Raw genomic sequence first — 144,179 nt, 5'->3', positions numbered from 1 at the left:
TGTTGAAATTCTATAAAATATCTTGTATTTGTGGCTTATGAATCCGTCTAGAGTTTTTATCCTAGGCATCAAATTTTCATGAAAAGAACAAAGTTGCATAGCAATACTTTGAAGTAATGTAAGAGGAATGTTGACCAGCCGCTCATTGGTTAAACTGGTTATAGCGGGGTTGATTCCCTCAAAGGTAATTTTTTTCTTAAACTGTGATTGGCATAACAAGTCATATATATTTCAAACATGATGCCAATATTTTCGTTTCTAAAAGCCTCTTTTTTAACGTTTAAATTTAATTATAAATAGCGAAAATGCTTGATATTTCTCTCATTAAAATGGAAATGAAAATGGAAAAACATTTATTTTAAAAGGAAAGCATAAAAAATAAATATTGACAAAAGTATAAATACTCAAATAGGAATTTCTTGAGTGGAGGAATGTTTAAAATGTAAATAAATATAATTTTCTAAATAAGATTACAGCAAGAACCGGGCTTTGCTGATGTATAAACAAATATTTTTTATTTTATAATAATACGTAACTTTTATTTTTGGCCAGCTTGGTATATTTTGTAAAAAAATCTTTGAATAACAACAACAACCGAACTTTGTGATGCAAAAGGTACAAAGTAATTACAGAACAAATGAAAGAAAATATTTATAAAATTTAAAAAACTGGTTTAATTTATATAGCTTTTTTGAAAAAGAATAAGTTAAAAGTGGTCCATGAGTTAAATAGCAATGTGACGTCATCAAATTGTTGGTGGGGTGATTAGACAAATTTTGGTTAGCGCTTTACATTTACTTAAAATTCATATAAAATTTGACAACACAGGCGACAGACAGCAAGACAGACCGAAACGAGGGACCTATTTTTTTTATTCTATAGGTGATGAAACGTCCATTGCTTACACTTGGGAAGTAAAAAATACACTCGTATTTCTATAATAAATAAAATATGTTATTTAAATTTTTATTATTACAAATGGACAAATATAAAAAAATAAAGAAATGTGGTAAACTCCCCACACTCGAATATCTTCTCTGGTAGCAGCCTTGTCCGCAGCCACACATTTGAAATGAAACAGCCTGTATGTTTAGCTAAGTTCAAGTAATAAATCAAATATACCTTGAAAGTTATAATTGTTCAGAATATAAAAATTCATTGTGTAAAATAATAAGTTGAACAAGTGGAGAAATTGAACTACGAAAGCAAATACCACATGAATTTCGTAATTAAAGGAGCAATAGAGAGACCGAAGATGATTATTATGTAGTCTTCAATTTTAGATAAAGCTGACAATTTTATATTAATTGGTGTTTGCATACAGTGACAACACTCGTGTTGAAATTCGGCTCCGAAAACATAATTACGCATCTGGCGTGTAGGAGTAAAACCCACTTACTCCGTTACGCTAAAATATGATTTCTTCTCGGAATTTCGTATTTTCTAGCTAAACACTACCCTTCAATATTACTTCATTTTTTAACCGAACCAGATTAATTTTATTGCTTTCGCAAAATTAACTTTTGACTGGTAAGTTGCAGACGGTGAAACTTTTTCTGTTTATTTTCGATTTAATAAACCGGCTCGTTATGTACTAGTGGTTGAGTTTACATTACGTTAACTTTACAACAGGAGAAATAACATCGGAAAGCGAAGTATTTGAAATTCAGTTTAATAGAGACGTTTTTCAGGAGGAGAAGATTAAAACATAAGGTTTATATTTCCGCATTCGGCAATATATTTCTCGCGTTGGCATTTTTATTTTCGATTTAATCTTTCACGTCTTCGACATATGTAAAACGGGAAAGTTTTTTGCCATGTGTCTAAAAATCGAGTTTAATTGAGTACCACTTTAAAAAATTCACACCGAGTGAGCATCGTATAGGAAATCCATTTTCGATTGTCCTTGAAACACGTTTCTTGAATATCAAGTAAAAGCGATCAGTTTACTATACATACTTATACACAGCAGAAATTGTGTTTTATTTTCTGTAATCGATAGAGTGGGATGCCTCAAGACACAGTTTAAACTGGGATTTGTGCATTTCCTCTAATGAATTTAAATAAGATTTCGGATTCTATATTACCTATCTATCTTAAATCCCCGCGGCGTTTTGCCTCATTAGCATTTTATATCATCCTACTATACTTTCATGGAATATTTATGCAAGTGAAGTTACAGGGAATTTCATCGTACACACACTTTTTCGTTTCAAAACGAATCAAATCTTTTTGGTAATTGATTTTATTCGGTGGAAGGTTTCCGAAATGTCGCAATTGTTTTTCTTTATTAGTATTCCTTGAAGCGGTTTTAAGAGTGCAAGTTCTTGTAGTGAAATTAACGTGGTTTGAACGTTAAAATTTTACGGACATCAAAGCTCCTATTTTAGCGGCGAATGCATCGGTGTAAAATTTCCCGGAAATTGCAAGCTAGATTCACCTGTGAGTTCGCTTGTGAAATTAAATATTTGTATCTGCGTTAGTGCAATTAGGATGTGCAAGTTTTGTCGTTTTATATTTTTACCTTATCCAGAATATAAATGTTTCTTTGCATGTAGTCGAGCTTTTTAATGACAGCAGAAAAATGATAGGAACTAATAAGGGTATTTGTGTTTCCTTCTCACACTGAAAAATCGTTCAAATAAACTGTGAAGTAAGTAGTTGTATTTTCATGAATGAAACGTTATTCCTAGAGTATGAAAAAATAGGTCCCTCGTTTTCGTCTGTCTGTTGTCTCAATCGTTTTTATTACACTAATAATTTTCGAAACTAGCGTGTTTGCGCAAAACATTTTCTTATAATTTTTTTCTTATGCTTACACTTACCCTTATAACCTATGTCTTATAATTATAACACTCATAATCGTTACATCTTATGTTGACAACAATATAATTTTTTTACAATGTCAATCAGTGTCATTTAGAATTCTAATTATGTCGCAACTGAAAAAGAAACTCTTTTTGTATTAACTGATACACTGAGTAGTTCTGAACATCTTCTATATTGCCACAAGTCGCCAAAATTTCTAAATAATTCATGTGCAAAATTAATTAAGCCTTCAGCATAGCTGTTACAATTATGCTTATAACTATAATTATAAATTATAAGTGTAAGCATAAGGTAAACTGCATAAGAAACTGTTTTGCGCAAACATGCTACTACCGGACCGATTGTTGTCAAATTTTATAATTTTAATATACATATATATTTATATAATATGTATTAACATACAATCATGTTAATGTTAGGAATATTATGAAGATGGTAACCAAAATTTGGTTAATTATGTCCAGCAACAATTTGATGTCGTCTCAAAATTTAGCTTAGCAGACACTATTTGAATTTTATAAAATAACATACTCCTGTAGTTGTTGTTTATGAATTCGCCTTGGATTTTTATCCTAGAAATTCAAATTCAAGGTAGGAATTTTATTTCTGTCTGTCGTTTACTGGCGATTTTATTAGAAAGATAAACTTAGATAGGTACTATGAGACTGAGTGCTAGGAAATTTTATTTGTAGAAGGTAAAACAGTTTTACCAAAATTTTACAAAGTAAATTCACTTGAAATGTACAACCAATATTTTACTGTACATGTGTTTTAGGAAAAAATTCAAAATTTTACAATTTAACGTAGAAAACATACAATCATCTAACTTTTTCGAAAATTTAGAAAATTTGATTTTGCGAATTTTATTTTTTTATGACAATCCCTATAAGTAAAAATAAAGATGTGTGGTAAGTAAAGTAAGTACATAAAGGTAAAGAAGTATGCTATTATTATTTAAAACAATTTTGGGGGACTTTGGTGTTCTATTTTTGGAAAATTCTGACTTGACCTGTTTTTGAGTTAATTTTAGGACACTGTTTTTCTTTTTAACTTCCCGAGCCTAAGCGAAGGAAGTATTGTAATCGAATCCGTGAGCCGACTCTCTATTTTTATGTTTTCTCGACCTTTCATGACCCTTACTGTACGAAGAAATAGGTCTCCCGTTTCTGTCTGTCTGTCCATCAGTCTGTCTGTCCGTCTGCCTGTCTGCCGTCTCGGATTTTTATTAGACAATAATTAGATTAGATAATCTTCGAAAGTACTGGGCCGATTGTTGTCAAATTTTGTATTTATATTAGGAATATCATGTTGATGGTAAAATGCTAACCAAAATTTGTGTAATCATTCCGACCAATAATGTGATGACATCATTTCAAAATTATACATAGGTAGTAAATGTATTTTAAATTGTATAAAACAACATAGTCCTACACATGTAGTTTATGAATCCGTGTTGAATTTTTACCCGAAACGTACAGATTTTTGGAACAAAAATTAAAATTATACAGTTTCCAATTTAATTTTGAATCTGCCAAACTGAATGTTTTGAAATCTTGCAGATGTTTTCAAGTTATGAAGAGCATAATAAATTTTTAGTCAAAATTTTATTCCATTAATATTTTTTGGATTTGCTTATACAGGGTGAATGCGTGAACTTATTTTATTGATTTAATCAGGAACTGCAAAACCGAACGCTTCGAAGTCTTGGAGATGTTTTAATGTTATCATAAGCATGGTAAATTTTTTATCAAATGTTTTTGCTCATCCCCCTAATTGATGACGTCACCTCAAAATATTGCTGAATAAATCCTATCTTAAATGTGTAAAATATAATGAGTTTATTCTTGTGATTTATCACTGCATTAATATTTTCTAGATCTGGTTATACAGGGTGTCTTAAAAAAATTAATGACTGAGTCAGTGTATTTTATTGATTTAAATCAAGAATTTTGCAAAACTGAATACTTTGAAATGTTGCAGACCTTTTTGGGGTTGTTGTAAGCATGGTAACTTTTTAATCAAAATGTATCTGTTTATCAATCCCAAAAATTGATGACGTTAGCTTAAAATATGATCGGTCTGGACTTGTAATTTATCATTTCAGTCATATTTTAGATTTGCTGATACAGGGTGGTTCAAAAAAATGTATCAGTCGATTTATTTTATTGAATAAATCAAGATTCACAAAACTGAATAGGTACCTTGAAATTTTGCAGACGTTTTAAAGTTATTGTAAGTATGGTAAATTGTTAATCAAAATATATCTGTGTATTCCCCCAAAAACTTGACGACGTCATTTCAAAATTTAGTACTGTTATTTTTAGTATTACACTGCACCAATATAAGTAGATATACGTGTTCTTGCAAAAATGTTGATGACGTCATCACAACATTGTGTAAAGAAAAAACTCAATAAGAAAATGCTGGATGGATTTGATTGTATTTCAGGAGCGAGGGAAGTTGTGTCGAAACAACTTTCGACCAATTTTTTTTGAAAAATTTAAAACAATCTTGACTTTCTAGGTATTCTTGTTTGGAAAGAATTGGAAACTGCTTTGGAGTCTCTAGTGTCTTTTCTTATAATAATTTAATTAAATTTCTTAGAGGATACATCATTTGCTAAAATCAGTCTTATCTTATCAGATACTAGCCCCACCCACCCACCCTCTCGTTTTTTAAGGGTATCTCATTTGCCAAAATCACTCTTATCTTAGCAGGTACTAGCCCCGCCCACCCACCCTCTCTTTTCTTAGAGAATGTCATTCGCCAATGTCTGTCTTATTTTAGCAGGTACAAACCCCGCCCACCCGCCCTCTATTTTCTTAGTGGCACCAACGCTCACAATTTACTATAGTTTCTTTGGCTTAATTTTTTGAATGCAAAAAAATATTTCTTCGCCTTTTGTAGTTAAAGAAAAAACGAGATTTTCTTATTAAAGAAATGGTCCAAGGTTATTTACTTCCGTTGAAGTACAGTTCAACCAATTTAGGTTCTTCGAAAAATAATAAAGTTCAAATAACCCTTATAATTTAAAGTAGAGGACTCTTAAAGTGCAGGTAAATCGAGAGATCGGAGCCTGGACCCTTCAGATTGGTATTATGCATTTGAAAACCAGTTTTATTACGAAAAATATTGAACAATAAATACTACAAGTACAGGAGTATGTCATCCGATTGTAGTTGATCAATGTTTTATCATCTATATGATACTCGTAACATACATATAAGATTTGATAATAATTGGTCCAGTAGTTTCGAGGATAATCTGTATAATCAAAGTCGACACAGACGACAGACAGACGGAAACGTGAGACCCACTTTTTCGTACTGCAGGGTTGATGAAATGTCAGAAAACATGGAAGTAGCCACTCGTCGGACGGACTGTATTACAATAAAAGTAATTTTTATTGAAGCAAATTGTAACGGATTCTTCTTAAGATTTCTATACACTAATTTAGTTTAGTGATTTATTGATTACCCAACAACGATTCAAATTCATTCATTATCCTCCTCTAGAAAGTTAATAAATGTTTATCTAAATGTCGAAGTGGAAAAAAAGATTTATTGTTAAAAATATCAAAATTCAGAAATTTCAAAAATCTGTGTTCACAAATAGAGTGAGCGAAGCGAGCGACACAAAAGGCATATTAAAATTTCACTAAGTATAAAATACTATATTAATGTTTATTGACGTTGGGTTTTTTCAAACAACATTCAAATAGCTTCTTTTTATATCTTGAGCGACTGGCTACTTTAGTGTTTTCTCGACGTTTTATGCCTCTACAACATGAAAAAATAGGTCCCCCGTTTCCGTCCATCACTCGTCTGCTTGTCGTCTGTGTCGACATATATTAGACAGATAATCTCCGAAACTACCGGACCGATCGTTGTCAAATTTTATACATATTTTAGGAATATTATGTGGATAGTAAAACCGCGGGCAAAATTTGTCTAATCGTCTCCACCCACAACGTGATAACGTTACATTAAAACCTTGTACAGTAAAAGTTATTTAAATTTCATTAAGTAACATAATTTTATACACGTGATTTATGAATCCGCCTTTACTTTTTAACCCTAAACATGCCGATTTTTTTACGCGGTTTTTTATACATTTTGAATTCCGCACTTTATAAACAATACTGTTATTGTTACTATTATTGCTAAAATGTCAATGACAAAATTTTGTTATAGAATAGAGATTTACTTGAACCAGGTTGAAATTCTTTATCTTACTTTAACAGTCCACACACATTTTGTTTTAAGTTATACAAGTTATCATAAAAGCATTTAAAAAATCAAATTTTATAATTTTTTGAAAAAGCTAGATTTGTTGAGTTATACTCCAGGGGCGAGGGAAGTTTTGTCTAATATCTTAGACCATTTATTATTCAGTAATTTAAAACGTGGTAAAATTTCATAAAACTGTTCTAACGGCTTAATTAATTTTCTTATTTGTTTTATTTGATGGTACTCACTTATTTGTGATATCACTAACTTTTGAGCTATGCAGACGGCTACTTTCAGGTTTTCTCGACGTTTCACGGTCTCTAGAATAGGAAAAATAGGTTCTCCCTTTCCGTCCGTCCGTCTGTCTGTCGTCTTTGTCGATTTTTATTAGGTAGATAATCTTCCGAAACTACCACACCAGATTGTTGTCAAATTTTTGACGTGTATTAGAAATATCGTGCAAAGGCAAAACGCCAACCAAAATTTATTTGTCGAATCATCGACGTCACCTCGAAATTATACTTGGTAGGTAAATGCTTTTTAAATTTTAGAAAATAACATACTTCAGTACATGTGGTTTATGAATCTGCTTTGAGTTTTTACTAGAGATGTACCGACTGTAGGTCTGGCCGACTAACCGACTAGTCGGCCGACTAGTCGGCTTTGCTAAAACCGGTTTATAAATGCGACAGACAGTGTGTTTTTTTTTCTATTTCTCTGGCTACCTTAAAGGTTTGTTCTATTTTAATAAAAGGAATAACTAAAGTTCCTTTGTTTTCCAAAAAATGTGTTAAATTTGTTTGGATAATTTTAACATTTAATTTTTTTTAGTAACTCAGTACAAAAATAAAGAATAACACAATTTAGGGCCAGTTTATACAATATTTTAACTGAGTTTAAGTTGATCGCGCATTTAACAAGGCCATTAGCGACGTCTGATTGGCGTAGAGTCGGTCACATGATACTTTAACGCGGGGTTAAAAATTAAATCGCAATTAAATATTTAATTGAGGTTCTGTAAACCGGGTTTAATTGTTTTACATACTATTTTAATTTTAATTAAAAAAGCCGACCGATCGGCTGTTTAGCCGACTAGTCGCCGACTGCAGCCGACGATGAAAAACGGCCGAATAGTCGGCTTATCCGACCGGTCGGCCACTAGTCGGTACATCCCTAGTTTTTACCCTAGATCTAGATGTTCGCAAAAATTCAGAATTGTATAACATTACTTTACATTATGTTATCGTGGCCGCCACTGGACCGGCCCCCGTGATGCTGGCGCCGCTGGCGTGGACCGGCGCAGAGAGAAGAGGAACAGCTGAGCGGAACGACGTAGAAAATATATGGCGTACCAGTGGTGCCTTGTATAACTTTTGTAATTCGGACACTTTTCTTTGAAATATATTATAGGGCAGCGGTGGGATAGCCCTTGTGCTTTTCTGTGAGAGTTCGGGAGTGATGTGAATGCGATGGATCGTGATAGTTACTCCAGTAGCTCGAGCTCCAGATCGAGTTCAGCGGATGGGAACTACAAGCGCAGACAGAAGCGTACTCGATCACCTTCCAAAGCGTCCCGAAACTTAAGCGCACCTGGTACGAGCCGGGGCAGCGACCATAAGTCATGTACGCCATCAAATACACCTCCATTATCAAAATCCAACGATACTGTGAGCAGGTTAGAAGCGTTGGTGGAAAAGTTGATTAAGCACCAAACAAAGGCGAAAGACAAACACCATCGTGGAATTAGGGTTGCTATAAAACCGGAAAGTATACCCGAGTTCACGCCTGGAAATCCAAATTTGAGTTCAGCGAAATGGATCGCAAAAATCGAACAGTTGGCAAAAATTAATAACTGGGATGAGCCAACCATGATATTTTTAATGCAGAGTCGTCTAAGTGGATTAGCTCGACGCTGGTATGATAATTTATCAACATATCGACTGAGTTGGAAAGAGTGGAAGAAATTGCTCGTAAAATCCTTCCCTGAACACAGAGATTTCGCCACTACGTTACGTGCCCTCGTAAATCGGATGAAGTTGCCTACAGAATCATGGGAAAGATATTACTTTGACAAGGTAGAACTTACAAATGCTTGCGATATTAATGGACATAGAGCCGTGTCGTGTATTATTGATGGTATTGAAGATCCAAGCGTCCAAGCAGGGGCCAGAGCAGGTAGATATACGAGCCCAGACCGGCTCTACGCTGAATATATCTCTGTTCTAAAACCTGAAAAGTCCGTCTCGAGCACGACTGTAGCGAAAACTGCGTTTACAACTGCACATCGCCGTCCTTTGAGCGAAAGGGAGCGATCGAATGAGCCGCCTTCAAAAAAAGCGAAACCACCGGCCAGAAGACCCCCAAAATGCTATAACTGTAGGGATGAGGGTCACTTTGCCGATAAGTGTCCGAAACCCAAAGTGGAATGTGCCAGTTGTAAGCGGTTGGGCCACCTTACAAAAGATTGCCGCAGGCAGTCCATCAAGAATCAAGTTGTCCTTGAGAAAGACTTGGCACCCGTCAACAGTAGTTATTTTTTTGACTGCTGGGTTAATGAAACGCCCTCCCAGGCATATGTTGATTCGGGGTGCGGCGCTGTTCTGATCCGGGAAGATACCGCCAACATGCTGAACATGGAACGCAGTCCCTGCACGAAATATGTAATAGGTTACGGCGGAGTAGCCACGAAAACTCTCGGAAAACTGACCATCCGACTCAAGATAGATGGTGCAGAGGCTGAAGTTGAGAGCCTGATAGTACCCAATACTGCTCAAGAAATTCCTGTGCTGGTGGGCCAAACTTTCTTAAATCAAGATGAGATCATGATGATTGTTTCTGGACAGACCGTACGAGTTACCCGAAGAGGAAGTGACTTGTGCGAAACTCTCGATGTTCCTCCCAGGAAAATTCCTTTATGGGCAAAGGAATCAATCGTGTTAGAACCGAGAACAACGGCTCTCGTCGCCGTGACTTCTCGAGGTGCCTGTGCCGACGACGTATACGTAAGAGGTGGCTTACGACCGCTGCCTGATGGAGAACACGTCGTATAGTATTTCCACCGATAGATTAGCTGACAGAAAAGTCACCAAATAGACCGCTATAAAAAGTAGTGCCAAAGGCGCTTTATTTGAAATATAAGTAGATTTGAAAATAATGTTGAACTACGTAAAATTACTTTTAACAATAACACAATTTATTTACAACAGACAATATTATCTACGCTGGAACATACACTTCGAATAACATTACGTACTTTATACTGAAGTAACAACCTCTGTAGCGCATCTTAAAATAAAATTTTCCTTCTTGAAAAATGAATACGCATTGGCAATCATTTTCTGTGTCACGATGTTGTCAACAGTCATATTGCACCGGGTTGAAGAGGGCTACGAAATATAATGGTATATAATTATTACACAGAATAAATCAACAACACACTCTTGCGTAATTATGAATTTTATTCGTAATGTTTTCCATGGGGTCCATATGAAACGTTTTTTGACACAAACAACTTAACCTAAAATGTCCAAACTTCAGCCACTATACAAAAAACAGCACAAAGGTCTATAATATCATACCTAACAAATCAAAGCAAGTAAAAAAACACAAACACTAAACGCAAAAAACACACTTTTTAACTTTTTGAACCAAAATTTTAAACTAACGTCAATCAGCTGATCGTCCAAAACACACAACCGGCCGACTGGCGCAGGCACAGAGGCGTAGGAAATTCGTTGCGCGGGAAAAGAAACGTTGGTTGCCAACTTAAACTACAATTCTTTAACAGCTTTAACCGTATAATGTTAGTATATTTTGGATTCTCCGATTGGCGATTGTGAATTCAAAATTTTCCAATCTATCGCTGGAAATAGTATACACGAATGTATTACGAAGGGGGAGGATGGCTACGTCGCCATCACGAATCTTTCGTACCGGCATATCGAGGTAAGTCCCAAAACAATCTTAGTTAGGTCTGTAGTTTGTTTTGAGGAAAAGTCGTCTCCGGTGTCAAAAGTAACAACTGCATTGCCGTTAGCGACACAATCCGTTGATGTAGTCGATGTTTTCGATTTCCATAATCTGATATACAATCAACATCTCACGCCAACGCAGGTCCGTGATTTAGTTAGTTTAATAAACGAATTTAGCGATTGTTTTGCGTCAACCACTAAACATCTAGGCAAAACCGACGTGTTGAAGATGTCGATACATCTTCAGGATGACAATCCTGTGGTCTATCGGCCATATCGTCTCTCTCACTATGAACGCCAAGTTGTGAGAGACATCGTAAAAGATCTACTCGAAAATGAGATCATCCAAGAATCGGATTCGCCTTACTCGAGCCCTATAGTCCTCGTGAAGAAGAAAAACGGTGAGCAGCGTATGTGCGTCGACTACAGAGCCTTAAACGCCAAAACAGTAAAGGACAGGTTCCCTCTTCCACACGTTGACGAATTCGTAGAAAAATTGAAAGGATGTAGGTACTTTACAAGTCTGGACCTGGCCAGCGGATACCACCAATTGCAAATAGAAGCTTCTTCTGTTCCTAAAACGGCTTTTGTCACTCCAGACGGTCACTACGAATTCCTCAGAGTTCCATTTGGATTGTGTAACGCACCAGCTGTGTTCCAAAGAACTATAAACAAGGTTTTGGGGAATTTGCGTTACGGGAAGGCGCTAGCTTATATGGACGACATATTGCTGCCGACAGAAGACATCGAAAGTGGCATGGCTAATCTAAGACTGGTCTTACAGTCACTTCGCACTGCTGGACTTACTTTACGCCCGGCCAAGTGCCAGTTTTTTATGGAAAAAGTTGAATACTTAGGACATGAGATTAGTGGCCAAGGCATACGACCAGGGAAAGCAAAGACAGTCGCAGTCGAGAATTTCCCAACGCCGACTGATGTACGCGGTGTCAGACAGTTTCTTGGCTTGGCTAGTTATTTCAGAAAGTATGTTAGAGATTTCACTAAAATCGCTAAACCGCTAACAATCCTAACAAAAAAGGACACTGTTTTCACATGGGGTGACGAACAACGGATAGCTTTTGACGCCCTCAAAAAGTCATTAACATCACGACCTCTATTGGCGATTTACGACCCGCAATTGACGACGGAGGTTCACACTGACGCATCCAAATGGGGAATAGGTGGCATTCTATTACAAAGGCAAAGGGACGGTACTGTTCGACCAGTACTATATTATTCCAGACAGACTACGAAGGAAGAACAACGATACCACTCATACGAGTTAGAGACAATGGCAGTGGTGTATACATTGAAAGCATTTAGAATATATTTGATTGATCTGAAATTTAAGGTTGTGACGGATTGTAGCGCGATTCGCGCCACTCTATCGAAGCGTGATTTGGTCCCTAGAATTGGAAGATGGTGGCTAAGCATCCAAGATTATACGTTTGACGTCGAATATCGTCCGGGACACAAAATGTCACACGCTGATGCTTTGAGCAGAAACCCTGTCGGTTTAGAAGTAACGATTGCAGGTGCCGTAAACATCAACGAAGATGATTGGGTTCTAACCGCTCAGATGTTGGACGATAGGTGCAAGTACCTTATCGAGACTCTGCAACGGAAGCCAGAGGATAAGGAAGAACGAGATATACATGCAAACTATCGTCTTATCAACAATAGACTGTATAAGATTACAAACAACGGGAATAAGTGGGTTGTGCCTAAGACGGCAAGACGAAACGTCGTCTCGCATTTCCATGACGAGAATGGCCACTTGGCAGATATGAAGACGATATCGGCCATATCGGCATCATACTGGTTTCCTGGAATGCGTAGATACGTCAAGAAGTATATATCGAGTTGCCTACCGTGCTTGTACAACAAAGATATGGGTGGGAAAAAGCCAGGCTACATGCACCCTATCGAGAAAATTGCGGTGCCCTTTGACACACTTCACGTTGACCATCTGGGCCCTTTTGTCAAGTCGAAACGAAAGAATGCATATTTAATAGTGCTTGTAGATGCTTTTACAAAGTTCGTGTTCATGAAGGCAGTTCCATCAACTAAGGCACGACTCGTGGTTAACTTCTTGAATAGCATGATAGACAATTTTGGTGTTCCTAGAAGAATCATCTCAGATCGAGGTAGCTGTTTTACTAGTAAGCAGTTCACGGAATACTGCAAGACTCTAAACATAAAGCATGTTTTGAACGCAACGGCAACCCCGAGAGCAAATGGTCAGGTTGAACGTTACAACCGCTCGATATTAGCCTCACTGGCGTCATCTATGGAAGATGAACAAAGATGGGACGAAGCCGTCTCGGCAGTGCGATGGGGACTGAATTCTACGGCGAATTCGTCTACGGGAAAATCGCCGTACGAGTTGCTGTTCGGATGCGTGCCAAGAAGCACTGGTACTGCATTTCTGGCCAACGAAGTGGCAATTGAACCAGAGAATGCAGGAGACGTCCAAGCAATGAGAGCGAACGCAAAAGCTCGTATAGACGCCCATCAAAGCAAACGCAAAGCTTCCTTCGATGCACATCGACGTGCGGGGCGAACGTATAAGAAAGGTGAACAGGTTCTAGTGCGAACGATTGCTGCTAGTAACCAGGGCCAAAGCAAGAAGCTTCTGCCAAAGTATAGTGGGCCCTTTGTCATTACAGAAGTCCTGACACATGATCGCTATGTAGTCGAGGACATGACAGGTTCTTCTCGATCGCAGAGAAGCTACAGAGGAGTTCTTCGTCATAAGGTCAGCTAGTGGAATTCTAAGATCACTACGTTGCTGTCTTAGTATCCCCTAGCAACAGGTTATGTTATTATAAGTCTAGAATAAGTTATATAGGGTTACTAACTCGGGAATAGTTGAGGCGAGATTTAGCCTAATTTGTTTGTTAACTGGTCCCTCTTCTTTTAGGGCAACTCGCTCCACGGGGACGCGGAGGCTGGTAGCGTAGCCGACTGTTATCGCTGCCGCCACGTGGCCGCCACTGGACCGGCCCCCGTGATGCTGGCGCCGCTGGCGTGGACCGGCGCAGAGAGAAGAGGAACAGCTGAGCGGAACGACGTAGAAAATATATGGCGTACCAGTGGTGCCTTGTATAACTTTTGTAATTCGGACACTTTTCTTTGAAATATATTATAATTAATATAAGAGCAACTTTTTTTCTTACACTGTAACTGGTATCCATGTTTTTGTAACTTATAGGGCTACAAAATAATTGAAATTCAGCAAAATCAAATTTTACAATATTTTGAAGGAGTGAGATTTGCTGGCCAAGTTTTTTAGGTGGAATAATATTTATAAGATAAAATATTTATTAAAGAAACTATTTTATTAGTAAACATATCAGTCAGGAAAAAGAAATCGACAAAAATAATGACACTGCGCTGAACTTAAAAAATTCTCCACATTTTCAACGAGAATGAACTAGTTTATGATATTTTCATGTTCTCTATAATTAAAATTAATCATAACGGCATCGTTTTACCAGTTTCTCAAGAAAGTTAGACGAGCTTTTTTTGAGGTCATCCCGAAATATCTTTTCCAATAAGAAAAGTGCCTGAAAAATTTATATTATATCTTATATCTTACATAATTATGATTCAAATTAGTGCGTCATTAAAAAAACAGACGCATTTTATTAAATTTACGCATTAATGTTTGAAAGTTTTCTAAGATGACGTCATCAAATATCTGGAGGGAATAAATAAACTTACTTAACGTTCAGTTGCTCCTAAAATTCTATAATTTATCGTTTGACAAAAATTAGAGTTCAGCGGTTATATTGTCTATTAGAACTTATTTTGTTTCAATTCTAGCTGTGCATTATTTTTTGACTGTGTGGTTTGTTTGCAGAAGAGCGTTCCGAAAATAATCCCCGTGCAAAAATATCTTGTTCATGCCCTGATAATGTCACGCTGTAGATAAGTACTTTGTTGGCATTTTTTATGAAACCTATTAAATCTCGGTTCCCACTAAATCAAAGATAAATTAAATTTTTGTTGTTTAGTGTTTTGACGCAATCAGCGATTATATCCCTTGTACTACGACGCTTATCACCGTGCTCACTCTCTGTAAAGTTCAATTAAAAGCATATGCTTTATTTATTAATTTCCGACATTAGAACAATGTTTGTTGAAAACTTCGGTCTATATGTTACTGATATATATTTTCCTGTGAAATGCACATCATTCGGTGACGTACTTTGATCGAACAAATTGAATTCCAACTCAGCATTTTTGTGCAAATTAATAACCGTAATAAAGTTTAGAGTCGCTAAAAATGAAAATTTTCCAAATTTCGCTTACATACTTACACTTTTTAAAAATAGCCCCGTTTGACCTGCCGTGCAGAGTGCGGATTGACTTGGTTAAAAAAGAATAAAAGTACATCTGTTTATTAACCAACTTTTAATTAAAAGCAGCAGGTGGAAGAGAGAATTTTCTTTAAATTTTATTTACATTTCATTTCAAGTTGGTGCGAAAATCTTTTATAATTAAGTATATCTAAGCTTTGCCGCAGGAAACAGACGAAGCGCATTTCTGTTGTACTATGTCTATTTGGTAAAGAACCGTTATCTTTTTGGTGTTTTTACTTACTTGGCTACTTTACAAATGCGCACAGAAGCTGACTCAGAGAATTTATTGCGGAGAATTTGTAAACGATGAACTGTAAGCAACCAACAGACGTAAGTAATTTAAATAATTTTGCGTTGAAACACCTGCTTTTGTACGCATTTATCTTGTGAAACAATCACGGAGTGTTGCAAGTTTCCTCTACGTTCTTTGCCATAAAAGTTTATCTTTGTGCCCAATAATTCGTTAGGGCTGTGCTATAAATCAAACTAATCGTGTTAGAAAATCGAATCTTGTCTTTGATTGTGCTTAATTGCGGTTTTTTGGTCCTTCGACATCTTTATTTTATGCACGTATTGGTTGTTAGCTACCAGAAATGACGACTAGAGGGTGGATGGAATCTGATGGGATATGTTTTTGTTTTCAAGATTAAATTATTGACGACGTATTATGATTGAGAAGTTGCGGTTTATACTACCGAAGTTGGTTATTTTCAGATGTATTCTTGTTATTATTTGCACTAAAGTGCGTATCCCATTCATGAGTTTTTGTTTTAAGGTAAATCCATTATTCTCCCTTTACGACTTTGCTTCAGTTACCGGATGTAATGAGATTCGAGACACGGCCAACACTTTATCGATAACTACATTTTGCTTTTGTACACCTGTGGTTCTAGGCATAAACAAGTAGTTGTTTTGTTAAAATTATAACGCAAGTAAGGGAGATTTACGTTCGTACTAATTATAATAAGTAATTAACTACTGTCAGTTTAAAAGTAACTATTTTTGTTTTATTTTTTTTTTAAATTCACACTGAAGTAGTTTGACGTTTTATGCTAATATTTTCTAAGTTATATTTTAGAGTACTTTTTTTTTTAATTATGACTCTTGTTTAAGTTTACCTACAGCAGCATTAAAAATCATAATTACATGCACTGTGAACTTCTTACTTTTATGTTTCTTGTATTCACTAAAAAAAAAAAATGTGTGCAACTCATTTAGGGGTCTTGAAAGATTTTTGAACTCGACTACCGTCTCGTTAACAAAAAATTTACGTAAAAAAACTATTTATATACCGAATTTTTTATATCGCTATAATAATACAGTTTATTTTGATATTTGAGTATTATTAATTTGTTAACAGTTTTCGTATTAAAAAAGAATTAGTTACTTCTTTTAAATTCTATTTATTTGCTATATTTACCGTTTTTTTTTATTATGCTCCGCTTGGAGGAAGTCTATATGACAACATGAACTTTTAAATAATAGTGGAAGAGATATTTTCTAGTAAACTACGATAAATAAAATGCCAAGAAACCTCAAAGGATGCAGAAAATTTAAATTCGCGACCGTTCTAAGGGTCTCAACATAATTATATGGAAACTAGGAAATGTCACAAAGATTTATTTCTATTCATTGTTGGATTTTGACTCATTTGCAACGTTACTGTTGAATTTTAAAGCACGCTTATCGTTATTACTGTTAATATTGTTAAATAGATATCTTAGCTTTTGTCAGATGTAACGATTTTTTGAATATAGTCGGTTTTTTACGTTCTGAATGTGAAAGTACTAAAAAATCGGTAATATTTTAGGAGAAAATTTGTTTAAATATTCCCACCAATAATCTGATGATGTCACCTCAAAATGTTGCATTGTACAGGTTATTTAAATTTTATAAAATAGCATATTTCTGCACTTGTGGTTTATGAATGCGTTTGGATTTTCACCCTAAACTTTCGAGATTTAAAAAAAAAAAATGTGTAACAACTTTTTACATTTAACTTTGAAACCACAAAATCGAATGTTCTGAAGTCTTGTAAAAGTTTTAAAGTTATCGTACGGATGGTAAACTATTAATAAAAATTTATCTGTTAATGCTCTCAAAATTTTGCAACGGAAAAATTCCCTTGAAATATACGCATAGCATGCTTCTTTATATTTAACTGTTGCTACGTGTGGTTAAGTTTTAAAATTTTAAAATCGTTAAAGCCGCAACGGAAACTGAAAACCTACATTTTCGTATTCTATGAAGTATGGAACGTCAAAAAAACTAAATTGGGCATTCGTCAAAGTAACCGTACCAAAATACTTCTTTTAATTAGGTCAAAAGCATCAAAAAGTGTCAATTTTTTACTTTCATCTCAACCAATTTATATTTACTTTCAAAGATTTCAAATATTTTGACGAATTTTTTGAAAAATAATCTCCAGAGGGGAAGAGATAGCAAACAAGCAATTGTTTTTCATATTTTAAGTTATAGTGGAGTATTTATTTAGAAATATTTTGAAATGACGTCAGAAATTTTTGAAGAGGGTCAGTGTTCACGATAGTTTTTTGAAGTTTATTCGGGATTCGTTCCAAAGCAATAGGTTTAGTAGTTTCAGAGACTACACAAACAACATTCTGAAATTTTTTGAAATCATTTGTACTCTGTTAAAACTTCAAAAGATAAAATATTCAGTATTGTTATAAAATTCATTATACAAAGTGACCAAAAAACGAGTTCGAGTTTTAGAAAAATTATATAAAAAAACTTTTATTATAAGTCAGTTTGACGTTCATTTGCGAGAGCATAGTATCGATTTAGGTAAATAAATATGAGAAATTCGGTATTGTTGACAGATTCTTTCTGAACAATTTTTAAAAATAATGGGTAAAAGACTGAGTTTCTGAAGTATTTATAATTTCTAGGATTGTTAAGAGCTGCTATAGTCTATAGTATATCTAGGATTTTTGGAATATCTAGGATTTCTAGGACTATTTATAATCTGTAAAATCTCAACAGCTACAGAGATTTTGAAAATCTTTAAATCATTAAAGACTCTTCAAAATTTCAGGATTCTCAACCCCGTCAGAATCGTAAGAATCACTGGAATCCTTCGTATCTCTGGAATTTAGTGAACTTAAGATCACTAGTAATTATATCTAGGATTTCTAGAATAATTAGCATTTCTAGGATTCCTAAAATTTGTAAAAACCCAAAGAAAAATTAGAGGAATTTTGAAAATATTTGAATCATTGGAAGAATATTCAGAATTTCAAGATTTTCAAACTCTTCGAGGTCTTTAGATTGATGGCAATCTCTGGAACTTTTCGCATTCTTAGAATTTATTGAATTTCTGCAGTGTTTATGGCTTCTAGGATATTTAGGGGGTCTATAGTATTTCCAAGAGTTTGAGAATATCTAAAACTTCTAAAATCTATAAAATCTCAAAAGATACCGGGTTTTGAAATTTTTTGTGAATCGTTGAAAGAATCATCAAAATTTTAGAATTTTCAAGGCCTTCAGAGTGTGAGAATACCTACAATCTTTCGCGTCTCTGGAATTTATTGAACTTCTGCGGTATTTATGATTTCGGAAATCCTAAAAGTCTATATCTAAGAATCCTGAAATGTCTAAGATTTCTAGGATCTCTGAAATCTCAAAAGTTACAGGGATTTTGAAAATCTTTGATCGGAAGAATTTTCAGAATTACAGTATCTTCAAGATCTTCAGAATCCTGAGAATTCCCAGAGATTCCAGAATCGTTCGCGTTTCTGGAATTTATTGAACTTCTGTGTTAATAATGATTTTGAAGATCGTTAAAGTCTATAGTATGTCTAAGATTTCTGGCATATCTAAGACTTCTGGGATCTCAAAATCTCAAAAGTAGCAGGAATTTTGAAAATCTTTGATCGGAAGAATTTTCATAATTTCAGTAGTTTCAAGATCTTCAGAATCCTGAGAATTCCCAGGGATTGCAGAATCGTTCGCGTCTCCGGAATTTATTGAACTTCTGCGTGATTTATGATTTCGAAGATCCTTAAAGTCGATAGCAGATATATCTAAGATTTCTGGAATATCTAAGATTTCTAGGATCTCTAAAATCTCAACAATTACAGGGGTTTTGTATATCTTTGAATCCTTGGAAGAATTTTCGGAATTTCAAAATTTTCAAATTCTTCAGGGTCTTTAAAATGATGCGAATCTCTGGAATCTTTCGCAGTCCTAGAATTTATTGAATTTTTACAGTGTTTATAATTTCTGGGATTTTTAGGATCTATAGTATATCCAAAATTTTGAATATATCTAGGATTTCTAAAATCTATAAAATCTCAAAATTTACAAGGATTTTGAAATTCCTTGTACTGTTAAAAGAATCTTTCCAATTTCAGGATCTTCATCAAGGTCTCCAGAATCTTGAGAAACCTTAGAATCTTTCGCGTCTCTGAAATTAATTGAGAGTCTGCGTTATTTATGAATTCGAAGATCCTCAAAGTCTATAGTATATCTAAGATTTCTGGAATACCTAAGATTTCTAGCATTTCTAAAATCTGAAAAATCAGAGGTATCTTGAAAATCTATCAATCGTTGGAAAAATTTTCAGAATTTCAGGATCTTCAAGGTCTTCAGAATAGTGAGAATCCCCGGAATCGATCGCGTCTCTGAAATTTAGTGAACTTCTGCTTTATTTATGATTTCGAAGACCTTAAAGTCTATAGCATATCTAAGATTTCTAAAATCTTAAAAATGACAGGGATTTTGAAAATCTTTGAACTGTTGGAAGAATATTCAGAATTTCAAGATTTTCAAACACTTCAAGGTCTTTAGAATAATGGGAATCTATGGAATTTTTCGCATTCCTAGAATTTATTGAATTCTGCAGTGTCTATGATTTCTAGGACCATTAGGATCTAGTTTTTCCAAAATTTTGAGAATATTTAGGATTTCTAAAATCTCTAAAGTCTCAAAAGTTACAAGGATTTAGAAATTCTTTGAAACGTTAAAAGTATCTTTCCAATTTCAGGATCTTCAAAGTCTTCAGAATCGTGAGAATCCCTCGAATCTTTCGCATCTCTGGAATTTAATGAACTTCTGTGTTTTTTATGATTTCCTTAAAGTCTATAGTATATCTAAGATTTCTGGAATATCGAAGATTTCTAGGATCTCTAAAACCTCAAAAATTACACGTATTTTGAAAATCTTTGAATCGTTGGAAGATTATTCGGAATTTCAAGGTTTTCAAACACTTTGATATGTGTTTAGAATGATGGGAGTCTGTGGAATCTTGGGCGTTTATAGAATTGATTGAATTTCCAGAGTTTATGACTTCTAGGTTTCTTAGAATTTATAGGTTTCCAAGATTTTGAGAATATGTACGATTTCTAAAATCTATAAAATCTTAAGAGTTACAAGGATTTTGAAATTTTTTTAACTGTTAAAAGAATCTTCCTAATTTCAGGATTCTCGAGGTCTTCAGAGTCGTGAGAATCCCTGGAATCTTTCGCGTCTCTGGAATTTATTGAACTTCTGCGTTTTTTATGATTTCCTTAAAGTCTATAGTACATCTAAGATTTCTGGAATACCTATCTAAGATTTCTGGAATATCTAAGATTTCTAGGATCTCTAAAACCTCAAAAATTACAGGTATTAAGAAAATCTTTGAATCGTTGAAAGAGTATTCGGAATTTCAAGATTTTCAAACACTTTGATATGTCTTTAGAAAGATGGGAGACTGTGGAATCTTGTGCATTTGTAGAATTGATTGAATTTCCAGTGTTTATGACTTCTAGGTTTCTTAGAATTTATAGCTTTCCAAGATTTTGTGAATATCTAGGATTTCTAAAATCTATAAAATCTAACTCTTAAGAGAATTTTGAAATTTTTTGAACTGTTAAAAGAATCTTCCCAATTTCAGGATTCTCAAGGTCTTCAGAGTCGTGAGAATCCCTGGAATCTTTCGTGTCTCTGGAATTTATTGAACCTCTGCGTTATTTATGAATTCGAAGATCCTTAAATTCTATAGTATATCTTAAATTTCTGGAATAGCTAAGATTTCTAGAATCTCCAAAATCTCAAAAATAACAGGGATTTTGAAAATTTTTGAATGGTTGGAACAATTTTCAGAATTTCAGGATCTTCAAGATTTTCAGAATCGTGATAAACCCTAGAATCGATAGCGTCTCTGGAATTTACTGAACTTCTGCGTTATTTATGATTTCGAAGACCCTTAAAGTCTTTACAGTATATATAAGATTTCTGGAATATTTAAGATTTCTAGGATCTTTAAAATATCAAAAATTACAGGGATTTTAAATATCTTTCCCATTCCAAGAATTTGTTGCATTTCTATAATGTTTATGACTTCTAGAATCCTTAGAATCTATAGTATTTCCAAGATTTTGAGAATATCTAGCATTTGGCAGTCTAAATTTTTGAACTTCGGCAATGTTTATGATTTTTAGGATCCTTAAGATCTAGGATTTGTGGATATCTCTAAAATCTCCAAAATCCCAAAAATTATATGAAAAAAAATTTTTGAATTATTGGTAGAATATCCAGACTTTCAAGATCTTCAAATTCTTCAAATTTTTCAGAATGGAAATCCCTGAATGTTTCGTATCCCTGGAATTTACTGAATTTCTGTCATATTTGTGATCTCTAATAAGGATCTAGGATTTGGAGGATTTTTGAATCTCTAAAATCTGAAGGATTTTTCAGAATTTCAAATTGAAAATTATTTTGAATTTAGAAAATTGTCAAGTTGCTTATAAAATTTTAAGTAATCGGTTTTCCTTTTGAATTTTGAATTTGTAAATATAATACATATTTATTTAATTGTAGGTTTTTGATCAGCCAGGGAATTTCTTCTCTAACAAACTGCTTTCAGACTTAACAGACTTTGCAAGCTTTGCTATTTGGTACCTAACTACATACTACTAGATGATTTTGCAAAAAAAAGTAAAAGTTTTTCTTTCGTAAAATTTTTGAAAGATTTATATATTTATCTGTATATGCTTAATTGTTGAATTCTTTCGAACTCTAAACATAAACAGTCGTAGTTAAGCATGCAGTGAGAATACATTTTTCCGTTGATCATCTGCTTTAAATATATTTTATATGGTACTTGTGTGGACGGCGCCCTCTTGGAATTTGCGCCACTGGATAGCATACTTCTTTACCTGTGCTTGGCTTGAAGTGCAAAGATACTTTTATTTTAGTTTATAGGGGTTATCATAAAATTCGCAAAATAAAATTGCTTTCTAAATAACCTTAGATCAATAGTTGGAAATAAAAAAATGTATCATCTTGAGTTGTAGTCCTTAGAACTAGAATCACGTTTTAGCACTTTTATAAGATCTATTTAAAATATACCGATGGCGTCATTACTTTGTTAAAATTCCGAAAAATATTTATTCTCCTCCTCTGGGGAATTTTTAACCATTCAGCACGGGAAAATATATTTTGGTAAGCTAATGTTTGTATATTTTAAAAGCACAACATATTTGGCATTCGTGTTAATAAGTTAATTTTTATATTAATGAACAAGCAACCTTTATTATAAATTTCGGTTGTGTATACGCATATACAATTGTACATGTTCATTGTGATATATGACCTGGCAGAAATATAAACACATTATTAAAATTTGATGTCGAATTTACATATTAAAAAAAATTACGACATGTCCATTAATGAAATGGTGGGTGGTGCAAAAAATATTCGTTTCGAAACTCTCGAGTATCCATTGTTGCACCTCTGTCAAGCCTGGAACTTTATTCGCTTTTAAAAATCCAATTCCACAAACTTTTTACTATCCTAACGAATTTTTTAAACTTACGACTCTAATCAAGAATTCGTTAACTATTTCATGCCCCTCACCACAAAATCCCCGTCTTAATCCCGAATAACAAACGTGCTAAAACTTCCAATTTTCCCTTTTAACTTTCCGCAATACATATCTAACAGCCATTAAGCACTAAAACTCTTCACAATAACCGCTTCCCACGGCACCGGAAGTAACAAAACCAGAAATTCAAATTTACATAGAAATTCGGCGGGATAATTTCAGCCGGTTAATCTTAATCTTATTCGTATTCCACAAAAAGTGAATTTTCGCTTACCCGACACCTCCTAATCCATAATTAAGAAGAACGAACGTGATATCACCGTTTCGTCGTACACGCATTGTTCCGGAATTCCCGGAGGAAATAACGAGGATTTGTTGACGGGAGTCGTTTAGAAACAACGACGATTTAAATCTTGTCATAATTGGTTTGATGCTAATCGCCGAAACAATATTTTAGGTGTGTAAATGGCACTCGTTGCAGCCGCCCCCATTGCAGTGGGGCGCCGGCGTGCGTCCGCAAACTCCTATAAAAGCTCACACAGGAGACGTCAAACAGTCTCATCGCAACATATCCAAAGTTTCAACAGGTGATCTTCCGACTAGTGCCAGCACAGCGAGATCGTAAGTTTTTTCGTATTTTTGACGGATCGTAGCTTGTTCTTAAAATCAAAAAATATCCATAAATGTTGCTTGATTTAAAAGCTTGTTGCAAATAATGAAAATTAATGAAGTTTTATGCATGGCCGAAGAGATAATTTTGAAAAAGTGTAGGGAATGAAAATGAAATTAAAGTTTTTTGACGCATTTTGAATAAATTTGCTAATGAATAAAATTTCTATTGTTCAAAAAATCAAAAAATATTTTTGCAAACAATGTGTAAGAACTTTTGAATTTTGATTATGCTTTTTTTAAACGGTTGTCTTTGTCAAAATTTTTTCAGGAGCAATTAATTTTGTAAATGAATTCAATGCTCCAAAAGCGATTAATACTTTACACAATAATGGAATAAATTTATATAATATAAATAATTATTTAAACCCGATAATATTTCTAAAAGTGGAAATTAATTTTTGAATTATGACGTCATATGCAATTTATAATCAATTTTACTACGTGATATGTTTTTTTTCTATTTTTTTTGATGAGGATAATTTATTTATTTATAACTTAACACTGACTATAGTTAATGTTTTTTTTTATATAATTTTAGTAAAATTAATTTTTGAAACATTGTGCAACAAAAAATAAATGGGTATTATTGAAGTAATACCACATCTCAAGACATGTTTATCAATAAATACACATTTTAAATGTTTCTAAGATGACGTCATCAACTGTCTGAAGGGCATGATTAAATAAATTTAGTTAATGTTTCTAAGATAACTTGTCAAATTACACTGTCAATTCTTAGTATATAAAAAGTCAAAATGTTGATTGACGTTTTGTGATTTCTATATTAATTTTAAAGAAGAGCTAAAGTTTCATATAAAAAAATACAAATGAGAGACAGACGACGGATTAACCTCAAAGAGAAACTTGCAGTCTTGTATTCTACAAACAGTGCCAAATAATTATTAAATATTAGCCATTGCTAAAAGTATTGTTTAAAAAATTTTAAGAATAATATAATTTTTGGTAAGAAAAAAAATTTTGATTGGGTTATTTTTGATATTTTCGAAAAATTAATCGTTTAAAAGAAAACTTTTCATACAGGGATTTTAAATGTAGCCTTAGTAATTAAAATACATTACATGTATCTATTTAAACATTTTTTTTTCTATCGCATTTAAATTAATAATGTGTCAATGATAACCTGTTCTCTATTAAACAATCATTTAAACCCGTTAATATTTCCAAAAGTGGTAATTAATTTTTGAATTATGACGTCATATGGACTTTATAGTCAATTTTACATTTGTGATATCTTTTTTTTTGGTGAGGATCATTTATTTTGTCATCTATAACTCAACACTGATCATTAGTTACTGTTTTTTATAACTTTGGAAAATTAATTTTTGAAACACTGTGCAACAAAAAATAAATGCCTATTATTGAAGTAATACCACATCTCAAGACATGTTTATCAATAAATACACCTTAAATGTTTCTATGATGACGTCATCAACTGTCTGAAGGGCATTATTAAATAAATTTAGTTAATGTTCCTAAGATCACTTGTCAAATTATGCTGTCAATTCTTAGGATATAAAAAGTCAAAATTTTGGTTGCCGTTTTGTGATTTCTATATTAATTTTAAAGAGGAGCTAAAGTTTCATATAAAAAAATACAAATGAGAGACAGACGACGGATCGACCTCAAAGAGAAACCTGCATTTTTGTATTCGATAACCCGTGCCAAATAATCATTAAATATGAGCCATTGCTAAAAGTATTGTTTAAAAAATTTTAAGAATAATGTAATTTTTGGTAAGAAGAAAAATTTTGCTTGGGTTATTTTTGATATTTTCCAAAAATTAATCGTTTAAAAGAAAATTTTTTATACAGTGATTTTAAATGTAGTCTTAATAATTAAAATACATAACATGTATCTGTTTAAACATTTTTTTTAGCGCATTTAAATTAATAATGTGTCAATGATAATCTATTCTCTATTAAACAATGATTTAAACCCGTTAATATTTCCAAAAGTGGTGATTAATTTTTGAATTATGACGTCATATGCAATTTATAATCAATTTTATATTTATGTGATATCTTTTTTACTTTTTTAATTTTTTTTTGAGGATTATTTATTTTGCCATCTATAACTTAACACTGATCATTAGTTACTGTTTTTTATAACTTTGGAAAATTAATTTTTGAGACACCGTGCAACAAAAAATAAATGCGTATTATTGAAATAATACAGGCTACGCTGTCAATTCTTAGGATATAAAAAGTCAAAATTTTGGTTGCCCTTTTGGGATTTCTATATTAATTTTAAAGAAGAGCTAAAGTTTCATATGAAAAAATACAAATGAGAGACAGACGACGGATTAACCTCAAAGAGAAACCTGCAGTCTTGTATTCTACAAACAGTGCCAAATAATCATTAAATATTAGCTATTGCTAAAAGTATTGTTTAAAAAATTTTAAGAATAATATAATTTTTGGTAAGAAGAAAAATTTTGATTGGGCTATTTTTGATAATTTCCAAAAATTAATAGAAATTGAAAAGAAAACTTTTTATACAGTGGTTTTAAATGTAACCTTAATAATTAAAATATATAACATGTATCTGTTTAAACGTTTTTTTTTCTATCGCATTTAAATTAATAATCTGTTAATGATAACCTGTTCTCAATCATTTAAACCCGTTAATATTTCCAAAAGTGGAGATTAATTTTTGAATTATGACGTCATATGGAATTTATAATCAATTTTACATTTGTGATATCTTTTTTTTTTGGTGAGGATAATTTATTTTGCATCTATAACTTAACACTGATCATTAGTTACTGTTTTTTATAACTTTGGAAAATTAATTTTTGAAACACTGTCTACAAAAAATAAATGCGTATTATTGAAATAATACCACATCTCAAGACATGTTTATCAATAAATATACATTAAATGTTTCTAAGATAACGTCATCAACTCTCTGAAGGGCATGATTAAATAAATTTAGTTAACATTTCTAAGATCACTTGTCAAATTACGCTGTCAATTCTTAGGATACAAAATATATTGCTTGTCATTTTGTGATTTCTATATTAATTCTAAAGAGAAGCTAAAGTTTCATATAAAAAAAAAAAATGAGAGACAGACGACGGATCAACCTCAAAGAAAAACCTGCATTTTTGTATTCAACAACCACACACTAGTTTACAAATTTAAACTTTTTTTCGTATCCAAAAATAAAAAAAATATTTTTTACTTCTAAATTACTTACTGATACCAAATCCAAAAACGGATTATCCTTATCACGTCAGGTTTTTTCATAAATCAAAAATAATGAAATTTGCCCTTACCTTCGCGTTAGTGTCAAATTGATTCATGTTAATGCACCATTGTCGCATAAAAAATGTCTTCGAGATCGTGCAAAGTAAGTGCAAATCAGTTTTGTTACGTTTATGGTAAAATTATAGTACCTAAAGCAAGACCTGTTCAAATATGCTTAAAAAGAAGGTATCAAGGATTTTGGTACGAAAATGTGTTACTGTTGGTCTATTATAAAAGAAACTGTCAGTACTGTCAATAAAAGAAACGCTACTGTTTATCATTTTTAATTTTCGGTCATAATGTTTATAATATATACTGGGTGTTGCTTTTATTTGATACAACCCCTGTAACTTCTTTATTCTTAAAGATAAACATGTATTTCTTTGAGCAAATTTGTATCATTTTAAAAGATCTGTGTGAGGCCAACCTCACATTTTTTATAATCACTTCCCGTAGAAAAATCAAAAGCAACCAATTATTCTAAAATCAATACTTGAAAAATTTTAAATAAAACATTGATGACAATCTAGTAGCTTGAAAAATTGACATTCATGTTATTTATTTACGTAAATGATCTTTTAAAATGATACAAATTTGCTCAAAGAACTATATGTTCATATATATTTAAAAATAAAAACGTTACAAGAGTTGTATAAAAGAAAATAAATACGGGGTATGTTTATATAAATATCTCAAAAACCTGACGTGATAGATTTTTTCTGCTTTCAGATTTGAATTTCCCGAACCCAAATCCTTTAGATTCAGCTATTTTTGTCTTTGGATATAAAACCTTGTAAACTAGTGTAATCATTAAATATATTAGCGATTGCTAAAAGTGTTGTTTAAAACCATTTTAAGAATTTTTGATGAAGAAAAATTTTGATTGGGTTATTTTTGATATTGTCCAAAAATTAATCGTTTAAAAATGCTAAAAAAAAAATTATAATAAAATACATAGCATGTATCTGTTTAAACATTTTTCTATGGTTATTTAGTGTCTCGAATTTGTTATTTATAATTATTTAAAAGCTCAATAATTAAAATTGGATTATGTTCTTGATGCCAATTGATTTTGTGCATTTGGAAAAATATGACAAATTTACATTCAATGCAAATGCATTATTTTAAATGCATAAATCAACAATAAATTTGTATTAATAATTTAAATAAATTAAAATCTATGGTCAATGCAAATACACATTTTGCATGTTTTAGCAATATTAAATTTAATTACATTTCTCACGAATGTTAATAAGTTAAAGATAATTAACGCCAACTGAAATAAAAAAAGTGTTTTTCAACAAAAAATATTTGCTCAATTTTTGTGAATGGGGGTTTAATAAATGAAAACTAAGTAATGATATTTATTTATTACAGATTACGATTAAGCCAAAAATTCGTGAATGAAAAGCTAAAATCAACAAAAAAGACAAACATTTAAACTGATTGATAAAATAAATGTCGTAAGTGGTCGGACAAAATAAATTTACATAACAAAAGAATAAATACTTACTACAATTTCTAGCTAGAGAATTCCCTCAAATATTAATACACGTGACAACCCAAAGAATCTAAATTTATTTCAGAAAATAAGTCACCGTATGAAAATCGTGTGGGCGAAATATTTAAATAAGAATTTGAATATTGTAATTACTTGTTTGCCGAGCAAAAAAGTTGGAAAATAAATAAACTTACTAAATAAAGAAACAATATTTACATTATTTCTTGCACGAATCGAACTTGTCGTTATTTAAATGGCGTTAGAAAAACAAAGTGCGCAACACTCGAGAAAAACGGACGATTATTTCGTCCAACTACATACATAATTTTCCCAGTTCCAGAGTTCACTTCCAACAATATTTTTCTTATTTTGCTTGGAATTTGATCATTGTTTACACTGCATCAAACTTTGTATCAAACTCTTGACATGAATATCAAACTTGCCGTCTATTTATTTTTTAAGTCGAGCGTGATACGTCTGTAAATTGGATTTTGATTTAAATTCCGCAAAAGTGACTCCCGAAAAAATATTTCTCTTTGATATATTAGACACAAAAAAATCTAATAAAGCCCGGCGTTTTTGTCAAAGTAAACAATTAAGATAACCATCACTTATGAAAGCTCGTTCTAATAGAGTTAGCTAACGCGAGCTGGATTAATCAGAATCAGATTACATTATTTATAATAATTAGCGCTGATATATACTGGGCGCTAAGTTGCTAAATAAATTGAAAATTAACTGAAATTTATGCACCGAAAATGCGTGGAAAATCTTAATTAGCGCTTTGTTTTTTGGGGCGAAACTACGACGGGAGCTTCTTTTAAAACAAAGGGGATGAAAAGGTGTTCTTTAACCTTTTTTTAAGTCGTTAAAAAAATAAAGAGTGAAAGTACTCGCTTTAGAGGTTTGTTTACTGTTCTGAAAACATGTGCTGGTGTTTTACCTTTTTTATAATTAAATAGAAACGTGTACTTTTTTTTGAACTGGTGACTAGTTTTAGTATGCACGTCAATGTTGTAAACCACAGCATTAAATTATAATTCATATTTCAATATCGACGTAAGTGGAATTGAATGAATATTGTGTTAAAGGAACTTCGTTCGACATTTGGTTGTAATAGATTTGGCAATGATAATAATCAGTGACATTTTGTTTGAAAATAAATTTCATGTTTTTGTTCATAATAATGGATGTATAATTTGCGTTTTGCGTTATTATTTGATATTTTGTTGGCATCATGAATACGCAGATAACAATCGTACTGGAAAATAATTATATTATATTAGAGAATTGTGTAGTAGTAGAATACCCTTGATTTGTTTGGAATTATATTAGGAGCGACAATACACTCAGACCTGACCCTAATAATAAAAAATAAAACCTGAAAAATTTGTTAAATTTTTATTTTAAATAATGACAGTAAAACAGTCAACTGATTTTTACAATCACAAAAATATTAGTTTTGGAGTGAGAAAAATTTTTAGATTCTCAGTAGGCAACTCGCGATCCGCACTAGTGTTAATTGTGGTGCATAACATTTACATTATAATAGCACAATCGTAGTGAAAATTACTGCGGCATTACTAAATAATGATAATGAATATTTGAGTTTCACAAAGTGAATTTATAATGATAAAAATGTATTTGAAGTTCAAATGTCAACACAACATGCGTACTTATTAACAAATACAAAGTTAATAAAAAGCTGTTTCAGTCGATTTGTCACAATAAATTTCATTTACGAATAAAAAGCAAATTAAAGCATCAAACATAAATATTTAAGTAATAATAAGAAATCATACAAGATGTTTTCTTCTAAATGTACCCTGAAAATACGTTCCTTTGATCTCTGATGATGCGCTACAGTGAGAAATAACATAACTTGAGAGGGAGATATCTGATAAGAGAACCTGTTTACTTCAAACTTACGTCCAAATGACAGAAAAATATCACCACTCTAGTAGGTGGAAGTTTTATCTTTAGAGAAAGCTCTATTTTCATGTCTATGAAGTGAATAAATTTTCTATATCGTCTTTCATAATTACAACGAACGGAAAAATAAATTGAAGAAAATCACATAACGTACTGCTGACACTTGCTTTTCCCTGGCGAGTTTGTTAAATTTTAATGTATAAATGTGACTGGGAAAGTGCAGATAAAACCATTGGCGTTTCACTCATCTAATTATAGTTGTAATAATACTTCGGGTGGCTAACGTCACTAGATCTATGCGCATTTAACGAAACCGCAAAAAAATAAATGAAAGCTATTTGTGGATTGACATTCAATGCAACACAATCATGGCGTTTGATGTTGAGCTCAATATAAAAAACTGGGGATATAATTCATAACCTAACTTTTTAATCAGATGTGGGATAGTTAGGCAACCAATAATTTAGGTGGGATGATAGCTTCGTGCTGGACTTTTTAAGATCTTCATTTTCTCATAAATATTTTGCTAAAAGTACAAAAAACATAGAGTTTGAAAGATGTTTGGCTGGAAAATTTCTTTCAACAAGCTTTTATCTCTATCCTATTTCTTCGACTTTTTTGACGTAAGATATAATCCTGTCCAGTTTCTCTGATTAGCAAATTTTTGATTTTCCATTATTTTACATTATTATATGCCTAATTAATTAAAAAAAAAATCACAGGAAATCAAGAGATCTTTTTAGTTTTTGGAAATATTTAACGTCCACAACTGAAATGTTATCATTGAAAAAAGGAAATATGTGTATTGATTGATATAGATCCCAGTGGTAACATTGAAAATTCCAACAAACGCTTTAATTCCGTAGTACATCTAGTTTTTTTTTTGTGTCAATTGGCTATGTCAAGTTTATATTTTTTATTCATCTTGTCAAATAAACGCAAATAAATTGAATAAATCAATTTTTTTCGAAAAATTATAAAATTTGCTTTTGCGATTTTCATTTTGTGATAACCCCAATGAAATAAACACCCCTCAATAGATTTCAATATAACCAACGGGAAAAGATTGTAGATACACTCAATTTCTCAGTACATGCTTAAATTCAACTGTTTATGTTTATACTTCGAAAAAATTCGACTATTAACTCCTCAACTCAGAGGAGAGCACTGATTAATTAATTAACCACCCTCAGATTTTTTCCCTAAAACACTAAAAAATTTGAAGAATTCGGTGAAACTTTAAGATGACGGAGAAATTTTGATTAACGATTTACCATGCTTCCAATAACCTTAAAATATTTGCAAGATTTCACAGCATTCAGAAATAAAATTGAAAAATGTTGTTATACAATTTTGTGCAGGAGTATCTTATTTTATAAAATTTAAACAACATTTACTAGTGTAAATTTTGGAGATGTCGTTATCTTATTGTTGGTTAGCGTTTTACCATCTATACAATATTCTCATTCTAACGACTAATTTTATTTCTGTTCAGTATAAGAACATTCATTTCATTCAGATCGGATAAAATCAATCACTGAAAAAGAGACAGGGTGGGTGGGCGGGGCTAATTATGTCCCTTTGTCGAGTGGGAGCGGAAACTAATAAATAGAATAGGATGGGAAAAAAGTAAAAAAAAACGCTAATCGTATTTTTTTTGTTATACTATTTGCTATAAAATTTATTTCTTATCTCATGCACCTGACCTGACTTGACCTAACGTGAACTGACTTCTCCTGACTTCTCTATTGTCCCAAATAAACAAATTTTAAACATATCTGTAAATATATAAAAATCACAAAGTACATTCTTGAAACAATTGGTCGAAAATATCAAAAGTGCCAAAATCAATCTTATCTTATCAAATACTAGCCCCGCCCACCCGCCCTCTATATATTTAGAGGTTACGTCATTTGCCAAAATCAGTCTTATCTTAGCAAGTACTAGCCCCGCCCACCCACCCTCTGTTTTCTTGGAAGGTATGTCATTTGCCAAAATCAAACTTATTTTAGCAAGTACTAGCTCCACCCACCCCCCCTCTTCTCATTCTAACGACTAATGTTGTTTTTGTTATACTATTTGCTATAAAATTTATTTCTTATTTCATGTACCCGACCTGACTTGACCTAACGTGAACTGACTTTTCTATTGTCCCAAATGAACAAATTTTAAATTATAGAATTTTGTGCAGGAGTATCTTATTTTATAAAATTTAAACAACATTTACTACAGTATTAGCGTTTTACCATCTATACAATTTTCCTAATACATATCTACAATTTCACCACAATCCCTCTTCTCATTCTAACGATTAATTTTATTTCTATTCAGTATAAGAGTACATATTTATTTCATTCAGATGGGATAAAATCAATCACTGAAAATTTCAAAGGTGCCAAGATCAGTCTTATCTTATTATATCAAATACTAGCTAAATTAGACTTAACCTAAGGTGAGCTGACCTGTCCTGACTTGTCTAGATAAATAAATTTTAAACATTTCTGTAAATATATAAAAACCACAAAGTACATTCTTGAAACAATTGTATTTTTATAAAACAAAAATTAATAATAATTTCCTTTTTTATCTACAAAATTTTTATAGCGAGCTATTTTGACGTTGCTAAAAAAACTGCTAAATTTCAATTAGCGATTTTGGAAAAATGGTAGAAATTTCCGAAGAAACAAAGCCGAAAATGACTTCTGGATATCCAAATCTACAAGAAAATGTCAACTAATTTTCGGAAATAGTTGAAAAATGGCCGAAAATGTAAAAACTATATTGTCAAATATTAGTATTTTCGGAGATTATCTGTCTAGTCATCCAGACACATGACAGACGAAAGGACTGATTTTTTGTTCGAAGAACACTATGTATATCAAGAAAAAATTAAAACCAAAGATTAAGTCCCACCCACACCTGCCCTGATCTAAATAGTAATGGAGTTTTTATTCGTTGGCAGACTTCTACTGGGGGCGCAGCTTAATTGCAAAAACCATATTTCCTAACAAAAATTTACAATTTTAAACGTGTTTTAAGTTTCTAACATAAAAAAAAATCATCACAGTTGAGATGGGGTGGGTGGGCGGGGTTTATATTTTGCCTTTTTTTCTTAACATTCATAGTATTCTTTGAACAACACGATACTCTAAAACATGTTTTTAATTTCTTGTAAAGAAATAAGTATTTTGCAGTTAAACTCCGCCCCCTTGGTTGACGGCGAATAAAAAAAATCATCACAATTGAGATAGGGCGGGTGGGCGGGGTTTATATTTTGCCTCTTTTCTTGATATACGTAGTGGTCTTTTTAGAACGAGAAACTTAAAACATGTTTAAAATGGAAAATTTGTATAAGGAAATATCGATTTTATAATTATGGGGCGGCGCCTAATTGCAAAATCGATATTTCCTTATACAAATTGCAGTTAAGCTCCGCCCCATAATTGCAAAATCTATATTTCCTTGCAAAAATGTACCATTTGAACCAGGTTTTTTAAGAAAAAAAAAGGATAAAATTAACCAGTCCTCCAATGGACTCGATTACTATACTTCCTTAGCTTACGGACAATAAAAATTAAAGATAATGATGCAGAAGAGAGACTAGATGAATCACGTGGAGAATATTGCATAAATAATTTTCATAATGTAGTTGTGATAAAAATCAAGACGAATTCATAAACCACGACTACAGGAGTATATTATTTTAGAAAATTTTGATAATCTTAACCATGCAAAATGATGAGAGGACGTCATCAATTTGTCGGTGGGGATGATCTACAAATTCTCGTTAGCGTTTTATCAAATATACCACAATTTTAAAGTACGTTGAAAATCTGACTACATTAAAAAATTAATGACATTTTTTTTTAAGTTTTACAATTAAACCGTATAATTTGATCGCTGTTTTCCATTTACATTTTGTTGTGTGAACAATATATTTAAAAAAAATATATTTAGACGTATTAACTTTTTGAAATATTTTTTACACACTAAATTGTTGTTAAAAACAGCCTGAAGTAATTACGGTAAACATCTGAAAAGCGTTTGAACAATATTTTCTCATTTTATTTAATGTGCATTGTGAATTTTTCCGTGTTTGAACCCGAACTCTGAATATAATTGTTGTAGCGGTCCCTGCAGAGAAAAGCCACTAATGGTTTTTGGCTGTCCGTCCGTCTGTCCATTCCCTTCAGATCAGAAATATAGAAACAATCGGTTTTCAGAAACAGTTTTTTCTTACCTTTTCCATCAATTAATTATTAATCGTAATTACGACACAAAACTTGGTTAGGTAGGTGGCTTCTTCCACTGAGCTACTAAACAATAACGCAGTGCTTAAGACATCTTAGTTTAATTCACGTACACCTTAAGATCAACACTCACCCATCATTTCAGGCTTAGTTACACCTACGAGATAAATTACAGCGGATTTACCTAGTCTTCGCTTTGTTTCGGAATAAGCAGCCACACTAAGTAAGCGTGTTGTTCATTTTTGGTGGAGGCGATTTGCAGCATTTCTCCGCACAAGACTTTGATTCTCTTTTCTGACTCGAGTAAATTACCAAATAATGGCTTGTAACTGCTTTATCGGTTGGTAGCAAACTTCTCTGAAATTAATTACAGGATTACAAAGTGTATTTGTTGTGAGTTTAATAAATCTTTGAATTCTAACGAAACTGAATACGAGGTAATTATAGTTATCAAAGCTTTGCGGTATTTCCCTGTTCGGGCGCTAACCAAAGACAACGCAAAGTTTTCAGGTTTGTAGCTGTAAGAAATTCGACATCCGAAGTACAGGTTTGCAGAGTCAACAAGCCCTTGTTTGCCTCGCAAATTCGAGATCAGAAAGGGAAGAGTAAAGTTTTTGAAGCGGTATTTCTTAAAAATGATTGGCATGTTTTGTGATTAAATTATATTTAAAAGATTAATTCTAAATATACAAGAGGATACATAAATAAATTCTGTTGAAATTTTTAGACATTTCATATACATCCAAGTAGATAACAAACTTATAATGATGTTTGTTTGTAAAGTCGGCGGACGACTTTAATGAGAGCGTTTAATGATATTCATTTATTTCATTGTATTGAAAAAGCCCACATCCATTATTTTAATTGACTTGTTCACAATGAGATGTGTAATGCGTAGCAACATTTTCTCGAGTTGAACTTTACTCTATGTCTCACACGGCCGTATAAATATTCATTACACATCTTGTAATGATGAAAAAGTGGCAGAACAAAATTACGCAGATAATATTTTGCAATTACTTTCGTAATTATAACAGCGTTATAAATGCAAACTCTGGACGAAAGAACAAATTACAAATCAAGTGTCTACTAAACGGGGAAACTAATCACTGGAAAATTTGCATTTCAATCCAATGGTGTGGCTTCTCGTACAACTTCGTGTGTTTGTACACATATAAGATTACAAATTTACGCCAGACCTGGTTTTCTTTGATCAGGAGATAATTATGCACATTAGCTTTGCTTTAAGGAATTTAACTTAGTTTTGATAACAAATTAACTTGTACGTAATTATTGTCCTAAATTAAAGGCTGTGGGGGCGTTAAAATTGAGTTTAATACGTTGTCATACAAATTCACCTATCCTTTATAAGAGAATTAGCCGCACGGCTTCAATTTCCTTGAAATACACCATTCTAGTGCTAATTATTCCATAATTGGACTAGACGTGAAAGTCCAACAGTTGGCTTTTTTTAAAAGAATATTAAGTTACCACCGCACTTGGTGTTAACCAGTAATTGGATTATTATTTAGTGAGTTGATTTTTAATTCACGTGTGAGTCAGAGGAAGAGAAGTGGGTACTCAGAAATTGTCAGTTGAAAAAATACGAACTTATAAAACATTAATAACAAAGCTAATAATGGATTTATTAGAACGTTTGACTGAATGTAGCTCTTTATTTTAAGTTACGAAGAAATCTCTCATATAAAGGTTGGGGGTCTTTTAAAACGTGATATATAATATGATAAAAATTCGAGTTTCACGCCAGGGCTGCATTATCTCAGACAAAATCTTTTTCTGTTACAACAAGACGTTTGACATCTTACAATATATTTTAGTACCATTTTTCCATTATTTAGGATTTCTGATTCCACACATCAATTTATCACGAATTACTACATATTCAGCTCTTATGTCGTTGGAATCAATAAACATAAAATTCAGTACCTGTATTCGAAGCTGATATTCTAGTTGGAAATTTTTATTCAACGAAGCTTACGAATCGTAGATGATTATTTACCTTTAGATTTAAATTCATTCAGTTGTGTACACTTACAGGGTGTTCAAAAAAATAGCGCACCGGCTCACGGGTACATTGATAAGTTTATACGTCTAAATTCGAGAAAAATCATTAAAAAAAAATCATTACGTGAATTTGGCGTTCACTTACTAAAACAAAACAATGTGAAAATTTTTTAGTTTCTTGTTATGTGAAGAAAACAATGGATAAAGACACGATATCTCAAATTTCGAAAAAAAAAATTAAGCTAATTATATTCTTATTTCAGAAGAAAAAAAGAGAACGGGCGGGTGGGTGGTCGGGGCTAAGAGTAACCTTTTCTTACTGAGCCTTTTATAAGCAAGCAATAGCCCCGCCCACCCACCCCCTTTTCGTTTTAGTTACTAGTGTTATTAGTGTTAACTAATGACGACATTATTATTTTATTAGAATCTTAGGCAAATCCATTAAACCGTTGGTATAAAAATACATCAGTTGTTGCACATTAGGTATAACCCGTATTCAGCGCTGTCGATTATGTTTAGTAGATGTCTATTAAGCCTTTAATCAATGTCTATTAAATTTACCCATTCAGCGCCATTGCTTATCGGCTAACTAACGTCATTTGACCATTTTTTTTAATCAATATTTTAATCGACGACATGACCGTCTTTAAATAATTATTTATGTTGACACTTATATAAAATCGTTCAAAATGGATAAAATTTTGGAAGGAATTCAGTTTATATTGAATAATTTTCAACATAAATCCGTTCGCTGATGCTGGTGGTGTTTCTGTCAGTGAAATGGAAAAAGGAGGTGGGCGGGGCTAAGTTTAGCTTTTGTCTACAGTCTTATGAGTTTAACTTTTTCTTACAGAGTATTTTATAAGCAAGCAATAGCCCCGCCCACCTACTCCCTCTTCATTTTAGTGACTGCACTTAATATTGTTCAGTCATATCTTAGCAAGTTCTAGCCCCACCCACCCGCCCTCTACTTTCTTAGACGGTGTTATTTGTCCAAATCGGTTTTATCTTGGTAGGTACTAACCAAAAAATAAAAACCACTACTGAGACAACAGTATTAAGAGTAGTCACTACAAGGAAGAGGGGGTGGGTGGGCGGGGCTATTGCTTGATTATAAAAGCTTCTGTAGGACAAAGTTCAATTTAGCCCCGTAATAAGTAACTAAGAAGGACAAGTTAATTGTTATATATGGCCTTGTTTTAATACCTATTTCCGTTCAAAAGTCTGACTTCCCAAAAAATAAAGAACACTACTGAGATAACAGTATTAAGAGTAGTCACTACAATCAAGACAGGGTGGGTGGGCGGGGCTTCTGCTTGCTTATGAAAGATTCTGTAGGAAAAATTTCAACTTAGCCCCGTAATAAGTAACCAAGAATGACAAATTAATTGTTATCTATGGCCTTGTCATAATACCTACTTTCGTTTAAAAGTCTGACTAACCAAAAAATAAAAAACACTACTGAGACAATAGTATTAAGAGTAGTCACTACAATCAAGAGAGGGTGGGTGGGCGGGGCTTCTGCTTGCTTTTAAAAGATTCTGTAGGAAAAATTTCAACTTAGCCCCGTAATAAGTAACCAAGAATGACAAATTGATTGTTATCTATGGCTTTGTCATAATACCTACTTTCGTTTAAAAGTCTGACTAACCAAAAAATAAAAAACACTACTGAGACAACAGTATTAAGAGTAGTTACTACAATCAAGAGAGGGTGGGTGGGCGGGGATTCTGCTTGCTTTTAAAAAATTCTGTAGGAAAAAGTTCAACTTAGCCCCGTAATAAATAATCAAGAAGGACAAATTAATTGTTATCTATTATGGCCTTGTCATAATACCTACTTTCGTTTAAAAGTCTGACTAAACAAAAAGTAAAAAAACACTACTGAGACAACAGTATTAAGAGTAGTCACTACAATCAAGAGGGGAGAGGGGTGGGTGGGCGGAGCTATTGCTTGCTTATAAAAGGTTCTGTGAGAAAAAGTTTATCGTCTATTTTGGACAAAATAATGTTTTAATTTATTTTTTCTTTGCTCCGTAAACTATCCTTAACAAGATGTCATAGAGTTAGTGCGCATTATTTTGAACCCCCTGTATCCTGTATATTCTTGAATGGTAACCTCACTTTCTTTGATGCATTTAGAAAGCAGTAATTTCACCTTAGAATACTCCCCACTAAAAAAGAAAAAAAATAAAGCCTTTTACATTGTTTTCTACCATATTTAATTTCTAATAACTATGTCAATTCTTCTGGAAGCAAGCAGAAGAACAAAGCAATAAAATTTAATTCAAGCCATTCGAGAACATTATTTCTTCACTTGAATTTCAGCTACGATTTTAAAGTCAGGAAACTGCAACCAAACTTAACATTTGGAAGGAAGAATGTCATTTTAGAAACTCGGGTTATTATTTTCGTAAAAAATATAGCTTATTTTGTGGTCATCTTAATTTTTTTTGAATCCTAGTCCACCACAATACTCCCCGCGAAAGTAAAAATTGGGCTTTCAAATATTCTAATGTTAAATTTCCTCAATTGAAAAAACACTTAAAGAAAAACGTTGATTCTACAATAATTTTTAATTTAATTAGAAAAAATAATTAATTATTTGATATTTTTACTTCTCGAACGTAAGCTAAGAAGGTACAGTAATTGAGTCCATCGGCCGAATTGCCACTTTCATGTTTTCTTGACGTGTCATGACTTCTAGAGTACGAAAAAAGTGGTCTCCCGTTTCCGTCTGTCTTTCTGTATCCATTTTTATTAGACAAATAATCTCTGAAACAGTCTAGACTGATTGTTGCCATATTTTGTATGTATATTAGGAATATCATGTAGATGGTTAAATACTAACTGAAATTTGGGTCATCATACCCACCACCAATGGGATGACGGCATTTCCAAAATTTATAACAAAAAGTAGTTTAAAATTTTATAAAATAAGATACTTCTCAACTTGTGGTGTATGAATTCGTGTCGAATTTTCAACTTCGACATCCAGAATTTTTGGAAAAAATTCAAAACGGAATAACAATATTTTACATTTGAACTTTGAAACTTCGAAACTGATTACTATGAAGTCTTGTAAATATTTTAAGCTTATCGTAATCATGGTAAACGTTAAGCAAAATTTATTTGTTTATCCCCTCCCAAAAAATTAGTGACGCCATTCCAAAATTTTGTCGAATAAATCCTATCCAAAATCTGCAAAATATGATGGGTCTATGCTTGTGATTTATGACTGCATTAAAAGTTTTTAAATTTTTTATACAAGGTGACTCATAAAAAGCAATTAATGAGTCAATTTATTTTATTGATTAAATCTGGAACGGCTCACTATGTTTTTTCGAAAATTTCGGAATACAATACTGTTATCATTAGTACTACATTGTACCTATCCAAAGTGATATACGTGTTCTTGTAAAAATGTTGATGACGTCATCATAAAATTTTGTTAAGGGAAAACTCATTTGGAACGTACGCTCAGCACGTTTCTTTACATTTACTTTAACGTTACATACATATCTTTATTTTTCTCATAGAAAAAATAAAATTCACATAACCAAATTTTATAATTTTTCGAAAAAGCGGGATTTGTATTATTGTATTTTAGAAGCGAGGGAAGTTCTGGCGAAATGACTTTCCACCAATTTTTTTTTAATATGTTGACTTAAAATTTCTTCAACAGAAAAACTTGTTTTATAAGATCATTGCCATATTACAAATTACAATTTTCTCAACAAAAAAAATATTTTTAAAAAAGTTGCTACATAAAGTCATTATTACACTCGTTCTTTGTAAAAACTCGCCGCAAGCGGGTCGTTTTACATACTTGAACTTGTGTGATAGTAATGGGTCATATAAGGGTATATTGTATACCAACGCGGGAAAGTAAGGGTTTTTCGGGCCGAAAGAAAATATGGCAAGGCGAGCCGCAGGCGAGGTGTACACACTATTTTTATCCTTCACCAGAAAATGAAAAGTACTCACAACAAAAAGTCTTATTGACAAAAAATTGCAATACAAATTAGATTAATTATATTAATTAAATGAAATATTAATATTAAATACTGGATTTTTTATAACACAATTGAAATAATTTCTTTAGCTAAGTTTGATATTTCAGTTTTTTTTAAGAGTTTTGCAAGTTTATTTAAAATGTTTACCCGGAAGTTCTTTCACTGCCTGGCTAGAGAAACAAACAAAGTTTTCTTGGCTAGACACTCCATTCTGCCTTTTTCTAATCCTCTTGAAGCAAAAAAAAAATTAATTTGGTGTAGGATAAAAATGATTTTTAATTTAATTAGTAAAATTAATTAATTATTTCATATTTTTTTAAATATTCTGACGTGAAATTTCCTCAACAGAAAAAATAATATGAAAAAAATTCTTTTATAGTATCAGTGTGCAACTCGTTCTTGGTAAAAACTCGCCACAAGCGTACAATACATTCTTAAAAAAAATTGGTCGAACTTCCCTCGCCCCTGGAGCACAATAAACATATCCTGTTTTTTCGATAAAATTTGATTTTGAGATTTCAGTTTTCGGTTTTGCAGTTTCAAAGTTAAATTGATTGGTTTGATTTATTTACAAAAATTTGGATGTCTAAGGTGGAAGAGTATCTTACTTTATAAAATTAAAAAATGTATATTACTGTAAATTTTGGAGATGACGTCATCCTGCTAATGATGGGGATAATTAGCCAAATTTTGGCGGTCGTTTTACCTTATACATGGTATTCCTAATATACATACAAGATTTGACAACAATCGGTTCAGTAGTTTCGAAGATAACTGTCTAATAAAAATCCGGACAGACGACAGACAGACAGACAGAAACGGGAAACCTAATTCTTCTTTCTCTTCTTTTTAGCTTCCGCTCAGAAAGTAAAAATTGATTAATTGTTGTTGGTAGGCACCAAATCAATTAGAGATTATTTTACGATAACTTGTGGACGAATGTTTAAAAATTATGAAAATATTAAGAAAGTACTACATGATACAGTAATTCTGAAATAACGTCATCAAGTTTTCGGAAGGCATAAACTGAAAAATTTTGATTAGCGATTTCCCTCGTCATTTTAACATCTATACTAAATTCTCTAAAAAATATGGTCTATAATTTTAGTTATTAAATAAATGCAGAAAAAAGTTCAATGCTACGCCACTTTACATAAAAAATACATACGTAAACGAATTTAATTGTCTTCTTAAAATCCACACTGTTACATAATCTAAACAATTAAGAATACTTAAAAAAACAGAAGTGGATACATTTCTCATAGAAGCACCTGACAATAATTATGAATTATGATGAAGGTAAAAACAAGTTTTTCTAAAATTATATCTTTATAAACTTACAATTATTTCATTTCTTGCAGGTGCACTTATAACAGTCTGAACGTGAACGTCGTGAAAATTTATTTAAATTCACAATTGATACAATGTTATGATACAAATGTAAATACATTGTAGCTAAAAAATGAAAGAACCTTTTAGTTGCTGATAAAGAAATAAACGATATTCATAACCTAGATCTACAAAGAAAGGTCTTAAGTTCACCGGACATACCATGTTTACATTTTTTTGTGAATGACAATCCAAGTAAATGTTCAGCGTGTTGGAATAAATACGCTTGGGCAAGTTACCTGTTACTTCAATAGCGTAATCATTATACTGACCATTGCTTTCGAAGGACAACCACAACTCACCTAATTGATATTGATTAATTCAATTTTCGTGGTTGAATTAATAAAACAATAATAAATTGTATTCTTTATGTTAATATAAGTGTTAAATCGCATCCGATTGCAACAAATATCCCATGACATTACAACCCCTTTGGGTAAATAATTCAGATTTTTATCAAACTTCTGTCATTAAAACTTTCGCTTTAATCCGTTTTAAACGCAAATCGTGATTTTTTCACCACGAAATTATACAACTTCCTGTATGAAGCGATGTATGTAACTAAGTTATCCCTTGCTGCAGATAAGGACGTTAGAGGCAATTTCCATCAGGAATATGAGGTGGTCTGCTCTGTGGTGGTTCGCCGTAATCGCAGCCATGGTTATGCTGGAAGCAAACGCAGCCCCAAGCCCCAGGAACGACAACATGCTGCAAGAGCTCTTGAAACTAGACCAGTTGTATTCCTCCGTCGCCAGACCGAGGTAACCTCATCGATGATATCTTTATTTCCACACTCTCTGCATGGTAACGCTAATGTCACTTATAGCCTCAGTTTTCTGTGTCAACTGGTAACTTTTTCGCACATAAACGGTCGTCTGGGCGTTGAATTTCATTAAATTAAAAGCTGAGACCTCTTATGTAAAGTGCATCTACGCAAACACCGAACTTAATTCTTTTTTATAATAGTTAAATTAAATTTGCCGGCAAGACGAGGAATATGCCTGTCTTTGAAACTTTAAACCTGCGAGTTTTGCTATTACATCCTGTCGGTTCATTAAGAAGGGAGTTTTCTTTTGTGAAGTTTTGATTTATGTCGCGGTTCGGGGATTATTCGAAAATATATATCGAAAGTGTTGTGGGGTGGATTCAGAGGGCTATAATTTAGTTTTCTGTTTATTGTGGAGTCGTTTAATTACCCAAGGGTGGAGGATAAGATTTAGGGGATCCAATTATTTTTAAATTATCGCGGTTTTACTTTATAGCCGTAACGCAGTCGTCGTAAACTTGATATAAACATATTTCTTGGAAATGCGATACGTTCGATAAATTGACGAAAAAATATATTTTTAAGCTTTACATAAAATATCCATTTTCACACAAATATGATACTGTTTTTAGGCAAAATGAAAATTCGTGTTTTTATTACGTGAAAAGACAGCCAAATTTTGAGCTTCATTTATTATATTTTGTGCACTTTTCTGGAAGCAAGCAAAAGAACAAAGCAATCAAATATAATACAAAATTTCCAGAAAATTATTTTTTCACTTGAATTTTGGCACATTTTCGGAAAATTAGAAAATCGCCACCTAATTTAACATTTCAAAATAATAATTTCAAATTAGAGACTCGGGTTATCATTTTGGTGAAAAATATCACTCCTTATTTGCTCATTTTTATATTTTTCAAGCCTGATCCACCACAACACTCCCCACAAAAAAGTAAAAATGGTTTTCAAGTGCCTTTAATTTGAAGTTCCTTTGTACATTTTTTTTTTGGAAGCAAGCAAAAGAACAAACCAACAAAATATAATTCAGGCTGTTCCAGAAAACTATGTTTCACTTGAATTTCACCCCACGTTTTGTAAAATTAAAAAATAGTAACCAAATTTCAGATTTGGAAGAATTAACTTCAATTTAGAGACTGTGGTTAGTATTTTAGTACAGAATATTGTCCATTATATGGTCATTTTTATATATTTCAAGCCTGATCCACCACAACACTCCCATAAAAAAGTAAAAAGTTCGCTTTACTTAGTTTTCAAGTGTCTTTAATTTGCAATCACTTTGTACTACTTTTCTGGAAGCATGTAAAAGAACAAACCAACCAAATATAATTCGAGCTTTTACAGAAAATTATTTTGTCATTTGAATTTTGGCGCACGTTTTGTGAAACTAGAAAATCAATACCGAATTCAAGATTTCATAGTAGCAATTTCACTAGGGTTGTTATTTTGGCGAAAATTTCATCCATTATTTGCTCATTTTTATAATTTTTAAGCCCAAACCAGAACAAAATTTCCCACAAAAAAGAAAAAAATGTGGTTTACATCGTTTTCAAACGTCTTTAGTTTGCAATTACTTTGTAAATTCTTCTGGAAGCACTGAGAAGGACAAACAAACGAAACCTAGTTCAAGACTTTTAGGAAAATTATTTTTTTACTTGAATCATTGAACGATTTGCAAAATTACAAATGTGTAACATAATTTAATATTTTAAAGGAACAATGTCATTTTAGAAACTCGAGTTATTATTTTGGTAAAAAATATTGTTCATTATTTCGTCATTTCTATATTTTTCAAGCCTGATCCACCACAACACTCCCCTCAAAAAAAGAGAAAAACGTGCTTTAATTCGATTTCAAGTGTCTTTTATTTGAAATTATTTTGTACACGTTTTTGGAAGCAAACAAAAGAAAAAACCAATCAAATATAATTCAAGCTTTAAAAAAAAATGTTTTTTTCACTTGAATTTTAACGCACGTTTTGTAAAATTAGAAAATCACTACTGAATTCAACATTTGAAAGTAGTAATATCACTCGAGTTATTAGTTTGGCGAAAATATCATCCACTATTTGCTGATTTTTATCATTTTTAAGCCCGATCCACCACAACACTCCCAACAAAAAGAAAAAAAAAAGTGATTTACATCATTTTCAAACGTTTTTAGTTTGCATATACTTTGTAAATTCTTCTAGAAGCAATGAAAAGAACAAACAAACAAAATCTAGGAAAATTATTTTTTTACTTGAATCATTGAACGATTTGCAAAATTACAAATCTGTAACATAATTTAATATTTTAACGGAACAATGTCATTTTAGAAAGTCGGGTTATTATTTTGGTAAAAATATTGTTCATTATCTGGTCATTTTTATATTTTTCAAGCCTCATCCACCACAATACTCCCCTCACAAAAGTGGCAAATGTGCTTTAATCCGATTTCAAGTGTCTTTTATTTGAAATTATTTTGTACACTTTTCTGGAAGCAAACAAAAGAAAAAACCAACCAACTATAATTGAGGGTTTCAAAAAAAAATTTTTTTTTTAACGCACGTTTTGTAAAATTAGAAAATACTACTGAATTCAACATTTGAAAGTAGCAATATCACTCCTGTTATTATTTTGCCGAAAATATCATCTGCTATTTGCTCATTTTTATAATTTTTAAGCCTGATCCACCACAACACTCCCTAAAAAAAAAGGAAAAACTGTGGTTTACATCGTTTTCAAATGTCTAGTCTGCTATTACTTTGTAAATTCTTCTGGAAGCAATAAGAAGGACAAACCAAAAAAATCTAGTTCAAGCCTTTTAAAAAAATTGTTTTTTACTTGAACGTTTTACATTGTTTTCAAATGTTTTTAATTTGGAGTTACATTGTAAACTCTTCTGAAAGCAAGCAAAATATAATTGAAGCCTTTCCAGAAAATTATTTTCCACTTGAATTTCACCCCACGTTTTGTAAAATTAGAAAATTTGGACCGAATTTAAGATTTCGAAGAAATAATTTCATTTTAGAGACTCTGGTTATAATTTTGGTAAAAATGTTGGTCATTATTTGGTCATTATTTGGTCATTTTAAAATTTTTCAAGCTTGATCCACCACAACAGTCTACACAAAAAAGTAAAAAGTGCGTTTTACTTTGTTTTCAAGCGTTTTAATTTTCAACTATTTTGTACAACTTTTCTAAAACAAGCAAAAGAACATATCAATAAAATAAATTTGAAAGTTTTCCAGAAAATTATTTATTCACTTAAATTTCGTTGCACGTTTTTTAAAAACAACTACCGATTCAACTTTTGAAAATAGTCATTTTACTTGATTCGGGTTATTATTTTGGCGGCATTAGTCCTCAATATTTGCTCATTTTGATCATTTTTATGTCGATCCACCACAACATTCCCTATAAAAAAGAAAAAAATATGCTTCACGTCGTTTTAAATTTGCAATTACTTTGTTCTGGGAGCAACTAGAAGAACAAACCAATAAAATATAATTCAAACTTTTCGAGAACATTCATTTTCGCTTGAGTTCCAGCACACGATTTTTAAAAATATGAAATTGCAACCGAATTTAACATTTGGAAGAAAAAATGTAATTTTAGAGACGCCGGTTCTTATTTTGGTGAAAAATGTTGCTCATTATTTGGTCATTTTGATATTTTTCAAGCCTGATCCAACACAACACTCCCCACAAAAACTGAAAAATGCGTTTTGAATCGTTTTCAAGTACCCTTTAATTCGAAATTACTTTGTACATTTTTTGGCAACAAGCAAAAGATATAAACCAACAAAATATAATTCAGGCTACTCCAAGAAAATTATTTTTCACTTGAATTTCACCCAAGTTTTATAAAATTAGAAAATGGTAACCAAATTTAAGATTTGGAAGAAATAATTTCACTTTAGAGACCCTGGTTATTATTTTAGTATAGAATATTGCTCATTATTTGGTCATTTTTATATTTTTCAAGCCTGATCCACCACAACACTCCCCACAAAAAGAGAAAAATGTGCTTAATTCGATTTCAAGTGACTTTTATTTGAAATTGTTTTGTAGACTTTTCTGAAAGTAAGCAAGAAAACAAACCAACCAAATATAATGCAAGCTTTTAGGGAAAATAATTTTTTCGCTTGAATCTTAGCGCACGTTTTATAAAACTAGAAAATTACTACCGAATTCAACATTTAAAAGTAGCAATTTCACTCCGGTTATTATTTTGGCCACAATATCATCCATTATTTGCCCATTTTTGTATTTTTTAAGCCTGATCCACCACAACACTCCCTACAAGAAGGAAAAAAAGTGGTTTACATCGTTTTCAAATGTCATTTGTTTGCAATTACTTTGTAAATTTTTCTGGAAGCAATGAGAAGGACAAAGTAACAAAATCTACTTCAAGCCTTTTAGGAAAATAATTTTTTTATTTGAATCAGTGCACGATTTGCAAAATTAGAAATGTACAACCGAATTGAACACTTGGAAGAAATAATGTTATTTTAGAAACTTGGGCTATTATTTTGGTAAAAAATATTGGTCGTTAGTTGTTCATTTTATATTTTGCAAGCCTGATCCATCACAACACTCCCCACAAAAAAGAGAAAAATGTGCTTAATTCGATTGCAAGTGTCTTTTATTTGAAATTGTTTTGTACACTTTTCTGAAAGCAAGCAAAAAAATAAACTAACCAAATATAATTCAAGCTTTTAGAGAAAATTATTTTTTCGCTTGAATTTTAGGGCAGGTTTTGTAAGACTTGAAAATTACTACCGAATTCAACATTTGAAAGTAGCAATTTCACTCTGGTTATTATTTTGGCGAAAATATCATCCATTATTTGCCCATTTTTATAATTTTTAAGCCTGATCCACCACAACACTCCCTACAAAAGGAAAAAAAGAGTGGTTCACATCGTTTTCAAATGTCTTTAGTTAGCAATTATTTTGTAAATTCTTCTGGAAGTAATGAGAAGGACAAACTCCAACAAAATGAACTTCAAGCCTTTTAGGAAAATAATTTTTTTTTTTTTTAATCAGTGCACGATTTGCAAAATTAGAAATCTTCAACCGAATTGAACACTTGGAAGAAACAACGTTATTTTAGAAACTTGGGCTATTATTTTGGCAAAAAATGTTGGTCGTTAGTTGGTCATTTTATATTTTTCAAACCTGATCCATCACAATACTCCCCACAAAAAAGAGAAAAATGTGCTTAATTCGATTGCAAGTGTCTTTTATTTGAAATTGTTTGGTACACTTTTCTGAAAGCAAGCAAAAAAACAAACCAACCGAATATAATTCAAGCTTTTAGAGAAAATTATTTTTTCGCTTGAATCTTAGCGCACGTTTTGTAAAACTAGAAAATCACTACGGAATTCAACATTTGAAAGTACCAATTTCATTCGGGTTATTATTTTGGAGAAAATTTCATCCATTATTTGCCCATTTTTATAATAATATATAATTTTACACCACAACACTCCCTGCAAAAAAGAAAATAAAGTGGTTCACATCGTTTTCAAACGTCTTTAGGTTGCAATTACTTTGTAAATTCTTCGGGAAGCAAGGAGAAGAACAAACCAACAAAATATAATTAAAGCCTTTCGAGAAAATTATTTTTTTACTTGAATCAGTGCACGATTTGCAAAATTAGAAAACTGCAACCGAATTTAACATTTGGAAGAAAAAATGTAATTTTAGAGACTCGGGTTCTTCTTTTGGTAAAAGATATTAGTCATTATTTGTCATTTTTATATTTTTCAAACCTGATCCACCACAACACTCCCCACAAAAAAGTAAAAAGTGCGCTTTACACTTTTTGTGATTCAGACAGGTCTTTCAGTACACTACTTTTACATAAATTTCACATAAGACAATCACATTTTTTTTATACAAAAATTCAACTATATCAAAAAAGTGGTCTAAAATTATTTAAAGAGAACTTTCTTTGCCCAAGAAGTACAATCAAATGAACAATATATATGTTGGTAAATGATTTTAACACAAGAAGATTATTGTCGAGTTTGTGTTGTTTGCTTTTCATACCTGAAGCTGCGCTCTACATTTCCATGTCATCTGTCATAATTTCCTGACGGATACTCTTATAAACTTTTATTAACGTTTTAATTAACTTTTTGTTAAAAAAGTCTCCTACAATTTCACGTTTGCAATTAGAATCTACTCAATCAAAGAATCCTATTTGACGCCCGGAACCTGTCCATTTATTTCTATTTACCCGACAAAGTATAAAATTCATAAATCACGTTTTTGCTAAACGGCGTTAATTCATCGTTTCGCTTCGTGCTGCAGCAATACCCTTTTTCCACATAGTCAAAGTCATCGTGATTTAAAATAAAATTAATTGGGGGGAATATTGTATCCTCCATTGTTAACTTTTTGGTTGTTGTCGACGTTTGTTTGCAAAAAGTTGGTAAACATTGAAATGACAGACACTAATTAATGCAATAAACCTTTTATTAAAAATTTTTAATATGTGTTTTTGTGCAGTCTGGGAGATAGTAGAGACAAGGGACTGCTTTGCGTTGCTATCTCACACAATGGTAACAGTTTTTGCGCTTAATGAATTTTATTTTAGAACGATTTAGGGAAAATATGCAAGCCCAGTGGTCGCGGAGTTAATCATACATTCTCGACTGAAAAGCGTTATTATCTAACACAGAGCTAGAAACGTGACATTTATTATAAGTGTTAATTTAGTAATAGTTACAAATGTGTTTTATTTAATGCTGATTATCAGAGTAATTCTAGTTTTTGGTGTCTTAATGTGTGTATAATAGCTTTAATCTCCATCTGTAGAAGAGCAGTAAATAAAATGTGCTTTTTGCACCCCATAAACTAATATGACGTAAATGGCTGTTTGTTCTGCGTAGCGTCATTTATAGTCAGCCATATAATTTTATGAGGTGCAAAATTTTAGCCGTAATTAACGAATTTTTTCGTCGCTTTTGTAGCTGCCGTAGTTTTGTATATTTTTGTTATATGAACATTTAATTGTTGTACTTTTAATTATAACTTGCTATGTAACATTGTAATTTATCGACCTCTTACTGACTGTATTATTCCTGCCATTTAAATACAACACGCGGAATAGTTAAAATGTTTCAGCCACATGATGACCATGTAGACATTTGCTTAAATTTGCATTATTGTGTTCGAACAAGTTGAGTCAGGAGTCAGATAATTTGAATATTTATTTTCTGCCGAGCGGAATGAATATAAAGTTTTGTTCAAATGAACCCGGACAAGTAACACTAAAATTAATGACGTACTTTTAATTTATGTTGCGAATTTCCATAAGTCAATATTTTTGCTTTTCAAGCCGTTTAACGCGGCCATAAATTTCCAAAGACGCCTTTTTTCATTAAAATAAAAATTTTGCATTTAAAAGTTTTGAATTATTTTGTTGATGGTGTTTGCCAGGAACCAATTTTAAGTCCGTTCTTTTTTACACCATTCATCAATGACGTTCCTGAAGATTTCTTGTTGTTATTTATTACTCTATATTCTTAAATTAAAATCACGATCACGACCTTTCGGTATTAAATTTGTGACCTTTGTGGGAAATTTAGGATCTAAACTCTCACTTACCTAATTAAAAACAGCCCACGCAACAAACCTGGAGATGTTTACAGTTCAAAATTACATTATACGGAGAAAACAATGCTCTGACTGGTACTGGTTTCAAAATTTAATTTAAAATGACAGAAAATTATTTTCATTTTAGTTGAAAATAAAAGCCAAAGCGTTTCGTTGGTGTAATTCTCACATAGTGCATTTTTTTCGTAAATGGTTACACAGTTTCAGACATAATTATTTGCAATTTTATTTCAAACATCACGGAAATCCATTTTATTATGTCTGCTATGAAATTTATCTGCGTTTTGAAAACCAGATCGGGACTAGCATCTGCGTTAAACACACTATTCTTATTTTTAATTCTTTTTAAACTTTTTAAGCTATAGAATTACACACTTTTGTCTATCGTTATGGTATTAGAGTAGGCTGTTGTTATTTCGGTTTATAAGTGTAAAAGCTACGTTAATAATTAATTTCAGGTAAAGTTGTAAGCGCGCAGTCAACTCTAATTCTTTTTTTTTGTATAAAAACGCTAGACGTAATATCTTTCATTGCTGAAACATTTTAATGATCCGCTCCAAACTTTGATTTCCATTTTTATGAACCTTCCCACCCCATCTATAAATCATAAAAAGCTTAGAGCATTATTAAGTGGTAATCGCTGGTAACATCCCAGCGCAAATCTGCGCGTTAAGGCACCGCTCCTTCACTTTGAAAATTCTCTAATGGAAGCCGATTTAGTCAACTTGGCGAGATTAAACAGCACTATAGCAATCAACCGTAATTCTCTTTAGGAAAACTTGGGACCATCATTCACAAGACCGTATTCTCCTTAATGAGTCGAAATTAAAATTAAAATTTAAGCCGCGTGCTAAATAAGAATAATTATAGCAAAACACCGCGGTACGGGCAATTAGTCCGAGATCTAATTTCATTCAAGCCCCATCGTCGAATCTTTGATGTTTCGACTGAAATTAACGATCCCGAAATGAATCCTGCTATTAATTTTTAGTAGACGCTGTTGTGGTTTGTCTGCACGCTGTGTGTCTTTTTCCAAAAGTAAGTTAGTTCACATTGTGGGTGTGCATGCCATGTATAGTCCGTGCGAGCTAACGCGTGCTGGTGGTAGGTAGTGTGCGCAGCGGCCCGACCCAACCTGATAGTATGGGTCCCAAGGTACAGCGTGCCATCAACATGTTAAGACTTCAGCACCTCGATCGACTCTATGGCGACCCGTCTCGTCCCAGGTGAGCAAGTCGCTCCAACTTACTCCACATCCTGTCTATAGTCCGTTGCACTTCTTAATATGCACGAATTATGTGTCGGTAGATTACAAGAAAATACACACTTTCAGCTATATCACTTAGAAAGTAAAGAGTAGGGATTAGTGAACATTAACTTTCTGTTGCCTTGGAATTTTTCGTTGTCAAACAAAAGTCAGTAGGTATTCACTCATTCTTGGTTTCTACTATACTTACGATTTTTCTAGACGAGAAGATCTAATTGTGTAAAACTTGTAGTTTGTGTTAAATAACTTCATCTACATACGTCAAGCGTTCAGAAGCAGTTCTTGGATTCAAAATCCACCACCTGTTGAATTTTTTCGATAATTATTAACAACCAATGGAATTATTTAGAGTGACACCAATGAAGTGAATTCCATAAAAACAAAGAAAGTTGTTTTCACTAGAATGCAATATTAAGTTTATGTGACAGTATTTACAACTTTCACACTTAACGACATCTACAAAAAGTTTAACTTGCAATTTAAAATTTGTGGTGTCGCCATGTATAGAAAAAACACGTTAAGGAAAGTTTTCTTATACCTTTTGAGATTTGAGGGTCGTCCCAAGTCAGTTGGTCCAGCTGCGCAAATTTCAATTCATGTAGTTAATATCGTGTGATTTTTTTAATTTCTGCTCTAGTTGGTCATGCGTACGTCAGTAATGAAATTTAAATAGCTGATGTAAGCGTCATGGCCAACTAGAGCAGAAATTTAATAATCAAATGACGTCTTATTTTTTGTTGTTCGCTTTCACTTAAGAAGTACACTTTTAAGCATATTATTATTTTGTATTTTTTGCATCCTTAAAGTAGTTTTTTCCTAACTGGGCCAACTGACCCAGGACGGGGCTCGCAGTGGCCTACTGAGACTAAGTATCTTTAGGCTACTCATTACATTTACTGACAGATGCTAAAATAAGACAAAATGTTGTTCTAAATTTTATATGAATTCCGCTTTGCCTATGTAGATGAAGTTGGCCAAGTGTTGATTTTGTAAACAGAAATATAAAACGTTTGAACAATTATATCAAAATTGAATATATATTTTTTTTAATTTCCTGAAACTAAAATGTAAAAATAATGCAGCGAGTTTCAGTTGTTGGGGTGACGTTTCATTAGTGCAAAGCACAATTAGATAAATGTAAATGAATTTCGTGGTTTCACACAATTTTAATTTATTTCATTTTAACATTTATAATCAAGGTAAAATCTTAGTCCTTGTAGATCGTCAACTATATTTTCATATTACGCAGCTTAAAATTGGAAGAAAATTTGAGAATTTTATTGTTTATGTTCTTTAACAAAATTTTGTATTTATTTCTTTAGTCGATACAGCGTTTTCACAATTCTGATAAAACGAAAAATACAATTTTGATAAATCTAGATGCTAATAAATATCTTGCACATTTTGACGAGATTTATAAAGCAATATTTTAAAATAACGTCATTAAATTTTTAGAGTAGATCAACAGGTAAAATTTGACTAGAAATTTCTATTTCTACGATAACTTTAAAGTTATTCAAGAAAATTGTCACTAAAGAATTTAACAATATAGATGGCTCGGACAAAATTCCCCGGTCTAATATCTTGAGAACGTATAGAGAGAGAGACACTGAAATTCTATAAATGCAACTGTTTTCAGTTTGAAGGGGGAAACTTATTATTATACATGTGTTTATGAAAAATTATGAAAGTTATTTATTTTTTAATGGATTTTGGTAAATCGTTAAATTATTATTATTACAATGAAATAAAACATTTGTTGTTTATTTCATTTCCAGTCGATAAACAAAATAAAAGCCATAAATATAAAAAATAGAACTTGAATGATATAAGCATAGCTTCGAACTGTCGTTGTTCACAGTTAAACCAAAACTTCTTATTAATTCTTCCAATTAAAAAGGCTCAACATGTGGTTTAATTAATAAATTTAGTCCAATTTTGAGAAGACAAATTCATTCAAATCAAACTAACTTCTACGTGACATTCTTTCGATGTATAAACATATATAAACACTTAAGCTACTGCTGAGGGACAAAGGGTGTTATTTATGCCTCTGGTTTTTAGTTTACGACGGTTATCACAAAATGAAAACCGTAAAGTAAAATTTTATGATTTTTTTAAAGAGCTGGATTTGTCGGATTATACTTATAACCTTCGGCCAATTTTTTATTGATCAAATTAAGAACCTCATTTTTTAGATTTACTTATACAGGGCCACTCAAAAAAATTAATGAATCAGTCAATTTGTAAGTATGGTAAATTGTTAATCAAAATATATCTATTTATTCCTTCCACAAAATTGATGACGTCATCTCGAAATTTTGCCGAATAAATTCTACCCAAAATGTGCAAAATATGATGAGTTTTTATCATTGCATTGATATTTTTGAGATTTGCTTAAACAGGTGGCTCAAAAGAATTAATGAATAAGACAATGTATATTATTGATTAAATTAGAAACTCCATTTTCCCAGAAAATTTTGGGAAAATAATACTGTTACTTATTTTTTTTTTAAACTCAACTCGAATGTTTCATTGTACTTCAGGAGCGAGGGAAGACGTCAAATCTTTTAAGTGTCGCCACAGCAAAAGGGACCTTAAATCTGGGCTGAGAGCTGGCCATGGAATGGGGCCTCTATTTTTTATCCAATTTTCATGACAAATATTTTCTAAAATTAAAATTTTAGAACCATTTTCAACATGCAGCGATGAAATATTGCTGTAGTCCAAAATTTCTGACAGTAGAAGTTAACATTTAGATCATTTAAATTCTTTACAGTTAAAACTAAGAGAACACATATATTGTAGTTGTACATAATTTAAAGATTTATCAAAATCTGTTAAAAAAAAATATACGTTACAATTAAAAAAATTGGCAGCAGTTCCCTCGTCCCTGAAATATACATTTCGCGTTTTTGAAAAATTATAAGATTTTTGTAGAGCTTCTTCATTAGTATCATCCTTTAATCACCTATGCTCCGCCACTGCCTTTGATTCGAGCGCATATGTCACGAAAACACACTCTATTAACTGGGTTATACATATTTGGTCTGGCGCGGAGTGAGGGAAAATCGGGTGAACGCTCAAATAACGTTACAGAATTTTCGCATTCCAACTCCGAGGTCGGAATCGTTGTGTTCATTGCCGTAAATTAAAGCAAAAACAATGGCTTTTACAGAATTTCAAGATCTCTATCCCTCCTCAAGGTATAAAGCCGGTGAATTTTATCTGGGACACCCTGTATATATATTTGGCTAGGTTCAAAATTTCTCGTACATACGATGTTGTCAAAATTAATTTGTCTGAAGAAGGAACGATTTTACTTTCGAAAAAAAGCCAAATAATTATATATTCATTGATAACTGGTTTTAACGAGAACTTTCCACAATAATTGTGATAATAATACTGAGAACAAGAAACTGTTCGATGGCTTTTAAATCGCTTTGTACAAGGTAAAAAATAAGGGCGGATTAATAAACCACAACTATGGAAATATAAGTATTATCTCATAAAATTTAAATACTTCTAGTGTCTACCTAAGTGTGAACACATAATTAATACCTTGCATATCTTATTTTCGATTATTGATCTACAAAAATTTTGAGATAGCTTTAAAATATATACAAAATTTCGTAGCAATCGGTTTAGTAGTTCTGGAAGCTATATGACTAATAAAGTCGCCAAAACACAAACAATAGATGGACATCGATATTTCCATGTTGTATCGCTATGAAACACCTGGAAAACATGAAATTAGCCATTCACCAACTAGACCTTTTTACAATATTTCGCTAATTTACATTGAAGTGGAAAAGTAGGCTTCCGGGTTCCATCTGCTTGTCTCTCTGTCGGTCTGCCTGTCTATGTCGGTTTTTACTGAACAGATAATCTACAAAACTACCGGGTCGATTGTTGTAAAATTTTGTATGTATATTAGAGATATCGTGTAGGAGGTAAAACGTTAACCAAAATTTGGCTAACCATCCCCATCTACAATTTGATGACATCTCCTTATTTTTTTTTAGTAAATGCTATTTAAATTTTATAAAATAACACAAGCTTGTATTTGTCTGTTATGAACTCGCCTTGGCATCCAAATTTTCGGAAAAAATCCAATTTGTAGAATAACATTTTATACTAAGGAAAGGGAACCATCATATTTTTTTCTTATACTGTAACTGGTATTATCTAAATTTTTTTAATTTATAGACTTTATCGAAAAATATATAATTTTTAATACAAACTACTAAATACAGGATCAATTTTGTTTAAAGAATGTAGTTTATAACAAAATCCTCTATGTCTACCCCAAAGTAAATTAAATACGAATTCAAGAGGGTTAAATTTCTTAACCACCTTAATTATACATTTTTAAGCTTCAAATACTTCAGTATTCATGACGAATCCAAGACTTAGGAACTTAGGTGTTCATGAGAAAAGGGTTTTCAATGTTCTAGAAACATGTTTGGATTCTGGCGGTGCACTTCGATTCTGTCTTATCACAATATTTCACTTCCTGAAAGAATATAACGGATTTAGGCTCAAGGCGAATTTACTGAAAAAGATAACAATGTTACGTCTGAAAGAAAGAAAACGTCGCCAATTTTATAATTTTATCGCAAATAAATATCACTGATTTGGTGTACAAAATCTGTTTTGTTGCCTGATTAATTTTCATTATCATGCAGAAGCTTTCGGCTTATTGTCTTCCATTTAGAAAGAAAGATCGTAAATGTGTCTAGAATTTTGACAGTTCCCAACCTTTTTGTGAAAGTTTTTGTGTTTCGGGTTACTATATTTTATAAAACTAAAAATACATATATTAAACTGTGTTATGCTATTCGACGTTGGTTGCCTACATTTCTACATCATGTTGTTTGTAAACATTTAATTTAGGAAAGCTGCTTATTGTAATAAAATTTTAAATCGGATTTTTTGGGTAGACGTGGTTACGTTCTTAAGTTATATTTATCACTGCATCTCGTTCGTTTTTATAAATAGATGTTTCCTTAAAGCAAGGTAATTAGTGTCATATAAACTCTCCTTTTTATGTATATTGTACCATTAAGCCTTTATTAACTCGAATTCAGGTGCCATTAAAACTAATAGTTTAAATTATTTTTAAAAAATTATTGGTTAATAAACAAGCAGAATTATAAATAATAAATCCGTTTTGAGACTTTAAATTTTTAATTACCTGCTACTGATATAGTGTCATTTAACGTAACTTTCTGAGCAATACATCTAATGTGTAAGAATAACGTAAAATAAACAAAGTCATATAAATATTTCCAAAAAGAAAATCTAAGCAAGGGACTTCACACTTTACACACCCATAAAATCACCCACTTCTCAATATTAATCTGCATAACTTAGAAGACTGGTAGACTTAGGATTACAAGCTTCTACATCAATTTGGAACTTCTAGTTTGCTCTTAGTTAGGTTAGGTATTGCTTTCAAGAGAAAATTTGTTAATCACTTAAGTAAGTTAATGTGACCATAAATCCCGACCAAGGGTTGATCGTAAACACGGCGTTCATTTCAGTTATAGTTGTGTTATGGATTTGTTTTATAATGCAATAAACCCGATCCACTTATCTATAACTGGAGTAAAAGTGCTATTTTATTCGCTAATTGATGATTTTCTTCTCGCTGTTTGCGGTTTACTTTTCGACGCGCTCGTTAAAAACAGATGTACGAAACTTTTACTAGACAATTCATTTTTATAAAGTTGCACAATAAAGTGCGGCTAGGTAATCTAATTTATTTACGGTGTTTTATTTTAAATGAAATGGAAAAGTTAATGACGGCGAGAAGAAAGTTCATATTAGATTCTTTGGAATTTTACGATGTTATGAACGGCTTTGCTTTGCTGTATTAGCCAACTGTGTACACATAAATTGTCGCTTTGTGTCAAAATCTCTACTTGTTTTGAAATTATTTTACCTTGTTGTATTTGTCGAATCTGAAATCGATACTTTTGAAAATCTCGAAGGCGTAAAGATTATTTTCAGGGGTGGTGGTTCAAAATTGAAAGTGCCGCAGGTTAGCAAACAGAAACTTCGTTCATTATTTCTTGGATTACATTTGGGAAATCTGTTCTAACTGTTCTGTTTTTACAATAACTAATCTTTTCTTTGTGTGTGAGTTGTTAACTGATTTTGTTTGTTCTCTTCTGCAGTATATGAAGATAATTCCTAATCAAAATGCAGGCACGGGTTCGCATTATCCTGCAAAAAATTACATTGTTTTTCATCGCTCACCTGTCATGTTAATCTCTCTTTTGATTAACTCCTTCTAGTGAATTATTCATTTCGGAGTCTACAGAGATGGCTAGTAATAAATTCGGTTTTTATGATTTCATTTACTGATTTTATAATTACAGGTTGTGTTAAATATAGTGTGTAATTCACTCCTTCAGTATTATAATGGACATAATTACTCGAAACTGCTAACTAATAAACACACGGTCTCAATAAATTTATCGAGGTTGTTGCTGACAGGTTGAATTAAGTCTTAATGTATAAAGTTGATTGTTTGATGAGTTTATACACAGCTACTTTCGCCTGTATAACATTGGATTTTTTGTTTTTTGCTTGTTAGTCGTGTGGTGTATTATTTATATTTTGTTTACTCACAAAACAAACTCTAAAAGAAAAGGAAACAACTAAAGCCAGAAATATTTTTATTTAAGTTTTAACTTAATTTTGCTCGATTTATGCATTATTGTTTTCTGTATTAATCTGTTAAAAATTGCTGCAAAATTCATTCGGGAAAATTACGTACGTTAATGAATTTTCCAGGGAAGTTATTTAGTTTTCCAGCAGTGTGTGATGTTTTGTAATTAAAAATAGTTTTATAAAGTTTAGTTTCCGGAACGGTAGCTATCTGACGAAAATTTAATCTTGCGTTTATTTTAATTTTGCGGATATATGCTGTTCTAAAATTAACAGTTCTAACTAAGTAAAAGATTTTAAAATTTTGTGGTAGCCCTGTAATTGAATATTTTAATAAATTGGAAATTTTTTTTGTTCTTGTGGGATTAAATTTATTAGTTAGATAACTTTCTTGGAGTGTCTTTGCTGTTTTAGCAAAGTTTATTTTATGTCGCTTGTAGTAAATTTTACTTTCGTCCTCAACATCGCATAATTAATTGATTACCTACTAACTTGATTTACAACAGCTTTTAAGGACGCTTTGTAACACTGAATTATTTAAAAATTCTTGCGGTGCGTCACCACCTTTTATTTTTCTTTTATATACAGGATAAAGAAATACGGTTCCTTGAGAAGCATACACTCAATTTATTTTTTTTAATAGAACAGCCTATACATTTTACATATCAGGTGATTTTTTAAATTTCTGATTTAGTCATCCCGGAATTCGGTCTAAACGTATTAAAAACACTGAATTATCGATATTTGAAATTAATAATAATTAAAAAAATATATGTAAACACTGCATATTAAGACCCAATTGAAACGTTGCCACGTTATTCCAATTCTGTTGAAATTTTCTAGCAATGCAAGGGTTAAAAAAATCTCAGTAATATTATTTTAAGGTGGTATCAATTAAATCAAACGTTGTTATACTTACAGGTTGTTTATAAAAAAAATTTAAAAACATTACACTTTTCAAATACAGATATTTCAGTTTTTTCAAATAGAACATCCTATATATTCTCGTTCTTTCAATGTTAGTTTCTCCCTTAAATCAAAAATAGAATACGATGCAGTAAGAAAATACAGGGTGTTATATCTGAAAAACTGAATTATCGATATTTGACAATTATCATAATTAAAAATATAAACGCTCTGTACATTAAGACCTAATTTTATTTATTGGTGTCATAGATCCATAACAAAGCGTGTACCTTTAACTTGGCAACGTCGCGTCGGAAATTCAAAAATGACATAACATCTTAGAAAAGAATTATCTAAATAATTTCTGATAATTAATGGGATATGGAGGAGCACCGGCTTGGTGACTCATTCTGTATATTATTCCCTCGTATTTGTATGACAGCGGGATATACAACTGTATTTTTCTTAGAAATCGACGTTACTTCTTATTTACTTTGTTTTTGCATTTGTTGTTAAATATACAGGATGTGAACTGTGAACTAAACATGTAACAAAAATTGGGGGTCATTCTTTGGGTTATTTTAAGATTTCCTATGTTTGGTTGATTTTCGAAAAAACGATTTGTTTCGAAGATACACGGTGATACAAATAGTACCGAAAATGACTACCACCAGCTTGGATGCAAATTTTTCAAAAATACAATTGCATTACACCCCTCATTTATCCGATTTCTAAAATTTCCTTCATTTTCTACTGGAGTAGTGTTCACTAATATTTTCAAATGGGCTCAGGATAAATAATTTTATTTTACTTTAACCACCCTGTATCTTTCAACAAAGCATCTTTCCGAAAATCATTCAAAGACAAAAAAATCTTTAAAAGAATTTTTCGCCGCATGTTTAATAAACACCCTGTATAGTCATTTTTAATACAATATTAAAATTAGCTAGGGGCTCCAGATTTGTCCAATAAAATATATGGGTCGCTGAGGCACATTCAGAGCATAGTTTCCAGTAAATATTTATTTAATACCTACTATTTGTAAGTGACGTCATCAATTTTACCGAGGACATGTATGATTTTAATATTTTTCAATTCGTATTTGTATTTGATCAAAATTTTCAAAAGGTTTTTAATGGAGTCCTTGAGACAGAGTGTAAAATTTGAGGACTAAAATATTCTATGATAATTAATAAGTAAAACGAGTAAAATAAGTAAAACATCATCGGATTATATGTTTAAAGTGTTCTTTATTTAATAATATTTTGAGATGACGCAATCAGTTTTTTGGACCGTATGAACGAACAAACTTTGATTAGCGTTTTGCCATCTTTGTGATAAGCCTCTATTATACAGGGTGATAAAAAATTACTGACAACAAATGCTTAAAAAAATTCCTGCACCCAACTTTTGAAAAATTAAACTTTAAATTTGAAGAATTAATTTCGTAATTCTGATTTGTTTTAATGAACTGCACATCTAAGAAGCAGTGAAATAATTAGTTATTTATAATTTAATAATAATTTGCTAGAATACAATCCACAACGTCAGTTTTTACTGTTAACAGATGCCATTTTTGACTATTTTTATCGGAATTTTAGACTGTCAATTAAATTCACATTAAAAAGTATCAGAATTACGAAATTGATGAATGAAGTTTAATATATTTAAAAATTTGGTTCGTGGGATTTTTGGGCCACTTTGTTCGAGTTCTTCAGAGCCTTCTTAACAACGTACCATAAAATTTATCATTTTTTGATCACCTTGTATATTTTAAATTTTAAAGCAACAAGTCTGCAGATTATAAACGACCACAAGCAGAGATGTTAAAACCCGTTCTATATTAATGGGCTGCTTTTTTTGTCTTAAATCGTGTTTTTTTTTTGTTATTTTTCGTATTTTTTACTTCCCAAGCGTAAGCTAAGGAAGTATTGTAATCGAGTCTATCGGGCTACTCGCTACTTTCATGTTTTCTTAACGTTTCATGACTCTAGAATACGGAAACATAAGTTCCTCGTTTCCGTCTGTCTGTTTCCCGTCTGCCGTCTGTCCAAGTTTGTGTCGTTTTTTATTACACAGATAATAATTTAAGTTTTACCCCAGGTATCCAGATTTTTTAATAACATTTCCCAATTTAACTTTGAAATTACAAAACCGAATCCTTTGAAATCCTGTAACCGTTTGGAGTTTATTGAACATATGGTAAATCGTTAATCAAAATTAATTGACAACCCCCTTGAAAACTAATGACGTCATTTCAAAATTTTGCCAAAATGTGCAAAATATGATGAGTTTATACTTGCGATTTACAATTCCATTCATATTTTTTACAATTGATTATACATGGTGACTCAAAAAAAAGAGTTAGTTTCTTTTATTGATCAAATCAGAAACTGTGAAATCGAATGTTTTGAAATCATGCAGAGGTTTTAAAGTTATCGTACCTAAGTATTGTAAATTTCTAATCAAAATATATCTGTTTATCCCCTCCAAAAAACTGATGACGTCATCTCAAAATTTTGCCGAATAAATCCTATCGTAGATTAATATAAATCTTTGCATTTACTTTACCATTACATTACATACATATATCCTTATTTTAACTTACAGCGGTTCTCAAAAAAATACGCAAAACAAATTTTGTTATTTTTCGAATCGAAAAAGCTGGGTATGTTTTATTGTACTTCAGGGACGAGGGAAGTTCTGCTGAAATAACCTTCGACCATTTTTACTTCCCGACTGTAAGCGACCTTTCATGACCCCTAGAATACGAAGAGATAGGTCTCCCATTTCCGTCCCACGTTTCCGTCTGTCTGTCTGTCGGTCTGGCGGCCCGATTTTTATTAGACAGATAATCTCCAAAGTACTGGTCCGATTGTTGTCAAATTTTGTATTTATATTAATAATGTCACATAGATGGTAAAACACTAATCAAAATTTGTTGAGTTTTACCCGAAACGTTCAAAATTATAAAACAACATTTTGCAATTTAATTTGAATCTAGAAAACCGAATATTTTGAAAACTTGCAGATGTTTTAAAATCGTGATAAGCATGATAAATTTTTAATCAAAATATATAAATTTAGTTTTTTTCTAATTTTATGAGCGAGCAGTAGCCCCGCCCACCTCTTCTTCCGTCCAGTGACCAGGCGCGGATCCCCCCTGACACATGACCGAGGCAGTTTATTTTGACCAATTTAAAAATTTTGAAATCAAATTTCATTTCGTAAATACAGTTCAACCTCTATAATCCGAATTCACGATTATCCGAATATCCAGTAATCCGAACAGAGGCTATTTGAAGTCGATGCTTCTTTAATCCGAACAAAAACTCTGCAATCCGAACTGAACTTGAAAACACAACATGCAAAAAGACGCAAGTTCTTTCTGCATGTTGTATGGAATACTTTGAAATTTTTAAAAATTGCCATATTTCAATGCACTGAATTAATTAACTAATTCTGGAAAAAAGGTTGAAGTTATCGAAGAAATAAGGCCCGAAATCTTCAAGAAAAACTATTTAGTTAAATTTCGAAAATCGTCGAATTGGTTCGAAATTTGCATGAGGAAAATTTCATTTTTGAAAAAGTTTCCTAACAATTCTGAAAAAATTCAGTGATATATGTATATCCCGACGTGCTGATTCCAAAAATATGGCATGTTAATGGTAACCGAGCAATATTTTCGGAAAATTCGGTGTGAAATTCGAATTTTTCAAAATTTTTAAAAATTACGATATTTCAACTGGACGAATCTGGAAAAATGGTTTAAGTTATCAAAGAAATGAAGCCAGAAGTGTCTTCTGAGGCCCAAAATCTACAAGAAAATGTATTTAGTTAAATTTCGAAAATCGTCGAGAATAGGTCGAAATTTGCATAATGGAAAATTTCATTTTTGAAAAATTCATCTAAAAATTCTGAAAGGAGTATCGAGATTCTACTATACATTATACGTGTAACGCAAACAACCAAATATCACCCATGTTATTTGAAAAACAGTATGCTAGCTAAACTTTTATAATTTTTTTTGTTTAGAACGAATTTCTGGGAGATAGGTAAAATCGCATAAAAATTGCCCCCCCCCCCCCCTAAACGAAATCCTGTATCCGCGCCTGCCAGTGACTACTACTGTTAATATTGTTCAGTCAGTAACAAAATAATCTTATTTTAACAAGTATTAGCCCCGTTCACCCACCCTTTATTTTCTTAGGGGGTATGTAATTTGCCACAGTCAGTCTAATCTTAGCAAGTATAATTTTGGAAAATTCATTCTACCCTATAAAATTTTATTGGCAATAACGAGATGGACAGTAGTACAATAGCAAGAGATATTTACAATTTAAAGTTATCGCGTGCCGGTAATCCCCAGATGTTAGAAAGCAGAATAATGTAGGTCCGGACAGGGACCATTGTTACTCACGAAGGAAAATGATCATTATTTTATGACCTGCTAAACGTTCTCCTACAAATTCGGGTGAACTGGTGTGAGTCATAAATATTTCTCGTTATTGTCAACAGAATTTTATAGGGTAGAATAAAATTTCCAAAACTATACTACACTCCATGTTCATATACGTGTCCTTGCAAAATCACAAAATTGTTTAAAGTAAAAACTCAACTCGAAAATGCTGGATATGTTTCATTGTACATACTTTCGATGAGAGGGAAGTTCTGTGGAAACAAATTTCGACCAATTTTTTGTTATTGTTATAAACATTTAGCAGTCTTCATTAAATAAGTTTTTTCGTCAAGTAGCAAGTATTTGTTATTTTATATAATTTTTTTAAAAGTCTCTAAAATTTAAAATTTGAGTTAGCACCACCTTCGGGTTTAAATTTGAACTACATGGACGAAAACGAAGAATTCAACAATATGCGAAGTATCATAACGTTAAAATGTTGAATATAGAACAAATAAATTTATTGCCAATTTTGTTATCCTAAAATCAACATCAGCTGTAATTCTTTTTTTTATCGTGCGCTATTTGTAAGAAATTAGCGACTTTATAGATAAAGTGATTTTTTTTCTATTTTTAAGCTTCCAGAGCTTTTAGGCGAGATTAAAAAACACAACTTTGTTGGCACAATTCGCGCGTATATTTTTTTTTATTACAAGAATTCCGAGTTAGACAACCAACAATTTCGAATCAAGTGGAAACGGTCCCTCCACCCAGTGAAAGTAAATCGAGCTTATAATTTAAATTCTCCATTAACATTTCTGTTGTCTTTATTCCAGCGCAAATACCGAAAAACCACACGTGCTAAAAATCGGCAAATCTGTTTTTCCAATTACCACGGCCGGCAGTATTCAAAAGCTATAAAACAACAAAGCACAGCCTGAAAACAATAAAGACTATTCCGCTCGCCTTAATCAATGGCGTAGGTTTTCAATCCCTTGAGTAAAACCCACAGTGATTCAATCACAACCAAACCGCCAAAGTAATAATTAAAAAAAATATTTGCTCTTCCATAACTCGTCGCAAGTCTGTGAAAACATCAGTGCATTTTTTCGGTTCGATTTCCACGAACGTCACAACCAGCAGAATTCCTCGTTAGCTAAATGCACATTTTCTATTTCCCACCGCGAAAATTTCTACATCGCGTGTTCCGGCACAAAGGGAGCATTTCCCGAAACGTTTATTTTTAAACGTTAGTTCGAAGCTTGCTCGCGATTTCTCGTCAAAGAGTATGCACAGAATAAATATTTAACAGTTTAACACGGGTCGGGCAAAGAATCACATTAAAATCCTCTCATATCAGCGCTTTTCATCATTTTTCCACCGGAAATTAACATGCGCCTCTCTTTGTTCTTGAACACCCTCATCCGCACTCTTGCTGTAATTCATTCGACAAACAGAGAAAAACGGAACGACGACTTGGTCTTATTAGAGTGGACTAAAGCCAATAAATCTTTAAATAGGCGCAGATCAAACATGGGGGGTGGCTGATATTTCGAGTCGACTGAATTTAATATGTTCCTGAGAGCAAGAAGCAACAGGTAATGATCTGTTTGATTTCAGGTTCGGTAAGCGCGTGGAAACCAACTCCAATTTTGCACCGATTGAATACGAAGGTCAGGTAAGAAAATTGGGTTTTCCTCTTTTGTTGAACTTTGACACAGCCAAGTAAACTTAAATATGAGCAGTGTAGATAGCGAAAGAGACGCGAAGTGTTTGAGCTTTTTTAACTGGTAATTTTCTGCGGTATTTGAAGGCGGGGATTTTTTGCGATTTCCGTCTTCTTGTAAGCATTGTTTACTTGGCGTGTCAGGAAAAACTTTCTTTTATTTTGTGCTAATTTTAGAAGTGAATATATAAATGTTGCTAAATCTTACGGAACGATTATGAGCTTTTCATTATTGTACTAGTTAATATGTTTTTAGTGTATTATTATAACAACAAAAAAAATCTAAAGAGCTTCCACAGTTCTTTTTTCGCCCTACGAAGCGTGACGAGTAATCAGTGGGTTTCAGGGTTTTTTCTTAGAGATTATAATTATTGGCATTTATTTATTCCATAGTCCAAATTTTTGAGTTGAATTTGCGTCAACATAAATAACATCACATAGCATATCACCAGCTTATAACCTAGCAATAGTCGCCAAGTCGTACTACTTTAAGGTATTTTTAACAATTTCAGAAAAAAACTGCCTCTTCGAAAAATTTTGAATCTTACTAATATTTTTTGTAAAAATGAATTTTTGTTTGGAACTAAGACAATATATGAAACCACACCTTTACGGACAGTCTAAAATAGTGTTTTTCTATTTATACCGGGTGTTTACAAAATAGTGGATTAACTCTCCGTTACGCTCTTAACAATCAACTGGTGAGTATGGGAAAAATTGTAAAAAAATCCTTCTCACATTTTGATCTCGCACATGATTTTAAAATTGGTTCTGCTGCTACGTTTAACAACTAAACAACACATTCATTCATTATCACAATAACTAGTAATAAAACTTTTCGTTAATATTTCTTTCGCCCATGACCATGTTTAATTACCATTTCAGTTAGAATGTACAAAGATATTGTTTTTGTAATAATTTGATAAAATTCCATTCAACAACAATATTTGCCTGATATAAACCGGTACAAATCAACAAAAATCGAGTAAGCAGTTAAAAATGTTTGACGTATCAAAAATTCAAGTTTTCAAAACCCTACGTTTAAAATTTTCGCATTTAATTTTAGGTCCACTTTGTTTTATTTTCGGATAAATTTAAAGGAATCGGGTGTTTTGTCGCTGGATGAACTTGAAAAAATCTTTTGAGCTTTTACTGTTTTATTTTTTATGAATCTCAAAAAGTTTTGAGTGTCGCAGTGTTTTTTTTTTTTAATTCGGGAGACTCTTGGGTACTCTTTTTTAAAAGAATTGTGAAGAACTTTCGTGTTCTACTTTTGGAAAATTATGACCCGACCTGTTTTTGAGTTAATTTATGGACCCCATTTTTTTTTAAATTTAAAACAATTTTGAGGTTTTAGGGATTCCTGCCTGGAAAAAATTCGAATGTGCTTTGCAGCCTCTGGTGTCTTTTCTTATAAGAATTTAATTAAAAATCTTAAAGGATACGTCATTTACCAAAATCAGTCTTATCTTAGCAGTTACTAGCCCCGCCCACCCACCCTCTCTTTCATTAGCGGGTAGGGCATTTGCCAAAATCAGTTTTTCCTTAGCAGGTACTAGCCCCGCCCACCCACCCTCTCTTTTCTTAGAGGGTATATCATTCGCCAAAATTAGCCTTATATTAGCAGGTACTAACCCCGCCCACCCACCCTCTCTTTTCTTAAAAGGTATCTCATTAGCCAAAATCAGTCTTATCTTAGTAGATACTCGCCCCGCCCACCCACCCTCTCTTATCTTGGAGGGTATATCATTTGCCAAAATTAGCCTTATCAGGTACTAACCCCGCCCACCCACCCTCTCTTTTCTTAAAAGGTATCTCATTAGCCAAAATCAGTCTTATCTTCGTAGCTACTCGCCCCGCCCACCCACCCTCTCTTATCTTGGAGGGTATATCATTTGCCAAAATTAGCCTTATCAGGTACTAACCCCGCCCACCAACCCTCTCTTTTCTTAGAAGGTATCTCATTAGCCAAAATCAGTCTTATCTTAGCAGCTACTAACCCCGCCCCCCGCCCTCTCTTTTCTTAGATTATTCTTATTTCTTATGATTACCAAAATTAGTTTTATCTTAGCAAGTACTGATGACTAACTTTTTAAAAAAATTATCAAAATTTGGAAACATTACGAGCGTACTTATATGCACAAGGCAGGAATTTTGAACATCTCTAGTGTTTAGTTGGTTATGCTTTAATGGATTTTTCTTTTGTTGGTTTTGTTTTTGTTTATAATTTATAAATGTCTTATTAATTTTTTGTTGTTTATTTATTAATAAAAAATGATTTGTTTTATTAATAATAATGCACAACGATTAATGACTACCGGTTGTTATGATTATGATTGTTCTAAAAAAAATAAAAACTGGATTTCATCGTTACTATGAGAAATCAGAAAGTGAGCCGGAGGTAATCTACATCATAAAGAATGTTTTTATTACTTTTTTGGGACTCCCGAAACCTCTGTACGTAACGTACTGAAGAGTTAATCCGCCATTTTGCAGACATCCCGTATACAGGGTGTGCCATTAAGCGCGTTACTCGATATCCTAATAATTATTGAAACTAAAAAAGAAATCACAGACTAAAGTTATATAGTTTCTGCTTGAGTAGCATACGTTAAAATTATTTTCAGTTGTACAGAGTGTTGTGTTTTTAAATGAAACGTCTTGGATATTTTTACATGTATATTTTTATTGACTCAGCATTATAACCATATAGTTTATTGCCATCGTGATTTGATGTTGCCACATTATTCCAATTTGTTTGAATATTTTTAATAATGCAAATAAATATTCACAGAAAACAAGGTACATGCTTAATATACAGAGTGGTTAAAAAAAATCTAAAATATACAATTTTCAAATATCGACATTTTAATTTTTTCAAATAGAACACTCTTTGTTGTATCACTGCACCTTAATCTGTTTTTATTCTCTTTTTTTTTGTGAAGTATTTTATATTTCTAAAGTTGATAATTTCTGCGATATAAAAAGTAAAAGGCAGAAATCAACTATCGGGTGTTCTATTTTAAAAAACTGAAATATGGACGTTTGAAAGTTTAATTTTGTATTTTTTATACACTCTGTATAGTTGAAAATAATTTTACTGCGTGTAACTCAAAGAACTGCACAACTTTTATCTTTGACGTTTCCTTATACTTCTGATTATATAAATAATTAACGAGACATCAAACAACGAGGGCTTCATGACTCACCCTGTATATCACAGGGTATTAGAATTAGAACTTATTACTTTTGATATTTAATATGAGAGAACAAATGAAACAAAAATGTGTATTTAAAAAATTAATTTAGAGTTTAGAAAGCAAAGTTTTGAGTGACGTCATCAATATTTTGGTGAGAATGGAGAACAAATTTCGGTTACCAATTTATCAGACTGAAGGAATGGACTAAATTTCTGAACAAATGTTCTAGTAGTTGCTAGACTCGAAGTCATTTTGTTGTTGTTTAACACTTTAACACTTTTTTAGCGTTATTTAAATTATCGTATTAGTTTGCAATTTTATACCTAAACAAAATTACCAAGTTCTTAATCTAAAAACAAATTCAAAGGACATACTTTTATACCTGATTTAGATCGTTTCCACTGAAAGTCAGGTTAGCCGAGTGGACTAAGGCGCTAGATTTAAGTTCTGGTTCGAAAAACGAGCGCAGGTTCGAATTCTGCACCTGACACTATACTTAGTTGACTTTTTTCTTCAAAACGTATATTCCACCACCAACAACACCTATGGGGCTTCACTCACCACGAGTGGTGGTCACGTGGTCTCTGACGGCTGTCCTGTTTATATACTACTCGCACACGCAATTATATGTTGCAGATTTGTTACAGGATTGATCTAGCAAAATTTTAAGATGATGTAATTAAGTTTTTGGAGTCTAGAAACGGAGAAATTTTTGATTAACGTATGATTTACCAAATTTTACGATAACCTAAAACATATTTCCAAGATTTCAGACCGGTTGGTCTCTCAATTTTTTTTTGTACAATTTTGATACTTCCTGAGCGTAAGCGTCCATCTGACGAATCGCTGAGTTCAGGGTTTCTCGATATTTTATGACTCTTAAAGTACGAAAAAGTAGGTCCCCGTTTCCGTCTGCCTGTCGTTTATTTGTTTGTCTGGCAACTGTGTCAATTTTTATTAGACATAATCTCTCAAATTACTGTTAAATTTTATATGTATGTTAGAAAAGTTGTACAGATACTAAAACGCTAATCAAAAATTGTATAAACATCCCCATTAACAATGGGATGACGCTATTTTCAAAATTTACAATAGTAAATATTATTTAAATTCTACAGATAGGTACTCCTACACTTGAGGTTTATGAATCCGTGTCGAGTTTCACTGTAGACAGGCAAATTTAAAAAAAAAAATCAAAATTGAATAACAGTATTTTAGAATTTAATTTGAAATTGCTATGAAATTTTGCACACATCGTAAGCATGGTAAATCCGTAATCGAAATTTATCTGTTTATCCCCTCTCCAAAAATCGATGACGTCATCTCAACATTTGTACTAGTAAATATTATTTAAATTCTATTAAACAGGTACTCCTACAGTTGTGGTTTATGAATCCATGTTGAGTTTTTACTGTAGACATGCAAATTTTTGAAAAAAAAAAAAAACAAAATTGAATAACAATATTTTAGAATTTAATTTTGAAATTGCTCTGAAATCTTGCAAACACCGTAATAAGCATGGTGATTTTGTAATCCCAAAATTTTGCGAAATCTATCTTCAGTATTTGATATATTTATTACTGTATATTTAAAAATGACGACTTCTATACTTTCCTCAATTTTTAAATGATTTTCATTTTGCAAAGGTTCGACCTTGTGTACCTTGTGTACCTTGTGGAATATGGAAAAATATAAATTTCTGTGAAACTTTATTTCTGTGAAACTTTGGATATATTTTAAGAATGACCTGTAGATGGTCAAAAATGAACTCAAAATTATCTATAGATCTCCACAAAAACTGTATTTACTTTAAATTGTCTACAATATCATTCTTTAAGAATTTTGATTTATTAATCCAATGTTATTTTCAAACTTGAGCTTATACATTTTTGGGAAAACAAATCAAAACTGTATAACGAAATCTCACAATATATCTTAGAAACTACAAGACCGATTACATTACAGTTCTGTATACTCTTTAAGGTTATCGTAAACATGGTAAATCTCTAATGAGAATTTATCTGTTCATCCCTTCCAAAAACTTCCCGACGTAATCTCAAAATTTTGCGAAATCGATCTTATTTGATATATTTATTACTGTATATTTAAAAATGAATACTTCTCTCGATTTTTAAATGATTTTGATTTTGTAAAGGTTCGACCTTGTGTACCTTGTGGAATATGGAAAAATATAAATTTCTGTGAAATTTTGGAAATATTTTAAGAATAATAATAATAATAATAATAATAATAATAATATATTTCGTGATAATCATTACAAAAAATGTTTCACATGTCCGTAAACTTAAATTTAATAAACTCCGATGTAGAATAGAAAACGTTATTAATTAATAATTCTTTGACAACTTTACAAAATACATTCTCAGGTAATTCTTTTAATGACACTGGAAGTACATTAAATAGTGTAATACAATAATACCGTAGAGCTGTTCTTGTTCTCGTTAATCTTTGAAAATCTGTTTGTAGCCATTCTTTATATCTTGTTTGATGCTCATGGTCCAGGGATCTAAACTGATTTGGATTAGCTTTCACATATCTAAGACAAGCATAAATATAAGCTGATGGTAGTGTCATAATACATAAATTTTTAAATGATACCCTACAGTCATCTCTATAATTTAACCCGGCTATAATGCGAATACATTTTCTTTGGATAGCAAATAATTTTAACAAATGATGAGAATGACCCCATACTAAAATTGCATATGATAAACAGTTATGAATATATCCAAAATAAGCTGCTCTTAATGTTTTTTGAGACACAACTAGTCGTAGATGGTCAAAAATGAACTCAAAATTATCTATAGATCTCCACAAAAACTGTATTTACTAAATAAATTCCATCTAAATTGTATACAATAACATTCTTTAAGAATTATGATTTATTAATCGAATGTTATTTTAAACTTGAGCTTATACATTTTTGGGAAAAAAATCAAAACTGTATAACGAAATCGCACAATATATCTTAGAAACTACAAGACCGATTACATTGCAGTTCTGTATACTCTTTAAGGTTATCGTGAACATGGTAAATCTCTAATGAGAATTTATCTGTTCATCCCTTCCAAAAACTTCATGACGTAATCTCAAAATTTTGCGAAGTCGATCTTATTGGAAATATTTATTACTGTATATTTTAAAAATGAAGACTTCTATAATTTTCTGAATTTTTAAATGATTTTGATTTTGTAAAGGTTCGACCTTGTGTACCTTGTGGAATATGGAAAAATATAAATTTCTGTGAAATTTTGGAAATATTTTAAGAATAACCTGTAGATGGTCAAAAATGAACTCAAAATTATCTATAGATCTCCACAAAAACTGTATTTACTAAATAAATTCCATCTAAATTGTTTACAATAACATTCTTTAAGAATTATGATTTATTAATCCAATGTTATTGTTATAACGAAATCTCACGTAATCAAAATTCATCCGTTTGCCCCTTCTCCAAAAATTGATGACGTCATCTCAAAGTTTTGTTAAGTAAATTCTGTCTAAAATAAGAAAAACATTTTATTTAATTACGAAATTGTTTTTTGTTATCAAATCAAGAACAGCTCACCTTATTTTCCAGAGAAAATACAGTCCTTGATAAAATGTTGATCATTACAGAAAATGTTCAGACGAACTAACCTTCGACCAATTCTTTATGTTTCAAAAATCTTGATATGTATGTAAGGTATTTAATATTCTATAGAAATTAAAAATACAAAAGTGAGTGTTAATATACAAAGTGTTTATATACAATTTTGATTTTTTTCCAATATCTCTTTCTCTTTTTTTGTGAAGCGTTTTCTATATCTAAAGTTGATAATTTCTGAGACGTTTCACTTTTTTAAAAATACAACCAGAAGGTGTTCATTTGAAAATAACTAAAATGCCGATATTTGAAAATTTAAGACTCCTATTATAATTTTGTATACACTCTGTGCAGTTACCCCATAAACCATACAACTTTTGTCTTGAACTTTTTCTTCTATCTCTAATAATTAGTGATATATCAAAGAATGAGGGTTTCGTGACTCACCCTGTATATCACACTTTCTTAGAGCTAAGAAACTTAGGGACCATTTAAATACAACAAATTAAACAAACATTTCTATTTAAAAAAAAACAGTATAAAGAATTCAAATAGCAAACTTTTGAGTGACATCATTAATATTCTGGTGGGAATGGAAGAGAAATTTTGGTTACCGATTTACCAAACTGAAAAAATGGGCTAAATTTCTAAGCAATTCGCCTAGTAGTTGCTAAAATGTTGTATAATTGTGATTTTTTTTTAATCTGTACATACGGACTTAAAAAGATGACTGCATTAATAAACCACAAATGTGCAAGATTTTAGACAAGTCAGTTTTTGAATTTTTTTAAACAATTTTGACTTTACGATTTCAAACCAGTCCGTTTTTCAATTTTTTTTTTCTTTTTCAAAAATCTAGATACTTAAGATTTTACAAAACTTAAACACAATTTAACTTCTGATATGACGACAATAAATAAAAAAACATCTACAGGATAGTCTTAACGTACACGCAAAATTCCACAGAAATCATGGCAGTAGTTTTGGAGACTACGTTTGTAATGAAATTACCAACAAACAGACAACAGACAGACAGACGGAAATTGCATATTCTAGGCTCTAGGGGCTATGAAACGTTTAGAACGCTCGAAATTCGGCATTTATCAAATTTATCGATTTACTTTTTGGTTTATGTTTGGGAAAAAATGCAAGCAAACTTTTTGTAGAATTCGTAAAATAAATATATGACCCTTACGAAAAATAAAGTTATTACCATGTTTACAATGGAAAATTTGTATACGGAAATATCGATTTTACAATTAGGCTGCGCCCTATGTTTTAAGTTTCTTGTTGTGAAAAGATGGCTATGATATACTAAGAAAAAAAAGGCAAAATATAAGCCCCGCCCACCCACCCTGTTTCAATTCTGATGATTCTTTTTATTCGTCGTGAGCCAAGAGGGCGAAGCTTAACTGCAAAATCTTTATTTCTCTACAAGAAATTACCATTTTAAACGTCTTTTAGGTTTCTAGGAATAAAAAAATCATGACAATTGGGATGGGGTGGGTGGGCGGGGTTTATATTTTCCCTTTTTTCTTAATATGCATAGCATTCATTGAACAAAACGATACTCAAAAATATGTTTTTAATTCCTTGTAAAGAAACAAGAATTTTGCAGTTAAACTCCGCCTCCTTGGCTCTCGGCGAATAAAAAAAATCGTCACATTTCATTTTTCCTTTTTGTTTTAATATGCGTAGACTTCTTTTCACAACAAGAAACTTAAAACATGTTTACAATGGAAAATTGTATACGGAAATATCGATTTTACAATTAGGCTGCGCTCTATGTTTTAAGTTTCTTGTTGTGAAAAGATGGCTATGATATACTAAGAAAAAAAAGGCAAAATATAAACCCCGCCCACCCCCCTGTCTCAATTCTGATGATTCTTTTTATTCGCCGAGAACCAAGTGGGCGGACCTTAACTGCAAATACTTATTTCTTTACAAGACAAATAAAACATGTTTTTCAGTATCGTGTTGTTCAAAGAATACTATGTAAATTTAGAAAAAAAAAGGCAAAATATAATCCCCGCCCACCCGCCCCATCTCAATTGTGATCTTTTTTATTCTTAGAAATTTAAAACACGTTCAAAATGGTAATTTTTTGTAGGGAAGTATGGATTTTTCAATTAGGCTCCGCCCTAGTCTGCCAACGAATGAAAACTTCATTACTATTTAGATCAAGGCACGTATGGGTGGGTTTTAATTTTTTCTTAATATACATGGTATTTTTTTTAGCAACACGATACTCAAGCACATTTTTTAATTTCTCGTGGAGAAATAAGGATTTTGCAGTTAAGCTCCGCCCCTTTGGCAGATGACGAATAAAAAAAATCATCAGAATTGAGACAGGGCGGGTGGGCGGGGTTAATATTTTGCTTTTTTTTTCTAAATTTACGTAGCTATCTTTTCACAATAAACTTAAAATAATGTTAAAATGGTACATTTTTACAAGGAAATATGGATTTTGCAATTATGGATGGAACCTAATTGCAAAATTGATATTTCCTTATACAAGTTTTCCATTTTTAACCATGTTTTATGTGTCTTCTTATGAAAAGTCTACACATTAAAGAAAAAAAAAGCAAAATGTTTTATTTTTTGAAAAAATCTAAAGATATTTAAAATTTTTGAAAACGGAAAATTTTTCCGTTTATGAGAACTTTGAAATTACTGGAACCACAGTAAAAAATGTCGGTGATCATCCATAAGAAATCATAAAGCAACTTTTTGACATCTGATCCAATTCATATTTCACTAGTGAAAAAACACCTTGTACATTTATTTTTTATTCTTATTATTATATTTCTTCCTCATAGTGCCTACACATTTTGTTTACATATTTTTTTTATTTTTGAGAAAATGCAACAATAAAACCCTACTAACTGTATTTAATTTTTCTAAAACTTTAGATGTGTTTTTGACATAAATTTCATGCGATTGATCCCTCAGAAACAAATTATTCTACCCGTGCTAAGGACAACATTTTTACCAACTTCAAAGAACTTGTTAAATGTATCTCTGGGTCCACTCAGATCAAAGCTTGAAGAAATTTCATAACTCGATATTAGCCTCTATTAAGAAAAGTTAATTCGTTGTAAATACGAAAGTTCAACATTTTCAAGCCTATAAATGCATCTAAAAAAAAAAATTACTGATAACGCTGTTGTTTAGCATAATTTTCGCATGACTGACGCTTTATCACTCCCAGATGTTAATCCTATATTTAGAAATCGATATTTGCAAACTTTTAGATTAAAATAGTTACAACCATCACTATGAATGCGTAATCCCGTGCTAAATTTAGATATCTAGTGACATTGATATATAAATAATGAAGCTGTTAATAATTGGTGATTGGATAAAATGCTTGAACATAAATTTTAATAAATGTGTTACTTAAACAACACATTGTTCGTAACATATTACGCATAAATTTCATTAATAAATCGTGATTATCTTATAATTAAGAAGTATTTATTAAAGCCTGCCTTTGAAAAGCCACGACTGAGGTAAAATCACAAAGACTCTTGAAAGCATATTAATTATTCGCAATAAAATACCGCAGGAATCTAGGTTAAGTGTATAATAATTATTGCCCGACTGTTCATGAATGTTGCGCGGTGAGATCTCCTGGTGTTAAAAGTAACAATAATTAGTTCCTTCCGATTTTTTTGATTTGTTAATTAGAATAAATTAGCCATCAATCTCTTGTGGAAATCACAACCACCGACTGTCCCAATTTTGATAACTAAGAAAAAAAAACAAATCGAAGACGATTTTCCTTTTTGTTAATCTCATTCGTTGTTTGCTCGAGATTCTATTCACTTTTCAGTGCTTTGTGTGCTATTCCGTACCACGTATTCCAATAACCAAACCGTATTTCTCCCTGAAATCGCAAACGTAGTTTATATAAAAGTGGACAAATCTATTTTTACTGCAGTGGATGTGTTTACCGTGCGATATTTTACATGCAATAACTCGAAGTTGGAAAAGTTTGACGTTAGTACTGAATAATAAAATTGCCGAATCGATAATAATTTATTTGGTGTTATGTAAATGTCGCTCGACAGTAAAGTTGCAAATTTTGTTTACGTTTGATGGAAAAAATTTCAAGTTGAAAAGAAAATGATTGCGCACTGCATGCTTGATTAGGCACGCATTATTTCATAGAAATCTGCATAGATATTAAACCAAGTGTTACAATGATGCAGTTTTTGTCATAAAAAAAAATTGTAAAATTGTTTCGAGCTAATTCTAAAACTGTGACACAGTGTTAATGTAATGGACAGTGCAAATGAAATCAAAATAAGTAACAACATTTAATTTTTGCTGATAATTGTTATTCACGGAAAGACAGTTATGCAGTATTTATTTTTCGTAATGCAGAACTTTTTTTGCCTTGAAGTTGTGTTTACTCTGACGCAATCTTCTTACCGGTTGTGCATATGCGTCCACAAGGAACGAACCTTAACCTTACAAAGGTTTCATGAATAGCTAATGGCAGTCAAGAACTTCTCTGAAGCTCATGAGAGCACCTTTATTAATATCATGTGCTTTTATACCCCAACTTACGATACACTTGTAATTTTCTCAAAATTTGTTGTTCAAGTTCCTCGTGGTTTGCGTATAAATGCGATTGCTGTTCATTATTCTCGAAGTACCTTGTACAGGGATCTAGCTTGAGAGAAACAAGCCAAGTGGATGAGTAATTTCGTCACGATAATAAATCTGGATCATTACAGGAGACAGGCTTCTTTTACGATACTTTTTACTGTAGTTTGTATTATCCGAGCACACCGTAGCAAGAGCGAACTTGGTGCGTTTTATACCTCGATTATGACTTTCCCTTTTTCCATAAATATTTGTTACGCTTAGTCGAAAGTAGAGTAAGATAAAAACAGTGTGATCTACAAAAGATATTATAATGTTAACCTTGAAAGTAACAGCGGTAAATATCTCTGAAGAAAAGAGCTGTTTCGCATGAGGATCCTAAAGCAAACTCTCGCTAGTCAGCTGAGAATAGAAAGTATCGGCCTACCGCAACATTGTATCTTTCTTCGAGGTGTATTTGTTGCGTCTAAAAAATCACGCATGACTGAGATTAAATCGCAAGAAAAAATTCCCTCGTGTGATCGGTTTCCTCGACTCCGCCTCAAACAATACGAGATTCATTATTGTCGATAAAAATAAATGTAAATGTAAATAAAACAGTGTCTTAGACATAAATAACGCGTTCGAATTGACAATATATCTCCTACGTCACATTTTATAAACTTTTGTTTACGATAAATAAAAATTGGTCTAAAGAGTTTAGACAGTACTTCCCTCGCTGTCGGAAACGTGACGACTGCATGCCTATTATGTTTTTTTTTTCGCAGTAGATTTCAAAGCATTCGATTTTGTAGTTCCTGAGTAAACCAGTAAAATAAATTTACGCATTCATTATTTTTTTGAGTCACCCAGTATATGCAAATTCAAAAAATATGACTGGAATGATAAATTACAAGAAGAGACTCATCGCATTTTGTATATTCTAGATAGGATTTATTCGGCAAACTTTTGAGCCGACGTCATCAGTTTTTTGGAGAAGATAACCAAATATATTTTGACTAAAAATTTATTATGCTCTTTATAACCTTAAAACATCTGCAACATTTCAAAACATTCGGTTCTGTAGTTCCTGATTAAATTAATAAAATACATTTACGCATTCATTAATTTTTTTGGGTCACCCTGTATATGCAAATCCAAAAAATATGAATGGAATGATAAATCACAAGAAGAGATTCATCATATTTTGTACATTTTAGATAGGATTTATTCAGCAAAATTTTGTGGTGACGTCATAAATTTTTTAGGAAGGATGAGTAAATACATTTTGATCAAAAACTTACCATGCTTATGATAACTTTAAAACATCTTCAAGATTTCAAAGCATTCGGTTTTGTAGTTCCTGAGTAAATCAATAAAATAAATTTACGCATTCATTAATTTTTTTGAGTCGCCCTGTATATGCAAATCGAAAAAATTTGAATGGAATGATAAATCACAAGAAGAGACTGACCATATTTTGTACATTTTAGATATGATTTATTCGGCAAACTTTGGAGCTGACGTCATCAAGTTTTTGGAGGGGATAAGCAAATATATTTTGACTAAACATTTATTATGCTCTTTATGACCTTAAAACATCTGCAAGATTTCAGAGCATTCGGTTTTGTAGTTCCTGATTAAATCAATAAAATATATTTACGCATTCATTAATTTTTTTGAGTCACCCTGTATATGCAAATCCAAAAAATATGAATGGAGTGATAGATCACAAGTACAGACTCATCATATTTTGTACATTTTAGATATGATTTATTCCACAAACTTTTGAGCTGACGTCATCAAGTTTTTGGAGGGGATAAGCAAATATTTTTTGACTAAAGATTTATGATGCTCTTTATAGCCTTAAAACATCTGCAACATTTCAAAGCATTCTGGTTAGCAGATTAAAAATTAAATTTCAAAATGTTGTTTTATAATTTTGATTTTTTTTCCAAAAATCTGGACGTTTCTGGTGAAAAGTCGATTCAGAGTTGTAAACTATATGTGTAGGACTATGTTATTTTATACAATTGAAAACCCATTTACTATGTACAATTTTGAAGTGACGTCATCGCATTAGTGGTGGGGATGATTAGACAAATTTTGGTTAGCGTTTTACCATCTACATGATATTCTTAATATAAGTACAAAATTTCACAACAATCGGTCGAGTACTTTCGGAGATTATCTGTCTAATAAAAATCCGGGACAACAGACGGACAGACGGACGGACAGACGGACGGACAGACGGACGGACAGACGGACGGACAGACGGACGGACAGACGGACGGACAGACGGACGGACAGACAGACGGAAATGGGAGACCTATTTCTTCGTCTTCTAGGGGTCATGAAAGATCGAGAAAACGTAAAAGTAGAGAGTCGGCCGACGGACTCGATTACAATACTTCCTTTGCTTACGCTCGGGAAGTAAAAATTGTTGTTTATTAATTTCACCATCATGCAGGTTATCATCGGAACACGTGCTGTAGGAGTGTGGTTAAAGTGGCTTTTAAATGACACGTATCAAACCCAACACATGTTTGTATCTTCACTGAGTAATCAAGATGTCAGTTACATACTGTACACTTTTACAATTACTGGAAAATAATTTATATTCTGAATAAAATCTAATCAAATAATGTGTCATCTAATGACTTGAGTGTGTTTTTATCCGTTGTAATTCCATTAATACATAGTAATTTAAAAATTGTGTACGTATAAATAAAACAACATTATGAACCGGTTTCTTAATTTACGATTTTTATAGAACGAACATTGATTGAATTTTAACTTTACGCTTTTGCAGTTAGTGTAGTTGTTTTATGACAATATGTCGCGAATGCAGGTAATAAAAATTTACGACCACCTGTTCAAATGGCGGTGGAAATGATGAAGGCATTGTTCCAGAATTATTCGGTTATTAACTTTATTGGATGCATATGTGGTGCTTTATCACTAGGCGGATACTTTCTTTGTTGTTTAATTTTTATTACCCAAAATAGGTATTGGTGTTTAATAAATAACACTTGTGTAAGTCGTGTCTAAATTTCTAGTTTCTAGCCGTTTAGAACACTATAAATAAATTATTTTCAAGATTTATTGAATGTGACCACCTATAAAATTGCATAACAAGGTTAATGCATTGTAGTTACATAAATGTATGCATTAATATAGTATAGCAGCATTAACGGTATATTGTTTGGTATATTATTGCCTACACTTTTCCACAAACACATAAAACACACCTCGTTGTCTATATTAACGATGCTTTAAACCATAATAATGAGTTGTATTTTACGCATCTATTTATTTTAAGCTTTTGTCTACTTTCCATTTATTTAGCTGCAAGTCCAATCTGATCTTTTAAAATTGGTGGCTATACCTATTACTTTTAAAATATACAATCGAAGTATTCAGCTTACCCTTGCCGTTTATGTGCAAAGTGTCATCGACTGTAAACATGGTGTTATCATGCATATTGTACTTTGTATCAGAAAAATGCAATCATTCACAATTCATTTGATAATTAATTTTCATGCTCCAATTTAACGAGTTTTGCTTGAAAATGTGTGCTAGTACAGCATTTATTTTGTGCCAGATGTTTAATTTTTTCCAAATCATTTTATTCCATTCCTACAATTAGATGCAATAACGAAATCGAAAGAGTAATTTTTGCAATATTCCCCAAAGTATATTTATAAATACCGGGTGACTATTTTTGGTTCACTATTCTGAGAAATGTTACTGGTTTGGTGTTATAGATGTTTATTTGACAGTCAGGTATGCCATCATCAGATTTTAAACATATTGCCAACCTGACAAAAAAATTACAAATATTACTAGACATTCGGTATATATTTTTTGGTGCATCGTTAGTTGAAAGCTTGGAAAACGTCATTTTTTACCGAATATAAACATAATAATTTTAAGTTGTACAACGCTAATTAATACCGTATGGCTTCGATAGAATTTTAGAGAAATTTGTTGAACAATTCTTCAAAAAATGTAATGACATCAATCTTCTTTTTATGAGTTATTACGACAGAATTTCCAGTCCAACAAATAAAAATATAAAATTTGTTTTGTGGAGAAAAAGTACTGGATAATGTTATTTTATAAAATTTAAATCCTACTTACTGTGAAAATTTTGAGGGAATGGTATCACATTGGTGGTAGGGATGATTAGGCCAATTTTTGTTAGCGTTTTATCATTTACACGATATTCCTAACATACATTTAAAATTTGACAACAATCGGATCGGTAGTTTCAGAGAATATCTGTCTAATAAGAATTTGGACATAGCAGACAGTACTTGTTTAAATACCTTTACAAAAGCTAATGAAAACTTTAAAATATCCGTCAACATATCAAGACTAACAAAAATTTCCAACTTTTATGACTTCTTCTGCTATTGCTAGCGAGTCCCCTCTTCTTCGTTACAAACCCACTGCAATAAACGCGATTAAAATTAACTGAAACTTTCTTAATACTTATTGTTAAAAACGATGGAGGCCAACATTACAAAATTAGATTTAGAAACACAATATTTAAAAATATTAAACGGCAACGTTTTATTAAAGCATAAAAAAGTCAGCAGATTATTGATTTCTGAATTTAAAAATTTTTGCCGAATTTTTCTTTTTTTCCAAAGACTCTAAAATACTCACTCATAAAAGGAAACTACCATGCCAAAAATTTCAATACACGTTCAATACAGGTAACAATGAAAATATTTTTTTAACTTTAATGATTCTGAAACTCACAGATAAGCGAAATTTTAAAATATATGAAAATTCATGTAAGACCGCAATTTACAACTACTACTAATAAATAAAAATTTAACATTAATGACAAACACATTATAAAAATAGGTTCATGATATCTACTAATTATAAAGGAAAAATTTCCCCTAAAAATTAGTTTGTGAAAATGTTTACTCATTTGTTGAATTTATTTTCATTGTTCTTGCCAACTAAGAAATAACGCATTGTCAGATATTTATAGATTATATGTCTAATGAAAATCTGCACAGATGGCAGACAGGCAGACAGATAAACGGAAACGGACGACCTATTTTTTCGTACTCTAGTGGTCATGAAACGTCGAGAAAACATGAAATTGACAAGTCGCCCGATGGACCGCACTACTAATTTTCTTGATTTAAGTTGGAGAAATAAAAATATATTGATGGTAGCAGTAACAGCGTAAGGAAGAAAAAGGCCTATGAGAAAATCGAACACGCGATCGCTCCAGTAGTTTCGAAGATTAAATGTCTAATAAAAATGGTCACAGACCGACAGACGACAGACAGACGGAAACGGGTGACCTATCTTTTTGTACTCTACTCTGTGGTCTGTCGCCTGTGGAGATTTTATTAGACCAAGAATCTCCGCAGCTACTGGACTAATTCTTGTAAATTTTTATGTACTTTAAGAATATCTTGCAGATGCTAAAATACCGACCAAAATTTATCTGATGAATATTGCGAAGTAAATGCTACTTAAGTTTAATAAGGTAATACATTTCTAGTTGTGCTTTATGAATTTGCCTTTATTTCTTACATTGGATATTTAGTTGTTGGAAAAGGGAATTAAAATGGTGTACTAACATTTGATAATTTAAATTAGAAATTACAAAATCTAATGGTCTAAAATCTTATAAAAGTTTTAAGAATATTATCCCTTTATTTTTTCCAAAAACTTGATAAATTCGGTCTAAAATATCTATACATTTCGTTTATTAGAGCGTTAATATATTTTAAAATTTCTTACACAGGGTGACTAAAAAACAATGCATTTAGCAAATTATATAGTTTTGGAAATTTCATTCTACCCTATAAAATTTTATTGGGAATAACGAGACGGACAGTAGTGCAATAGCAAAATATATTTACAACTTAAAGTTGTCTCGTGCCGGTAATCCCCAAATGTTAGAAAGCAGAATAATCCAGGTCCGGACAGGGACCATCGTTACTCACGAACTGCTAAATGTTCTCCTACAAATTCAGGTGAACTGGTGTGAGCCATAAATATTTCTTACCATTGTACTACTGTCCGTCTCGTTCTTGTGAATAAAATTTTATAGGGTAGAATGAAATTTCCAAAACTATACCTATTTATCCAAACTGGTACATCCTAACTTCCTAAAAAGTTGCTACATTTTAATAGATATAGTTCTGTTATGACGATTTCACTGTTTTGGAAACAAAAATCTTCAAACATTAATTTTTGGGGCACTTTTTTTGCATCACATTATATCAAAAATCAAAAAAAATACATTTATATACATACATTCCTAATTAAATTGTCAAATATTATTCCACAAAGTTAATTTTTTACGATAATTTCTATAGCTAAAATAAAAATAGGAATGAATTTCTTGCAAAGAGATAATGATTTTGCAATTAAACTCCGCCCCCCCGGCTCAGAACGAATAAAAAAATAATTACAACTGAGATGGGGGCGGGTGCGCGGGCTTAAATTTTTGCCTTTTTTCTGAATATACCTACGTAATCTTCTTTTCACGACAAGATTAAGATGGTAAATTTTTGTGGGAAAACATGGATTTTACAATTAAGCTCCACCCCTCGGTGGGCAACGAATGAACAATTCAACACAAGTGGGGTTGGGGCGGGTGGGTGGGGCTTATTTTTCTCTCTTTTTTTCTTAACATATATAGTTTTCTTTCAACAACATGATACTTAAAAGTATGTTTCACACAGCAGTTTCTTGTAGAGAAATAACATTTTGCAATGAAGCTCCGCCCCTTGGCTCACGACGAATCAAAAAATTCATCACAATTGAAATCAGGGCGGGTGGGCGAGGTTTGTATTTTGCCTTTTTTTCTTAACATATGTACGTAGTTTTCTATTTACGACACGAAACTGGAAATTTGTTTAAAATGGTAAATTTGTAGAGAAGTGTGGGGATAAAATTTACCATTTTAAACATGTTTACATTCTCTTGTTCTGAAGAGTATGTATATTAAGAAAAAAAAGGTTAATTATAAGCCCCGCCCACCCGCCCCGTCTCAGTTGTGACGATTTTTCTTTGTTCGTCGTGTGCAAGAGGGGGCGGGGCTTAACAGCAAAATCATTATTTTTGTACGAGAAATTACCATGTGAAACATGTTGTTAAGTATTCGTGTTGCTAAAAGAAAGCCAAAAGATAAGCCCCACCCATGTCTCGATCTCAATCGTGAGGAATTTTTAATTGGTTGTTAGTCCGAAAGGCAAAACTGCAAAATTCATATTTCCCTACAAAAATGTACCATATATGTATATTAAAAGTAAAATAAAATCAAAATGTTATATTTTTAAAAAAACGAAAATTTAATTTGTTGTAATTTTGTCTACATCGTGACCTATTAATCGCATTGTTGTATAAACGAGTACAAATTTAATCATGTAAAACCAAACTGGTACATTTATTGACCATGAACAGTATGATTATTTACACCCGATTGTTTAATTATTTCCACAGATTGCAGTTTATGATGTACTTTGTATGTCAAATTCAACGAAATGTTAATGTCGTGCCATATTTTTTAACTATACAAAGAGTTTTTATATTTAAAAGTCAACATTACCCTACCAATGTAAAATTAATAACCAAAATATACACTCAAACTAAAGTTCCAAATTTAACTTATTTTTTCTTCAGTGATGAGTTTGAGATATTTGCGAACAAATACGTTAGGGATCAAATTTCAAGCCACCGTTGGATATTCTGCATTTATGAAAACCACAACGAATAATCGATAGATAAAACTTTTTGAAGCTGGAAATGCCTTATACAAAAAACTTTCGTGGGTGTTTTATGTAATCTAAAAATTCAAGAAAATTCTAACCTTTCAAAAGTAGGCCCAAAGTTTTAGATTATTTAAATTTTATTTTCCCTAAAAGCGATCTTAAATTCGCACTGTGTACTAGTTTTGCATATTATAATTATCAAAGCACAAAGAAATAAAAAAACCGCAAATCTCATTTTCACCTTCGACTGTTGTCCCTACAGCAGCCGAGATTAAGAAAATGGCTATAATTCATCCGATAATCACTCCTCATGCTTTCATTCAACAAATATGAAAGCCGCCGCGTGTTTACCACATTTGCATGCAAAGAAACGTAATTATTGGAACAAGAAGTTAAATTATAGCGTATCGACAAGTTTAATATGATTAAGTCGCTTTCGCATATTATTGCCACCGAACGTCTCCTTTGTAAATTGCAGCTCGTAACGACTCATTTATTTGACGTTTCTAAAAGTGTCTTTTTAATTACTTCGCCCTAAAGAAATGTCCCATCAACAGGTTAATAACAGTCCAATTTATTTCGTGCCTTTACAACATCGGCCTACTCTTTAATAAGCGAAGCAAACAAATGTGTTCCATTTAGAGGCGGCGTTTTGCATAAAAACCGCTTTTTGTGCGCTAATTAATGAAGGGAGCTTCAGACGTGACTGAAAAAATCTGCAAAGTTGTTTACACAGAAATTGTCTCGGTGCTGAACCACTACTAGTATGGCATGCATCGAAAAACGTAACGGATTTATTGATAAGTTTTAAGACGACGTCATTAGCTTCTTGGTGGGAGACAACATATTAATTTTGATATGTAGAAGAAATTAGACTAGAGGGTGCGATTTTTGATGGTGATTTTTCTCTTACAGTATCAGAGTGAGGACGTGGGAGACTGGCTGCCCCTTAGAAGATGAGAAATTCTCTTTCGTAGATATCGCCCCTTCTCCAGCCCCCAGCCCCGTAGACAATCACACTGATTTATTATCATCAAAGCTCATGCAGATAACCTGTTACTTATTGTTGCTAATAATTATCTAGTCCAAATAAAGCATGTTCGTGACCCATTCTATAACCTTTTTTACGTGTCGTAATCCTTGAAAAACTACCAGACAGAAGTACATTAATATTTATGTACTTGACTTACATGAATTAATAAGAATTTCTCTTTATTGTTGGCAAAAAAATTTCTGCCGGCTAACCTGAATGAATAATTCGTAGAGATCCTCGCGTTGTCCAAGGCGGTAAGTATTAACATTTTTTTTACTGTCGGAGTGACTAATAATAATAATTCATAAAAAAAAGATGAGTTAATCACGTAAAAGGAATAAATATGTCCAACTTATTTCATAATCGTTGGATCATTACATTATTGCAGTTTGTTTTTTTTTTCTTGTTTTAACAGATGATTGAACTACAATTAAAAGCGAGTTGTTCGACTTAAATAACAACAAGTGTGTTTTGTCATTGCGCTGTTGGCGTATAGATGGCTTTAATTCCCGCACTCAGGCTGATTATTTTCTCGTAATGAGAGTGTACAAAGGCGTGATAAAGTAATATGTCAAATGTAATAAAACCTTTAGGGTTTTATTATGGTTACGTTTTTATAGGATAAACGAAAGCTGTCTATAGCCACAACAAGGAAAAAAATTTCATATGCTTAATGGATCCATATCGTTTGCTGCAAAAAAATACAGAAATTTTAAAAATGAAAATGCTGCATCATTACTAAATTCTCTTAGGTCTAAAATATTTCTTTTGTCGAAACTCAAAAACCGTAACTGCGACAATTTAGTTTGTCCGATAATTTTTTTATTTAACAATAAAATTTTTTACATAAAAACTTGCTTAAAAATTTTGCCGTGCAAGCTTAAATGAAGTTCACATTATTGAGAGAAAATAATTCAAGCGAAAAGATGTTATTTTTGGGAAAACCACAAAATTTGGACAAAAAAACTGTTCCTTTTCTTGGTAACTGTGGTGTATACAGGATGATTAAACATTTTCGAAAATATTGAATTTCCGAGGTCAAGAATTAAATTCTAATTCTGATCTGTTGTAATGTCACTCTTAATACTCGGTTAAATACATATTTAGTTATTAATAATAATTTAATAATAATTTGCTTGATTACGAGCCACGATTTTTTTTACCGTTGTCAGATGAGATTTTAGAGAATTTTGATTGGAATTTTAGATTTTCAATTAAAATCACAATAAAACATATCGAAAGTAAAAAGTTAATTCTCCAAATTTGTTGAAGTTGAATAGTTAGTTCAGTAGTTTTTTAAACCATTTTTTTCGAGTTTTTCAGTGGTTTCTCAACAACGAACCATCCAGATTATCCGTGGTTTTTTGATCACCGTGTATGTGTATATGAATAAATTATACTTTATACTTTGCGTCTGTTGCCATCTATTCAAATAACACTCATACTATAAGTTCTTATAAGTTGAAATCAAAAAATGAAAAAGGGCTCTAAAATGTCTTTACTTTTTAAAAAATCTGCAAGTTGATCAAGTTTTTAACAATATTTTAGAAATATTTGCTGTACATTTGTTTGTTTTTACATGAGGACGTCAATTTCCAGTTGTTCAGTAAAATATTTAACAAAAAAAAATTTTTTAAATGTTAAGTTGCAGTCATAAATTCCAGGCTAATGTGTTGAAATAATTGTTATGAAATCAATATTTTAGAATCATACTCTAGATACTAATACCCAGTTTAATACTATTGCTCTTTTGTTTTTGTACACGTTTTGAAAGATTCCAAGAAAATTGGAATTACGTGGCAACGTTGCATACAAATTTCGATAATCAAATATACACAGGGTGATTTACTAAGCGCGCGGTTCTCGATATCTGATTAATTATTATTAGAGGTAGAAAAAAAGTTGTACGCCTCTTTGTGTAAAGTACACTCATATTTTTTACAATTTTACAGGGTGTTTTGTTTCCGAGGAGCATAGCAAAAATTTAGTTTCTTTTCTTAAATATACCGAGCACCCTATATATTTTTACATATTCTTTTTAGCGTCTTCCTAGGCTTTACAGCTTTATATAAAAATTTATTTTTGAAATTTCGTTGCGACGTTGCCACGTTAACCCTTTTTTGGATTTAATTTACAATACACAAAAAAAAATGCAATGACGTTATTTTTAAGATGTGTTGCAATGTTTTATGCAGAGATAAACAGATGTACGCGCTCTGTTATGGTATTGATTAAATAAAATATTAGATACAGAGTGTTAAAAAAAATAAAGTTTACAATAACTAAAATTCGATATTTTACTGTTTCAAATAAAACACACTGAAGTTTTAAAAATCCCAATAACTATCAGTTTTAAATATAAAAAACTGGTCGAAAACTGTTTCGACAAAATTTTCCTCGCACCTAAAGTATGGTGAAACATTTTTTAGTTGAGTTTTGTGATGACGTCATCAACATTTTTGCAAGGACACGTACATCAACTTGGATTGGTGCAGTGTAATACTAAAAATAACAGTATGGTATTCTCAAAATTTTCTGGGAAACTGATTTAATCAATAAAATAAATTGACACATTCATAAATTTTTTTGAGCCACCTGTATAAGCAAATCTAAAAAATATGAATGCAGTGATAAATCATAAGTAAAAACTTATCATATTTTGCATATTTCGGGTAGATTTAGAAATTTAACTCGTTACTATGGAAATTTGCAATTTAACACCTTTAATATTCAAGTTTTTACAAGATTAATAGGGGCAAAATCAGTTTTTATTTAACAAATACTAGGCCCGCCCACCCGTGCCCTATTTTTTCAGAGGATATGTCATTTACCGAAATAAGAATTATCTTAGCAAGTACTAGGCCCGCCCACCCGCCCTTTATTTTCTCAGAGTACCTACTTGCCAAGATAAGTCTTATTTTGGCAAATGGCTTATCCTCTGAGAAAATAAAGGGCTATTCTTTGCAAAAGTAAAACTTATTTTGGCTAATGATATAAACTCTGAGAAAATAGGTGGCGGGTGGGTGGGGCTAGCATTTGCTAAGATAAGACTGATTTTGCGCTTATTAAACTTTTGAAACTTGTTAAATTTAAAAGGTGTTAAATTGCAAATTTCCATAGTAACGCGTTAAATTCCTAAATTTGATTGGATATCCATTTTTTAACAACTCAGTCATTAATTTTTCTGAGGCACCCTGTATAAGCAAATTTAAAAAATATTAATGCAGTGATAAATCACAAGTATGGACTTATTATAGACTCATTATATTTTGCACATTTAAGTTAGGATGTATTCAGCAATATTTTGAGCTGACGTCATCAATTTTTTAGGGGGCATGAGCAAATACGTTTTGATCAAAAATTACCATGCTTATGATAACTTTAAAATATCTCCAAGACTTCAAAGGTTTATGTTTTGCAGTTTCTGATTAAATCAATAAAATAAATTCATGCATTCATTAATTTTTTTGAGTCACCCTGTTTAAGTTTAAGATTGATCATATTTTCCACATTTTAGACAGGATTTATCCGGCAAAATTTTGAGATGACGTCATCAATTTTTTGGAGGGGATAAGCAAATATATTTTGATTAAAAATTTATTATGCTTACCATGAATTTAAAACATCTGCAAGATTCCAAAGCAATCAGTTTGGCAGATTCAAAATTAAAATGCAAAATGTCGTTTTTATAATTTTGATTTTTTTCCAAAAATCTGGACGTTTTGGTTAAAAACTCAACACGGAGTCATAAATTACATGTGTAGGACTATGTTTTTAATACAATTTAAAACCCATTTACTATGTACAATTTTAAAGTGACGTCATCACATTATTTTACCATCTACATTATATTCCTAATATAAATACAAAATTCGACAACAATCGGCCTAGTACTTTTGGAAATTATCTGTCTAATAAAAATCAGGACGGGAGACAGACGGACAGACAGACGGAAACGGGAGACCTATTTCTTCGTACTCTAGGGGACATGAAAGATAGAAAAAACGTAAAAGTAGAGAGTCGACCGACGGACTTGAATACAATACTTCCTTCACTTAAGCTCTGGAAGTAAAAATACAACAAAAGAGAACAAAAAGACTAAGATGGAATAATCAAATACAGAGTATTTTGTTTCAAAAACTGAAATATCTACACTTTTTATTTATAGGTATCGCCACAAAATATTTAGGACCGATTTTAAAAACAGCACTAATGCGATTTTTTTGTTAACCCTTTCATGGCTAAAAAATTTCAAGAAAATGTAAATACCTCTAGTTATAAATCCATTTGATGAAAATCAAAATAAGTAGGTATATACGGTATTTTTGCTGTTTGAAAAACTAAGTAGGGCGTTACGCCTTAAAAACTGAACACTCTGGATAGTTAAAAATAATTTTACTATATGGTCCTCAAAGAACTGTAGAACTTTGAATTTGGAATTTTCTACTTCTAATAGTACCTAATTAATGAAACATCGAGGAGCTCCCGCTTAGTGACCCATCCTGAATAAAGTATAAGAAGAGGTTATTCCAAAGAAGCAAAAATTATACTGGAAGTTCCGTTTAAATAAACTATGTTACAATCAAAAACAGAACACTCTGTATAGTGTATACAAACTTTAATTTTTGAGTATATTTTTTGAATCTGTATTAATTTTTTAGTATTTTGATTGGCCTTTTCAAGCCTAGTCATTTTTGAAATTCTGATGCGACGTTGCCACGTTGTCTAAATTTTCATGATTTTTTTAGCAATGCAAGGGTTCACAAAAAATCACAATGGCATTTTCTAAGGTATTATTTTTTTTGAAAAGATAAAGAGACGTATTTACAAAAAATTCTAGAATACTTATTACAGTTTTCCAACATTTATTTTTAGTTTTTTCATATTAAAACAAACATACAGTACATATTTGATTCTTGTTTTTCGTTCTTTCCATATGTTGGTGTGTCTCTTAAAAAAGGGAAAAGAAGATGAAAGTATATACTTTTAATATAGGCAAGATTTTAACAAAAAAGTAAGAAAGTAAAAAACAGAGTTAGGATGCAGTAAATAAAATGCAGGATGTTCTTTTACAAAAAACCTGCAATATCGATATTTGAAAATTATAACATTTTAGATTTTTTTATAAACACTCTGTATATTAAGATTTAGTTTTATTTCTGTCACAGCCAAACACGCACCTTGATTTATTTCTATACAAAATATGGTAAGAGTTTAGAAGTTTACTGCAATTTTTTGTGAACAACGTGGCAACGTTGGATTGAATTTCAAAAATAAACTATATGAAGCCTAGCTAGAGATCATTGAAAACATGTAAAACTATCTAGGGTGTTCCATTTAAAAAATTAAGCTGTGTTTTGCTTAAAATGTAGAACACTGTATGCAGTTGAAAATAATTTTAGTGATATTCAAGGAGGCTTTTGGTCTTTTTTCTTTAATTCTAAAAATTATTGAGATATCGCTTGCGTGCTTAGTGACTCACCCTGTATATCTGTACAAAAAAAAATTGTAAAACTTAAACATTTATATGCTTTTAAAAGCAATCTCAATAAATCTTCTTCCTGGAAAGCAAAACTGTGTCCAGTTAATTTAAACGTTGAACTTTTTTCAATGACTATCATAGACAGGAATTGAAAAGAAAGAAAAAAATTTAACATTCCACACTAATTGCTAGGGACAAAGTTAAACTAATAATTACGTATAATAAAGCGGATATATTTTCGAATTTATGGGCTAAGTAGTAAACGCAGAGAAAGCACCGTAGCGTCTAAACGAGACATTTATCCACAATTTTATTTTTTACAGAGGAAAGTAGGTTCATAAAGCTTTGTTTCCAATAATCGGTCATACTACTAAAAAATTTTACTATATAATTTTAATACAGGATATTTTGATGACCTAAACAAAATAAAAGGATATGTAACTATCGACTGGTTTCTTGATTACATTATATTTCCACTAGTAAACGTTTTAGTTGAAACTTTGGACTTTGTTGTTTCAAATAAACTTTCGTAAGTTTTCAAATTCGTCACAGCTAAAACAAATTCTCCCACAACCCATTTTCCATCGTCAAACTCAAAGTTTGCAAATTTCCACCGCGTCAATTGTTAATTCCATAAGTGACTAAGTGACAATTATTCTTCTGTATCAGAACCACAACTCCAAATAAACAACAATTACACATACGATAATTTCCGACATTACCGTCCTCGCATTACTAATGTTCATCATTGGAATACCCGTTCCTGTACATGCAATTGCTTTAAAAACCTACAACCAACAAATACCTGTTGAAAACCCGACGAATTAATTACCAACGCACATTTTCCTGAAGGTGAAAATAACACGAAACTGAAATATAGCCGGGCATCCATCAAGGAACCCATACAAGATAAAACTTTGCAAGTTGGCAATTTTTCATGGATACGCTTCCTAGAATTCAATCTGTGCCTGCATATTTTAAATACGTACGTTCAGGAAGTGCGTAACGCAATTCCCAGATATTATGAGAAGGATATCGGTTTTCGGAGAATTATTAATACCTGACAAAGGTAACTCCGCTCAAGGACTTCGGCGGTTTGGAAACCTTGTCTTCGTTTTGGATTGTATTGGGAGTGTCTCTGGAGGGCATGTCAAAACTGGATTAAACGAAAAGCGATTCCTGTTGATACGTAAATTTATTCGAAGTGTGAAGAACAATGTTAAATGGACTTTTAATTCGATGTTGAGACCAGTTCGGTAGCAGGTGATATTACATGACAACATGATTACAAGTTGAATTGTGTTTTTTACTACGAAAATTAAATCACGTTTCGACGTAGCCACCAAGATCGGTAGATTTTATTTTGAAATCAAAAGCGAAAAATGCACGAAATAAATAACGCATTAGTCGACCAAAATGAGTGTAGGCGTCTATAGTTCAAGTTTAATGTCGCATAATTGTAACCTGTTGAAACAGAAACACGATCGTTATAGCTGGAGTTGCTTTATTCTCGAAACGGAGGAAATTATTTCTGGTATAAATAAAGTATAATGGTTAGTTTCGGAAATGATAATACGCTTACAAGATAATTTTTCTGGTCGCCCACATTCGAACCATTTCGATTTCACCAATCTACGAACATTCCCACAATTTCGATTCGATGAAAAAATGTATGAACAAAAAGGCCTAAAGCCATTTCTTGATAGTAATTGGTTCGAGGTCTACTTTTTTCGATAACAGATTAATAGAAATAGTCAAGGATAATTACAAATACGTTGTGTTACTTTGTCGGATTATCCATCACCGCAAAGCCTACGTAAATCTAGAAGAGTAAAAGTCTAGAAGGTAGACCCCTTTTTCTAGGTAATGCAAACCTATAATTAAGGATTAGCATAGATTCCAATATCTACTCTGTTATCAAGAGTAATTTTTTCTTTTATTTTAATAGGTAATACGAGAGATAAATGTCTACAGCTACTCACACAAACTAGTAAATCAAGCTGCATCATAAATAATCCTTAGCGTAATTTATAACACTTTTACTTTGTGTTCGAGCTTGAAATGGATGTATATGTTTTTAACGAGAATTAAACGAACAGTGCTGAACAAAACACATTTATCTTCTTTTGATTGCAGGAGTTGTTTAAATTTTAAATTACTTAATTGCTCTGACTGATCAACGTTTTTCGTAAAAGTCGCTTTGTCACAAAATTTCTTTTCCGGACGAAATCCTTAAAGTAGCTGCACTCTCGAACATGTTTCTATACCGTGTAAACACACCTAAAATTAGAAAATTTTATGCACTCGCTCGCTGAAATGGCTTTCGGTTAGGAACTCTTTTAAATCACTTCCTCTATAACAGCAATTTTCGCTGAAAATATATCAATAGACTGTAACCTCAGAGAGGCGATTTCCGGTGAATTAAAGAGGAAGCTCCACTCGCAAACTGCACTAAAACCCCTACTTTATTCGAAATTGTAATCTTTGTAGTAGGAATTAAATTACCGATGTTTTCGATTACACAAAGCGTAACCAGCAACGTAATAATAGCTTTTCTAACGTAATTAAAGCCAAAAAGTTCAAAGAAACCCGATGCCGAAATATTTTTCGAGCTTAATACATCGTTTCTTGTCGAGATAACTTCTATTGCTTATTCTGGAGAGGAAATCGAGTTAAATGAAAATATGACCGAAGTGTTGGAGTCATCTGTAATTTTTGCGGAAGACGTAGACAAGGAAACGAAGTGTGGACTTTTAAATAAGCGGGAAATACGGAAAAATCGATTCCGTGCATAGCGGTTAACAAAATAAACGCAAGTGTGCACAGTTATTAAATTTTGATGGCGGAGAATTCGCTCATTTCCGTTATAAAAAAGCGTGGAAAATGCGTCTTCTAGGAATAAGAATGTGCACAATTTATGTAAATAGAGCAGTAATACACAAAGTAACTTTTGTTTCACTCATTTCAATGCGATTTTTACGAAAAAGCTGCCACTTATCTACTTAAGGTATTTGTTTACTTTGCTGCCTGCAGACATTTTCTTAATAATAAGACGTCAGCTAGTTGTTTACAAGATATTCTTGTAGCACATCCCATTACTATTAGATAGAGTTAACCAATCTGCTTAGAAATTCTCAATCATTCTACATAAGTTAGTTATACGCATAAAAGGATATAGTAAACTTGTTGAAGGATTAGTTTGAGTCAAGTTTTGATGAAACTTTGCTTACAGGAGGTTGTTTATGCATATTATAAAACAATATTGTTGTTTTCGGTGATATTGGAATTTTTAAGGGTTTCTCGTTAGAATTTATGTTCTGAGCTTTATGAAAAGCTTACTACGTCATGAGTGTACGCAATTCAGTTCTGGAAAGACTTATAAATAAAGGAGGAGTAATTTTCTCAACTTTTGTGGAGAGTTTTTATTTAAAAGGGGTTGTCTGCTATAACTATAGAGTTTTGCTTTTAAGTTCTGTAGAGTTTTATTACTTTCTCAGCTGGTGGTAAATAATAATCGAACCCTCGTTACAGTGGACTTGTGTGTAACTTTAGTTATTATATTCATCAAAGGGTTGATTACACTGGTTCATAAAATGAGGGCTTTTTGTAATCAGCAGATAGAAAATATAATTTCTACTTTTTTTTCTGTTAATTGCCAATCAGCTTCTAGATTTTTTCTAATACTTACAGATAGTTTTTTCAAAATAAATATTTATAATCAGAAAATCATGGAAAAGTGAGCGTTAAATGTGTTTCGGTTTTAGAAATATTTAGCATAATCCAAAATAAAGGATCTCAAGAACTGATTGTGTTTCGTTTTCAAAAGTAGCAAACTCGGAGGTTAATTTTATCTCGTTTTAGAAGTAGTATGAAACAAAATAACGAATCTCGAAAATTTATTGTGTTTCGTTCTTAAAGTAGGTAATTCTATTGCGATATTGGAAATTGCATCAAGCAAAATAAAGAACTCGTTTCGTTTTTAGAAATAGCAAACTCGAGGGCTAATAATGGTATTCCTCTTTTAGAAATAGCATACAACAGAATAAAGAATCTTGTTTCAATTTTAGAAGTGGAAATCTAATTGTGTTTCACTTTTAGAAATAGCAATCTGAGAGGATAATGTGTCACGATTTTAGAAATAGCACCAAACAACTTTTATAAGTAGCAATTTATGAGGTTTTTTTTGTCTCAACTTTAGAAATAGTACACATCAGCTCAAGATCCTGCTTTTTTTCGTTTTTACCAGTAGCAATCTCAATGTTTACTTGTATTTCGAATTTAGAAAAAGCAATTTCGAGGACAAATTTCAGCTCATATTTAGAATTAGCAATCTCATGTGTTTCAATGTTAGAAATAGCATAATAAAAATAAAGGATGCCTCAAGGTCAATTATGTTTCGTTTTTAGAAGTAATAGCAACAAACAGTATAAAGAACCTCGAAATCCCAGTTTTGTTCTGTTTGTGGAAATAGCAAAGTCAGGGGCAAAATGTGGTTCACTTTTAGAATTAGCAATCTCGGGAGTTAAGTGTGTTTCAAACTTAGAAATAGCGTACTACAAAATAAAGAATGATTGGAGATCGACTGTTTTTCGTTTTTAGAACTAGCAGTCTCGAGGGTTACTTTTGATTTAAATTTTAGAAACATAATTCCCGGGGGATAATTATGTGTCGACTTTAGAAATAGCACACTAGAGAATAAAGAACCTCGAGATGAAGATTTTTTTCATTCTTAGAATTTGCAAGCACAAGGGTTAAATGTGTTATGATTTTAGAAATAAAGTCTAACAGAATAAAGGAACTCAAGATCCCGTTTTTGTTTTAAGAAATGGCAATCTGACAGGATAATCGTGTTTCTCTTTTAGAACTAGCAAAATTGAGGCTAATTTTGGCTCAATTTTAGAACCAGCACACAACAGAATAAAGGACCTCTAGATCCCGCTTTTTTTGTTTTTAGAAGTAGCAATTTTAGTGTTTACTTGTATTTCGACTTTAGAAAAAGCAATCTCGAAGGCAAATTGCAGTGAATGTTTAGAGTTAGCAATCCAATTGGTTAAATATGTTTCAACTTTAGAAACAGTATAATACAAAATAAAGGATGCCTCGAGGTCAATTGTGTTTCTCTTTTAGAACTAGCAAAATTGGGCCTAATTTTGGCTCAGTTTTAAAAATAGCATACAACAGAATAAAGGACCTCGAGATCCCGATTTTTTCTTTGTTAAAAGTAGCAATTTTGGGGTGTAATTGTGTTTCGCTTTTAGAAGTAGAAATCTCGACGGCTAATTTTGTCGCTATTTTAGAAATATCACACAATAGAATAAAGAATATCGTGATCCTGATTTTTTCGTATTTAGAAGTAGCACTATCAATGTTTACTTGTATTTCGATTTTAGAAATGGCAATCTCGAGGGCAAATTGCAATTCATGCTTAGAGTTAGCAATCTCATGGGTTAAATGTGTTTCAATTTTAGAAATAGCGTAATACAAAATAAACAATGCCTCGAGATCAATTGTATTTCGTTTTTAGAAGTAATAGCAATAAACAATATAAAGAGTCTCTAAATCCCAGTTTTGTTCCGTTTGTGGAAATAGCAGCTTCGGGGGTAAAATGTTCACTTTTAGAATTAGCAATCTCGAGAATTAAGTGTTTCAATCTTAGAAATAGCATAACGGGGGGCTAATTATAATTTGACATTAGAAATAGCACACTAGAGAATAAAGAACTTCGAGGGTTAAACATGTTATGATTTTAGAAATAACGTCAAACAGAATAAATGACTTCAGGATCCAGATTTTGTTGTTTAAGAAATGGGAGTCTGAAAGAATAATTGCGTTTCGCTTTTTTAGTTGTTAAAAGTAGCAACTCGGGATGTAATTGTGTTTCGCTTTTAGAAGTAGCAATCTCGGGGCGTTAATCGTGTTTCACTCAAGCAATCTCTATGCTTGTTTGTATTTCGATTTTAGAAATAGCAATCTCAGCAAATTGTGGTTCACGTTTAGAATTAGTAATATCAAGGGATAAATGTGCCTCAAACTTGGAAATAGCATCATATGAAATAAAAAATGCCTGGAGGTCGATTGTATTTCGCTTTCAGAAGTAGCAATCTCGGGGATAATTGTGTTCCGCTTTTAGAATTAGTAATCGCAGACGGTAATTATTGTGTTTAGATTTAAGGAAATACCATAAAACAAAACAAAGAATGTTGCGAGATCAATTGCGTTGCATGTTTCAAGGTAGCAATCTCAGGAGTTGCTGGTGTTTTAAAATTTAGAAATAGTAGTTTCGAGATCCAGATTTCCTTTGCTTTTTAGAAGTAGCAGTCTCAGTGGTAATTACGTTTAGTTTTTAGAAATACTGTAATACAAAACAAAAAATATTGAGAAATCAACTGTGTTTCGTTTTTAGAACTAGCAATCTCGAGTGTTTCTTCTGATTTAAATTTTAGCAATATCATTCTCGGGGCTAACTACGTTACGGTTTTAAAAACAGTACACAAGACAATAATAAATATGGAGATCAAGATATTCGTTTTTAGAATTGGCAACCTCAAGGGTTAAATCTGTCTCAAGATCCCGATTTTGTTTTGTTTTAAGAAATGGTAGTTTGAAAGAATAATTGCGTTTCTCTTTTAGAATCTGCAAAATTGGGGCTAATTTTGGTTCAATTTTAGAAATAGCACACAACAGAATGAAGAACCTCGAGATCCCGCTTTTTTTCGTTCTTAAAAGTAGCAACTCGGGGCGTAATTGTGTTTCGCTTTTAGAAGTAGCAATCTCGGGGGGTTAATTGTGTTTCGCTTCTACAATTATTATTAGTAATCGCAGGGTGTAATTGTCTCTCGATTTTAGAAATAACATAATAAAAAATAAGGAATGTTTGTAGTTCAATTGTTTGGAGGTTTTAGAACCAGCAATCTAAAGTGTTACTTTTTAGAAATAGCAATATCGTGGGCTAATTATGTTCCAATTTAATAATTTAGATACCACAGAATAACGAACCTCCAGCTTCCATTTTGTTTTTTTCGGTTTTAGAAGAAGCAGTCTCTATGCTTGTTTGTATGTCGATTTTAGAAATAGCAATCTCAGCAAATTGTGGTTTACGTTTAGAATTAGTAATATCAAGGGATAAATGTGTCTCAAACTTAGAAATAGCATCATACGAAATAAAAAATGCCTGGAGGTCGATTATATTTCGCTTTTAGAAGTAGCAATCTCGGGGATAATTGTGCTCCACTTTTAGAATTAGTAATTGTAGTAAATTAAAATTTAGAAATAGCAGTTTCGAGATCCCTATTTCCTTTGCTTTTTAAAAGTAGCAGTCTCAGGGGTAATTAGGTTTAGTTTTTAGAAATACTGTAATACAAAACAAAAAATATTGAGAAATCAACTGTGTTTCGTTTTTTGAAGTAGCAATCTCAAGGGTTAAATGTGTTATGAATTATAATTTTAGAAATAACGTCAAACGGAATAAATGACCTCAAAATCCCGACTTTTATTTGTTCTAAGAAATTGCCTTCTGAAAGAATAATTGCGTTTCTCTTTTAGAACTAGCAAAGTTGGGGCTAATTTTGGCACAATTTTAGAAATAGCACACAACAGAATAAAGAATGTTTGTAATCCAATTATTTGGAGGTTTTAGAATTAGCAATCTAGAGGGTTACTTTTTAGAAATAGCAATCTCGTAGGCTAATTATGTTCCAATTTAAAAATTTATATACAATAGAATAACGAACCTCCAGCTTCCATTTTGTTTTTTTCGTTTTTAGAAGGAGCAATCTCTATGCTTTTTTGTATTTCGATTTTAGAAATAGCAATCTCAGCAAATTGTGGTTCACGTTTAGAATTAGTAATATCAAGGGATAAATGTGTCTCAAACTTAGAAATAGCATCATACGAAGTAAAAAATGCCTGGAGGTCGATTGTATTTCGCTTTTAGAAGTAGCAATCTCGGGGATAATTGTGTTCCGCTTTTAGAATTAGTAATCGCAGACGGTAATTATTGTGTTTAGATTTTAGGAAATACCATAATACAAAACAAAGAATGTTGGGAGATCAACTGTGTTTCATGTTTAAAAGTAGCAGTCTCGGGAGTTACTGGTGTTTTAAAATTTAGAAATAGCAGTCTCGAGATCCAGATCCAGATCCTTTCGTTTTTAGAAGTGGCAGTCTCAGAGGTAATTAATTGTCTTTCACTTTTAGTTTGTGTTTAGATTTTAGAAATATCATAGTAGGAAATAATGAATATTTGGAGACCAATTGTTTCGTTTTTAGAAGTAGCAATCTACTTGTGTTTCAGTTTTAGAATTAGCAATCTCAGGAGTTAAGTTTGTAACGATTTTAGAAATAGTATAATACAGAATAAGCAATGTCTAGAAATCGATGGTATTTCGCTTTTAGAAGTAGCAATCTCGGGGTGTATTTGTGTTTCGCTTTGAGAATTAGTAATTTCAGGGGTTAATTACTGTATTTCGATTTTTGAAATGATTTGTTACTTTTGCTTCAAATTTAGAAATAGCAATCTCTGAGGTTAATTATTGTTTAGATTTTAAATGTAGTATAAGCAAAATAAACAACCTCGAGATTCCAATTTTGTTTAATTTAGAGGTAGAAATTTAGGCTGCTAATTGTGTTTCACCTTTAGAATTAACAATCTCAGGGGCTAAATAGCGTAATACGGAATAAAAAATATGTGGAAATCAATAGCGTTTCATATTTAGAAGTAGCAGTCTCAATGGTTACCTGTGTTTCGATTTTGTAAATAGCAAACTCGGCTGCTAATTATCTTTAGATATTAAAAGTAGCATGCAATGGAATAAAGAAACTGGAAATTCCAATTCTGTACCGTTTTTAGAAATAGAAATTTCGGAAGCTAATTTTGTTTCACTTTTAGAATTAGTAATCTCAGGGGCTAAATGTGTAACAATTTTAGAAATAGCATAATACAAAATAAAAAATGTCTGGAGACCGATTGTGTTTCATTTTTTAGAAGTAGCAATCTCGAGGTCTACTTTTGTTTCCTTTTTAGAAATAGCAATCTCGGGGGTTAATTGTGTTTGGATTTTAGAAGTAGTGTATAAGAAAATACAGAACCTCGAGACGATTTTTATAAGCTGAGGGAGTATTTGTGTCTCGCTTTTAGAAGTAGCAATCTGGGGGCCAATATTTTTAGAAGTAATAATCTCGGGGGAACATGTGTGTTATTTTTAAAATTAGTAATCGTAAGGGGTAATTGTGTTTGGATTTTAGAAATATGTAGTTTACGACACAATAAAGAATATATCGAAATAAATTTTGTTTCATTTTTAGAAATAGCAATCTCAGGGGCTAATTGTTGCTGGATGTTTAAAATAGCATACAATAGAAAAAAAAACCTGGAGACTCTAATTTAGTTCGTTTTTAGAATTTAGACATTTCGGAGGTTAACTGTGTTTCATTTCTAGAAGTAGAAATCTCGGAGGATAAATGTGTGTCGATTTTAAAAATAGTAGGTATAATATGAAATAAATTATTATGTCTGGAGACAAATTTGTCAAAAATGTGCTGACTTGGATATTTTAAAAAATAAGATTTAGGTTTAATAAAGTGCTCTCCTTCTTTTTCTTGTTTTCTTGCTTTGGATTGTATATCACTGTTATTTATTATATTTTTTTTTTTATTTTCATTTTCAGGACTACAAACAGTTCTCTTCTTTTTTACTAGTAGGATGTCTCATGTAAATATCTGAGAAGGCATTGAAATAATGAAGCTTGGCATGGTTACAAATAAATATCAAACTAAAAATATTTGTCTCTTATAAAGTGGTAACATTAAATTTTGTCCCAGGAAATTGTCTTCACGGAAAAAAATTAATAAACATGTTTTAGAAATCCCGAAACTTTTACTGTAAACATAACCCATCCGCGCCAAATACAGCCGTTTTCTCGGCAAACAACTTCACATACCTCTGTCGCCTGGGCCAAATTTCCCAAATCCGCCTCTGCCGGCAATCACACTAATAACAAACGCCCGGCGTCAACGCTTTTCTAAATTAGAGAATCCGGCTCGAATCGGCTGAAAGCTATTCAGTAACCGATTATTTTCAGTGATTAAAATCCATTTTAGACCACAGACTTTCCTTTAAGAAACTGGAGTATTTGCCAAAAACTCGACAAGAATAACAAACGCGTCTAGAATCGTCGATTGTTTGTTTAGCTGATTCAACTTTCACTAAAAAGTAAAAACTTGTAACACGTTTCGTTTTCACGTAGTCATGAAACGGTAATTAAATCTATTTACGAGACGAAATATTACTTTATTGGACATAATTGGCCGTAAAGTGATAAATATCGCTCGGTTATTAAATCCCGTCGGATTAACGTTTCAGCTCTTTTTTAAAAAATACAATGGAAGTTGGTCAAAACATCCCTGGGAGATTGACGTCCAGTTTCACTAGACGAAAGTTAGACGCCAGTCTTTCACCTCACGTATTTAAAACCACGAAGAGATGAATAGTGGTCTCCGGGAAAAAGAATAAATAAACATTAACAGTGAAAATGTCTTTTTCGAGTTAAAATTAAATCATGAATCTTGTAAGTAGATTCACTATATCTCTTACATCTGAAAAATCCGGAATATAAAATTTTTAATGCTTTCACAATATACTGAAAAGTTTATGAAGTAAGAGCGGGTGTTTTTCTTGGGTTCCAGATTACGGAATAATGACTACAACTGAACGAGAAGCTTGAAGAGGATTTAAAAATGTTGGTAGCTATTGTTAAAGTTATTAAAAGTTTTGGTAGTAATATGAGTATGAAATTAAATTTTCATTTAGCTTATTTTGCATAAAATTTCGGAAAGTCGAGAAAGTCTAATTAGTAAAATTTGTTCCAGACCAACGTTTGAGTTAATGGCATTTTATTTTATTTCGTTAATACTCATACCAATATATTTTGTTTGTTTAGTACAAAATGACCATAATTTGTTATTTGATTGGTGAAAATTAGTGACATGATAATTTCAATGATCACTGCATAAAACTCGATCTAATTTACTTCAAATTACTCAGTCATCTGATAACTTTCTCTCAAATGTAGAACTGTGTAATCACATAGAGTCCAGAATGTATACAATTTGCATATCGATTATTATTAATATAGTAACCGAATCCTTTAGGATCTGCCGGTTGAAGTAGCTAAAAGGGGCCACAGGTAATTCATTTTTGCATATTTTTGCATATTTTTCGGTTTTTGATTAATTCTGTCTATACTGATTAAATTATTTTTAAAATTAATTTTCTTAAAATTAGGTTTGGTAAAGATATTTTTAGTTTTTGCAAAGAATGTAATTATATAAAGCACGTGGGAATTGTCGCTGAAAGCTGCCAGTTTTTCTGTTGAAAACTTGGAATCAATAACATTTAAAAAATGCGTGAAAAAGGTTTTGTTGACACTAGAGAAAAAACGATGAGTTTAAATTATTACAGCAAGGAGAAAGTTATGGAAGAGGGATTTTGAAAATATTATAGTTAAGTTAAAAAGCATTAATGACATCATTAATATCTGTAATTGGAGCTAAGAGAGGTTAATTATATTTATCTGCGCCAGTGGGATTAATTAATTAATTAATTTATTCACCTCATTGGAGTTAGGTAATATTAAATCTATTTTGAACAAATTTTGAAGTCGTATTTGATTTTCATTTTGCATGCTCTACTCATTTGGGATGACTAATTGCTAATTAGTTATGTTACCTCACTCGTGTGGTAATGTTAGAGTAGTCCCCTTTTTTGATTACATTTATATGGCAATAATGTTTTCGTCGTGCTGTTTAACCGCTGCAAAATATTGAAAACGCGTTTAACCGAATTTTAGAAATTTTAAGAGTTTAACGCTGGGTGAAACAGTGTTTGATACAGAAGCAATATATTAGAAATTCAGAAACAATTTTGTTCCCCGACGTACGTATTCTGCATACAAAATAACGAGAAACTAAAGACAAATAAAATTTACATAATCGCCTGAGTTGTGTATGTGACAGTTTTATACTAAACAAACACTTAGAAAAATTGATTGGGAAACAATAACCAGCTAGGGGATGTTTCTCTCTCCTAAAATGTGAGAATCGTTTCATTTATCGTTATTAGTATTATTTCGACAACTGAAATTTTTCTGCAAGTGTTTTTTTTTTATGACTTTTAAATAATTATATGAAGACAAAAGTTGCTAACACGTGACAAGTAACCAGAAATGTAAATAAGCTACACATGTGGTGGTATGTCATTATCATTGTATATTTACCGATAATTATTTTATTTTCCTGGACAAATCTTGTTTAATGGAAAATATTTATTATTTATTTACTTTATATCTGTTTCCATTGTCTCACGAAAGGTTGGAGAAAAATGCATCACCTTGTTGTAGCAGTAGAAAATTGGAATCGTGGAACAGGAAACATTTAACTTTTTGCTGAAAACGTCAGTATTGGAAGACCAGTTTTGTTTTTTCATGTTTCAGCCAGAGACGGTGCTGAAATAAAATATCCGATAAAGATTGTAGAGAGGATGTTTAGGGTGTGTACTGTGTATTCCGAATTTAACTAGTTGTCAAACTCCACTATTTACCATATGCGGCACAGTTTAACAATTTGATCATAACTCATGTTTCAACAACGCGGCAAAGCCAAAACATGTAGGTATTACAAAAATCTGAAAAGTCTCGTACTGGGCGATTTAGAATTTAACTTAGTTTTGCCTTGACATCACAAAAACAATAAATTTATTAGGTTGCAAAACAGATTTGTTTAGCCTTGTCAGTAAAACATATGTAGTTTTTAACCTTTCACACATTAATTTACACGTCTGAATTGATGCAGCAGGTACTTGTTGGAATTCTATCACGATTTTTTTAACACAAATTTAGTAATACAATTTAAGTTCCAAAATATTTTCTTTGTAAAACGTTGCTGCACGTGTTTCGGTATACAGTATCTTCATCAGGTCAATTTGGGTCCGGCCAGGTTAGATCGCACGCGTAGTCGTGTTTTACGAAGAAAATATATATTTTGGAATTTAAATTGGGTTGAAATAATTATTTTTAGTACTGTATTGTATGTAAAGACGTAATTAATTTGTGTGTGTATATCTGTAACATGGGAAAGATACATGAGAAGAATTTCTGTATTTTCAACATATTATATTTCAGTGGACCCTTTCTTAATAAAATTTTGTGATGGTGTTGTCTTTTTTACTTCCCAAACGTAAGTTAAGAAAAAAACTGGCGCCCGAGCAACCGCCCCCGTAGAAGGCGCTGCTGCCGTGGTATGAAAGCGACCTCTTCACCAAGACCAGTCAGGTGGTACCAAGTGTATAAAATAACATACTTCTGCACTTGTAGTTTATGAATGCGCCTTGAGTTCTTACACTTGGGATCCAAATTTTCCGTTAAAAAATTAAAATTACATATAAAATAACATTTTGTAGCAACCCGATCTAACGTTCAAATGTTCGCATGTTCGATTTCCTCATGCGCCACTTTTTTACATTATAACTGGTCTTATCTATACTTTTTGACTTATAGGGGACATCATAAACAAAATAAATAAAATTTGGCAAAATCAATTCAAATTTTATAATTTTTGGTTAGAACTCTCTCGCCCCTGAAATACAATAAAAAATCGAGTTTCTTACATAAAATAAAAATTTGACTTTACGGAATTTTTTTGTGTTGAAAAAAGGTGAAAAAGCGGACCAAAAAAAAAAATGCGTCGAAAAAAGACGCTAAAAAAATAATAAAAACAAAAAAATTAGTAAAGCTGGGTTCAAATCCAAGACATGCAGAGCAAGATCTGTAAAATTTGTGTGAAGAGAAGCAAACAGGGTAGAGCGCATAATATGCGGCAGTTTTTTTGCGCATAGGGATGCATATGTGTTTTCCGTGTCAATAGATTAAAATCACCGAGGGTCTTAATTCCGCTCTCGTTACAATGTTGCCATAATTTAAACTGGCGCCATTTCATTAGGTAAGCTCAAATTTCTGTCTTTTTTGCAGAAATTTCTAACAACTTTGGGGTTCACCACTTTGTTTTTGAACGCATTTCGCCATTAAAAAAGCACACATAACGTGGGGATCCATTTTGTTGACGTTCGCAGTTCAAGGCAATATTTTGAATTTTTCGCGGGTTTTAAAATTTTATTCACATGTCTGATTTTGACGGGATGTTTGGGTTATCACTATATTAATAATACAGGGTGTTTTAGAAATAAGTACATTAATTTTAACCAGTAAGAGAACTCGTGGAACGGAACAACTTTTTTATATAGCATTTTTTCAAAAACTCAAGTCGAATTTAGAATTTTCCCACCCATATATTCACGAGCCGTCTATGTTCACCTTAAATAGTAACTTAAATAACACTAGTTTACAAGGTTTTATATCCAAAGACAAAAATAGTTAAATCCAAAGGATTTGGGTTCGGGAAATTCAAATCTGAAAGCAGAAAAAATCCATCACGTCAGGTTTTTGAGATATTTATATAAACATACCCCGTATTTCTTTTATTTTATACAACTCTTGTAATTATTTATTTCTAAATATATATGAACATATAGTTCTTTGAGCAAATTTGTATCATTTTAAAAGATCATTTACGTAAATAAATAATATGAGTTAATTTTTCAAGCTAGATTGTCATCAATGTTTTATTTAAAAATTTTCAAGTATTGATTTTAGAATAATTGGTTGCTTTTGAATTTTCTACGGGAAATGATAATAAAAATGTGAGGTTGGCCTCACAAAGATTTTTTAAAATGGTACAAATTTGCTCAAAGAAGTATAGGTTTAACTTTAAGAATAAAGAAGTTACAGGGGCTGTATCAAATAAAAGCAACACCCAGTATATATTATAAACAATATGAAAATTAAAAATGATTAACACTTTCTTTTATTGGCAGTACTGTCAGTTTCCTTTATAATAGACCAACAGTAACACACTTTCGTCCCAAAAACCTTGATACCTTCTTTTTAAGCATATTTGAACAGGTCTTCCAGCTTTAGGTACTATAATTTTACCACAACCGTAAGAAAACTGATTTGCACTTACTTTGCACGATCTCGAAGACATTTTTTATGCGACAATGGTCCATTAACATGAATCAGTTTAACACTAACAAGAAGGTAAAAGCAAAGTTCATTATTTTGGATTTATGAAAAAACCTGACGTGATAGGGATTATCCGTTTTTCGATTTGTTATCAGTAAGTAATTTAGAAGTAGAAAATATTTTTTTTATTTTTGGATACGAAAAAAAGTTTAAATTTGTAAACTAGTGTAATTAATTAATTATTAATTCTAGACAATAATGCTATTCTGACATTTCGAATGGGATTGACTTTGCAAAATTTACCTGCTAAGATAAAACTGATTTTGGCAAATGACATACTCTTTAAGAAAAGAGAGGGTGGGCGGGCGGGGCTAGGTACCTGTTAAGATAAGACTGACTTTGGCAAATGAGATACACTCTAAGAAAAATAAGGGCGGGTGGGTCGGGCTAGTAGCTGATAAGATAGAACTGACTTTGGCAAATGACATACATTCTAAGAAAAAAGAGGGTGGGTGGGCGGGGTTAGTAGCTGCTAGGATAAGACTGATTTTAGCAAATGACGTATCCTCTAAGAAATTTAATTAAGTTATTATAGGAAAAGACATTAGAGGCTCCAAAGCACCTTAAAATTCGTTCCAAACAGAAATACCTAGAACCTCTAGATTGTTTTAAATTAAAAAAAAACACGGGGTTCCAAAATTAATACTTAATTAACTAATTAATAACTAACTTCTAGATGATAATGCTATTCTGATATTTCGAATGGGATTGACTTTGCAAAATTTTGAGATAACGCTATCAAGTTTTTGGAAGGGATAAACAGACAAATTCTGATTGGCAATTCAACATGTTTATGATAATTTTAAAATATGTGCAAAATTTGTGGTTTCTAAGATAGATTGTAAAATATCGTTTACCATTTAAATTTTTCTAAAAGCCTGGGTGCACAAATATTAATAAATTTTGACATAGAAGGAATTACTTTACAAATTTTAGACGGGATTTAATTATTTTGTAAAATTTTGAAATGACGTTATCATATTAATTAAACTTATTTATTAAACACCTAAAATTTCAGAATTTTTTTTTTTAAATTGCTTACGTATCAAAATCGCCAACAGATAGACGATAGACCAACGACAGCCACAGGAAGCAGGAACCTATTCTCTCATGCTGTAGAGGTCATAGAACATCTAGAAAACATAAAAGTAGCTGTTTGACGGATGGACCTTATTGCAATAGTTCCTTAGTTTTTGCTCGGGAAGCAAAACAACCAATAAAACAGATTATGAAGCATATATGGTGTCTTAAGAGATATAAATATACTTATTACAGTGTTCTTTTCATTAGGATGATAATTTTTAATAAAAAATAAATAAAAAATATGTTTTTGGAAAAATCTTGAAGAACGTAAAAATTAGAACTGTTGAACGTTCAACAAATGTTTAACTGGATATCAGTATCTGTACAGCGCAAATCATTCATTCAACACCTGAAAATTACATTAAAATAAAAGAGTGTAACAAAATACATTAGGGAAATGTGGTTGTTCTTGAAATAACAAACATTTTTATTAAAAAATTACTCGAAAGGTATTTCCACAGAACTTCCCTCGTCTGAAGTACAATGAAACATCAGGTTTTCCGAAAAATTATAAAATTTGATTTTGTGAATTTTAGTTTTTTATGAGTATGATAAAATTAAAACTTAAAATAAAATAAAAAAAAAAAATGATCGCAGTTAATTTTAGGTCTCGTGGTGTTTTATTTTCGGATAAATTTAAAGGTGATTTGTTGCTGGATGAATTTGAAAAAATCTTTGGAGCTTTTACCCAGTGTTTACGTTTTACGAATCTGAAAAAGTCTTGAGTGCCGCAGTGTAGCATGGGGATCTTTTTTATAAATTATTTAAAAGAATTTTGGGGGACTTTGGTGTTCTGTTTTTGGAAAATTCTGACCTGACTTGTTTTTGAGTTAATTTTCGGACCCAGTTTTTTTTTTTGATTTGCCAAAATCAGTTTTACCTTAGCAGGTACTAGTACCGCCCACCCGCCCACTCTTTTCTTAGAAGGTATCTCATTTGCCAAAATCAGTCTTATCTTAGCAGCTACTAGCCCCGCCCACCCACCCTCTCTTTTCTTAGAGGGTATGTCATTTGCCTCATATCCTAGCAAGTACTGTTGACTAATTTTTACAAAAAATGATCAAAATTTGGAAATACTACGAACTTACTTATATGCACAAGGCAGGAATTTAAATATCTCTTATGCTTTAATGGATTTTTCTTTTGTTGTTTTTGTTTTTGTTTATAATTTGTAAATGTCTTATTAAAATGTTTTTTTGGTTTATTTATTAATGAAAAATAACAATGGACAACGATTAATGACTACTGGTTGTTATGGTTATTGTCCTAAAAAAATAAAAGGTGGATTTTTCGCACCATCGTTATTGAAAAATCAGAAATTAAGCTGGAGGTATTCACGCATTAGGTGCGTGCAGTGTTGCCAATTTTACTGTTATAAAATTACAATCTAATGTCTTTGCCAATTCTATTGAAACACCACCTGTTGATTTTGCTTAAAATTTAGCAATTGGTAACAGCTTTCAGTTGATTGACAACGGCTTTTAGTTAGAAAATTGTCTGAACATGAACGTTGCCAAATTTACTATTAACAAGTGGTGTTTCATTAGAAATGGCAAACACTACACATCATAAACAATTTTTTTATTATTTTTTTTTTTACTGAAGAGTTAATCCGTCATTTTCCAGACATTATAGACTCATTACATTTGGCACATTTGCGATAGGATTTATTCGAAAAAATTTTGAGATGACGTCATCAATTTTTTGAAAGGATAAAAAGATATTTTGATTAAAAATTTATCATTATTACGATAACTTTAAAATTCCTGCAAGATTTCAAATCATTCGGTTTTGCAGATTCAAAACTAAATTGCAAAATTGTGTTATACAATTTTTACCTATTATTACTCACTACAAATTAAAATCCATTTACTATGTACAAATATGTAGCGTTTTAGTATCTACATGATAGTCGTAATACACATATAAAATTTGACAACCGACATAAAGGGATAGACAGACGGAAATGGGGGACCTACTTTTTCGTTCTCTAGAGAAAATTTAAAAATAGCCAGTCGTCCGATGGACTCGATTACAATATTTCTTAGCTTACGCTCCGAAAGTAAAAATAATTCACTCCTACGAAAGTTTTCTACGACGAATATTGAAGTCGTTACTCTCTTATAGTGTAATTAAAATGATATATTGCAACTTTTATCTGAAGAGTATTAAAATAAATCTACAGATGTTAAAAAGGGACGGTTTGTGAATAAAAATTCTTTCAGTGTTGCTCCTTAAATAATAATCGTGCCAAAAACGCCGTCCTTTCATAACTGGCCTTGAATTTTTTAAATAAATATCGAGTGACTATTATTATTTGTAATTTTTTGGTAGGTTGTTATGTCAAAATTGACAACTGTGAATTGACGCACTAGCACGGATGCCAATATTCAGATTTGCCAACACAAAAATTTGCTTTAAACATTAACAGTCACCCGGTATTTATTGTTGTATCCTTTCTCTCTCTCTCTTTCTTATTTTTCAATACCTTTAAAAACTACTTTCCTGCTAATCTTAACTTCTGGTACCTTTTAAGCTTATCTGCCTCGGGTGGAAATAAAATACTCATACTACTATGCAATTGTGTAAACATTTCCACGATACCATGATTTGGGAGGAGAGCCAATGGAGCTCAAACAACATTTTCAATATCTCTTGGATTCAATAGATCTCTTCTAAATTAAAAAAATATGTTCTTAAAATCCAACCCTGAGGAACACCCATCATTGGTTTTTAAATTTTTCAACCATTTAACAACGATTACAGCTAGTTTTATTCTATTACGCCATGTTTGTATACATTTTTTTGTAAATTCCGTTTCAATGCGTTAAGGTCCTGGGTCGGCTCGTTTTCAGGCCCCTGAAACCCGACTTAACCCCGGTTTGTTTCCACCTCCCCAGTTCTCCACCGGGACAGTTCTCAACCCCCACGTTCCTTCGCGCCCCCTCCCCGTCATTTCCGCAGTCCGTCCCTGCCGCCGATTACCATATAACCCCTGTGGAGCGGCCACCTGTGGAATGGGTCTATCTGGGTTACGCTAGGTGAGGAGGCCTAGTTATACCAGCGACCACTTTCATTGTTACAATCACTCTCTCTGCAGAGTTACGGGGTGCAGTAAGCTTCGAGCGACGCTGGACATGTCAGTGCTATGGGCTTCCTGCTGCTGCTGCTCCTGCTAGTCTGTGGGTCAATGTCAGCGCACCAAGGTAGCGGCCAGCGGCTATCAGCCAACATTGGCGTAACGTGTGTTTGTGCAGATTGTGGAAGGAGCGTGAGGAGATCTCGGCAGCCCCGCGTCGGCGCCCTTGGACGCATCATCCACGGCAAGCAGAGTGTCAGAGGTGCTTGGCCCTGGCAGGTATGTACGGTTCAAGTACGCGACTTACGCAATTTTATTATTTCGCGACATTTTTTTCTACAAGTGGGTCATTAACATTTCCTGTAAACATCGCCGGCCGTCTTCATAATTTGTGGATTTGCATTATTCAGAGGCGGAAAGCTCGAGAAGTCGCAGTTGTTGCAGTTTTAATAAGGAGTTTTGCGCGTTTTTGATTCACGGGGGCGAGAAAGACGAGGAATTGGATAATTGGGGGATTTTGGCTGGAGGGTTTTTTTTGAGAAAAATAATGGAATTATTCATTAATTAACTTGTTTGTTGCCTTTTGTTAAATGAAAGAACAAAGTCTTTATTTTTATGAATATTAAGGTATAAAGACGTCCCCGAGAAGGCGTACTTGTTACTGTTTTAATAAGAATTTTTACGCGTTTTTAATTCACGAGGGTTTTTTCTAGAAAAATAACAGAGTCATTCGGTAATTAAGTTGTTTCTTGGCATTTGCTAAATAAGAGGATGCTGTCTTTATTTTTACAAACACTTCGGAAACCCTTTAGTCTTGCCAGAATGTAGTTCTAATAATTTAGATAAGTCAAAACTTTTAAGTTAAAGAGAAACAATTTCAAAACACGAAATTTTTTATTTTCCTAAAAATTCCTAACTAGAGTTAGGGCTTGGAGAGTTTTTTCCACAGAAAATAACAGAATTTTATTATTAACTTATTTGTTGCGCTTTCTCTATCATTTTAACATATAAAAAATATTTCCTTCCTACAATTTAGTTCTCAGCATTTAGTTAAGGTACACACTTTTAAGTTAAAATGGAAAATTTTCAAAATATGATTTTTTTTATTTTACTAAAAATTCTTATAACTAGCACCTAAGAATTTTAAAAACTTGCTCGAGAAGACGTATTTTTAAGAGTTTTTATAAGCATTTTTGCGCATTTTTAACTTACGAGATCGAAAACGTCAGAATTTGGAAAATTGGAAAATTTTGGTTGGACGACTTTTTTGAGAAAAATAACAGAATTTCTAATGACAAGTAATCCGAATTTATATGTCAGAAATGTTTAAGTTGAAATGGTACCTTTCCAAAATATGAAAATTTTGATTTTCTTAAAATTTCCTACTGTTAGCAACAAAGTCCTAAAGACGAGCTCGGGAGGACGTCTTTGTTACAGTTTCAATAAGCATGTTTCGACGTTTTTGAATCACGGCAACGGAAGCTCTGAAAAATTGAATAATTTGAAAATTTTTGTTGGACGACTTTATTGAGAAAAATAACAATTTCTAATGACTAATTTGTTTGTTGGCCTTTGCTAAATTAAAAGATACTGTCTTAATTATCCGAAAATCTTTTATCTTTCCAGAGTTCAGTACCCAGAATTGAAGAGTCATAAAATTTCAAATTGAAATTAAAATTTTAAAAATACGAAACTTTTGATTTTCCAAATATTCTTTTAATAAGTATTTTTGTGAGTTTTTAAACTCACCGGGGCAACAGCTCTGAGAAATTGAATAATTGGAAAATTTTGGTTGACGTGTAAATAATTAACTCACGGGGACAAAAGCTCTGAAAAATTGAATAATTGAAAAATTTTGGTTGGAGGATCTTTCGGGGAAAATAAAAAACAGAAATATATATTCAATAATTAATTTATCCGTTGCGCTGTGCTGTCTCTATTTTTTGAACATTTAAAAAATAGTTTGCTTTTATCATTAAATAATCACAATTGATATATGTCAGAAATTTTCAAGTTGAAATGGAAATTTCCCAAAATATGAAAATTTTTATTTTCTTAAAAATTCTTACAACTAGCGACAAAGCCATAGAGACGAGCTCGGGACGACGTATTTGCTACACTTTTATTAATCATTTTTGAGAAAAATAACAAAATTTCCAATAATTAATTTGTGTGATGGGCTTTACTAAATTAAAAGATACTGCTTTAATTTTTCGAAAATCTTTTATTTTCTCAGAGTTTAATACCCAAAATTTAAACGAGCCAAAAAGTTTCAAATTCAAATTAAAATTTTCAAAATACGAAACTTTTGATTTTCTAAAAATTGTTTCAACTGGTAGCTAAGAGTGGGGACGACGTATTTGTTACGGTTTTAATAAGCATTTTTGTGTATTTTTAAATTCACGGGGGCAAAAGCTCTGAGAAACTGAATAGTTGGAAAATTTTGATTGAAATGTCTTCGCAGAAAACAACAGAAATTTATTATTCAATAATTAACAAGTTTGTTGTTCTTTGCTGTCTCTATTTTTGAACATTTAAATAATATTTTGTTTTTCTCGCATTAAGTTCTCAGAGTTTATATTAATCTCAGAAAGTTTTAAGTTAAAATTGAAAATTTTCAAAATATGAAATTTTTGATTTTCCACAAAATTCCTACAACTGGCACGTAAGGCATAAAAACGTGCTCAATTTTGTGCATTTTTAACTCACGATATCGAAAGCGCCAGTATTTGGAAAATTGGACAATTTTGGTTGAATTAGTTTTCGTGAAAAATAACGGAATTATTTTTTATAAGCATTTTGGAAAAGGAAATCTAAATCAGGATTTAAATAACACAGAAATTTTTTAGCTAAAAAGGAAAATTTTCAAAATAAGAAAAAATTTGGTTTTCATGAAAATTCCTACAACCAGTAAGAAAAGCTATAAAAACGAATTCCGCAAGACGTATTTGTTACAATTTTAATACCTAAGCATTTTCCACGTTTTGGTGTTACGAGGACAAAAGCGCTGAACAATTTTTTTGGGTTTTTTTTTAAGAAAAATAATAATTCAATAATAATTAATTTGTTTATTGGCCTCTACTAAATCAAAAGCTGGTGTCTTTATTTTTAGAAAATCTTTTGTCTTCCTACAATTTACTGCTCAGAATTTAAATAAGTCAGAAATTTTCAACTTGAAAAGGAAAATTTTCAAAATAGGAAACTTTTGATTTTCCAAAAACTCCTACAATTGCCAGTTCATGGTGGAGAACAGCATTTGTTACAATTTTAATAAGCATTTTCTGTGCGTTTTTAAACTCACGAGGGCAAAATTTTGGAAATATTAGAATAGTTGGAAAAATTTTGATTGGAGGGTCTTTTCGCGGATAATAAATAAATAAATAACTTGTTTGTGGTCCTTTGCTGCCTCTTTCTTTGACATTTAAAAAATACTATGTCCAACCATTAAGTTCTCATAATTTAGTTCAGCCACAAAATTTTAGTTAAAATGGAAAGTTTTCAAAATACATCTAAAATTTTTGATTTTTCTAAAAATTCCTATAACTGACAACTAAGGCATAAAAAGAAGAGATGTATTTTGTTACAGTTTGAATAAGCATTTTTAACTCACGAGATCGAAAGTGTCAGAATTTAGAAAATTGTAAAATTTTGTTTGAAGTAGTTTTTCAAGGAAAATGACAGAATTATTCAATAATTAACACAAGTTAATTATTGAATAATTCTGTCATTTTCAACAAACAATTGTTGCTCTTTGTTAAATTAAAGGATGCCGTCTTTATTTTTAGAAAATCTTTTGTGTTATTCTCATTTAGTTCTCAAAATTTTTTAAAACCAGAAACTTCCAACTTGAAATTCAAAATTTTCAAACTTCGAAGCAGGATTTGTTTATTTTCCTAGAAATTCATCCAACTAGCACCAAAGGCACAAAAACGTGCTCATTTTTGTGCATTTTTCACTCACAAAACCGAAAGTGCCAGAATATGGAAAATTGGAAAATTTTGGTTGAAGTAGCTTTTTAAGGAAAATAACGGAATGATTAATTTGTTTTTTGTTCTTTGCTAAATTCAGGGAACTGCCTTTATTTTTTATAAACATTTTGAAAATTTTTTTGTCATTCGTCAGTTTAGTTCTCAGAATTTAAATAGGTCCGAAATTTTTTAGTTAAAATGGAAAATTTCCAAAATAAGGAAAATTTTGATCTTCTTCAAAAATTCCTACAACCAGCAACAAAGCTATAATAACGAGTTCTGGATTACGTATTTGTTACAATTTTAATAAGCATTTTTTTTGCGATTTAGAGTTATGGGGACAAAAGTCCTGAAAAATTTAAAAATTGGAGATTTTTTATTGGAGGGCTTTTAAGAAAAATAATAGAATTATTCCATAATAATTAACTTGTTTATTGACCTCTTCTAAATTAAAAGATGCTGTCTTTATTTTTAGAAAATCTTTTATCTTCCTACAATTAATTGCTCAGGATTTAAATAAGTCAAAAATTTTCAAGTCGAAAAGGCAAATTTTCAAAATACTAAGCTTTCAATTTTCCAAAAACTCCTACAACTGCCAGTGAAGGGTGGAGAACAGTATTTGTTACAGTTTCAATAGGCAATTTGTGATTTTAAATAGTAAAATTTTGGTTGGAGTAACTTTTCGGGGAAAATACAGAATTATTTAATCATTAACTTGTGTGTTGTTCTTTGCTAAATTCAAGGACACTGCTTTTACTTTTACAAACATTTTAGAAAATTTTTTGACTTCCTACAATTTAGTTTTCAGAATTTAGATCATTCAGAATTTTTTAAGTTAAAATGGAAATTTTCCAAAATATGAAAAACCATAAAAACCAGCTCAAAAGGACATATAAGGGCACAGTTTTAGTAAGCATATTTCCGCATTCCGGGGGCGAAAACACTGAAAAAATGAAAAATCAAAAGATTTTGGTTAGAGAGCTTTTCTGAGAAAATAACAAAATTATTAATAAGTTTGTTGCTTTTTGTTAAAATATTATAGGATGGCGTCTTTATTTAAAAAAAATCTTTTGTGTTATTTTAATTTAGTCCCGGAATTTTGAAAAATCAAAAACTTTAAACTTGAAATTAAAAATTTCCAAAATTCGAAATTTAAACTTGTTTTAGACAACTAATAAGTCCAATATGATTATCGTGTACGTGCAGGGTATTGGTATTCATATTAATGCCCGAAGCGTGGTAACATTATTCTTGTAAACAATGGTTGAAAGACAAAGCTCCATTAATCCAAAATAGCCCACACGTTAACATTGTCGTTTTATCTGAAACTGGTTGTTTAGATATAAATAAACGTTTTAGGATGTGGGGGTTTGAAACATAACAACGCTGCGTATGTGGATGATACAAGCATGTTATGCTTGTAAACAGTGATTGAAGTGTACAGAAAATAGATTTCAACCATTGTCGATGCGAAATATTTTTGGAAATTTGCCTTCAATTTTTTTCACAAAACAACACGATGATATTTTCAGAAATTTCTAACTGGTTAATTATGTAAATAGTATTTTGTACAAAATACGTTGCTACAGTTTAGACAAAAAATTACGTCCGTTTTAAATACAAAAAAAAAACGAAAAAAAATTGTAAGTTATATTCTTTATTTTGCAAAAGTATTCATGAAAATTCTCGTCTATAAACTTTTAATGCAGTCATTAAAACCTCGAGAACAAGCCACTAAAACTTCTTTAGATAAAGCTACTTAAACACAAAGTAGCATGAAGACATGATGTGGGTGGATAGTAATCTAAAATTTTATGAGTTTAAATGAATGTTTGAGCAAAAATGAAGACACGAAGCAATTTTTACATAGCGAAACTAGGTAGTGTTTTTAGATTAAATGAGAAATTCTATTATTTGTGCTCAAGTCTAGCCTGTATGTAACCTCTCAAATACATATTTGCATTTAATTCTGAGGTTAATTAGAGACATAGATATAACTAGAGTAAATACAGAAAGTAGAAGCACTCCAAAAATTGTATGCTTGTTCTTGAAGCTAATTTTGTATAAGCGATTAACATAGTCTGTCTCTTAGGATCCAAAATGACTTCATAAAATTTTAAGATAACAGAAAGTGACTTTCGCTGAAGCACTCTCTACTAAGTATTAATTTAAATTTATTGATAGGAGAATTTTAAAAATAAGAAATTTAATTATTTAACGCTAAACTATCATATAAAATACATAACCCGACAACTTTCTAAAGTCGGCGTTTTTGAGCAGTCTGACTATAAACCAAGTTAACGACCTTTTACATTTTTTTTAGCAACCGAGTAATTAACAGCTTCCAATTACACTTTTCTTTCAAAGTATAAGTTTCAATTTTGAACAAAGCTCGTAAACAGCATATTTTGTCCGTTGTAGTTGTACGAAAGCCAATAATAATGGATCATTTCTGCCAAACGCCAATCTCTGCCACTTTTATTCTTTATCAATGGACGACGAAATCCGTGAAATCACGTCGCCTACGGGTAAAAATATCAATTTTCTGTTTTGATTGGACTTTATCACTTTAATGCCTCGTTCCGTTGTAATAAATCTGAGTTTTGATAGCTAACTAGAACAGCTGTGGACATTATGCAGTTGTTTTTGATAAACGAAAAGCGCAGTTTAAAGCTATAACAATAAGTCTTGCTTTCGGTATGGAATGCTTAGCTTTGAAAATATAATAACTTTATAATTTAATTCAACGCCAGTTTAATCTGTGAAGTTCCTTAAGTGAATAAGTAATAGCTGATGTAAAATTTTAAATGGGGGCGTAAAACTTAAATTGAATTTTATGTTGGAGTCTACGCTGAAGAAAAATGTGGTTAGGAATTTGTTAATTCTAGGCTTGAGTTTGGGAAAAGTAAAAGTAAGAAGACAAAGGAATTAAAATACTTTGGATTTTAAAATTAGTTAAATTTTTTTAAAAAAAGAATGTCAATATGTGTTTGTAAAAATGTACAGCTCCGATTTCACGCCACAACTGCAAATTTACCCAGAAGTAAAAAAGCTCTCACGGCAAACATGAAAGAAACAATTATTATTCAGCTAGTGCCTAGTCTAGAAGTTAATTTTCTTGGTGACGCGAATAACTATTCGAAGGCGGGCATTCCATGTTTTCTAGTTACGCTTATGAGAATTAATTATAAATACAGAAAACGAGAAAAGTTTTCGAATGAGTTTCAAAATTATTACAATTTTCACCGCCTCATATGAATAGTCACCTCCACCACTCCCCTCCTGTTTGAAAAATAAACTTCTAATATTATTCACAATTACAATTTGCTGCAGAAGGATGTTCTATCAGTTTATGCATCTCTCGAGCTTTTCTCCGTACCTATCGAAATTTACGCTTCCTCCAGCCGTAATTACTATCTAAAAGCAATCTTTTTAACAGGTTTCCCTCCAACTATTACACCCTCAATTTGGGTTTTTGGGTCATTGGTGCGGGGGTGTATTGATATCTCCGGAGTGGTTATTAACAGCGGCTCACTGCATCAACAAGTGAGTACTATGGATAGTTTAGTTTGGATTCCGTTGATTGCTTCCGGGCAGATAACCGGATAAGTTTATGTAACGCTTAACATCACTTTCAATGAATAAACCTGTTTCGAATTGTTTCGAAAATGAATGTAAATTATTCAATAGAGTTACGATTCGTAAGTAGATGTTCGGTGTTGATTTTGAAAGTGTATGATTGATGTGTTGATTAAGTATGCGTATGGCGCATACTTAAAGAAATGTGCTACCGTATGCTACGACGTCATTCTGCATACGAAATTGTCGTCCATTCTGTGTCGGTATTACTAACCTATTAATTAAGCTTTCTATTAAAATGTAGCCAAGTTTTTATAAAGACGACATATCCGAGTTACGATCTTAATTAACGATAACTGTTTTACTTCCAGAAGTAAAAAAACGTGTAAGACTAGTAGTAAGCATGCGGACAATGTCCTTGCTATTTTAAAATTTCTCGTTACCTTTAATTACAACACTGAAGGTGCGAAATTTGCGTAATAAAATTAAGGAAGACTAATAAATCGTCTTTTGAATACTTCTACAAAGATAATCAACGTAATCGCTGATGTTTTTAACGACAGAATTGATCGTCTTACGTGCTATACACTGCGTTTTATGGTTTAAGAAAGTCGTCAGAGAGATTAATTTTGAAATGTTTAGCGTCAGCTAATTATCAAGGAAATTACAGACGTAGACTTCCAGTCTGTAATTTTTCCTTAGGGATTGTTATTCAAATTAGTTTTAAAGCTATAATTAATTAATGGGCGAAATAAAGAAGAGTTTATCGCTTGAAGTTTTCAACATTTAAACGTTCCACGGTAATTTTAATAGACGCATTCCAAAAATATTAGAGGGGTGTGTGTTTTCGTTCAATCTGCATATTAAAGGATCCAGGTTCCAAAACTAGTTCGCTATTAGTTATGCCATGTGATTTTGATTTCACTTCAATTCAATTTGTATGAGTTGATGAGCCTGCGTCCACATTTAAACAGTATAAAATATGCAAATAAAGGTCAAACGTAAGTCGTAAATTTTTATTTGAAAATTCATAAAAGTCAAATACATAGTGATAATTTGTTGTAGAACGAGTTTTATTTTAGCTGCCGATTTTATCCAGTTTGACTGAAAATGGAAAAATTAGTGGTTTAAATATCAGTCTTCCTTGGTGAGAATTTTTATCCGATTTTTATTAATCATAATATTTTATTTTTTATGTTTGTGTAAACACACATTTTATGCATTTTTGTTTTGATGCCATTTCCATTACGACTACGGCAGTCGTATTAATAATTAATGTCATATCTTAGGCTTACCGATTCTTGGAGAATTTTCTCTCTATTACATTATCTATGTTTATAAATATTGTAATATGTGTGTCTCATCCCATTCATATCTGATTCTTTGTACAGAAAATATTTCTCTGCGAACAAACGAATATATGTGTAAGCCCAGACTTCATTAAAAAAAATAAAAAAAAGAATTATTTTAGATATTTTCGAGACGTCTAATGAACTTCAGAGGCCTGAAAACTTCTAAATAACGTCTCAGTTTTTTCAAACGCAATTCAGTTTCTTTAAAAATGATATTCCGATGAGATAATTACTCTGAATTCTTCGTTAAAGCTAAGACAATATTTAATAAGTCTTGATTATATCTGTTCAAATTTGTTCCGACGCTAATATCACTAATTGTTTAATCCTCTGAATCTTCATTCCTTTTATACAACTCTTTGTGGCTTTTTATCCTGATACTAGAAATTTCGGCACTTATAGCCACAGTCGCACGATTTTTTTGTTTAATAACATTCACTTTACATAATAACATAGTTGCGAACATTCTTAAATATATTTTTGTTTATGCGAAAGTTTTGTTGTGTAATCGGACCCACACCTGGTATTAAAAAAAAATAAACTGGGTAGACTGCTACTAGGTTTATGTATGTCGACATTTTTTTTAGACTCGTGGGAATAATGTGTTTTCAATTTAATTTAATAGTTTGAGTGTAAACAACATGCGTTTGAAGATCAACATCCATTGTATTTAGTGTTTGAAATATAACTGTGTTTGGTTGTTGTTATATATTAAACATACAAAAAGTTTGACAAAACCTACATTCTATGTTTGCACGAGCAAATAACTTTTAACAAAAATTGAGTTATGCTACATTACCTAATGAACATCCAGTATTATATATAACATCAAAGCCCAACTTTCTTGTACAGTGTACAGTTGTGTAAAATTGTTCTAAAAATAACCTACCAAACCAAATTAAATTTATTTGAGATGAAATGCTTTCTGACGGTCTAGGACAATTCGGCGCGGCCGACTTGGCGCGGCCAACTTGGCGCGGCCGGCTTGGCGCGAAATATTTTGGCGCAAAGCCAACTTGGCGCAGGGACACTTTGGCGCAAGCCATCTTGGCGCGGGCCATCTTGGCGCGGATGAATTCACACCAAGAAAAATAATATAAATATACAAAAATTGCAGCCGTTGTTAGCATAACCTAATTTTTATAGTCACCAACGCGTGGAGGGGTAATGCCGACTGTTTAATGGACACACGGGCGCTTCGCGCCCTACACCCCATTATAAACATACTCCTAAACGTGGAACTTCTTGCTCCGTGGATCATTAAGTTATTGGAAATTGTGCGAATGAAACTGTGTATTTGGTTGCCTACATTTGGCATAAATAACAGGGTGCTAACCACAGTACGAACAAGAAATATTTTTTATATTATATGTCGACGTACTCGCGCCAAGATGGCTCGCGCCAAGATGGCTTGCGCCAAAATGTCCCTGCGCCAAGTTGGCTTTGCGCCAAAATGGCTCGCGCCAAGTCGGCCGCGCCAAGTTGGCCGCGCCAAGTCGGCCGCGCCAAATAGTCCCATTCCGGCTTTCTGATGTTTGAATACTGCTAAAACTTCATAAATTATTCAAATTAAGAAAAAAATAGTTAAATATTTTTACGAATTTTAAGTACTTGCAAAAAAATAATTTTTGAATTCATGTGTTGTTTTAAAAGGGTGACAAATGCCGAGAGAGCAATAAAAATATGATAAAAGACAACCATGGATTTTTGGAAGATCGGCTTTGATCCTTGAATTTTCAATTTTGAAAGTTTGAAATTGACAGTAATCTGGCAAGACGAAAATTCTGTCAATGACCAATTTTCAATCAACTGCTAATAATTTGTGTTCCAATAATCGGCAAATTATAATAAAACCGCTGATATAGACATAATATAGTAAAAATTTCATGCCACTAAATATTGTATTTTTTCCCAAGAATTAAATGTACTTATATGGAGTGAATAAGGGTTTGCAAAATTTCATAGCAGTCGGTGTTGTACATATACTAAGTGACATGGAAATCAGAACACCCAGTAATAGTAAAAATATTTTAATAATTTATTGTCTAATTATGTATTGGTGTAAGATAAGTAAACGATCAGTTTTTTTGCCATATCCGTAGTAGTACTTGCCAAGATAAGACTAATTTTGGCAAATGACATATTCGCTACAAAAATAAGGGGGGGTGGGCGGGGCTAACACCTATTTGGTAAGATAAGACTGATTTTGGAAAATGACACACCTTCTAAGAAAAAAAAAGGTGGGTGGGCGGGGTTTTTGTCTTTGGAACACTTCGAATCGATTAAATGAAAAAATGTCACTTTTGCAGGCCAAAAATTCAGTACCAAACAAAATTGTTCGAAAATTTTAGTCCGGGGGCATTCATACTTTCTGTTTTTTAAATTAAAAAAATTTTTCAGTATTTTAACCAACTTTTCAAAAATCTCAAACTTTCAATACTTAAAATTACTCAAAGACATTTTCTTGTAGATTTCAACTGGCTCTTGTTGTAGATTACAACTTTGGGTTTCATATCTTCAAAAATTCCAATAATTTTTCCAGAACTGATAAACTGAAAAATGACAGTTTTCAAGACGTACTCGTATATTTGAAAAATTTCATTTCGAACTGAATTTTTCGAAAATTTTGGTCCAGGACCATTAACACGTTATGTTTTTGAATCACGTCAAATTTTGATCATATACCGTACCGCATTGTCGTAATAACTACGTATATCAAAAATTATTAAAATATGCTTTCTATTACTGGGTGTTCTGATTTAAATGTCACTGAGAGTAGTTTCTAAGTTAAATTATAAAATGTTGTTAGACAATAATTGTGATTTTTTATTAATTTGGTTTTCTGGGGTAAAAAATGAAGACGGATTCACAAAACACAACTATAAAAATATGTAAATATTTAGACAATTCAATGAAAATCTGAAGATTTCCTTAGTTCTCATCAGTAGTCTAGTAAATATGATGGACGTGATAAAAATGATAATGGAACTTAACAAGTCATTACCGAAACGTCTCTCTATATATCTCACTAACGTTAGAAATATGTTGTTTTACAAAATTTAAATAGCAGTTATTATACAAAATTTTTGGGATGACGTCACCAAATTGTAGATGAAGATGACCGGACAAATTTCGCGTACTACCTACACGCTATTCCTCAAATATCTATAAAATTTAGCAACAATCATTCCATTAGTTTCGATAAAAAATAATAATAAATAATAATAATAAATCTCCAAAAGACCGCAGACGGCAGACAGACAGACGCTTACATTCAAGAATAAAAAATTAGTCGAAAGTTATTTTGACAGAACTTCTCTCGCTTTTGAAGTACAATCCCACAAATTCTTGTTCTTCTAAAAGTTATAAAATTTGATTTTGCGGAATTTTACTTTTTGGTAGTATCCTCTATGGAGTAAAAATAATATAGAAGGTCCTAGTCACAGTCTAATAGAAAAAAAAGAAAGATTTCGCCTTCTTTAAAAAAGAACAGTTGGGACCCCCGAGAAGGTTTCACATTCTTAAAAAAGACATTTCGCGCCCCCGAGAAGGTTTTATATTTTTTAAAAAGACAGTTGGGACCCCCGAGAAGGTTTCAGATTCTTAAAAAGAGATATTTGGGGCATCGAAGAAGGTTTTGCATTTTCAAAAAAGAACAGTTAGAACAGTTGGGACCCCCGAGAAAGTTTCACATTCTTAAAAAAAGATACTTGGGGCCCCCAAGACGGTTTCACATTCTTAAAAGAAGACAGTTGGGACCCCCGAGAAGGTTTCACATTATTAAAAAAGACATTTGGCGTCCCTGAGAAGGCTTTATATTTTTAAAAAAGACAGTTGGGACCCCCGAGAAGGTTTCAGATTCTTAAAAAAAGATATTTGGGGCCTCGAAGAAGGTTTTGCATTTTTAAAAAAGAACAGTTGGGACCCCCGAGAAGGTTTCACATTCTTAAAAAAAAAAGATATTTAGGGCCCCCAAGAAGGTGTCACATTCTTAAAGGAAGACAGTTGGTATCCCGAGAAGGTTTCACATTCTTAAAAAAAAAGATATTTAGGGCCTCCAAGAAGGTGTCACATTCTTAAAGGAAGACAGTTGGTATCCCGAGAAGGTTTCACATTCTTAAAAAAGACATTTGGCGCCCCCGAGAAGGTTTTATATTTGTAAAAAAGACAGTTGGGATCCCCGAGAAGGTTTCAGATTCTTAAAAAAAGATATTTGGGGCCTCTAAGAAGGTTTTACATTTTTAAAAAAGAACAGTTGGGACCCCCGAGAAGGTTTCACATTATGACGTCATAAACATAGATAACAAACAATGCGAGAGAAAAAGAGAAAAAAAAAAGGAAAAAACCAAAGACCAAGTTTAGAATCGAACGCATTCGTGACTCGTAACCACGAGATCAAAACCGGGATGCCTTACACTAGTGGTAAACTGTTATTCTACCATGCACTATGTTTTTGCAAAAATTTGGACGATTATGGAAAAACTCAAAACGGTTTCATACACCACACTTATAGGACTATATTTTAGATAACAGTTAAATCAAATAAACATAGAATTCTTTGAAATGACGTCATCAAATTATTGGTAGGGACGATTAGCAAAATTTTGCTTAGCATTTAACCATCTACATGATATTTCTAATTACAGACAAAATTTAATAGTAGTTTAGGAGATTACGTGTCTAATAAAAATGGATACATACACCAGACAGATAGACAGACAAACAGATAAGCAGACAGAAACGGGAGACTACATTTTTCGTACTCTAGGAATCATGAAGCGTCGAGAAAACATAAAAATGGCCATTCGTCCTATGGACTCGATTACTATACCTCCTTAGCTTATATCTGCGGGTAGTAAAAAGCAGCTATTATGCAACTTTTAAGCAATTCCGATAAAAAAAATGGTCTAAAGACAGAACTTCCGTCGCACTTGAAGACAAATATTCAAACAAATTCAATGTTCTAAAAGAAAAGTCGACAAGGATGGGATCGAATCCACACGTCACTGGCAGTAGTTATGCACGTAACCCAAATCAGCTATGCGCACAAAAATTTTTGTAAAGTAATTAATAGTGATAAAAATCAAAGCAGACTCATAAACCACAAATATAGGAGTATGTTTTTTTATAAAGTGTAAGTATGTTTTACTAGGAAAATAAAGAGTTTACATCATTTAATTTTTGCTGGAGATTATTGATTAGATAAAGTTTAGTTAGCACGATATTTTTTACTAAATGAGGCAATTTATTTTACTGATTAAGTCAAGAACGGTTCACTCCATTTTCTCAAAATTTTGGGAATGCAGTACTATTATTGTTAGAATGGCACTGCATTTATCCAAAATGATGTATGTATGTATCCTTGCCAAAATGTTGATCAGTTATATTATCACAAATTTTTGTAATGGAAAAACTCACTTAAATCATATACTTAGCACATTTTTTACATTTACACTATAGCATTATTTTAACTTAACTTATAAAAATAAAATTCGCAAAATCAAATTTTATAATTTTTCGAAAGAGCTAGGTATGTTTTACTTTACTTCAGGGGCGAGGGATTAATAATAATGAAACAGAGGAAAAATGTATCATAAAATTCCTTCAGTTAACTTATTAACTAATACAAAAGAATTATCTTTTATTATTACATGCTCCTATTATTATTTATCTTATTTATAAAATAAGAATTTTAATTAAAGATAGAAAAATGTGTTAAAATTTGGACCCCAGAGCAGGTATTAATGTGGAAACAGAAATGGAATAAATCAAGAATTGAAAAATTCTGGAAAATTTAATTCCAAAGCAAGTTTATTCTGACACAATATAGCAGATTCGCGTTTAAATAAAGAAAAGAAAAACGTGTGTTAAAGAAGCGGTAGATGAAGTATAATAAAAAGAATTCGATAATATTTAGTATTCAATTTTAAAAACCTATATCTACTTACGTGCCATTCTAAATAAGAGGTTAAAATGAGGCCTCCAGTCGTTTCTTGGGAAAAAAATTGAAAAAAAATCATTTTTTTTCTCCGGCACGAAAAATCGAATTGTTTGAACGAACACACGCACATAAGGAGGAGAGTGCATAAAAACACAATAAAATACTTACAAAATATGTAACAAAAAGACGTCAAAAAATTTTTGATAAAGTAAAAATTAGACAAAATTACCGACAAAAATAGCTTTCATAAAATATAAAAAGAACACCCAATTTAAAATTAATTCAAAATTCTAACCTTTAGGCTTCTTCTTCTGCTACAATTGAGCGAATTCCCTCATCTTCATGTACGAACCCACTGCAACAAAAAACACATGAAATATTTGGTTACACCCAAAAAAAAGGGTTTCGGAGAATATTTGCCTAAAAATTCGCTAACAAACAGATTGACGGAAACGGAAAATCGATATTTTCACTCCATAAAGTAGAGATATTTAGAAAACAAGAAAAGAAAATTTAATAAAAATAATCCTGCTACACTACGTTCGGAAATTAAGAGCATTCTAAAGTTAATTTAACCGAAATTTCAGTAAAGACTTCCGAATAAATCCAGTAAACTCAAACATGGAAGACCACTATGTTCAATTAAAATGATTGTTTGAAACGTTTTGCCGATTTAGTGAACTTATATCAGTTGCAGTTAAGTATGTCCCAAATCCAAAAATGTCCAATTATGAAATTTAAAAAAACAGTAACGATAATTGCAATGAATAAGATTATTAACTACAGTTATACGTAAAACATACAGACGTAATGAGATAAACATGAAAATTGGATTTAATTTTAAATAATTAACATTCTAATATTCCAAATTAGGTACTTCAGCCGAAAAGGCCAGTTTTAAAGAATGAATATCTGACGAGATATTAATGTTTGAGTTCTCGTTGAAACAAACATTTATTAAGTCGTTAAGCAACGATTTGTACAATGCAACTAGATACTTCTCTCTTAACATCCGACTTTTTATATTAACACTTACCCTTTAAATCCCGATTTCCTTTCCTTCCGCGCCGATTCTTGTAGACTCCCTCATGGGCACATCACAACAATCACTTTTCACTTTAAGCCCGAAACTAAATTATTTTTAACAAAAATAAACCACTTAATCAAACGAATTCACACACAACACACGCACTGCACAAAGTTAAAACCGAAAGAGCGCCTTAACTGCGTAACACGAAAAATGAACAAAAAATTCTCGCCGGCATCTTATCAGACATTTTTTGCAGAGTTTTTTTTCATCGATGCATCGCACAGGAAATGAATCTTAATTAAAATACTGCAACATTATTCATCAGCAGAACATAGTTTTCGCGCTGTCCGGACGAATAAAAAATTACGAATTTTAGATACAATTTGCCAAAAACAAATTAGTGAACTTGATTTAAATATGTCTTTCGAAAATATTTTATTTCGACAGATAATGAATTAATGACACAACACAGCATTCAAATGTTTTCACCATTTCTGCCAAAATACTCATGTAAAATAGATTCATATGGAGTGTGCCAACAATCAAAGGGCGGAAAATTAAACTACTGGCTGTAGCCTCTAGAAAAAATTCTTCAATGCAGTCTAATAGAGCTATAATTTAAAAGTTTGGTCAAACATATAGAGTGTTGCGTTTAACTTATACAGTAAAGCTGAATGTTTACTTTCGGAACGTAAATTAGAAAAGTATCGTAATAGAATCCATTTGGTTACTTTCATGGTCCGTACAAGTGCGATCGGTAGAAATTTGATTTAAAACAAATAACCAACGAGAAAATGAACTCTCTTGTGCTTATGTTTATATTTCACTATAATCACTAGAGAGCGGATTTATAAGCACAAAAAAATTAAGAATAAGTGCTTAAATAAGCACAACATTTTCAATAAAAAAGCTTTATTTTAAGCAAAAAAGCATTAAATAAGCATAACACTTTCATTAAAAAAGTTTTATTTTAAGCAAAAAAGCATTAAAAACATAATCATATTACAAATCAAAGAACACTTCTTAGAACTTTGGATAAAATATTATTACAATAATCCTAGACTTTATATTTTACACACGTATTTCAGTTTGATTGTAATATGTTCCAAGTTGTCCACTGTAAAATTTTTTCGCCGACCATTTAAAATGTGTTTAAAATTGGAGAATGTGCGTTCAACATCCACACTCGTTGTTGGCGCAAATTTGAATTTTGCAACTAATGTTGAATCTAACTCCAAATTTTCCATCTTCTGGCCTTGTAAAACACGAGCAACGTCGGAAAGAACACCGAAACCTGCATTTTTATTTAACACTTCGTCAAGTTTTTGAGATACTCTAGTACCAATATCACCCCTTACTGCGTTTGCTTGTTGTTTAAATTCTTTCACTAAGTTTATGGCATCTACCAACAACATGTTGGGTTTTTCTAACTTTTCTAATACCTCACATACGAATTGATAATTGCTTCTTAGCAAATCTAGATCTTGTCGCAAATCTTTGTTTTCCAAAATATTTATGCAATCTTTAATCGATTGAGAAGAATCTTCGCTAAACTCCGTAACTCCTTCCTCAAATTCTTTGATATATTTGTCATAATAAAATGTGGCCTGTAACCATGTTCCCCACCTCGTTATAATCGGCTCTGGGGGCAATGGTATGTTTGGAAATTTTTCCTTAAAATGTTGCACTCTTAGTGGGGCTTTAACAAAAATCTTTTTACCATTTGCCACTAATTTATTAACAGTAGGAAACTGCAAACGTATTCCTTCGCCCACTCTGTTTAAACCGTGGGCAATGCAAGTAGAGTGAATTAAATTGGGGTACAATATTTTTAGATTATTCCCTGCTTTCAACATATAACGAGCTGCATCCGAGATCATCAATAAAATTTTATTCGCCGGTGCGGCATTTGGCAAAAATAGTGACGCAAGACTGTCATTTACAAATCTGGTAATCGTATTGCCATTTGTTTTATCTAACATTTTCAAACTTACTACATACCCTCGACTAGGGAAATTTTCATTTAAGATTCCAACAATTAAACTTGCCACGTATCTTCCACAACTATCGGTTGTTTCATCGACAGCGAACCATAAATAATTATCTCCAATGCGATGTTTAATTTCGTTGTAAACTTGCTGAAACACTGGGCCTACATAATTTTTTCGGAGAGTACTTTCAACCGGAATATGTCGATTGCAGTGTTTTTCAAGGAATTCTTGAAGAGGGCCTTTCTCCAACTTTTTTAAAGGTATATTGGACTGGATCATCATTTTACATAAATCGAAATTAAACTGAAACTGCTCATCTTTTGTGGAAGTAGATGCAATGTATGGTCTGCTATTTAATTTTAAAAACTTCAAACATTTTCTTCCTTTCTACATAAAGAGTGGTTCTGACATGTTGCGTCACGTTATATTTTTTATCACTTTGAACCTAAAACAACGTACATATACAGGATTAACAAAGGAAAATAGATAAAAAAAATTAGTGGGCTTACGGTTTTCACTGCAGAATATTTTGTTGTTTTCTAATTTTAATTCTGGAAAATCCCTTATCCACTCATCCGGCGTCGATTTTACTTTCGGCATTCTTTTAAAATTTAGTAATATTACCAAAAAGAACTCAACATGTAACAAGGGAGAACCACGTATAACACTGTACTACGACAGATGCGATAGACTGATGGTTGTGAAATAAACGGTTCATTTACTTAAAAATTTCCATTAGAAAAATTTTAAGGTAGGTAGTTGGGTACAATAATTCTTTTTTCTAGAAAGTCTTCAACGATCTTGCCGCAAAATGCCGAAAAAGAACATCTGGTTAAAAGCTTTAATTCATTATCAACGGAAGTAAGGATTTAAAGTCATAAAATCTATGGAGTATTTTTCCAATCCTATAATAAAATTTTATTACCCAAACGACCGGAACCTATTCACAGAAAGGGTCTTGAGTAAGTGTACTTCAATGGTCAAGTCCAAGTAAAATGCATACGATACGATACGCCTAACTAACAAGTATGTGTCATTCCGAGAAGGCCGGCATTTGAACAAAATATGCATTAAAACTCATATTCGTCGAAAAAAGCATTAAATAAGCATATAAGTTTTAATATGCATAAAATTGAAAAAAAAGCAAATAAGCATAAAAAAAAATGTGTCAAATGACTCCAAATTGTATCATAGTTACAGATATAAAAAAGTTTTGAAGTGCTTACATTTTTCACAAAAAGCATTAAACCTAGAAATCCGCTCTCTAATAATCACGTACAAGCATCAGCGGTCGCATAAAAGAAAATGAAATTTAACAACAATCGATCCGGTAGTTTTGGAAATTACGTATCTAATAAAGATGAATACAGACACCAGACAGACAGACAGACAGAAAGCTAACGCTTAGGAAATAACAACAAAATTTTTTTTCAGTAATCCACAGGGAATCTGTAATCTTCAGCTGCCAAACAGTTGGGACGCCGTGTATACGTATTTCACATATACGTAAAGGCAAAATTAAATTACAAATTAAAAATTATTAAAACTCCTTTTAATAATCGCTTATTCGTTGAAATAACTATGAATTTAATTTTAAATTAAACCGTCCTAAAAATACGCCACAAAACCGCCTCCTCCCCACCGAAAAACAATTGCGGGGGCGTCATGTCGCGGTTTTTGCCTCATTGTAGTAACGACGTCAGTTCCCCATTACATCTCATTATTCAACTTATTAAAACCTCCATGTTAACACCTCTTTAAAAAATTAATTAAAACTCCAAACTTTTCCTTCACATGACTGTGACTCCAGCTCCTCGCCCATCTCTCTAACCAACTAACCAAACACATCTACCTAATCAGCATTTTCATGAATGAACCTATGACGTAAACGCACGTAAAACCTACGTCACTTTTCAGCGACTTGTTCAACCTGCCCCTCGCCGCCCTCTGGACGGCCGTTCTCGGGGACTGGGACCGGGACGTGGAGGAAAAATCCGAGCAGCGAATTCCCGTGGAGGAGATAATCCTGCACGAGCGATTTCACAATTTTCAACACGATATCGGTAAGTGGAACTGGTCCGGAGATGCGGATATTGATAGTGATTGTTCTCAGCATTAATGAAACTCTCACGACCAGTGAAATTAGCAAGAGATAGCAGAGTCAGAGCCGTTTGTTTGCCTTCGAGCCGATTAACATATAATCAAACCGACCTGTGCATCGCTACCGGATGGGGCAGGGATGTCGAAGACGGAATGCTGGCAGGGAAACTGCTGGAGGCGAGAGTTCCGCTCCACGATAACGCTGTCTGCCGGAAGAAATACGGACATGCGGTGGCCATTCGGTCGGGGCATATGTGTGCAGGGCATCTGGATGGGTCCAGTGGAACTTGTGTTGTAATGTTTGGTTTTGGTTTATTTGAAAAAAGGCGGGCATTTAGAAAAATTTAAGTTCTAAAGAGTAATTTGTGCTAAAAAAAAAAAATAACTGGTGGAACAGGTGTCCAGGAACGTTTGAAATTCTGTAAACGCGGTTGTTTTTAGCTTGAAAGGGGAAGTAAACCTATATTTTTTATGGCAACGTGTATTTTTCGTTCTTTACATTAATACAAAACTTCTTATTAGTTCGTGATTTGTTGTATGTCTAATTCATTTTTTTAATATACTAACTCACGCAAGAATTCCAAATACGCCATATCTTTTATGTGTCACCACAAAAAGAAATCTAAGGTCGTTGAATCTGGACGTCGAACTGGCCAAGCAGTAGGGCTCTATTGCAGATCAAATGTTCAGTATTAATCGAATATCACTTTTTCCCAAATTTAGTGTTGCTAGTTTTGTCGCCACATACTCACTTGTATTTTTGTATTACATTTCTCTTTAATTCCAGAGCATAATGTAATTTTATGTTTTTCCGACGTTCCATAAATCTTAGAATATGAAAAAGTAGTTCTCCCATTTCGTCTGACTGCTCTCTGTAGTCCATTGACGTTTTTTTACTTTGAAACTACTGATTTAACAGTTTTGAAATTTGAGATATGTTTTAACGATATCATGTAGAGTAAAAAACTAACCATAATTTATATGACGTAATTTTATTTTTCGACCACGTTGGAAAGCTAACCAACTTATTTTCTTGTAAATCTCTATCCGCACAAGTTATTTTCAGCTTCATTTCATCGAAAAGTCCTTCTACTTTTCCGGAATCGCCAATCAAAATGTTGGAAATTTTGGGGTTTTTAAAAAAACTGACGTTCCAGCGGGATATTTCAAAAATTTTGTTGGAACCATAAAAGGGTTATCTTTTTCAAATCAGCGCGTTGGGATCCATATCACAGAACTTTTTATGGTTTTTTAGTTCATTTTTCCAAAAGCTCAAGTTTTTAGTACCAAATTTTTGATCATTTTTCGACCACCTTTAAAAATTAGCTAAAACACGTTTTTGTAGAATTCAACTGCTAGAAGTTATTTTTGGATAAAATTGAATTATAGCATTTTTTCTGAGAACGTCTACAATAAAAAATAATTACTCCCTTGATAAACCACAAGAATAAGAAAAATATTTTGCAAATTTTAGTAGGATGTATGGGCGAAAATTTGGCGATGACCTCATCAATTTTGGGGGAAGGATGGAGACAAAGTTTCATTACTATTTACCATGGTTATGTTAACCTTAAAACCTTTGCGAGATTCTAAACCATTCACTAACACGGATTCATAACCTACCAGGAGTATGTTATTATTTTATCAAATTTAAATAACATTTATTTCGGCAAAATTTTGTGATGACGTCATTAATTTTTTTGCAGGGGAGAACCATAAAAATTTTGATTAACTATTTACCATGCTTACGATATTCTTAAAATGTCCGCAAGATTTCAGAACATTGGGTTTTGCAGTTTCAATGTTAAATTGCAAAATCTCGTTATACAATATTGTTTTTTTTCCAAAAATCTGGATGCCTAGGGTAAAAACTTAGCACGGGTTCATAACCCACATGTGCAGGAGTATCTGATTTTATAAAATTTAAATAATATACTTATTTCCTAATGTAAATTTTGATGATGACGTCATCGTATTATTGGTGGGGACTACTAGCCAAATTTTGATTAGTGCTTTACCATCTACACGACATTCCTAATATACATATAAAAGTTGACTATCTGTTTAATAGAAATCCTGACTGACGGCAAACAAACAGACAGACAGACGGAAACAGGAGACTATTCTTTCGTACTGTAGGAGCCATGAAACGCCGAGAAAACAGAAAAGTGGTCAGTCGTCCAATGGACTATTTTAAAGATGTATATTTTGGTATTTGTTTATTGACAGGAATATTAAAAAATATATATTTCAGACCATAGAGAGGTTAGGCCAGGTCAAGTCAAGTCAAATAAAGTCAAGTCAAAGCAGGTCAGGTCATAATTAAGTAGTAATGTTTTTACAATATACTTTTTATGTAAAATACGAAAATGCAAATTTACCAACAATTTTATGCATTTTCAAAGTAGTTATTTTTGGTAACCTGTGCAGATTTGACATGGTTTTTGATAAAAATTAACAAACTAAAATTTTGATTGTTTTACGAAAATCGACCAAATACCTTAGTAAATTGAACTATTGAAAGACCATATTTTTTGTGTGTGATATTTTTGCTCACTTGTGGAGATTTTTAGATCTTGGGCTATTTTGACGGAGCTATTTTGTCGTGAAATTGTTTTGTCGAAACTATTTTGCCCTGAAGCTATTTTGTCGGAGTACCAAGAAATAGGTTAAGAGTTTTTTAAAAAGTACAAACATAAGATAGACAGCTGTAAACAAGAATTATGTTATTTACTTTTTTCATGACAGTATATGGCAACTGAATATATCATATGATCTAAAAAAAGTCCTCTAGTTGGCCATGGAATTTATTTTTAAATAAAGATGTTGGCAACACTAATGCATTCGCTGTTTTGTTTGACAGTTGCTGTGAAATATCTGACAAATAAAGTGTCAAATAACTGTATTACCAATATTATTTTAAATATAAATTTCGTGGCCTACTTGAGCACTTTTTCGATCATATGGTATTTCTTCCTTTAGATAATTGATATCAGGTACAGTTAACACAGATAAATGTTTTTTATCATTATAATCCATTAAATCAGTTAAAAAAAGTTTTACAAAAATATAGGTTTACGTCGCCATGTAACAAACTTAGTTTTAAGCTAAAAATATTGGCGTTTACAGAATTTCAATATTTAAGTTTTCGGCTTTATAACAGGTGTGTGAGATTTTATTTTTCATGTATTAATTGAGAAATTGTGCCGATAAAAGCCAAGTTTAACAGAGAATTGAATTATATATAAAAATCGAGTCTAGTCTTACGATGGCAATTTTTTTACTATAAATAGACACAAATTTTTTGTGGAAGTTATTTGTCCAATTTAATTTTAATCAGTATGTGGGCACATATTTATTATTATAAAATTAATATGCCTTGTGACAAAAAATTGGATAAAACTATCATAAATCATTGTCGACTTTTCGCATGCTTTTGATGCGTGTAAGTTCGGGGACTTCTGGGTAAACAAGTTTGTGACGCACGTTTTAAAAATTAATTTATTTTTAAGTAAGGTATTCAATTAATGATATTAAATTACACAAGCGCATTATTCATTAAAAAAAAAACAAGATATTTATGCAAATAATGGGTATAAAAGCTAAGTTTAATAGCAGGTTAAGTAGTATCTAAAACTGAAGTTAAATCTCGCAATAATTACTCTTTTTATCAACACGTGGAGAGTATTTTTTAATTAGTAGGTGGACACATGTTTGTTTATCATAAAAATAGTATGCACCTTGTGATAAAAAAATGGATAAATGTTAAATTAGCGTCAATTTTTCGCCATGTTCTTGACACGTGTAAGTTCTGAGGTAAACTAGTTTGTGGCGTAGTGATGTTATATTAAAAAGAAACTTTTTTAATAACTTAATCTACAGGGCTTAATTAATACCAACAGTTAAAAATTCAAGATAGATGTGTGGAATGAATTCCGCCGAATGCTGATTTGAATTTTTAAATTGTATAATTTCCAAAGTGGTTTATTTAAAATGTGTGGTAGTCAGTAGTAAGCGCGTGAACAACGCACCTAGCGTTACCATTGGTTAGAAACACGTGACTTGAAGTCTGTAGATTCAATGAACTTTAGCATTGCAGTTCATGCGCCTTTCACGTGATCTGCGTGGGCGATTCTAGTATAAAATAGCCTTGGCTCTTACTTTAGAAATTAGTTCAGGTGTTAAATAGTTCAAACAAGATTATCTACATATAATCTAGAATATTTATTTTCCTGTATTCGGACCTTTAAATCATTTGAATACCCGAAAAGCTCCATCTTCAACTTCATTCATGGCTGAAGACGCTCCTGACGACCGTAGACGAAACGTCGAAAGCTCTGCAATAAATTTTCTGAGGAACTTAACAGAATTATAGAAAATCTGAACTTTGATTAATCACTTAATCAGTAATCATACAATTTTTAAACTGCTGTTAGCTAACACCTGGCCATTTTTTGAACTCATTTCGCGTTTTTACTTCAAGTAACAAAGTACGCTTATTTTGTGTCATGGACTTAGAATATAGAACATCAGTACGTAATTATGCATGTTATAATCAGATATGATTTTGAATGAATGACATTCTAATTTCCTCTCACTTGCTACTTTTAATTTTACGTTTATTTCAATTTTCTGTTTTTGTTTTAATATTCTGTAGAGCTTGTTAAATAGAATTTAGGACCTTTACTTTCTAAGATGAATTCATTAGTGTTCTCGGTGTCCACTTTTTTTTCATGAACACTGACCGCTTTTGTTTATGTGTTTATGCATTTACTTTCTCATTTTTAAGTTTGCTAAAAACGGCTATTTTATCGATATGATAATCTTTAATTCATGAGTACTGACAATGGAAGTAGTTGTTTTTCCTTTTGTGTAAACAATCGTGATTAAAACTGAATTAGCGTTGACGGTTGTCGTAAAGTTCCATATTTTTTTAAATTCATCATTTTTCATTCCCTTGAAGACTGTTAACCCTTTACAAGACAGAATAAATATCAAGAAATAATATTTCTATTGTTTGTCTTGTGTTACCTTTCACTAATATTTTTTACTTTATTGTCATTTGCATAATATAGTTTCATTATTCATTAGCGAGTACTGCTTTAAAGTTCATCAGTTATCGGAAAATTTTAACATAAGGAAGAGTGACGTTCAAACCCGTTATTTTATAGTGCAAATTATAATCTAATAGAAACTTAAGTGATGTGACATAATAGACAATAAAGAACGGTGTGTTATGTGAATTTCATATCTAAAAAAATTGCTAATTCAAAATTATGGAAATTTTTAAAACTTCACTTCATTATAGCACACTGTGAAGGTCTAAAATTAAAAAGAAAAATTATTGGGGCCATTTAAGTCGTGGAATGGTAACCTGTGACACCCTGTATAACATTCAAAAGACACACCTTTACTGGAAAAATTGTGCAAAGTACTAATCAAAAATGTAAATAAAAAAGTGACCATGACGTCATAGCCAAAACACAGTGCTGTCTCTAATAAATGTAGTGGTATTAATAGAACTTAATTTTGTTTGAACTTGTGGCTATATTTAGTCTATTTTGTAACAAGATGATAATTCGTATCAAAAACCGAAATGGTGTCTCTTGTAATGTCATTAATCACCATTGAAATTTCGACGACGGTCATTAACGTTGTTATCTATTTACTATTACATATTCAAAAGACAACATTAGATAACACGTATCGAATTAAAATTTCCTGTTTGTGTTCTAAATGCCGGCTTTATGCATTCCACATATCAAAAGCTGACTCTTCCACTGATAATCTTTTTTTCAGGGAGATTCCGGAGGTCCTCTCCAGTGCGCGATGAGAGATGGCAGATGGATGCTAGCAGGAATAACTTCGTTTGGCTCTGGATGTGCCAAACCCGGATTTCCTGATGTCTACACGCGATTATCTTATTACCTACCGTGGATAAGATCAAAAACTCGCCTGTAGTAACCTTGACTGACACTGACCTGATCTCAGATGTGATAGTAATTATTGTTTGTGAAAGCAACAAACATTGTAAATATAATGTATATAAAAACTTTATTACAAAAGAGTACAAACCATTCTTAAATAAAACAAACTTTAAAACTTTCACGCAATTATTTACATGAAACCAGCTTGTGTGCAGGTGAGAAGAAATAAAAAGGCAAAACTTCATAAAAAGGTTTATTATAAAATAGTAAAAACCATGAGCTAATCTTAAAATCTTAGAACTAAGCTTTCAGGGATATGTACAACATAAATAATTCAGTCTCTAAAACGTCACGGACGCTAATAACTACACAGGCATAAATTATCTAACCTAAAGATTACTTTAATATTCTAACATCTGGTTTAAAGTAAGGTGAATTAATTGGAATTATAGGAATGGGGCTATAGTCCCCTCTAAAACTTAGCCTACCGTTTGTTTCGTCTCTTGAAACAAACAAAGCTAATAAAGCGGAAGCTGACATTAAACCTAGACCACATAAACCTAGCAAGTAGATTAAAATTTGTTGTATTACAGGTAGTACTTGAAATAGTATCGTAATCAAGAGATTTATTTCGTGAGGAATATCACCTAACCTCATTTGCAACCAAAACAGTGGTAGAACTAGACCATTGAAAGGTTCCGTTTTAGCATTATATCTAGTTTGACCTATATCTAAATTAATTTGTATCTTAAGACTCGCCTCAATTGGTACACCTAGTTGTGGCTGTAGAACGAAATAAGAATCGTGATCTTCTTTATTAGGTTGCATCCCTTCAATCTGTTGCAGTAGAACGGGATGAGCGTTATAAAAGTGCGGTTGCGATATCATTATAGGAATATCGTAGTAGCAAGGAGACAAAGAACCCAATCCTTTCAAAGGACACTTCCCTTTAACACAGTAACACGAATTTTCCGGATTCTCTTTAGGCGTTGCCAAAAATAAAGGATCCACTTCGAAAATCAACCCACTGTGTCCAGTTTTAGTTTGTATGGGTTCCTTATAGTTAAACGGGACGGGCCGGCAAAAGGCACGTCTGTACATTTTGAGGGTTGTGTTTTCGCCCACGTTTGGAGGAAACACGGTACCATCGAAAGCTCCTTCCACCATGTTACACCTGCTGTTGGTTGCGACGGGTTCGTCACTATCGATGTAACCCCAATGTTTCAACCCAGGAGATCCGTTCCAGCGATGGATATGGTACACGGCTAATCTTTCAGCTTCTGTGAGGATGGGACTGGCGGAAACCTTGTCTGGGTGAAGGTTAAGAGTGACTATGTTGCTTGCGTTATCTAAAGCCATTAGCTATATCAGTGGTTAGTTTGGTGTTGCTTACAACCAACTTACCCTATCGAGGATTCCAAATCTCTCGAAGTTGATCCATGAAGGGATTGCTTTGTGGGCAAGGGTGACCAGCTGGTCGTCGTAACCCCACAAGTACTCAGCAACGGAAAGGTTGAGGAACGATTGAGTGTTCAGGGCTTTGCTTATTCCAGAGACGGCTAAGTTTGCAAAAAAGTCGTTTTCAAGGGACGCAGTTATACCCTAAAGAGTTATGGGTTATGGTTGCTTGGGTTAGTGCGTGTTTACTTACCAGCAAGGGTATATTGGGAGATATGATTCTGTCTTCTTTGGGGTCTCCAACGGACATTTCTCTTTGAAATTTCAAATACCGACGTGGTTGAAATGTCATGGTTCCATCCTCGTTGAAAGTGGCATTATTGTTTAATAAGATCTCTCTAAAAATGACGTTGTAGGTAAGGTTTAGATTACAAGTGTGAACTTACTGGTAAACATAAGGCCCCACTTGTACCACCTTCAGTTTTTCTTTTCCCGCCAAAAACTCTTCAGAGTTCGTTACGTTGAAGATGAACGTATCGATGTAAACACTGTATGGTGGAGCTGACCACAGTTTTGTGAAAATTGTACCTGGTGCTAAAGTAGCCACCTTCTTGATGATGAGTTGCAGCGGGTGGTACACAAACATCAGGAAGGCGCTGCACGTCATGATGGTCCCTAACATCAGTAATATCAGAAGCCCTGCAAAAGAACCATTGTCAGTGATATTGAAAGTCTCCTCGAAAAATCATCTTAGTTCATTGCCACTCAGAGTCAATGTACTTTCTAGATTATATAATGTCGGGTGTCAAACATTACCATAAAATATTGGTTAAGGTCGCTTGATAATTAGGAAATGGCTTAAAAATTATTGTGTCGGACGACGACGCTTATGACTCGGTCAATGTTATTACGTGTAAGTGCTCATTGTGAGGCGAGGTAACGCACATTTTAGTGAAAGATAGCTCGCGGATATTATCGGAAATTTTTGACCTTTCGCGCAATTAATTCTAAATGTGATTCATTTTCTTATCATTTCGAAGACATGGTTTTGCCTTGATGGAAGGATTGTTTGAGTGAATTTAATGATCAAATGATAATTGTTAAGTCAATAGTTTTATGCGCATTTGCATTTGAAATGTCAATTTGTGTTTGTTTGTACGGTAGTCCGGAAAATTTGATCGAGTGTAAAGTTTACTTTGGAAGTACAGGTTATATGCAAATTTGATTGGATTTTGAATTCTTTATAGGGCAAGGAAAACTATCACAGTTTTAAAAGTAAGCAGATGTTTTCGACTATGCGTAAAAAATTTCACTCGCCTTGACTTTAAAAATGCGTAAAACATTGAACTATATTTTACTTATTTACATAGGGCGACTTGAGTATATTGTAAAACTTAAGTAAGCTTCTAATACTAGTTTCATAATTTAAATGAATATAAAGACGATCTTCCAACTTGTGACGTTTAGAATATTGCTGTGTTTACCTAGGCACAACATAACATCAAATAACCACCATCTTTGAATGTTATGTCAAAGTAATGTGTGCTCATCTTGTATTTATTGTATGATTATGCCATGCTTGTGTAACGTCTGATAACCAATTCAAAGTTCAAAAGCCATTGTTCAAGTTCATTACTGTTTTTTTTTCAACTTTTTGGTGCAAAACATGGTATAAGTTAAGAATAATAATAATAATAATAAATATTTTTGTTCTGATCACATTGCAACCATTTTTTTAATTTTGCTGATTAATGCTTTTTAAATAAATTACATTTAAAATAAAAAATTTGCATAAAAACCTTGGTCATACATTTCTGTCTCATTAGCCGCTGTAGATGTATGTACACATCGCTGCAAAAAATTCGTCGCCACAAAAATATTACACTTGGTTGTCCTTTTAGCTCTGAACGTGCGAATAAGTCGGATTTATAAATCAAAAAATGAAAAATGTCCAGAAAAGCGCGATTTTTTGCTGTCGGCCGACTGAAGCGAAGTTATTTTGTGCTTCTCCTTGGCCAAGATTACGTTGCAAATACCTTGATATTGGGGGTCAGATCGGCAAAACAGCCATGATATATTATTTTCTCCGACTTTAAATGCATTATTCCACGAATGCAATGACTTAACTTCCTAGGCATAATTCCTAAAAAGCGGCTTGTTTGATTTAAAATGTCAATATTTTGGTGAACTCTGAAACAATGCTAACAGATAAGTTCAACACTAGTCAATGATTAACCTTAGCAGTGTCATCGTGGTTAATATTCTTATCAATGAAAGTTAATAAAACGATATTTCGATAATTGTGTATGTTGTTTTAAGACGGTGTTAAATATTTAACGTTTTGTTTGTTCTTCCGGTAGAGATTTTGACTGTATTTGGCCATTTTGACTTTGAATTAAAGTGAAGCGAGATGACACGTGCGTGCATCTCTATGAGAGGTAATTAAGTGCGTTAATGAAATAATAAGTCGAAATAATGAATCAACATTTTTGTATGGTTTTAAAAATTTGAAAATTTTGGTTTTGTCAAAGTGACCGTGATGTAAAGTACGTCAAACTGCAACAAATAGCAAACGTGGGCAACTCGTACGTGGGTGACATTATGATTTGTTACGTGTGCTTGCTAAATATGTACGGAAGGAAGTTTAAAGATGCCTTATCCGCATAAATATTAATGACGAATTCGACAGTTCAAGATCAAAATTGTGGCCGCACAGAACACCAACATTTTAGAAATTACCCTTAATAAGGGTTTCTATTGTGATTTTAACTTTAATTATTTTTTAATGTGAAAAATTGCCTTCACGACTAAATCAAATTTTTGTGAAATTTTCAAAAACTACTTACGTGAGTTAATTTTGTACTTCACCTCCATCGTGTCACAGACTCAAACTTGCACTAACACTGAACTAGTTCTTATCAGTAGAGGACAAACAAGATACCGACAGTCCAACTTAAATGGTAAAATAATCCACTAGCAAGAGTTCTGGGGGTTTTTAAAAGACGGTAGCCGGCTTACCTATATACTGAGTGGGAGAAATTGATAGATATGACGCTCGAGGTTGGCGCTTCTCAAGAACTTTACCTGCCCCACCAAAAATATGGTCAACGCATATTTGACGTTTGTTAATGATCAGACGTAATATTAAAAATAGAAGCATCATGCGACAGAATGATGTCAAACTAAAGAAAAACGTCCGCTGCTTGCACATTGCACCCACTAAACTTCCACTGAAAGGACATTTGATGTTGTGAAAGAAAAACCTAGCATGATTGAACCAGAAACAGACCGGTAGGTATTTTAGAAAGGTGTGCAATAGAAGGTAATCTAAAATTATGCAAGTAGAGAGTGGTTAACAAGTCATATGAGGCTTTGACAATTTCTGCAAAACCACGCATTTTGAACTTGAACGCGCGAACTAGATGGATGTGGCGACATGACGAACCTTCAACTTAACATCGAAGGATTTTTTCGAATACTCGTAAAGCTGGCAATTTGCATTCATTCGTGAATTACTAAATTCGGCCTAAATTGTAAGGTTTTCGAGATACAACCGCAAAACACCTGTTTAGAAGTTCTTAAGGTTGCCATAAATCGCAAAGTTATTCGTACGCGGAAAACAATATCGTACAATTTGAGACAGATTATCTCGCAACATTTACGGTTTCCTCACATGTTTGTAAGAAGTACCTCAAGCATCTTGTTCCAGTTTTTCAATGTTGGCCAGGTTTTTTACATTTAAAAAGTTGTTGTTTGTTACGCAATATTTAATTGGTTAAAAGAATTGCTCGTAAGATTTGTATACACACAAGGGGTTACGGAAATGCAATGGACCGATTCTTGTAGACAAAAAAAGCGCTCTTGAGCAATGCCGTTTTTTTTGAGACGTAATAATAAATTTCATATGCGCTTGTTTTGCTAACCTTTATATTGTTTTTATCTTTGACGGTGAAGCTAGTTTGCGTAATTGTATCGTGAAATTTGTTATTAATAATAAATACACATGCTCAAGTTATATAATTTTGAAGTTCGTGTGTTCGATATTATGAAGCAGAGTAGTTGCGTACAATAGACCGCTTATGGAAGAATGTCAAATTTAGAAAAAACGTTACTTAATCAATAAATACGCGAACTATTGATTTTGGCTTGTTTGAGAGTTCAATAACACGTTAAGGTTAAAATTGTGGTTTTATGTTCACGATATACGTATGTGTTATATTTAAAAACTGTTTTCCTGGTTTTGACGCATAAAATTAATTAGTGTTTATTGAAAATATTTTTTATAATACAAATTTATTACTGAAAGGTTAATTTATTTAAACAAATTTTTATACAAACGTCATAAAACAGCTAAGTCCCTGTTTTATACAAACGTCATAAAACAGCTAATCGATTATGATATTATTGTATAAATGGCAAAATGCTAACCAAAATTTGACTATGCCGCCAACAATTTGATGTCGTCACTTCAAAATTTTACATAGTACTTGTGGTTTATGGATGGGCCTTTACAATTTAACGTTAATTATGTCATCTGCCATTTGAACCAAATTATTTCAGTAATAAGCTTAGAAATGACCCATCTACTTTCTCTAAATTTTTGAAACCACAACTACATTACTACGAAATTGATAAATTGATTCTCATTAAAAATACACTAGAAATATTTCCTTTGAAAAGAAATTTTAATCTCATTTTCAAACAAAGATGTAACATAATTATCGTAGAAAATAATAACTCAATACGTAAAATAAAAAAGTGTACACCATACACGCCGTTTGATTTCATCAACTGACATTTCACTCTTTTGAAACATGTAATTACTTGCACACAAACTTTCCAATTCTTAATCTTGTAGATAATTAAAATCTTCGACATTTATGAATGCCCAAGATAACATTTTACGGAATAAAAGTGTCAATTTTGAAAAACAATGGTCATTGTTCCTGTGAAACAAGAAACACACACGGTGACGCCGATTTTTTTTTACAACAATTATCCTTATCTAAGTTTCCACTGTTATCAACAACAAATGCACTCGTAAATAATTAGCGTTATACGTATAATAGGTAAGTATTGTTACCTGCAAATTAAAAAATCTCCACTGTAGTAGCGACTCCACCTTCACTACTTTTTTAACAACCCATAAATAATGATATAATTACACACGTAACGTGATTAAACTGACTAATAAAAATTTGATATCAACATTTTTGGGGTCACAACAACAGTTTTAGTTTTTTAATTTTTTAATACCTAGACTACTAAAAATCAGAGTTTTATTTACTTTTCAAATGTTTGTTTACACAACGACGGCAATTAAATTTTTACCTTGTTTATATATTTATCGTATCTGCCTCGAGTTTCATTCAAACCTTAACTATCCATTAAACTGAAGAATAAAATAATTAAAACGCATTAATCTGTTTTAGTTATCTCACTGGCTACATTCCAGTCAATGTCAGTATAATTCCATATAGAACAACAATATTTTCTCAATGGCAGCACTTATATAATGTCAGTTCGTTTAATGAAATTTATTACATAAAAAAAATAACCCAAATTCTCGTAAGATTTTTCGCTGCCTAATTACACCCAACCATACACATATATAGTATAAATTACAACCAGTGTAGTTTTGTGAAGGTAATTAATTCGACTTTTGACATACCCCACAAGGTATTACAGCTGAATTCACAGATTTGGCCATAAATCATTTATGTAATTATACGATTCACTGTCAATATCGTGACCTACATTGCATGTCTGTGCTTAATTACGTACTCAACGTAAAAAGTTCCGAATAAAGAAGAAATAAAGACGTAAAACAGAATCATTATTTTGTCCAAAAATTCACAACGTCCATGCTTTGTGTATAATTATTTATTCATCATTAAATATAATATTTCAAGGTAAACTGAAAAATATGCAATCAATTTACATAATTCCTAAAGCGCTTAAATCTGTTAATATATATTTATTTAATAGGTTATAATATGAATTCGGCGCATCCACCAAATTGTCGAATGTATTAATAGTATTAGCACTAATAATAGGTTTTAGTTGCCTGTAAATCATGTCATAAAATATTCAAAATATAATGTGATACTTTGTTGTTATATAAACAAGTTCAAATTAACATAAAAAAAGTGAATATGATGTCTGACGTTCGTAAAAGTTAAAGTGATAAAAAATTAAGTATTTGACTTATAATTCACACTGCCGACAATAGATAAAAATTAAATAATTTGTTCGGAGAATTGTCCATTCTTTTTTGTTA

At 32.0% G+C, this 144,179-nt stretch overlaps 3 protein-coding genes across 8 annotated transcripts; 2 read left to right on the top strand and 1 right to left on the bottom strand.

The window, feature by feature from the left end:
* The first annotated feature begins 23,765 nt into the window (after positions 1-23,765).
* On the top strand, positions 23,766-85,915 carry LOC135127127 (uncharacterized). 3 transcript variants are annotated; one of them, XM_064053469.1, is made up of 5 exons: positions 23,766-23,845; positions 42,860-43,038; positions 51,785-51,898; positions 65,543-65,595; positions 85,721-85,915. In XM_064053469.1, exons 2-5 carry the CDS (start codon positions 42,893-42,895, stop codon positions 85,729-85,731), a joined length of 324 nt encoding a protein of 107 aa, XP_063909539.1. In that variant the 5' UTR covers positions 23,766-23,845; positions 42,860-42,892; the 3' UTR covers positions 85,732-85,915. The 3 variants fall into 3 exon arrangements, with proteins under 3 accessions (XP_063909539.1, XP_063909538.1, XP_063909540.1); XM_064053468.1 differs by having other exon boundaries at positions 65,543-65,600; XM_064053470.1 differs by lacking the exon at positions 51,785-51,898 and having other exon boundaries at positions 65,543-65,600.
* Positions 85,916-110,555: 24,640 nt separating this feature from the next.
* LOC135127110 (chymotrypsin-like elastase family member 2A) lies at positions 110,556-136,680 on the top strand. Of its 4 annotated transcripts, none has more exons than XM_064053439.1 (6): positions 110,556-110,575; positions 110,635-110,892; positions 118,021-118,127; positions 130,392-130,537; positions 130,588-130,868; positions 136,374-136,680. In XM_064053439.1, the coding sequence occupies exons 2-6, from the start codon at positions 110,683-110,685 to the stop codon at positions 136,533-136,535; spliced, it is 906 nt and encodes a 301-aa protein (XP_063909509.1). In that variant the 5' UTR covers positions 110,556-110,575; positions 110,635-110,682; the 3' UTR covers positions 136,536-136,680. The 4 variants fall into 4 exon arrangements, with proteins under 4 accessions (XP_063909509.1, XP_063909510.1, XP_063909511.1 ...); XM_064053440.1 differs by lacking the exon at positions 110,556-110,575 and having other exon boundaries at positions 110,584-110,740; positions 110,792-110,892; XM_064053441.1 differs by lacking the exon at positions 110,556-110,575 and having other exon boundaries at positions 110,584-110,892; positions 130,588-130,863.
* Positions 136,681-136,741: 61 nt separating this feature from the next.
* Positions 136,742-141,087, bottom strand: LOC135127109 (lysosome membrane protein 2). Its single transcript, XM_064053436.1, has 5 exons — positions 140,746-141,087; positions 138,346-138,598; positions 138,153-138,297; positions 137,906-138,103; positions 136,742-137,863 (listed from the first exon to the last, which is right to left on the bottom strand). Exons 1-5 carry the CDS (start codon positions 140,771-140,773, stop codon positions 136,898-136,900), a joined length of 1,590 nt encoding a protein of 529 aa, XP_063909506.1. The 5' UTR covers positions 140,774-141,087; the 3' UTR covers positions 136,742-136,897.
* Between the last annotated feature and the right edge of the window lie 3,092 nt (positions 141,088-144,179).

Source organism: Zophobas morio, unplaced genomic scaffold, assembly GCF_036711695.1.
Source record: "Zophobas morio isolate AGI-343-1 ecotype UQ-CSIRO unplaced genomic scaffold, CSIRO_AGI_Zmor_V1 ptg000011l, whole genome shotgun sequence".
NCBI classification, from domain to species: Eukaryota; Metazoa; Arthropoda; class Insecta; order Coleoptera; family Tenebrionidae; genus Zophobas; species Zophobas morio.
This window is presented reverse-complemented; position numbering and strand designations above follow the sequence as displayed.

Bases quoted from the DNA above. Each gene is read 5' to 3' on its own strand.
- LOC135127127 (XM_064053468.1), top strand. From the start codon at position 42,893: ATGAGGTGGTCTGCTCTGTGGTGGTTCGCCGTAATCGCAGCCATGGTT. The intron at 43,039-51,784 runs GTAACCTCATCG...GGTGGTAGGTAG, and splicing joins TCCTCCGTCGCCAGACCGAG to TGTGCGCAGCGGCCCGACCC. The intron at 51,899-65,542 runs GTGAGCAAGTCG...GTTTGATTTCAG, and splicing joins GGCGACCCGTCTCGTCCCAG to GTTCGGTAAGCGCGTGGAAA.
- LOC135127110 (XM_064053439.1), top strand. From the start codon at position 110,683: ATGGGCTTCCTGCTGCTGCTGCTCCTGCTAGTCTGTGGGTCAATGTCA. The intron at 118,128-130,391 runs GTGAGTACTATG...GTCACTTTTCAG, and splicing joins GCGGCTCACTGCATCAACAA to CGACTTGTTCAACCTGCCCC. The intron at 130,538-130,587 runs GTAAGTGGAACT...GATTGTTCTCAG, and splicing joins CAATTTTCAACACGATATCG to CATTAATGAAACTCTCACGA.
- LOC135127109 (XM_064053436.1), bottom strand. From the start codon at position 140,773: ATGGAGGTGAAGTACAAAATTAACTCAC. The intron at 138,599-140,745 runs GTAAGTAGTTTT...GTTCTTTTGCAG, and splicing joins GAAGTACAAAATTAACTCAC to GGCTTCTGATATTACTGATG. The intron at 138,104-138,152 runs GTAAGTAAACAC...ATAACTCTTTAG, and splicing joins CTCCCAATATACCCTTGCTG to GGTATAACTGCGTCCCTTGA.